This window comes from Myodes glareolus, chromosome 5 (assembly GCF_982192425.1).
Source record: "Myodes glareolus chromosome 5, mMyoGla1.1, whole genome shotgun sequence".
Taxonomy (NCBI): domain Eukaryota; kingdom Metazoa; phylum Chordata; class Mammalia; order Rodentia; family Cricetidae; genus Myodes; species Myodes glareolus.
Genome location: NC_142030.1, coordinates 88,072,650 through 88,184,239, shown reverse-complemented (window position 1 = coordinate 88,184,239; position 111,590 = coordinate 88,072,650). Strand labels below are relative to the sequence as shown.

The 111,590-nt window shown below is 49.7% G+C and overlaps 2 protein-coding genes and 1 long non-coding RNA gene across 8 annotated transcripts; 1 reads left to right on the top strand and 2 right to left on the bottom strand.

The window, feature by feature from the left end:
* Positions 1–22,545: 22,545 nt before the first annotated feature.
* Igfn1 (immunoglobulin like and fibronectin type III domain containing 1) lies at positions 22,546–54,372 on the bottom strand. The gene is made up of 25 exons (XM_087906653.1): positions 54,241–54,372; positions 51,957–52,007; positions 51,429–51,585; positions 49,449–49,588; positions 47,672–47,771; positions 46,317–46,361; positions 46,085–46,130; positions 45,326–45,503; positions 44,242–44,355; positions 42,686–42,854; positions 41,296–41,568; positions 40,529–40,578; positions 35,656–35,770; positions 35,029–35,153; positions 34,278–34,419; positions 33,630–33,929; positions 32,733–33,032; positions 32,051–32,224; positions 30,956–31,084; positions 28,713–29,015; positions 27,827–27,915; positions 25,470–25,665; positions 24,382–24,681; positions 23,415–23,741; positions 22,546–22,907 (listed from the first exon to the last, which is right to left on the bottom strand). Exons 1-25 carry the CDS (start codon positions 54,370–54,372, stop codon positions 22,894–22,896), a joined length of 3,969 nt encoding a protein of 1,322 aa, XP_087762779.1. The 3' UTR covers positions 22,546–22,893.
* Positions 54,373–65,357: 10,985 nt separating this feature from the next.
* Positions 65,358–83,072, bottom strand: LOC148122135 (uncharacterized). The gene is made up of 5 exons (XR_015737926.1): positions 82,960–83,072; positions 76,284–76,353; positions 73,660–73,796; positions 66,698–66,946; positions 65,358–66,079 (listed from the first exon to the last, which is right to left on the bottom strand). It is a non-coding gene; the product is annotated as an uncharacterized LOC148122135 (long non-coding RNA).
* A 10-nt stretch (positions 83,073–83,082) lies between these two features.
* Positions 83,083–101,607, top strand: Tmem9 (transmembrane protein 9). Of its 6 annotated transcripts, none has more exons than XM_048430907.3 (6): positions 83,083–83,189; positions 83,611–83,721; positions 84,734–84,825; positions 90,861–90,969; positions 93,649–93,780; positions 100,576–101,607. In XM_048430907.3, the coding sequence occupies exons 2-6, from the start codon at positions 83,647–83,649 to the stop codon at positions 100,726–100,728; spliced, it is 561 nt and encodes a 186-aa protein (XP_048286864.2). In that variant the 5' UTR covers positions 83,083–83,189; positions 83,611–83,646; the 3' UTR covers positions 100,729–101,607. The 6 variants fall into 6 exon arrangements, with proteins under 6 accessions (XP_048286864.2, XP_048286866.2, XP_048286863.2 ...); XM_048430909.3 differs by having other exon boundaries at positions 83,085–83,189; positions 83,611–83,712; XM_048430906.3 differs by lacking the exon at positions 83,083–83,189 and adding an exon at positions 83,221–83,370.
* Positions 101,608–111,590: the final 9,983 nt, after the last annotated feature.

The following is a 111,590-nucleotide window of genomic DNA, read 5'->3' as shown; positions in this document are numbered from 1 at the left end:
GGACTTCCCCCTGATTTTGAACCTGACAGTGGAGGAGGGGGCAGACTTCATCCCCTCCCCCAGCCTTTCCTGGCCTGTTTCTACTGTTTCTGGGTTGCAGAATGCTTAAGTCATATCTAACTCTTTCTGTCAGCTTGAAGTCTCTTTCTTATCCTTCTTCAACACCCCTTCCTGGATGGCAAGCCTCTGCTTAGTCTAATCATGGAGGAGCTTCAAGGAAAGGAATGAAGAAATTCTGGATGGAACAGAAGAGATTTGAAAGCCATCAAATGTATTGCACAGAAAACTCAAAGCAAGCTTGGGGAGAGGAGCACACTGGGACTTGGAGTCAGAAGAACTAGTTCTTATCCCAACAGGGCTGCTTTCTGGTTCTACCTATTCTAGACAGAAAGAGTAGGTGCAAGGGCGTAGATATGGGGGCAATTTGAGGTGACTTGTGGGCGTCGTGTGCTCTGCAGAGAAACATGTGCACTAGGACATGACTACTGGAGATGAGGACTTCCCCTTCTGATTCGCCTGCACATGGTAGCCCATCTGCAGTGTTGACTTGCACGGAGAATTCATGAATTCATTGCAAAGAGAGAAGGAAAGGGTAAGCCGAAAGATGAAATGAGTTTCCCAGACTTCTAGCCCCACTCTGGGCTAACCACTCAGGTAACCTTGCAGCACCCTCCTTCTTAGGACCCATGGTAAGCTAATGAAAAGGACTCTCTCTAGTCAAGGAGGAGCCTGGTCCACGAGGATTAGAAACAATGACAACAGCATCCCAGCCAGAGGGATCATGCACCATCCCGAGAGGTAGGTAAACGGAGTACGGTTCCTCTGGCCACCAGCCAGCGTCCACCCTCTTCTCAGTGCCTCCCATGGACACTTCCTTGTGGTCAAAATCTCTGTGGACAATGAGTCACATTGAGACCCAGACGTGGGAGGCCCATGGCATGAGGCAGTCTTACAGTGATGAAAGGAGTCAGAGGCTGCATTGGCCTTTCCCACCGTGAGATCCTCCAACCCTGGGAACAGCTCTGAATAGGGGCAAGGTGAACTGTGGGATCACTTCTCTCTACCCAGATGCCTTCGTCTGCTGCTGCTACTGGGGCAGTCATGCAGTTACCAGACAGGGCAAGGTGATGAGCTGATGGCCTGGGACCAGCACACAGATGGTAACGCTTAAGGTTACCAGAAGGTTCCTGGGTGTAGTCTCATCATTTACACAGATGCCTCTGGCCCAGTTGCTTGTAACTTTTCAGGTGTTTTTACCTCTCCACAGGCTCCAGACTAGAGAGCATAAAAAAATATCTCTCTCAGGTCTTTTCCCCAGAGGCACATCAAGGCCTGCAGTTCAGGATGACCGTGCTCAATGAGCAAACTCAAGGCTCTCTGTCTCCTGAAAGGGGACACAATTCAGGAATCTTCCCAGGTCTGTTCTGGGGCTCAGAAATATAAATTCTAAGTCCAATTTGTATTTTGCATATTTCTGTACCCTGACAAGATATTCTACCCAAACCATTTTGAAGAATACCACCAATGCATTCATAACTGCATGACCCATCCCCATTGGCTCATCTCCAGAACTCTTTGACCTTCTCAGCCTGGAACGCCCATATCCCCTCCCTCAGCCCTTGGCAACTACATCCTGAATCCTCTTTTTTTAACTTTAAAATTTTATCATTCATTTATCTTCTCCGTGTGTGTGTGTGTGTGTGTGTGTGTGTGTGTGTGTGTTTCTGTGTGTGTGCACGCGCGCGCCTGGGAGTATGGATGTGCACCCTTGGGAGTGCAGGGGTTCATGGAAGTGAGAAAAGGGTGTTGATCCTTTGGAACTGGAGTTGCAGGTGGTTGTGAGCCACCAAGTGGGTGCTGAGAACCAAGTCCCAGTCCTCTGCAAGAGCGGTAAGTGCTCTTGACCGCTGGACCACCTTTCCAGTCCCAACAGATACTACTTTGTGTCACAGTGATTTGAATACTTTGGGAATCTGCAAAAGTAGACTCACAGAGCATCTGTCGGATCGGCATGGCTTATCTCACTTTCTGGAAAATGATATCAAATGCCACCCATGCTATATCATGGGCCAGAATCTCCATTCATTTTGAGGCTGAGTAATATTCCACTGTGTATACATACCACATCTTGTCTATCTATCCATCTGTCACTGACACTTGAATTGTTTCCATCTCCTGGTTACTCCAAAAAATGCTACTGTCAACTTGGGTACCCAAATACCTGGCTAAGTTCCTGAATTCAGTTCCTTTCGGCATGTGCCCACGTCCTTTTGGCGCACCTCACTCTGCCATTTCACCCTTTCCCCTATGCTACCGGCAGGGCTTTCTCAATTTCTGTCTTCCAAGTCTGAAGGTTTGCTGAACTGCAAGCGTTTGCCTGCCACTCACTCAGTGCTGCCACGCGTGGGGGCGGGGGAGATGCTGCACCTTCATCTTCTCTGGATGCCGCTTGCTTGCAAAAACCCTGAGCCTCATACTTTCCCTATTTGCAAATTTTCTAAGTCATTGCACCACACATGGTGGTCTCTTCTGGGTTAGACACCATCCTTGTCTCTTGACAAATTTATATTTTCTGAATAGACTCATTTTTTTCTCAATAGACGCTCAGAACTGTTCAGAGTCCTATGTATTTACATTTAAAAAAAACAAAAGGAGAAAAAAAAGAAATCCTTTTAGGCTCAGGAAGGTGGTAGCCACTCACCTCCATCCAAGCTCAGACATCAGTTTTATGTGCCTGTGCCCGGCATGTGCCAGGGAGAGGCACTCAGACTGGGCAAGAGTGAAGCACGGCCTTGTTTCTGAGGCGGCCTCAGGCATGAGGCAAGATTTACGGGCATGAGGCAATCCGGGGAACAATACAAGACAGATGTGATTCATCCGCTTTATATCAAAGCAAGTGGAGGGTGTGGACAGAGCTGCTCGTGTTAGCATAAGCAGTATGAAAAGAAATGGCGCAGCCACTGTGCAAACACACGGCGGGGCGGGGGAGGTGGCGAGGAAAGATCACGTCAAGAAGAGCAGTGTGAAGAACCCACTAGGGACAGGGACCCACAAGAAAGCCAGAAACTGGCTCCCCACTAACATCTCGTGTTGCCAAGCGGGGCCTGACTTTAAAGACTAGGTCATTATAAAACTGAAGGAGGTGAAGACAGGTTACAGGGGTAGGAACACAAATGGAGAATCAAATGTAAATAGGCACCTAATAATTAGATAAATAAGTCAGATGTCCACGAAGATCTAGAAATGACGTGCATACGAGGCCTGGAATAACATGGCATAACAGAAAGCCTTGAGGCCATTATCATTAATGTGGAGGAGACGAGGGAGAGACGAAAGCCACTGGAGAAAACATGGTAGGTTTGGACAAAAACATATGAAAATAAGGTAATGTAAGAATAATTAATATCCATAAAGGCATGAAAATTAATCAGAAAATATATTCAGGGTGTAATTAAGACCCCCCCTTAAATAAAGAACTGAGTGTGCACAGGAAGGGGTATAGGTTAGAGCAGAGAAAATTGGAGCGAGATCAATACAGAGACACAGCTGAGATACTTGACTTTCAGGCACACGGAATTTCTCAGGTGTCAAGGCAGAAAGTCAAACGGTTACAAGAGGAAAACCTTAGGCTCAACTCAGACTTGCTCTCATCCCACGCCAGAAGACAGAGCAATGTCCCCAGAACAGAGTGGAGGAAAGCTTGTTCAGGTCAGTAACGCTCCGGCTTACAGACAACAGAACCTCGCGTCTGGGAGCCCATCTTAAAACACACCCGCAGGACTGTGATGGGGCTCGGTGGTGGAGCACGCCGGCGTGCACATTCCATGAACCCTGAGTGCTTTGACCGTGGACATTGGGCTAGGGAAGCCGGGGAAGAAAGGCTGGGGGTGAGCCTCACCTCCATCTAACTACACAGCTTACAGAGAGGGTATAAAAGAGCAAAACTTCTGAGGAAATGAAAATCGTGATCAACGAAAGTCAGGAGGTGGGAGAGGGGGGCTGGGATGAAGTGTAAGGAGCCGGTCATTTCCTCTGTCTTCGTAGCTCGTCAGCCAGGCCATCTAACAGGAAAGTGTATTTAAAAATATAATTTTTAAAATAAGTTTTCCTATTCATAGATCTTATAAAACACGTGACTCTTGTGATTACGAAATATTTATCAAAGACTGAAGAATGCTTTCAAATTACATTTTTCTTCTCTTACATGCGATTACAAATAAATAATATTTCCAAGCTGTTTAAAATATATGTGTTACATTATCACAAAATCAAAAAATTACTTACCTACCCACCATTCTACGTGTATATTTGGAGACATGTCAGAACTGATCTTCAGTTAATGTTTATATTTTTTTACTCTGATGGCAAGATTTGGGCTGATTTATTACTGTCTTTGCACATTTTGGAGTCGTTTGACTGTTTACAATCATATGCACCATTTTTGACATACACTGTCAAAGTCATTGCTTAGAAATAGTAAAAACGCAGTGAAAATAGGGACCCTTTGGGTGGACACTTAGGACTGAGCCCTGTCGACCATCTGATGACAGAATGGGTGGGAAGCTTTCGAAGCCTATGGGGTTTGGACTGGGTCTTGTCTACAGGACAGGTTGGTAGGGGGCACATCTTGGCCACACCCTACGTGTTTTGTTTCCTCTTTACCCATTCTAGATCTAAGGAGTATGGATTTCATTTTGTGCTTGGGAAAAAAAAATGAGGTCAAATAGAAAAAGAAGGTAAAGAACCTTCTAGACAGAAGCATAAAGTGTTCTGGGAACTTGGATGCACGGGAGAAAACAGCTGGCACCGTGAAGATCTGTCCTCCAAGTTGGTAGTTGACCAGAGCTCTGAGGAGGGGCACATCTCAGCTCCAGGGGGTTCCGTATCAAAGCCTCAAAGGTGGGACCCTGTAACTGTGTGTGGAGACAACTGGGGAGAACTTCAGAACTAACCCATAATGTCAAGACCAGAGAGGAATCAGAGCAGGGACTGGTGCCAGCCGATAAGATGTGGTGTCCAGTGTCTCGTGCAACATTGCAAGGCCCTCCAGACTGGGTCTGGGCCCTGGAGACCAGCTTCCAGTACCCATGCACTGCCCCTGGTTTGGGCTGCAGGTCTCCAGGCCTGACTAGGAGAGCTGAGGCCTGATGGGGCAGCAGCAGGCACAGGCCATAGTGATGACTCTCCCCACTGGACCTGCAGGGCATAGAGACTCAGCTCTCAATTGGGGTCATGCTCTCGAGGTCATAAATGGCTCTCCTGCACCTTGTGCCTTCCAAAAGGTCATTAAGTCACTAATTACACAGCAAGTGGCAATAAAATGGTCTGTCTTCCTTGTCTTCCCCAGAGCCCAGGGCCTCAGGACCCACAACTCAAGGCTTTAGTTTTGAGCCAGCTGCCTCACTGGGCCTGGGTTTTGATGTCCTGGGTCACTATCTGGAAAGCATTACTATCGTAGTACAGGAGTCTTGGTCTTGAACTCCAGTTCTATCTACAAAATCTTGAAAAAGCCATTCAGTTCTTCCCAGTACCAGTGGCAGGATGGGAAGTCTAGACCCAGACAAGTAGAGGGACCCAGAAGAGCCCCAGTAAGCATCATTGCTTTGATCGGTGAAACTTGTTTCTTTCTCTTTAGAGATGAAAGTTCCAGATCTCACTTCCACCCCCAAGACTCTGAAACTACCTCACGGGACAAATTGGAAATTAAGAATCCGAGCCTTGGAGTCCAATAAGTTTGATTCACATCATTGCTTTGACACTCACTATTTCTGTGACCCAGGTGATTGTATCAACCCCTGAAAGCCTCCATTTCCTCAGATGTAAAATGGATGTAAGATTATGCATTGCACATGTCTGTCTGTCATGGAGCTGACACGGGGCACTGTAGTAACGTGCACCAGAGTCCCCTTTTCTGACTATTGCATTTGCTGTCCCCCCCCCACTCCTAGCCCTCCTCGGACTGGGAGCATCTCGGGACCTGGCACAGCCAGCCTTCCTCCCTGGGCTCAGGTCTCCACTGACTTTGGCAGGCTCTGACTAGCAGCGAGTCCAGCCCCACTTCTTGGCTGCTGGTCATCTGATCATGCTCGAAGGTGATCCAAAAGAAATGGAATGCGAGTCAGGCACATAATTTGAAATTTTTCAGCAACTACATGCAAAAAATAGCTGGTAAACTTAAAACTTAATAACTTGTATTTAAGTTAGTATGTCAAAATAGTATTTGATAGGGCTGGAGGGATTGGTCAGTGGTTCAGAACACTGGCTGCTCTCACAGAGGACCTGGATTTGATGCCCAGCACCCACACGGCAGCTCACAACTCTCAGTAACTCGAGCTTCAGGGAAATTACACAGAGAAACCCTGTCTAGAAAAACGAAATAATATTTTATAATATATCAATATGTATTTCATTTAAATTACTGCAATATTTTATGTCATTTTCCTCCCATGAAATGTCTGAGATCCAGATGTTTTAGTCATGTCTGGTATGGTCCTATGCAGCACAGATTTCTATTACAAAGAAACCAAGGGTACCAACCAAGGAGTTTGATGTGGACAAAAGAGGCACAATGAAAAATTCATTCACTCATTCATCATTTCTAACTGTGGTCTCCCCTTGCTTACCTCTACAGTAGCAGGAGGACCCTTGCCTCCACTTCTCTCTGGTCCCCCAAATCAACTGTTCTTACCTTCCTGCCTGCACTCTGCTCTTTAGTCCTGCCTTCCACAGCAAGATGCAGCCCTAGGCTACCTAGTGTAAGGAAAGTCAATTACAGGCCTCCTTCCCAGCAACTGTGCTCTCAACAGGTCCTCTGCCTGTGCAGGGAAGTGACTACAAGGTCAGAGACAGGGCCCCCTGCACCTCTGTCTCTGGAAGAACTAGGGCCACAAGAACAAGCCAAACACTCTCCCTACGACTCTGCTTAGTATGTGTGTAGTGTGCCCATTGAAGGGCCCGAGAAGGCGTGGCAAGCGAGCCCCAAAAGCCCTGGTCTTGCAAGCTTGATTTTCAGAGGGAACCAACTTGGATGGTGTGCATGAGGCCTCACCTGAGTCTGGAAGAGTCTGAGGCCTAGAGACCCCTGAGAGCCCAAGGAGTTCTTTATCTTTCCTTGTCCAGGAACCCTATAATGTAATCAGATGAGAGTAAAACTACCCATGCAGAATAAAGTGTGTGAGACCCAGGCTCTGGTGTCAGGAGCGTCTCCTTCGCCACCAGTAGCTCCAGGTGCCTTCTACTAGGCCCTTGGATCCCACCCAGGAATCTAGCCACCCACCAACCATGTGACATAGGATCTTCATAGAATTAGGCCTCCATCTTCCCTCCCCTGTACAGCAAGCCAGTCTGCCTTGTCACAGCCTTTGTAAAGGAAGGTGAGTCTCCACCGGCTACAAGTCCTGGGGAGGAGAAAACGCAGTGTTTAGGCCTCCTGGTGGTGACAATCACTGGTCATGGTCTATTCCATGTCGCCATGACACTGCCCTCCCACTTCATGTCTGGAATGCTTGCTGAGTGACTGTTCAGTGATGTCACCTTCCTAACGCCACAGTCATTCCCGGCTGAAGCAGCTTTCTTCCCCGGCTAGAGACCTCGTCATGAGCTTACATTCCTGGGAGAGCTGGGTTTCTGTCTCTAGCAGCCTCATCATGCGGGGCGCATTCTTCTCTGTCTTCGGAGACGCTTCATCACCTATGAAACATCGTGGGAACACCTGCGCGCAGATGGTCACGAGGATCAGCGAGAGCGTGAATCCAAAACCTTCTGAAACCCTGTGGGCACTCACTGCAGACTGGGTCGCTTGCCCCTTAGCTGTCATTCAAGGAAGAGCCTACCCGCCATGTTCCACGCTTTCGGCAAGAGTGGTTTCCAACGTGTGTGTCTTGGAGCTCATGGGTCCCAATAGAGCCACCTCGAGCTCGGGGGCAGAGGCACTCCTGGGGAGCTCCTCAAGGCCCGTTCCACCTGGGTGACTCCACCTTTAACTGCTTTGTTTTAGGTAGGAAGGAAGTTTGAAGTGGGGGGGGGGTCACTTCATTTTCCTTCCAGGGGAGGAAGCAGTGTTTAGAGGCAGTCAGGACGCCCCAGCAATTGACATACTGTTGTAGGCTTCCCTGCTGTGCAGCCCCTCCCAAATCCAGGCTGCTCTGAACCCCTGGCAGAATTGTTTACTGTTATACAAAGGTTAGGGTGCCTGTGGTGTATGTCAAGGCAGACTTCGAGGGGTTCTTGTGGAGACCTAAAGTTCTTACAAGATTGTCTAAAACAAAAAAATATCACTGACAGGGTCTAGGGTCGGCCCATGTGTGTGTTAAATGTGTCTGTGGCAGGATTAAATGTGCTTTCTTATTGAGGATCAGAAAAGAAGAAAAAAGTTAAAACGTTGTGAACAAAACATTGTGAAATTGTCAAAGACACAAGTATAGAATCAGGAAACAATATAAACACAAAATTTTGATAAAAAATCAAGGGTTTTTTTTAAAAAAAAAAGATGTAAGTCATTTTTTTTTTTAACTGCTTCATCCTCTGATTGGAGGAGAAACAAATGTCTTGCTCCAAACCCTGATGAGACTGAGATTCGGAACATAGCGATGAACTTGGCGTGTGTTCTGAGCCTCCATGTTCCCTGGGCTGGGCTCAGACTCGAGCCTTGGCTGTCAGTCTCCAGTGTAGGCAGAAGTCTCAGCTCCCTGCCTTCCTGGATTCTGTACACGCAGCAAAGTGTCTAAGAGGAAGGAAGCCGTCAGCCATAGAAACCCAAAGGAAAGGATCTCGGAGGCCATGAGTGTGGTCCAGCCTGTGCCTAGGACCTCGGTGGAGTGGTACCAAGTCTGGGCACCCAAAGCCCCTTCTCAGAGTGTGAGAAGCCCCTGTGTACAAGGAAGGCAAGTCAGCTGAGGAAAGCCTTTCTTTGTGCTGATACCCCATGCCAGATGTTTGGAGAGACACAAGGGTGTCCATCACACAGGCCCTGGCTACAAGTTACTACCCCAGGGAGGCACGTGGTAGGGATATTCCTTGTCTTGGTTTTTGTACATTTACCAAAGCTCATTAGCATGTACACTTCAGGCCTGTGCATTCTGCTGTAGGAAGACTTCATCTTGATGGCTTTCCAAAACTGACTCAGAAGGAGGCAGGAGCAGAAGGAGGGAAGTTACGAATTGGGGCCATCAGGCACCTACGTGCCTCTTTACAAAAGCCTAAGGAGACAGGACTGCAGCAGCATTGAGAGATGGGTGTGGCTCCCTGGGAGGGACAAGATGGATGCCTCAACTAGAAGGCCAGGCCCGTCACACCCATCCGTGTGTACACATCTTTGTCAGGATCTCTGCTCAGGCCTTCATATCCAGGTGTCCACAGCAGCACTGCCTCCTAGCTGGTCCAGTCTAAGTTTACTCTTGTCCCTTGTCCCATCTGTCATCATTCTCACCCCCTCCGGGGGAGGGAGAGAGAGAGAGAGAGATTCCTCTCCCAGTATGTCACCACTGCCCTCCCTCCTACAGACAGGACCTGGATACATGCCCCGTAGGGAAAGACTGGAGCAGTGGTGGTCCAGTTGTAGAGAGGGGATCTGGGAGCGCGGAGTAATCTAGAGCCACCCCAGATGACAGGGTGTAAACTGCCAGCGGCTTGGGGAGGCAGGCTGGGAGCCATGTCTCATCGCTTGGGAAGCCCGGTGCAAGCGCGGACAGCTCCCCTGACGCAGGCAGTGTGTGTGTGTGTGTGTGTGTGTGTGTGTGTGTGTGTGTGCGTGTGTGTGCATGCAGAGGGGTGATGTGGGGGCTGCCAGAGGAATAGCACCTCTTACCTGGGAACCCATAGCAGTCCCCCCACCCTCGCACCTCCCCAGGACAGGGGAAGGGGAGATCTAACAATGCACATGCCACGCACCGGGTACATTTGCCTGGGAGTCCAGGCCCTGCTAGACCTGGCCTGGCCTCCTTCTAGGCTAGGGGGTGGTCCTTCTTAGCTGCACCATAGGAGAACTCCTGGGTGACACCTCCCTGGAGGCTGCCAGGTTTCAGGTGGGAGGTCTACCAGATGGAACCAATAGAAAACAGCCACACCACACCTGTATTAGCTGCAACAGGTGAGACCTCCCCTACTTTGTCTTCCCTGGGACTCTCATAATTGCTGTGAAGGCCTTGCTGGGCCTTCCATCTGTCCCCTTATGAGTTGTCCTGTAGCAGTATAGGGCGTAGCCTTCCCAGGTCCTAGAAGGAGGCCTTCATTGCCTTCATTGCCCATCTACTTGATACAGCCCACTGGAAAGGAACAAAGGAGCTCATGGACCCCAGTTCCTATTTAGAGGCCAACACTACCCACTTGCATGGGAAGACCCACCAGGGAAGGTACAGAAGGACCCAGAGGGGTTCCCAGCTCCTGGATTGCTCAGTGGCTTGGGCAGGGCCTGCAATGTTGCCAAGATGAGCAATGGGGAGCAGATTCTTGATCACTAAAAGGCAAGCCCACAGTTCCCAGCACAGGACTGAAAACTGTCCTCTCAGCAACACTGGGGCTCTTCCTTTACGGTCACCAGGAGCAACACCATAAGAAATGGACAGAGACTAGACTGGACATCTCTGTGTGCACACAGGCCAGCCTCTCCTCCATGGCAGGCTGCCTCTGCCCATCACTGCCCCACATCTCTTGGCCCACAGTTTTCAGGTGAACACACTTTGCTCCAGTTTGAGGACTGAGACTGGGCTGCCCCAGCTCATGCTGGCATCAGAGATGGCACAGGACACCGGTGTGAGGGGCATCTGATTGCTCTGTGTTTGGGGGTCCGCTCCTCAACCAGAACATGAGTAGATTCTCTAAGCTTGGTGGTGGGTCTCATATCCTACAGCATGTGCCATGCCTGGACCCAGGAGAGCTGAAAACCAGAGAACAGGCCCTGGCTGTTGCTTCCTGGGGCTGGGAGCAGTGGGATGGGTCTGGGTTCCCTGGCTTGGGGGAGGTCCACACAGGCAGGAGGAACCCACTGAGAACATACTGAATGGTTGGACCTAGCCCTGACTGGTGGAGTCTGGGACTTCGCTAGAAAGAGCGAGGGAAGACAGGAGATAGTAGGCCTTGCTGACGGGCCTGAGAAGCCACCCTGAGCAGACAGCAGCCTCGTCCATCCCTGTGGGTCTGCAGCTCCCAGTCCAGCTGCCCCACAAGGACAACTGTGGCAGAGCTGCTCCTGGCCTCTCCCTTGGGCCCCTCCCTCACCAGCCCGTGCCCCATATCTCAGGCACCTCACCCAGGACATCGCGTCCTTGGAGTGTGACAGAACCGCCAGCGGCTAAGGCCGCGCCCTGAGACGTCTCTCGTTGCTCCTGGCCAGCCCCACCAGATTCCCCAGGCTGAGGAAGGCAAGGAGGGAAGGACGGATCCAACTCCATCTCCCAGCGGGAATGTCTCTCCTGGGAGCCGACGCCAGCTCCTAGCCGGAGCCCCTGGGTGGGCCTGGTGTCCTTTTCACTATCACCAGCCATGTCTACTGTCATCTTGTCTCTTGATTGGACTCTTCGGTCTTGTTCTGGTCATCCGAACTGAGGTTCTGAGGGAACTCCTCTCTTACTGGGCCCCAAGAGGGGCCCTCCCTGGCCTCCAGAGAGATACCCCCTCCCCAGTTCTGGGCCTCAAAGAGATAAGGAGCGGATATGTAGGACAGTCCTGTGTTCTGCTCCCCAGTGGTCAGCACGGATAGAGAAGGAAGTCTGCAATCTGCCCAGGATCCCTGAGGCGAGGAAGCAGAGAGAGGGTTTCAGGGGACTTTGAAGGTCTAAGCGGGTGTATTTGGGGTTGGGGAGGGGGAGAGAGCAGGAAGAAGTGGCACTAAGCTGTCAAAGAACGTGTCTTCTGCCCTGTATTCAATCCCATCTGGTGGACATTCAGGACCAAGCTCCAACCTCCAGAAGACCCCGGAATGAGGGGCTGCTCAGGCACAGGGCAAGGGAAGGCCGACAGAAAGGAGACATCTCTTTCTAGACTAGAAACAGGGCTGCCTGGCACAGCTTATGGTCTCCCAGAGAGAGAATTGACTGTAGAGACACCTGCCTCCCCCCATACTCCCCCCACCCTGTCCCTAGGCATCCAAGACCTCTCTAGCCCAACTGCAAGGCCTATAGCACCCCCTGGTGGTATATCTAGAACAGCCTGTGGTAGACAAGAGTGTCTTAGAAAGTCCAAGGCACTGGGCCCTCCCAGGTCTGCCCACAGCTGGGGCCCCACTGCACCCTCCCTCTATTGTGTGAACCTCCTGGTCTGGCAACCTTACACCAGCTCCAACTCCTGAGGTGCCTCCATTAGTAGAAAGCAGGGCCACACTGGCCTCTCCCCACCTCAGGGAGTTGGGGGTGGTAGTGGTGATACATGAGATTTAGAAGTAACAATAGTACCTTGACAGAAAGGCAGCATTGATTTGACAAAGACTTTTTATTGCTTTTATTGAACTATATAATTTTTCTCCAGTCCCCTTCCTCTCCCCTCCCCTTCTACCCTCTCCCATGGTCCCCATGCTGCCAACTTACTCAGGAGATCTTGTCTTTTTCTACTTCCCATGTAGATTTGATCCATGTATGTCTCTCTTAGGGTCCTCATTGTTGTCTAGGTTCTCTGGGATTGTGATTTGTAGGCTGGTTTCCTTTGTTTTATGTCTAAAAGCCACTTATGAATGAGTACATATGCAAATTATCTTTCTGGGTCTGGGTTATCTCACTCAATATGATTTTCTACAACCATCCATTTGCCTGCAAATTTCAAGATGTCATTTTTTTTAATGCTGTGTGGTACTCCATTGTGTAAATGTACCACATTTTCCTTATCCGTTCTTTGGTCAATGGGCATTTAGATTGTTTCCAGGTTCTGGTTATGACAAACAATGCTGCTATGAACATAGTTGAGCACATGTCCTTGTGGTACAATTGAGCATCCATTGGGTGTATACCCAAAAGTGGTATAGCTGGGTCTTGAGGAAGATTGTTTCCTAATTTTCTGACAAATCGCCATACTGATATCCAAAGGGGCTGTACCAGCTTGCACTCCCACCAGCAATGGAGGAGTGTTCCCTTTTCCCCACAACCTCTCCAGCGTAAGTTGTCATCAGTGTTTTTGATCTTGGCCATTCTTACAGGTGTAGGATGGAATCTCAGAGTTATTTTGATTTGCATTTCTCTGATGGCTAAGGATGTTGAGCATTTCCTTAAGAGTCTTTTAGCCATTTTAGATTCCTCCGTTGAAAGATCTCTGTTTAGGTCTGTATCCCATTTTGTTTTATTGGATTATTTGTTCTTTTAATGACCAATTTCTTGAGTTCTTTGTATATTTTGGAGATCAGACCTCTGTCTGATGTGGGGTTAGTGAAGATCTTTTTCCATTCTGTAGGCTGTCATTTTGTTTTGTTGACCATGTCCTTTGCTTTACAGAAGCTTTTCAGTTTCAGGCGGTCCCGTTTATTAATTGTTTCTCTCAGTGTCTGTGCTGCTGGGGTTATATTTAGGGAGTGGTTCCCTATGCCAATGTGTTCAAGGGTACTTCCCACTTTCTCTTCTATGAGGTTCAGTGTGGTTGGTTTTATATTGAGGTCTTTGATCCATTTGGACTTGAGTTTTGTGCATGGCGATAGATGTGGATTTATTTTCATTCTTCTATGTGTTGATACCCAGTTATGCCAGCTTTTTTTCCCGTTTGATTTTTTTTGTCAAAAATCAGGTGTTCATAGGTGTGTGAATTGATATCTGGGTCTTCGAATCAGTTCCATTGGTCCTCCTATCTGTTCTTATGTCAATACCAAGCTGTTTTCAGTACTATAGCTCTATGATAGCGTTTGAAGTCAGGAATTGTGATGCCTTCAGAAATTTCTTTATTGTACAGGATTTTTTTTCTTTTTTCTTCTTTTTTTTTGCTATCTTGGGTTTTTTGCTTTTCCATATGAAGTTGAGTACTGTTCTTTCAAGGTCTGTGAAGAATTTTGCTGGGATTTTGCTAGGCATTCCATTGAATTGGTAGATTGCTTTTGGTAAGATTGCCATTTTTACTATGTTAATTCTACCTACCCAAGAGCATGGGAGAGCTTTCCATTTTCTGGTGACTTCTTCAGTTTCTTTCTTCAAAGATTTAAAGTTCTTGACAAGGACTTTAATTTTGCAGATGAGGAACTGGGCTCAACAATGTTAACTAAGTTGTTCAAGTTGATGAGACCAGGAATGGCGGAGCCAGGATTAACCAAGTCATCCTGGGAGTCCTGAGTTAGAGGTACCTGTGGGATATAAAACTACAAACCCAGAACCAGATGCGGGGGGGGGGGGGGGGGGGGTGCTGCGGGACTCCAGGCAAGGCCCTTTCCCTCTCTGGACTTTGTCCTTTGAGGGAGTTACACTATGTTGTTTCCATGAGTGCCCTGAGCTCATGCCTAGATGTGGACTTGGCAGGGTTGAGGATCCCAGCTGCTGCCCCAGCAGTAGGCAAGCTGCAACCCCATCCTCAGTACCCACAGAGGACTCGATGGACCCCTAAGGTCTTAAAGGGTGATGTTTAAAGTGGGCCATCAGACTGTAGGTCAGTGCTCAGGGAATTGGTCTTCTTGTTGCAGCTTCCTCTTCTAGAAGAGACACCTGGCGTTTCTTCTAAAACCTTGCTCTCTATGCTGGAAGCTGTCTCAAGAACCTTTGCTTGCTTCTGTGACGCGACGGTTCCGTCTTGGCCACCAGAGGGCGCGCTTACAGTTCCTTCTTGACCACAAGAGGGCGCTCTCACCTACTACCTCAAGGCTGCCCTCCAGACTTTGGCCAGGACCTGTTTTGCTTCCTGTGTCACCTGGGGAATAGCATCATTCCCTAGAGTAGACTTTGGAACTGTTCCCCCTAGGTGAAGACATTCCTAGTCTTACAAGGTGACAGCCAGCTGTTATTGTGTCTTGCAGGACGTGGTGCTGCCTGGGACATGCACAAAACAAACAACAACAAAAATCAAAGCCAGAACAGCTGTGCCAGCCTCTGTTAGATTCCTGCCCCCACTGATTACCACTCAGTAAGGGTTCCATGCAGCATTTCCCATTTCCCCACCCTGGTGTTGCCCTCCTATCCTGAAGGCAGGATTTGTACCTCCCATGTCACATAAAGGTGGAGGAGAGGTTGCTACTGAGTGGTTCTTGAGACCAACGCTTGCATGCCTTAATGGCCGCTAGATCCTGGGGAAGCTGCCTGTTACAGAGCAGCAGGTAAGGGCATGCCAGCTCTGGGCAGGAGGGAGATAGATTCATGAAACATTGGCAGGAGCAAAGTCCAGTTCCAGTATCAGAATCTGATCCACAGGATCTGCAACAGAGGGCAAGCAGAAGGAACTGTGTGTATGTCTCCAGACAAACAAACAAGCGCAGATTGCAGTAGGAACTTGACAAAGTCACTCAGACAGACCTCAGGTCTTGGTCCAGGTTCAGGTATTGTCTGTGGTCCTGGTGCTGCAGAAAGGGTTTCCATGGAGACAGGAGGCTCTGACCTACCTCCTAACTAAATGAAAAATATTAAAATAAAATAAAATGGAAAGGATATAAACATGACTGCTCCTAGGTGTGGTGGAGGAGAACATTTATTAGAGACATGTGGGAGAGCATAGTCAGAGCAGGGACATCTGGGACAGCCCTGAGTGCTCATGACCAGACTGGACTCTGCCATGTGGGGGGGGGGGGGGAGGAAGAGGGGAAGAGAGGGGAGCCAGGCTCTGCAATCAGGTGATTCCAAAGAGTAGATGAAAGGAACAGGTAACCAAAATGGTTGGATTATATAAGGAAGAGCAGCCCAGCCTCCAGCCTAGCCTGGAGAGTTGAGGACGGTATGCAAAGCAAAAGGACCCCATGACAGGCCGAGACTGAGAGGCAGGAAGAACCTCGTGTCGGATCCTCACCTCAGCCTTTATCCTAGGTTTGAAACCTAATCCTAACATGGTGGGGACTCCCTGAGACCTGAGCCATTGACGACGGACGGGGCCAAAAGGACAAACTGAACAGGCTGGCAGAGTGGAAACCATTGTCTATTTTCGAAGGTTACTTCTCCCTTTCTGGCAAACCGAGGGTGGCTCCAAAGGACACAAAGTCCTTCCCAGGGGTTTACCGGTGCAGAGGCATGGTCTGCCTGGTGGGATGTGGGATCTGCAACCTTCCAAGAAAGCTAACATTCCCTTAGCGTGGGGCAGGAAGATGAACACGACCTCGTTCTGAACCGTGCAGCCTCTGCTGACATAGCGGACAGGCCCAAGGCACTACCTTCTGCCCACGCAAGCTCACGCAGCCCACCTACCCAATCAACTGGAAGATTGATCAGGACACAGATTGGAAGATTCGTCTTGACCAATGAATGCAACCTCCAAGATTGTAATCAGCCGTTACCTCCTTCAGGAAGCCTTTCTTGATCCCCTAACCTGAGTTAAATGTCTCGGTGGTGCTTCATGCCCCCCTGTGCTTATCTAAGCAAGTACCCACCCAATTGTCCTGAAACTGCTTGGCCGTTGGCCAGGGTACCTTGAGGTTAAGGCACTCTAGGACACAGGCCAAGGTGTGTTTCCTCAGCAACTAAATGGTGCTTGGCACACAAATATTCTTTACCCACCTCCTTTTATGCAATCTACCAAGTAGTCAGTTAGGGAAGCCTCGAGGCTTTGAAACTGGGCAGACACCCACGAGGACGGAGGGGAGCCTGAGCACCAAGACTCCTTGGCCTGTCAGAACCGTCGCATGGCCAGCATTCGTATGGTCAGGGCAGCACAGCAGGGCCAGGGGAGGCCCTAGTTTTACCCGAGAATACTCGTCCACAAGGCGTAGAGGGAAGGCAGTCTAGGACCATCCCTGAGGGCCTCTGAAGTGCAAGAGCAGCAGCTACCCGTTATCCATCTCTGTTCCAGCCCCCAGCCCCTCTCCTGGGGCTCTCATACTCCTCTATCCAGGGGTTGGAGTAGCGGCTGGGTCTCCTAGAGGCTGGTGGTCAGGCATTCCAGACAGGAGCTCAGTGTCTGCGTCAGGGTCGCCCTGAACTGCACTGCCTCTGGCCTCAGTGGTTAAGAGGACCGGCTGCTCTTCCAAGGACCTGGGTTTGATTCCTAGCGCCCACAAGATAGCTTGAAACATTTCATGACTCCAGTTCCGGGAAATTTGATGCCCCTTTCTGGATCTGCGGGTACCAGATACACATGTGGTACACAGAAATACATGCAGGAAAAACACCCATACACATTAAACTATCTATCCCAGCCCTTCCTCTCCTAGAGTGATGGCTAGCCGGGCCAGAAGCTTTATTTTAGCCCAGACTACCAGTAGCCATTTGGAGGAGAGGAGGTGGTTGGACATCACCTGCTTAGCCAACCCCATGGCTTCAAAAGCTGCAACCACAGCTGGGCCGTCATCTGAGGCTCAACCAGCTCCTTGTTCCAGAGTTTCAAGCTACAGTTTTGAACCTAGCAAACCAGAAGGTCGCTTTCTGTTTAAGAAAGGTCCTGGAGAATATTAAGAAACGACTCTGGTTAAGAGCTATCTTGCAGAGGACTCAGGTTCGATTCCCAGCACCCACTTGGTAGCCCATAGCCATCTGTAACCCTAGTTCTAGGAGTATAGCAGGGATGCACATAGCACACATGCATGCAGGCAAAGCAGGTATACAGATAAGTTAAAATAAACCTTTTTTTAAGAAAAAAGGAAGGAAGGAAGGTGCTGAACCTGGTCATTTAGATACAACAGACACCACCTCCTCTTGCCAGCCGCAGGGAACCATTTTTAGCACTTTAAATTCTTACAGTTCTTTAAAAGAAGCAGTTTTGTGTCCTCATTCACTGATAAGGAGTCCAGTCTCAGTCTCTTGCTTAGTCTCTTGCTCAGCTGGTGAACTGAGGCATCAGCTTAACTCTGGGCTTATAATTTAATCACCCCCACTCTAATTATTTGTCAACTATCTGGCTGTTTCCTGTGTGCCAGGCACTATCTGTGGCCTGGACATCGAGCAATGAGTCTAAAAGACAACGATAAAATACTCTGTGGGTCTGTCAGTCTCACTGAAGGAAACAGTTACAAAGCCAACTAATGAAAACCAATGTGTCATTATGCAGTAGATGTGGGGAGGAAAACAAACCAAGGGGGCTGCTGGGAAGAAAGCTGCCATTTTAGAGGAGGTATCCAGAAGAGACCTCAAGGAGAAGATACCATTAGCTTCTTGAGGTAATGGGGATGTGTGAGCCAAGGGCGTATCTGGAAGGTGAGTGCTATGTGCAGGGGACAGCAAAGAGATCAGTGTGACTGGAATAAAGACACTCAAAGCCAGGAGCTGGCTGAGAGAGGTAGGCCCACAACAGCCTCCCTAAGGTCACATAGCAGGATATGGTACCTAACCCGCTGAAAGACATCAGTACTTTGGAATCACCAGAGGTCTCCCCTTCTGAGAGTGGGAACTCTTCTTCCACTGTGCTGTTTCATTGACCCAACTGTGGCAAATGGAGAGAGAGGGAGGGGCTGTCCATTCTTACTTAACAAGAAAAGGAAACTGAAACCCAGAGAGCGTAGACAACTTGTCATTCAACAGAACCCATGGGGGAAAAGGGCAAGGGGCAGATGCGTGTTCTCCAAGAACTTGGCTTCTTCCTGTTTCTGGGCTCCTCTGTCTACCTCTCCAGCCCACGAAGTTCCCTGACTTTAGGTGGCCCTGTGAGCAGAGAAGGTTGTGAATTCTCCCACCAGGATGTCTGTCCCTTGCCTCCAAAGAGTCAGGGTTTGGGAGAGGCAGAAGCAGGAAGAAATAAACTGATCCTCGTGTTTCAAGGGTGGTAAGCTGCCCCCACCCAGGGTCTTCCGCTTTCCCACCAGCGCTCCTCCCTTCAGAGGGTCCAGGGGCTTTGGGGAAAGGCGCTGCAGTCAAATGTCAGAACAGGGAAAGGTGTGGGGGGAAGGACAACCCCTTGTTTAGGTGTAGCCATAGCAAAAGGGCGGTGAGACACTGTGGAGGTCAGGAGCCACCGAGCATGACAGCCAGAATGTCACTGGGGTACAGAGTTCCCTTTCCAGAATCTGGATCTCACTGATTAAAAAGCCTTCAACCAGGGTAGAGAAGGGGTTTGGAATGGCGCAGGCTTCTGAGAAGACAAGAGTTTGTTTGACGTGTAGGTGGTGGCATTGTCTGGGCGGAGGACTAGCAGATCCTGAGATACAGTAACAGGAAGAGACCCAGTCTCCAGTATGAGGGAATGTGCAGGACTCCCAGGAAGGTTGAATACGGGACTAGATATGAAGCAGTCACGGGAGGATGGCTTTATCAGAGAAGGCTTTGGATGGCTGGACACTATTATGAGACCTCAGAAACCCAAGACTGAATCCACAGAGGACTCTGTGCCTAAGAGCTCCCAGCACACACGGCTTCTCTACAGGTGCTCAGATACCAACAACAGCTATTCAATGGTGTGGGCTTTGTTTGCTTTTGCACTTCTGGGATGTGAACCCCGGGCCTGAGCCATGCTCATCAGACATCCCACCACTGATCTGTACCCCAGCCCTTCTATTTAGATATCATGTCTTGCTGTACAGTCTAGGCTAATCTCAGATTTGCCGTCCTCTTGTAATTTTGCATGTGAGCCATCACACCAGGCCAGTCCTGGGTTTTTCCTAACAGGCAGGGGTGGATGAGTTTAGGACTATGAACAGAGCTAATGTCGAGGGACTGGCAGGCTGACTCAGTAGAAGGATGCTCGGGACAAGCCTGATGACCTGAGTTTCATTGCTGGAACCCAGATGGTAGAAGCAGAGAATCCACTCCCAAAAGTTGTTCTCTGACCTCAGCGGTAATATTTGTGTATTGTTAGTAGTATGTGCATTGCTTGGAGTGACTGCACAATGCTACCTCCACCCCACATCAACTTATCAATCAGTGCACAGTGAAACCACAGAGTCCCTCTCAGTTGACAAGAAACGTGTAACTGTTGCAGATGGCAACGGCAGAGAGGAAACCAAATGAGAGGCTGTTCTAAGCCAGGGTTGTGTAGCAGTAGCCCATCCCCCTCCACCCATCTGAGACTCCCCTGTCTACCCTGCACTGTTCTCTGGTTACTCACCTCCGCCCTACACAGAGGTTTCTCAAGAACTCGAAACACGAAAGACACAGGCCTGCTTTACCTAATACCACCCTGTGGGTGCATGGCGGCCTTTCTCAGCTGAGACACTCGGATAAAGAGGTTAAAGCAAGGAGTAACGGCCAAGGCTCAGAGCAGGGAGCAAATACTGCATGGGCATCCAGACTGGAGGACAAACATAGATTGGAATAAAGGCCAGAAAGGCTGGGCCGTTACCCTTGAGCCTGAGCTTCTTGCTCTCACTCCCATTTTATAACAAGATTATCATCGTTAATGCCACTCCTGCACTCAGCTGTGGATGAGATATTGATTCCCAAAGGGATTAGTTATCTTTCTAGGTGACCCCACTGCCTCTACAATACCAGCTTCCCAGCCATTAACATAGTATATCGATGCATTCATGCTTATTTTTTTTCCAGTAAAGTTTTATTGTTTCTCCATGTGGATTTTGTTCATCTTTTCTTCTATTTAGCCCAGGGTGTTTCATGTGTTTATTGTTACCCAAAGTAGCAATATTTTAAAAGTGATACTTTCTAGTTGATTTCTGGTGATTCTGGAAATATAAACTATGTTTAGTTAGATCCTCTTATCCAGACTTCCTGTTAAATCCTTCTAGTAGGCTGTGTTATGGAACTGTGCCCTTTGGGCATGGCATAGTCGTGGTCATATTGAAATCAGAAGAGCTGTGATCACTCTCATGGGACCCTCACAGGGTTGGACAGTAACATTCTCTCATGGAAAGGCAGAAGGGCTCACAACAGGCATGAAACACCTAGGCACAGAGGTCCATGAGTCCCCATTCCCAGGAGTTGATGATGGGGCGTTGTCTCTTCATCAGTTCTGTGATCACGCTCCTGTAAGCAACCCTAAATAGTTTTTACTCGCTAGAACTGGGACAGAACTGCTTCTTTGGCTAGCGGTTGCCCTCTCTATTCAGGATGAATAGAATCAGACTCCTTGGGAAAATCCATGCAATACTTGATGCCGGAGCAGGGACACCACAGAACTGTGGGTCGGTTTCAAATGTACAGTGGTATCACCTCTGCTACTGAGACAAGAATTATAACCAAAGATTCTCCATCTGACGGTGATGTGTCCTTGGGGGTATTTCTAGGTTGGTTGTCTATGCTGTATGAAGTGGAATGCCTTTTAGTGAATTTTTTTCAGGTGCTGTGGTGATGACTTGGTAGATAAAGTGCTTGCAGCACAAACATGGGGCCTGAATCCAAACCCCAGAATTTCCTTCTTTCTTGTCCTGTTGCAATCACAAGGCAGAGGCAGCTTCCTCGGTGAGGGCAGGATTGGATCACAGCCTGTCTGTACAAAGGCATTCTGGTATTCCTGTCTGTGCGGGACATCCCTAGTGGAACCGTCAACTCAATCACACACTGTCAGTTCCTAAGAAGGCGCTTTCAACACCGACTCCCAGCCCCTTGATCTACTTCTGTTTCTTCTGCCCAAGTCTACTATGAATTCGGGTGAAGAGGAGCCCATGATTAGAGAGAGGGTAGGCCGAGCAGATTGGGTGCCCTCTTGTCGGGTAATCTATCAGACCCGGTTGAAACATCCTGGGAGAAGGCAGGCTTGACCTTCTCCAGGGTTCACTCCTTCCTCCAGCCCCTGCAACTCCAGAACATTTCATTTCTTGGGTGTCCAGAGGCACAGGGCCACCCCTATAGGAGGGTGCAGGTACAGGCATGCAGGCATATAGGTATACCTATAGGCTTTGGTAGTGGTGGCTCACACAGAGATGGTCCCATCCTACCTGTGACATGGGGCAGTGGAACTATGGGAAAACTGAGAAGGCTTCATGGAGCCTTGTGTGAGAAACATATCTTTGTGCACTTGATAATCTCCCCCATCCCTGATGACAGGAACCCCCAGAGTAGACTGCAGGAGAATTTGCCTCAGTCCTGCCTGTTCCTGGCTCCAGCGAGGGACAAGTGGCTCATAGTCTCCGTACACACTTTTAAAAAGGCTTATCCTGGGGCTGGAGAGATGGCTCAGAGGTTAAGAGCATTGCCTGCTCTTCCAAAGGTCCTGAGTTCAAGTCCCAGCAACCACACGGTGGCTCACAACTCCTCTGTAATGAGGTCTGGTGCCCTCTTCTGGCCTGCAGGCATACACACAGACAGAATATTGTATACAAAATAAACAAATAAATATTTTTTAAAAAGGCTTATCCTGTTGATGCCAGAGTTTTTGCAGGACAGTGGTATATGGGAAGTATGGGCCAGTGGAAAGGAGCCTCTGGTCCCTACTCGCCTGACTTGGTTCTTATACCCTGCTGCAAGTGAGCACTGTTCTGATTCACTCCCTGCCCCCAGCCAGAGCCCACCCATCCTCCACTCAGAGGCTTTGTTTTGGGATTCTTCCTCCAACCTGCCACCCCTAAGTCACTCTGCAAAGAACTCAACGTTCTTAGTCTGCTGCTTTAATGAAGAACAGAGAGAATTCCACACACAAATCCTTGATGCCCCCACCCAGGCCTCCGTCCTCCATGACTTTCCACTCCTGTGGTCAGGGTGAGCTCAGCTTCCACCCCGTGGACCACTCTCTCTGGAGCTCCATCCAGAGTGATTCCACTCAATACCACACCTGGCACCCTTCTTCTACTTCCCCATCGACTTTGGCCCTTCTGGTCACATCTCACCAGAAGCCCTCTTGTTTCTGTCTCACAGAGGAACATTCACTGTCATTCTGGACTGGCTCCTCAGGCCAGTGTGGGCATCAGGAGTAAAGCTTCAGAGAGCTGACATCCACCTCATGGCTGTGGGGTGGGGCAAGGCTAGGATTCCAGGTCAAGTGGGGCTAGGAGTTGTATTCTGTAAGACACTGAATATGTCAGAAGATCCTGAAGGTGCAGTGTCCCTTCCCACACCTGTCCCATTGTGAAGACTCTGCAATTCTGGGTATGATGGGATGACCCAGTGCCACCAAAGCGTTTTCTTATTGGCATGCATTATTTGCTTTGCTGAAAGGAGCCCATCTATCAGAGACTTGGTGTCCTCTTTTAAATACCTCTGTCTGACACAGGTGCAAAGGCATTTGCAGAGCAAGTATCTTAAATTCCATCCCGAGGCATGTGCCAGGCCACAAGGGGACAATTAGCTGGGTAGTATGTGCCCATAAAGTAGTCAATATCTCATTTGACAAATGGGCAAATCAAACCCCAGGAGGTTCTGTGATGGCCGGCTTAAATACATGGTAGAATACTCATAGAGGCAGGGAGGAATCCGAGTCTCGTGGTATACCAGCTGAGTCATCTAGAGGAGACAGGCCCTTTCTGTTCCCATGCCCACGTGGTCCCCTGCCAGGGCAGCCATTATTACCTGTCACAATGAGGGTGGCTGTGCTGACAGCCTGACCCAGTGGGTTCTCGGCCACAGCCTTGTACTCGCCACTGTCCTTAAGGGACACACTGGGGATAACAAGGGAGCACACACCCAGCATGTCAGTACTGTACAGCGCAGGGTTTCTGTCCAAGCTTTGGTTGTTCCTGAACCAGGTGACATGGGGCCGCGGCGAGCCCTGCACGGCACAGGTCATGTGGCATTCACAACCCTGGGGCAGCAGGTGAGCCCGCAGACCCACCAGGAAGCGGGGCTTCTGGCTCAGGTTGGGTTCCCGGTATGTTGGAGCCTTCACTGTGAACTTCTCTGTGGTGAATTCGGGACAGAAGGAAGGATGGTTAAAGAGCAAGGAAGGCCTGACTGAGACCCAGAGAGTCCACTGTCTGCCGAAGGCCCATAAGCTGAGCCTTCCCGCATCTCATCTGTACAAACCGACACTCTTTTTATCCGTTTCCTAAAGTTATGTTTTGATTTTTAACATTATTAAAATCTTTTAAATTTATTGTGTACAAATCAGAACATACATATAGATGACTGGAACCAACATTTTGGTATAGAATGTTCCAGTTATTTTTGTATTTTAGAGAGGTGAAATAATACAGCTAGCTTTGTAATCTTATTTTTGTAGTGACCTCTTTAAAGATTATAAAATAATTTTTAAAACACACTTTGTTTTTAGAGAAATATCAACTTCTATTTTTAACTTATTGTTCACATTTTCTTTTCGAGAATTTACCCATAGGTCTCTAGACATTCCAATACCCAACTGATTGAGGTGGGGCCCATCCTGATCCATTGCAGTGGGCATCTGTACAAGTAGGCATTGGGCAGGAGGGGGGTACACCACTACCTATCTAACTAGACTGAAAAGTCCTAGTTCCACACAACCAACTACCCTAAGCATAGAGGCAGACGCTAAGCACCTTCCTTTTGGAGGGATCCTTACCTCTCTGCCTGGGGATATACCAGGGTTGGCTGGTGTCTGAAGGTTTGCTGGCCCCCAGCTCATTCTTGGCTAGCACCCGGAAGTGGTACTCATGGCCAGGGAGGACGCCCAGGAGGGTGAAGCGGTTGGTGTGGACACGGTTGGCCACCTCACACCAGGATCCGTGAGCCGAGGAGCGCATCAGCACTGTATAGTACAAGGGGATGTCCTGAGCCTCATCCGGAGAGGGTTCCCATTGGACCGTCACTGTCCCCGGCACATTCTCCTGCAGGGAGATGGGTCCTGGTGTCTGTGGGCATGCTGCCAGAGAGAAAGACAGACAGACAGACAGAGACAGACAGAGACAGAGAAGTTATGCTTCAGAGGAGCCACAGAAATTCTGCTAAGTCTTCTACAGGCCCCCAAGTTTTCTGGGGGTTCCTGCAGAATGCAGGGTTGCCAGGCAGGCGAGAGGCCAGAGGGAGCTAAGTCTGGGTATACAATTTTCTCTATAGGGTGGAAAATCTCCCCCAAAGAATAATCTTTTTTTTTCCTTTGAGGCAGGGTTTCACTCACTGTAACCCAGGCTATCCTTAACTCTGGATTCTACCTCAGTTTCCCAAGTCTGAGACTATAGGTACTCACCACCACAGATGACTCCCAAAGAATACTTATTATAATACTTATTAGCTCACATTTTCTCTTTTCTTTTTTTCTTTTTCTTTCTTTCTTTCTTTCTTTCTTTTTTTTTTTTTTTTTTGATAAAATGAGAGGCTATTCAGGGCTGGGGAATGAGAGTCACTCCAGGATGGGACAACCTTAACTGGCACAAGGGTCATGGGCCGTTCTTCCCATGGGGTCCTTCAGTGATGCAGTGGTGGGACCCTCATTCACTCTTGGAATCCAAAAGAAGAGCAGGGGAGAAGCAAGGATGTCATGTCCCCACGTCTATAGTTAAGAACAAGGATTTCTAGGACTCTCCTCCTGCCCTGCTTGTGTGCCTTCGACACATCCGGTCAGCCGTGTGGTCACTTTGCATGCTCAGGACAATGTCCTGTGCCCAGGTCAGCTGCAGCCTTGGTGAGAGTCCACAGCTGAGCTGTCCTCACCTGACACATTGATGGAGAAGCTGTAGGCGGCCTCCTTCCCCTGTAGGTTTCTGAGCATCACAGTGTATTGGCCACGGTCTGAGAGGCTAGCTGCAGGAATCAGAAGTTGGGTAAGGCCTTCCTTCACGGTGGTCACATTTCTTTTGGGCAAGGGTAAGCCATCCTTCAGCCAGGTCACCTCAGGCATGGGGGCAGCCTAAGAAACATGAGGAAAGACACGTTGAGAAGGGAAAGTTTCTTTTTCTTTTCTAAAGTGTCTGTTCAAATAAATTGTTTAGTTAGCATATAAAATAATGAGTTTCGTTGTGGCATTTTATTGTATGTATATATATATATATATATATATATATATATATATATATATCACTGTACCTTCCTGATATCAGACTCTTCCTGCTTTCATATCATGTGCATTCTCTCTCTCTCTCTCTCTCTCTCTCTCTCTCTCTCTCTCTCTCACACACACACACACACACACACACAGACACACGAGAGAGAGAGAGAGAGAGAGAGAGAGAGAGAGAGAGAGAGAGAGAAAGAGAGAGATATCTTATTTTCTTTCTTCCCTCAAGGCCACTAGCCTCGCTTGCTCCCTGTCCTTTGGGATTCCTTCCTCCCCATCATTGTTCTTTATGGAGGAACTCTTGTAAAACCCAAAGCAGGTAAGCTGGGCCTAATGAAGAAGGTCAGGAAGAGGATTCTAGTCAGGAGGGATGTGCCCGAGTACTTGGAGGTGGACAAGTACCTGGTTAGGAATCGGTTATTGGGGAGGTGGTGAAGTGTGGGGTTAGCCGGTAGGTGTGTGGGATGATGGGATAGGAAGGGAAGCTTAGCCCGGAGACGCAGTGACACTGTGCCGAGCCTCAGTCCCACACACATGTAGACATCTAGATTTCACTCCGAGTGTGCTGCCATGTTAGATGTTCCCGGGACAGTACGGCAGCTCTGGATTCACATAGGATACAGGGTGGAAACGAGAGGAGACTAACTGGGAATGGGTCCTCCCTCCCTGGTGCCCGAGCAAGCTAGGGGATGAGTTGGAAATTCCTGCAAGCAAGAGGAAGGCTGCAGAAAGTAGATGATGCAGGCTCGCCTAGAACTGTGACAATGGTCAAGGTGAGGAGAAGGGCAGGTTTAGGGAAGGAGCTGACGTGACATTGCCCTTGAGCTTAACTAAGAGAGAGACCCTCATCGTCACAAGGGTCACGATCAAGGCTTCCGGTGGGAAAACATTAAGAGGAATGATACCGTATACCAGAGGCAGCACGGTGGGCCTTCGTTAGGTATTGTGGGAACATTAGGAGAGACGGTTCGTGAAAGCAGGAGACTCAGCCAGTAAGTCCCCCAGGGTCAGCATGAGGAGGCAACGCTCTAGAGAAACCCTCTCCAGGAGATGCTCTGCGTTTCTGTCTTTGGGGGCTGAGCTTGCTTCTCCTTCCCCCTTGAGATCTGTGTACTCAGAGCAAGAGCTATTGGCTTTGTCTGAAGGGCCACACTGTAGGGAGACCTGGCCTGATTTCCCCAAGGTGTATATCTGATCTCAGAGGGATCAGATCCTAAGTGTCCGGCCTGTGACCTAACAGTGACCATTCTCAGTCGGGGCGTACCTCCAGCTGCAGGATGAATGGCGATCCTATCAGCTGCCTGCGGAGCCCCTGCTTTGGGCACTCAGGGAACACTGATTTACCCATGGGAGTGTTCCGAGGGTTCAGGCCGTGCCTTAGCACCACACGGAAAGCACAGAGAACAGGCCCGGGTTACTGCTATCACTGTCTCAGCCTTTTGGTCAGCTCAGTGGGGAGATAAAACAGCTCCACACTGTTTGAGAGATGAGGAAATTTAAACACCGAGGGGTAAGATATTGTCCAGAGTTAAACTAGTGACGGATGATGACACGGGACCGTCTGTTTTTAACTACTACACTAGTTACTGTACGTACAGACAGGTGCTGTTGATATTGGCTTAGGATCATGTGCATAAGAATAAATTCTAAAGACAAAAATGGTTATGCACCCTATTGGGCTCCCGCAGGCTCCAGACCAAGATGAATGATGGGGAGGGGAGGGGTGCACTAATGTGGAGGTGCAGTATCAGAAGCTACCACTAGAGGGGAGTGTATCCTGTACAGGAAAGTAGAATGGCGTCCAAGAAGCTGATGCCAGCTGTGGCTTCAAGAACCGTCTTCCTTCCTACCCACTTCACACTGGGCCTGACTTCCGACACAAGCCCAAGACTGTGTGTGACTAGGGCTAAAGGACAATGAGGAAGAAAGGTATCCCCAAGACTGTCTAGTTTTCTGGTCCTTCTGGGGCCCCCACTCCCCCCTCCCCGCCACACACCCTTCCAGTTATACTCACTTCAAAGGAGACAGGAACTCGAATGCTGTCCCCAGCCCTGACCATCAGTGTATCCTTCGTACTTGAGTCCATGAGGAACTTGGGACAGACTAGAACAAACAAAATGTTGTCACCTCTCTCCACAATGGCTTCCAGTTCAGGACACCCAGCGTGTAGATAGAAGGCTGAGCCAGTGTGAGGGCCAGATGGAGAGGGCTTGGCGGGGTGCATGGGGAAGAAACACCAGGAGCTGACGGGGCAGTCTTTTGAGAGGGTCAGAAGTAGAGACGAGACTGCCACCAGGGTTAGTCTGCAGGTAATCTGGAGCAAGGATCCCGGGGACAGCCACACTGTTGTCTGAGAGACCATTAGCCTGGGTCAGAGAGTGACCTTCCTGGTCACATCAAGTCAGGAACAGAGCCAGGACAAGAGGCTAAGATCCTGGACTCGGAAGCTCTGAGCTTTCCATTGCAATTGCCTTCTTATTGCTCTGTGACAGCTAGGGTGAGTTGGTACAGCTCACAAAGACAGAGAGAGGATTTACTTCCAGCAATTAAGGCCCAAAGGGAAACACAATCAACTCGCAAAAACAGGGAGCTTGGGCATGTGCCACCTCTAAGTAGCGCCCATGCCTCGGAGCCACTTGCTTTCCATTCTAGCCCTGCGTCATAACAATGGTGATGTCTTGGGCAAAGCATCTTGGACCTTTGTTTCCATCTCTGAAAATTAGGGATCAAAAATATTAATCATGTCGGGCGGGGCTATAGTGAGAAAGCAGTCCTAAGAGGGGTGCCCCCGGTGCAAGGCTCAGTGCCATCCCTCTGTTAAGAAGGCAGCTGATGGCGCACAGCAGTGCCTCTCAAGAAGGGTCAATAGCACTCAGGGTAGAGAAGGAGGAGACACTCACCAGCAGCAGGCATGGCATGAACCAATGAGTCCAGGCAAGTGGCTTGCCCGTGGCCCCCATCATTAACTGCGGTCACCCGCAGTAAGTAACCTTCGTGGGGCCGTAGCCCCTTGACTGTAAAGGTGGTGCCTGGCACAGTGCCCACATGGCATGGCCTCCACTGAAGGTTGTCTGAGCCACACAACTCCACGATAAACCCCTGGGCTTCATCATCATCCTGGGTGTCTGGTCTCGTCCAGCTCAGGGTGATGCTGGTGTTAGATGTGTCTGTAACCCGGAGATCCCGAACAGGCCCTGGAGGTCCTGGTCAAGTACCGTGGACATTTCAGGAATGTGTCAGCTCCCCCTGAGGAGTCTTCCTGCCAGGGGCTTGGGATTTCTCTTACTTAGGGGCTTCTGCAGAACCTCCCTAGAACTGGCATTGTACCCCAGCTCTGCATGTGAGTCCCTAGCTAATTCCTCTGCTCACCCACCAACTTGCCAACCCCTAACTATCCTGGAAAGCTGGTATTTTAGTTGATAATATTTTGTGCTCCATTGTTTCTGGGGACTGGAGTTCTATGTCTCTATGCTAAGTTGTAACTCTTAGATGGGAACAACACCAGCACGGATTTCTTGTTCTTCATTTGTTAAATGGGAACAGCAGCGGCTCTGCCTACCCATGGGGACCCTGGGACAAGCATAAGACATGGCATGTGTGTGGTTTGAATAGAACACTGTGGGTGGTGTTCTGGCGGTCCAGGCTGGCTGTACATTAAATTCTCTGTGAGATACCAGTCCCAGCGTCTACCTATTTAGTCTGGGTACAGCAGAGGCACCAGGATTGGTAAGGAAGCCCTGGTATTTCTAAGCATGTGGTGATGTTTAAAACTACTGGTCTAGGGGAGAGCTTCTCAGTCTTGACTATGTACTCAAATCATTGGGGGACTTCATTAAAAACACAGATCTAATTTGGGAGTTCTGAGGTGAAGCTTAAGATATTCATTTCTTCCTTCTTTTCTTTCTTTCTTTCTTTCTTTCTTTCTTTCTTTCTTTCTTTCTCCTTCTTTCTCTCTCTCTCTTTTTCTCTCTCTCTCCTTCCTTCCTTCCTTCCTTCTTTCCTTCCTTTTTACCTGTCTGAATATGTATGCATATGTATGTATGTTTGTATGTATCTGTCTGTCTGTCTATCTAAATTGTGTGTCAGCTATTCAGCTCCTTAGTACGAGGCTTGCAGGTGTGCATCACTACATATGGCCTGAGATCCTACAACAATGATCCCAAGTGACATTTCCCATCTATAGCCTTTGCTCATAGTCGGTCTGGAAGATACAGCCAACTGCTGTGGCTGCTGCAGACACTGAACACCTGCTTCCTCCATTCCCCACCACCAGTGAGAGAGCCAGTGATCAGTGGTGAAACAGGATAGATCTGGTCCATTTGCAAGGAAAGGCACATGGGCTAGCTCACCTCCCCATCCCTTGTAAGCTTATAGAATATTCTACGGTTATTGGAGTTGTGCCAAGAGTCAGTCACTCAACTGATTCCACAAGTGCCTCCACTGTGTTATTGCCTTGATGGCTTGACCAGCAGGCTTCTATGAGGTGCACAGCTAAACCTTCTAAACTTTGTGCCTTGGAGCACAGCTTTTAATAGGGGTTTCATGAGAAGTATTCTCTACTTGAAGCTGAAGGGGTTGAGTCAAGGTGCTTTTCTTGTGGGGATGGATGTGTGAGAGGTTGGCCTCATACCTGTCTTTAATGTCAGACCCTTTGGTATTTCTGTTGTCCAGAGAATGTTTCTTGACATCTCTGATGCTACTGAGACCACAGATAGGTGAAAGCTGGTCTAGGCTGTCTGTCCACCGAAGACAGAGACTGGGATGGGGGCTCCTAGCTCTTGGAACAATGCTTGCCACCTTACAAGGGATGAACAGCATGAATTCGGTAGAAAAACTGAAGCTTCCTGCCACCCGTTCCCCAGGCATGGGTGATACCTTTGGGCTAACATGGAGACTGACCTTCCCAGAGGCCACACAGCAGATACTATGATCTTGGGAAGTTCTCATGCCTGGCCTCTGGACCCGTCTGATTTCAGTTTAGACCCTTTAAGATACATCTCATCCTGGTGGCCTTTCAACCCTGACTCCCAGCCCTCTTGACTGTCTCCCTCTGGACTGCCTCTGACCTATGAATTTCTGTCTCAGATTCAGAGCTATCCCTTGCACACCCCTCCCCCACGTCCTGGATCGGTTTCTTACTTACTCATAGGATCTCGAGCAAACACAGCATCCGATGGAGGTCCAGGCTCTCCGGGGCCTGAGGGAGCCACAGCCCTAACCCGGAACTCATACTGGCAGCCCTGCCGCAGATCCAACACAGTACACCTCCTTTCTGTGGAGACCACACCTCATTTTAGTCTCCCATGGTGGGGATCAGGAAATGGAGCCATAGCTCAGCACCTCCAAATGCAGAAGAGGATCAAGCATGGGGTCTAAGACAACCCTCCTGCATCGCATTGCCCCAGCCGGGTGTGCCAGAGCTGCTTCCAAGGTGAACAGAGCAGTGGTCAGGGTGTTTTCATCCGGTCCTGTCTGTCCCTGCCACAGCCTTGCTGGGTGATCTTTGACGTCATTTTGTTGTTTCTGATTCATGCTGCTTCAGACTTGTAATACATAAATACTAAATGGTGCCCTAGAGATGTGAAGACATGCACCCCAAGGGGCTTTAACTCCTACATGGCAGGGACATTGCAGGACTCCTGACAATCTATTCCCAGCCTGGTCTTGGTACACACAGAGCACAGCCACGCACAGGGTTCTGGAAATGTCCTTCACACCTATCCCATCCTAAGTCTTTTCCAGGATCTTCCTTCTCTCAGAAAGCAGCTAGTCTCTAGGATGCTAACTACAGGGTCAGGGTACATCCATCTTTGTTATCAGTGAGGAAGCTGAGCTCTGCAGAGCAAGTGGGCTGCCCGTGGCCAAGGCCTGAAGTGAAGGGGCCAGGGAGGACAACTTCACCTTGGATTCCAGTCTGAGACTTCTACCCCAGAGGACCTCAAGCTCAGCTCTGTTGAGAGACTTTTCTGGATGATCCTCTGGGGTTTGAGGGTGGGATGTTCAGTAACATCCTTGGCCTCTTCATACAAGTTGTCAGAACTATGTACTCTCCACCCAACTGTGACTATCATAGCTCTAGCCATTGCTAAATGTCCCCTCTGAAGACAAAACCACCCTAGCTGAAAAGCAACTACGTTAAACTGATCTGCACCAGCAATGCAGAGGGATCCCGTCTGGAACCAGGAGGGGCTTTAAGGCAACTTGGGGTCGGTGAGAAGCTGCCCTCAGGTCAACTCACCAGCCACAGGCTGCTCGTTCACAGCCATCCAGGTGTTGCTCCCCTTCTTGCGTTTCTCAATCAGGTAGCCCAAGATGTGGGCACTGCCAGGGCCCTGTGGTGCCACCCATGCTAGAGTGATGCTCTGGCTGGAGGCCGACAAGATGTCTGGAGCAGACGGGGGCCCTGGGACAGCTGAAGGCAGAGGGTGCCAATGAGCAGAGATTGAGGCAAGCACCAGCCCATGGAAGGTGGTAGTGCTGGAGAAGGCATGGGGAGTCTGGTGGCACTGCCACACTCCAGGTGTTCCAGTGCTGAGCCAGCTTTCCCTAAGACACCATTCTGGCTGCTCTGGGACAGAGATGATGAAACAGAGCATGCTCTCTGGCCTTGGAGTCTAGAACCACTTATGAGATTCCTAACCGCACCCACTGATAGCTTGTTTCAGTACTGGGGCATGTGATAGAGATGTTGGTCAATATACAGTCCTAGGGGGCAGGGATGGTTGTGTGCCTCAATTTGAAAGAGCCCTAAAAGGCTACTAGATTCCCAAAATGAGCTGTAGTAAAGAGTATCCACTGTGCTCTATGAAGGTCTCAAGCCCTCCCGCCCCCAAGCACAACTGGCAACCCCTCTGCCTGTACTCTGGGCACAATAGAGAGGGCAAGGGAGTCCTCTGTCCAAGTGCCACCTGGTCTCTCACCCTCAGGAGCCACCAACACCTCCTCAGACTCCAGGGCATCCCCGGCTCCCTCTGACGTCACAGTCCGTACACGGAAGGCATACTTCCTGCCCTGCTCCACGCTGGTGTCGGTGAAGCTTGTACTGTCCGGTGGGGTTTCGCCCACCTTCAGCCAAGTGCTCCTTCCAGCCTGCCGCTTCTCCACCACGTAGTGTTGTATGGCCTGCCCCCCGTCATCTCTTGGGGGCCGCCAGCGGAGACAGACGCCTGCTCTGTGGCAATCCTGTACCTCCAGGGGTCCCTGTGGGGGCTGAGGCTTGTCTGAGGACCCGTGGAGAGGAAGAGAAGGAAAAAGGAGTCAGAAAAACTGAGGGGGCATGTTACTAACCCCTCCTCGGTGGATAAGTCTGCAAAGGGGTGGACTCTCCAGAGATGTGCATGGTTTCTGACACAGCCAGAGGCAGAGGTGAGGAGCCAGCTCATGAGGAGGTTCCAAATGTCTCACGGTGTCCCTGGTCTCTACTTCCCCAGTACTGCCCTAGGAGATACCATGGAACCTCCAACCTGTACGCAGCCCCATTCAGTGAGCAGCACAGGCTCTTGCTCAGCATTCTGCTACAGGCAATCCGGCTTTACTGGTACAAGTTGGAGGCCACTATTCCACTGATCATCTTCCCCAGAATTTGGAATGTGAGAGCTCACAGAGGCTCAACAAGGTGCTCCACCAACCTGACACTGGCTTATCTAAACTCTTCTTCCTGGGCCATCTGGGGACAGAAATGTAAGCAAGCAGAGGTTTGAATCTTAGCTACCATGCAAATGAGAGTCAGGATAGCAGAGCCCCTCCCCAGGCCTGCACCAAGTACCAGGGACCACAGAGCCCTGGGGCCTCAGATGGAGAACAGGCAGGGTTAGCACCTATAACTTGCAGGGTGAACTCAGCCTGCACGCAGCCTCCCTCACTGCTCAGTGTCACGCTGTACAGGCCACTGTCCTTCCGGCACGCACTGGGGAGGCACAGTCGCGCATAGCCATCCCCCAGAGCCACCTGGATGCCCCTGTGGTTGCTGCCCACCACCTCGTCCCTGTCCTTCCTCCAGATAGCCTGAACAGGGAGGTGGCTCCGGAAAGGAATCTTCACGACCACTGGCTTCCCAGCCTTGAACACCAGGGGCTCTCTCAGTGTCTCTGTCACATCTGGGGCAATGGTAGGGGGATCTGGAGAAAAAAAAAAAAGAACAAAAGAATCAGAGAAGATCAAGCCCTGGGACCCTGGGAATCTCGGAAAGAGCCCAGAGAAGGAATTCCCTACCCCACCTCATGAGGACTAGCAAAGGGAATGGGCTGTCTGCAGCAGGAGGGACCAGGGTCAGACCTCACCAAGAACTTCCTGGTAAAGAAGGAAATAAGATATTGGGTTGGGAAAGACTTGGGTTGGCTTCAAAAAAAAAAAAAAACCCGAGGATATTGGAGACAAGTCACAAATTCAGAGCTTTCACAGAGGGTCACAGAGGGTCATTTTCAGCGGATGCAGAGATGATGGGGCAGGAAAGGGCTGGGCCTCACCCTGAACAGTCAGGCTGGCCTCAGTGTGCTGTCTGCCAGCCACAAAAGTGTATCTCCCAGCCTGGGTCCCCTCCACGGGGGTGAGGATCAGTCTGTGTGTGAGCCCATCTTGCTCAAACGCGACCCCATCGCCGGCAGGGAGCTGGAGACAAGGATCACCATGGAGACAGCCGCTCCCACCCTGTCCAGTTTGTCCCTCATAGCTGCCCTGGGAACTAAATGGCCAGCACCACTTGCTGCTGTGTCCAGCACCCCCACTAACTCTCCAAAGCACCTTTCGAGACCAGTGCTGTTAGAAGTCCTATTTTATAGCTGAGGCACTCGTCCGAGGTCACATAACCCGTAACAGCAGAGCAGGGGTTAGGGGTCAGAGTTCACTGACATCACTGTGCTGTGCTGGTGGGGCAGAGGGGCTACTCTGGGAGACCAGTGAGCCCAGCTGGTCAGGATGAGACGATGCACTTGTGCAAGGCCTTCAAGGGTGTGTGGGATTCATGAGAGGGGCATTTGGGCTTGAGGGAGGCCAGCAGAGGCTAGGTCAAGGCTGGAACAAGTAACACAGTCATAATGTGTTTATTTTGAACCCACCACACTCCAGCTGTTTAAACATCTGTCAGAGTAGAAATATCAGTAAATGAAGAGTGAAAACTCCTGCCTAGTCTCCTCCTTCTGCTTCTCTGATCTGCCACGCTCCTCGGCCCCACCCACATTGGTTAGGAAAGAAAAGACATGAGGGATGAGGCATCAGTACCTTGACTCCATCCTTGAACCAGGTGCCAGGCCCCAGGTCACTGGTGAGGGTACAGGAAAGTATGGCAGCTCCCCCCAGCTGCACCTCCGTATCAACCAGACCCTGAGAGAAGTGGTCCATGGAGCCTGGAGAGACACAAAGTCCCCAAAGTCCAGCCTCTTACGCCCTGGCCTGCATTGAATTCTGGAAGGTTCCATGGTCCTGCCCACAGGGCTCAGCCCAAATCAGTGCCCGGTCTCCTGCTTTCCCCAGTACCTGGGCTGATGCTGATGCAGAGATAACAGTAAAGAAGAGTAATATAAGAGTAAAGAAGAGCATCTCCCACCCCCGGTCCCACAGACAGGTATTCCGAGTCACAGAGGCAGGCTAACTCTCTGGGACTTTGGACAAAGGGTTTCAAGATTAACCAGCCCAGGCGACCTTTGAGTTTCACACAGCCTGGGTTCCTTCTGCATGGGGAGGGAAAGGAGGGACTGCTCTCTGAATCTGCAAGGAATCCTAGAAAATGGAGACACTGGTAGGGACCAGTTCCTGTGCTGAAAGCAGAACTGGCACATGGGCAGCCCAGTACCCAGCAACCTTGCCCTCTGGTTCTACCCTAAGAGAACCACCAGCGGGGGTACCTACCTCGGGCCTCTGTAGAAGAGCCAGGGCCAGGCTTGTATCTGGATCTGGGGCTCTGGGTAGCATCTTGTCCCTGGCCACAGACATCCGACCTGCCCTCATGGGTATCTCTCCTGCTGCCAAGATGCCTGTGGGGGTCTGGCCTCCCATCTTCACTCCAAGATTCTTCCAGAGATCCTCTGTCCTCAATACTAGTCCAATGCCCCAGGCCTCTGGCCCTCTCTATAGCCCCTTTCTTCGCTGAATCAACTTCAGTTCCAAACTGTGCCTGACACCTGCTTCCACAGGGACCAGACTTTCTGCCTGACCCACCAAGGCCTTTCCCCCCATGTCCGTCACACTTCTTCGAGGCCCTGGATTCTTGGACTTTGCCAGTCTTAGCCTCCCAGGACCCCCACTCCTGGAGGGACCTTTGTCCATCTCCCTGCCCTGTTGCTAGTTGACAACCTGGCTCCTGGAATCCTCCTGATACACTTCTGAAGTCCCTTCTGCCTAGTGGACTATCCAATTCATCCTGGGGCCCTTGGGGTATTGAAATGACACCATCGCCACCCATTGCAGAATTCCTTCTGCTTAGGACAGTTGAGTCCTCTGTCAAACCAACCCCGCCCCTTCTATAACCTGGGCCTCTGCTTTCCAAAGAGCCTGGACCTTCACATTCACCAGAAGCCTCCTGGTCTGTTGCATATCCCCTGCCCTTAGAGGCTCCTTGCTCCTCCTGGGTTTGCCTGGAAATGGTGTAATTCTCCCCCAGGGAGCTAGAAGTCCCGAAGCTGCCTTGAACCTGGTCTTCCCAGCCTGGAGCCTGAATGTGGCCCATATCTTGCCCACTGTCAAGACCCAACATTGACTTGGTCTCACTCCCAGGACCATAGCTATGGTCTATCACCTGACCTGGCCCTGACAAGCTCTGAGAACTGGTTCCCCACCTCCTGCTTTTCAGGGAGTCTCCCCAATCCTGAGGTGTTGCTTCCCCTTGGCCTGCAACTCTATACCTGCCTGTTGTCCCCAAGCTGCCAAATTTATTAAAGTCTGAATCACTCCCTGACTCCAGAGTAGCTACCTTGGCCCCACCCTCACCCCCCACTGTCCCTCCACCTCTACTAGAAGCCCCCATAGCTCTTGCTTGGTCCGCAGATCCTCCCTCCTCACTGAGAGTCCCGCTGTTTCTAGGAGACCCTGGGAACACAGAACCATCTTTTCGTTCCCTGATACTTGATTTCCCCATAGAACCAATAGCACCCAATTCTTCAGGGATTCCTGAGAGTTCACAGCCCCCAAGACTGCTCTTGATACTCTGCCCACCTGAGAAGATATGTGACCTTCCTGGTGTCCCCAGATTCCCATGGTCCATAGCACTATCCCTGTGTGTGATGCCACCTGTAGTATCCAGTACTCCAGTCACCCCAGAGCCTACCCCAGGCCATGTCTCATCTGCAAGCCCCTTCCCTCTGCCCTTTTCTACTTCATCCTTGGAGCTCATGCCTACCTCTGCTGTTACCCTGTATCCTGATCCAAGACCCATGGATTCACATTCTCTGGGTGTAACCAGTGAGCCTGGTGCTCCCCCCTTTTCTGAACCATCTACATAGTGCATTTTACTCTCTGACTTCATTTTCCCAGGCCCCACTGAGCTTCCCCTATAGCCAACCTCATTCTTGGATTCCGTTCTTCCTGTTTCCCTCAAACCATCCTTTAAATCTGCTTCATTCCATGACAAAATCTCTCCAGAATGTTCTGGACCAGCTCGACAACTGGCCGCGTCCCTTAATGAAATAATTTCAGAAACTCCTAAACCATTCTTGTGACCTGCTATACTCCTGAGTTCCCTGACCCTATGGCCCTGGAAGTCATTCTTATAACCTGCCTCACTCCCTGACCCCACAACTCCAGAACACCCAATATTATTCCTATAATCTACATGGCACCCTGATCCCACAGCCCCAGAGCCCTCGGTTGCATTTTTATAACTGGCCCCACCTGCTGGTCCCATCCCTCTGAGGCCTTCTGAGCCATCTCTAAATACTGCCTCACCAACTAACCCTGCTCTCCCAGGACCAAGACCCCTTGACCCATCTCCATAAGCTATTCTGTCCCCAGTCCCCCAAGGGTCTGGAATTCCCGATCCACTCCTGTATCCAAATGCATTGCCAGGCATATGAGCCCAGTGGCCTTCAGAGCCAGCCTCAGCCTGAGGAGATACTGCCTCAGGGTGCCTGGCTTTGTCCAAATTCCCAGTCCCAGCTCCAGAGGTCCTGGCACCAAGGAACCTGATCCTCTCCCCATCTCCTTCCTTGTCTCCTTTCCCCAGAGATCCTAGTTCCATGGGTAATGGAACCCCAGTACCGTCTTCAAAGTCTCCTTCTCTAGATGCCCCCAGGACTCTGAAGCCCTCATAACCTCCAGGGTGACCCCAAGAATGTATTCTTCCAGAGTCCCCTGGTTCTTCTTCCATGTGTCTGTCCCCAACCTTTCCCACTGTCCCAGGGACCTTCACACCATCCCCACCCATAGATCTCACTGTCCCAGGGGCCTTCACACCATCCCCACCCACAGACCCCACTGTCCCAGGGGTCTTCACACCATCCCCACCCACAGACCCCACTGTCCCAGGGGACTTCACACCATCTCCACCCACAGACCCCACTGTCCCAGGGGACTTCACACCATCCCTACCCATAGATCCCACTGTCCCAGGGGCCTTCACACCATCCCCACCCACAGACCCCACTGTCCCAGGGGCCTTCACACCATTTCCGCCCACAGACCCCACTGTCCCAGGGGACTTCACACCATCTCCACCCATAGATCCCACTGTCCCAGGGGCCTTCACACCATTTCTACCCACAGACCCCACTGTCCCAGAGGACTTCACACCATCTCTACCCATAGATCCCACTGTCCCAGGGGCCTTCACACCATCTCTACCCATAGACTCCACTGTCCCAGGACTCCCTAAGTCACCATCCGAGCAGTGTTCTCCACCAGGGCCTGTTTGACCCTGACCTCGAAATACGTTCCAATGCTGAGCCCCACGAAGGCCACCCGAGCCGTTTCTGAGGCTGGCATCTCTCCCAGACATCTTTCCTACAGGACTACACTGATCTTTGTTTCCAGACCACAGTCCCCTAGACACCCCCGAACCATGCCTGTGAGTACCCCATTCCCCAGGCTCTGTCTCCACAGGTGCCTCACAGGTAGCTCTGCCATCAATGCCAAGGCCAGCTCCTGTTCCGTCTAGTACTCCTGAACTGTCACGGTAGGTAGCTCCATTCCTAGAACCCATGCCTTCAGAGCACCTGGAACCATCCTCATACCTAGACTCTGCCCACCCTGAACCGCCTAAGCCCACCTTGCAGTCCATCCCACCTCTGGACCCTTTTTCTCTGGATCTCTCTGATCCATTCCAGAAATCTGGTTTGGATCCTACTGCCCCTGGGTCTCCTAATCCTTCCACGTCTCCCATTGTTCCCCTAGAGCCCTGGACACCCAGGCCTGGAGATGTAACAAGCCTGTGGTTTCTGGCATCTATCTTCTGACTAGACACCATCAGTCCAGCTACTTGGGAACCATCCATGCTCCCTTCCTTCCCACCGGACCCCAGCACTCCAGACCCAAGGTGGGCCCCAGTTCTTCCGAGATTAGACCACGTGTCACCCTGAGGACCCACCTTTTCACACTCCACTCTGCCTGGATCCCCCGTGTCCCTCTGACCCACTGTCCAGCCCTGAGGAAACTGGAGATTTCTGGAGCCTTCCTCCATCCTGCCCAAGGGTCCAGCTGTGCCATGACCATCCCTTCCCTGGAGCTCTTGGAGGCCACCTCTCCAGTCTCTGGGATCTTCTAGACCCTCGGGAACAGTTTCATAGCCTCTTCCCACAACACCGTGACCGCCTGCCCCTTGCAAAGAGCCCTCAGCCTTGGCCTCACCACTCCTGCACCCCAGAAGTTTCCTGCCTCCAGATGATGGTTTCTGGGTGTCATTGCCAGCCGATGTCTGTTCTGGATACCCCCCTGCCTCCCAGTACACCCCAGCTCCTCCATGACTGGTATCTCCACCTGCCTGAATGCCCCAGCACTCACGGTCCATGCCTACCTCGGGGCTGTGACCTTTTCCTCTAGGAAACTCGGGGACGCAATAACTCCCTGGCCTACTGCGGCTTCTTGTGTCCCCCAGGCAGGCCCCACTAGTCCATCCTGCCTCTGTTCCTCTCTCCCTGCTCAGGTAATCCCTTCCTTCCATTTCATCCATATGATCACCCCACAATTTTGTTCCTCCCTTTTTCTGTGGAAACCCCTCAGCATCAGACTGGGATCCCCACAACACCCTCTGGGCTGCCCCAGCTCCCATGTGAGGGTCACAGAGCTGTCCCTGGCTATGTCTGTCCAGTGCACTGCCAGAGCCCTCTCTAGGCTCACTTCCTTCTCTGTTGCTCTCGAGCCTCCCATCCTGAGGGTGACTAGAGCTGGCCTCCCAACCTCCTGCTGTCCCCCATCTGCTATTCCTATTGTCACTTCTGCCATGATCTTGTTGTCTTTCCACAAAGCCCACACCCGATTCTGTGTCCCCTCCCCTTCCAGGGAGGTGTCCACCACAGTCTCCTTCTCTGTGGGGCTGACTGTCCCCAGGAAAAGGGAACCTGCCTGGCTCTCTTTCTAGAAAGCCTTTTTTGTTCTGGTCAGGGCCCCAGGCTGAATTAGCTAATCCTTCACCTCCCACCGAGGACCAGTCCTGCCTGTCAAAGGTACCCCTATCTGGGCCTGCTGTGAGCTGGGCCCCACTAGTCTCCTTGAGGGAGCCCTGCTCTCTGCATTGCCCTCCCTTGTCGCTGATGCCCCCAGAGTCTTCTGCTTCTGAGGCCAGAGCGTCTGGAGTTTGCAGTCGGTGGTCAGTATCTGTGGTCTGAGGGCCTTTCTCCTTCCCACCTTCGGTAAGGTGTTAATTACACCGAGGTCATTAGCCCATAGAGAGACAAGAGAAAAGGCCTTGTTAAAGGAGGTCCTTGTCTAACATGACCGCTTTACCTAGACCTCACCCTCCCCAGTGGAGAAGCTGCCCATTGGAGGAAAAGACAAGGATGCCCCGGCACCTTGGTAGAGAGCATCCCGTCACCTCCTCCCTCAGGCTTGTGATCTGCAGGCCGCCCCTTCCTGCCACATGGTCCCATGGCTTTGACACATATGCCAAGCTGTGAACTTCTCAAGCTGTTGTGGGTTTTAGAAGACTCACCTGTCCTACCTTCTCCCTCACCTGTGCCAGATCACAGTCTCCTGGGATCATTGCTCCCAGATGACAATGCTTAGGGGGACTAGGGTATCTCCTGGTCCAGCCCAGGAGCTTCTCATCCCCATCAAAATTAGATCACTGCCACAAGCACTAGCCCACAACCTGGGGGTCATCCTGTATCTGAGACCCCAGGGTAACCCTAAAAGATCTAATGGCGAACATACAGCTGGTTTTGGCTGGCCATGAATAGGCTGTGTGGCACTAGATCAAGAGTTAATCTAAGGAGCTTTCCTCATTCTCTCCGAATGAGAGAAACATGCAGAAGCAAATGACAAAGCAGAGGAAATCTCCTGTCCGTAGTCTGAGACCTTGTCTTGGCCAAGGCCGGGGAATTCAGAAGTGTGGCCACCACTCACCTTCAACCACCAGCCAGGCACTGGAGGCGTGGAGTCCTGTGTTCAACGAGTAGAGGCCCATATCTGAGCAACTGGCCCCCTTCACAACCAGCCGGTGGGTTAGCCCATCAGGGGACACAGAGACTTCGTATCTGTCACTGAGCCTCAGTGCTCGGTGCTGGAAATGCCAGGCAGCATTGGGACATGGATTGGAGAGTGTACATTCAAAGACAGCATCACCCTGGTCCTCGCAGCGGGCCTCTGCCAATGGTACCACCACTCTCGGGGGAATGGCTGCCATGGAAACAGGAAGGGGGGCATCACCTTTGCAATGCAACACAGGGAGGTCCGAGCACTGGCGTTAGGAATTAAGAAACCTAGTTTGTCACCTTGGCTGGGTTACTCCCTTACCCCATCTTCTGCAGCCACCAATAACCAGGTCCTTACTGAAGGCATCAGTATGCCCGTACATACATAAAACTTGGGACTGTAATCATATTATGATCACTGGATGATCTTAAATTCCCTTTTTACAAGCAAGGAGACTGACGCTTACGGAATGTATCAATCTAGGTTATTCACTGATATACTATTATTCATTGATAATCCCAGCTACTGGGGAGGCTGTGGCAGGAGCAATATAGTGGGCTATATGTGTGGCCTGCAATATAGTGGGTTTGTGACCAACCTGGACAGGTTTGGAGAGATCTTGTCTCAAAATAGAATGAAGAGCTGAGGGACTGGCCTTTGCCTAGAATGAGCTAGGTCCAAAAATGAAAAAAATGACTTGTCTCATCCTGACAACTAAGAGTTGGACACTTCAAGCCCACGCTCTTCTGCCCATGGCACACTGTTACTGGGCTTTTGAAGCCCATCCTAACACTCCAGGCCTGCTGAATGCCCTTTACTTTTTTCTTCATCCTCTGGCCTCCCCTTATCCTTCCAAGAGGCTCCTGGTTGTGTGCTCTATAAATGAAGCAGATACAGGTCCTCGTGGGCACAGGGCAGAGTTCAAGGAGGGGCACTCCCAGGTGGAAAAGGAACACAAGAAGTAGGAATGGAAGCAACCTGAGCTGCACAGGCCTGGCGAGCCCAGGTAGAAATCCTTGCTTGGGAGTTGTGGGAAAGAAGGACATTTATCAGAAGGGATGATGCTATCACAAAAGGCCGTGATCTGGGTCTGGTTTGAAAATATTCGTTTGTGACAGAAGGTCTGAGGGAAATGTCATATATGCCTGTATCCCTGACCCATTTTGTAGAACCCAGCTGGGTACCAAAGCAGACACATCTGGGTGCATCCCTCCTCCTAGTTGCCCTTGGAAGGCAGCCACGTCATATGTACCCCCTCCAGAGCACCAGCATGGGCCGTCTCCTCTCCTCTATCCAAACTTCTGCGGCAAAGAATACTCACTGCTGGCCTCCAGTTCTGTGGAGAAGACCACAGCATCCTCCACCATGACCTGGTAAAGGCCAGCGTCCTCGGGCCGCAGGTCCTGGATCTGAAAGTGGTAGCGTTTCCCCAGTCGTCTCAGACAGTGCTTGGTCTGGTTATCAAAGCCATAGGGAATCATCTCACCATCCTGAAGTCAGAAAGGATGGTTCAGGGCCTCCATGGGTCCAAAGATCCTCCTAGCCTAGCCTCACTCTGGCGACCCACCAACAGTTTTCTCTACTGGTCAGGGTAAAAAACAACACGATCCATAAAAGATATGTGGGTTGCGGGATCAGGGCACAGATCAGAGCCTGGGTGTGAAGGCATGGGGTCATGAAGTAGGTGGAAATGTATGTTCTAAGACTGTCCAGGCCTCTTTCCATGAGTGGATGCAGACACATCTGAGATTGCTGGTCCAGATTGTGCTGGGAAGAGGGCTGCTTTACAGCCCTGTGTGTTAGCAGGAGAGCTGACCCTATGACCTGGGACCAGTTCTTTCATTCACCGAGGGGAATGTTCGGAAAATGTCTTCAGGGCTGCACAAAACATAGTCATTTATACATATGATCATCCTTGCTTAGCCATACATTTATTTCCTACCTGCTGAGAATTAACAACAGCTAACACTTATCAGACGCCTGCTGTGTTCCTGGCACTGAACTGCTGTGTTCAGGTACTTGAGACATCCTAATAAAAAGAACAAAGACCCCTGCGCTGGGGAGCTAGAACCCCATGGGGGAGAATCACCATAAATGAGTAAGCGGTTTGTATATGGAAAAACAGAACTAAGAGAACAAAGCAAGCTAAGTGGGTAAGGGGCTAGGAAGCACCAGGGAGGAGCAGGGAGCACAGCAGAAGCACCTAGGGGGATGAGGGAAACTAACCACATGGATGTCAGAGGTGAGCATGCTAGGCACAAGGGGTGGTTACAGAGAAGGAACAGGAACAAGGCCAAGGAGCAGCAAAAGGGCAGCAAGGAAGAAGAGAGACAGGTGGGAGGAGCGAGGTCGCAGGCCAGACAAGGGTGCATGGTGTCATTTGGGCATTGCGGTATTCTATAAGACAGCTCTTCTGATCCCTTACTTCATGGATGAGGAGACCGAAGCTCAGGAAAGATGTTTAGTCTGAGGTGTAAGCGAGTGTGAGTGTTACAGCCCTGAAGCTGCAAAGGTATCCTGACTTATGAGAAAGCCAGGCTATACCTAGAGCCGCAATAGGACAGCTCAGCCTTGGAGGGAAAGTATCCTAACTAGTCGGGATCCAGGGTGAGTTTGGCTACAGAAGAACCATAGGGGTTGCATCGCCCAATCCTACATACCTGTACTGGCTTCTCTGTCTTTACCCTGCTCTGCATTAGACACTGTATAGAGTAACAGGCCTGGCTCAAGGAGAGGTAAGAAGTGTCTAGAGACTGTCCAACACAGAGTATGACCTAACTCCAACCGGAAACCCCACGGGTGAATGCTTACCCCTTGGTGTTCTAGATGGTTCCATGGGACCCATCATTTCCCTCCCATCAGGTCCTCTAGCCTCACCTTGTACAGGTAAATCTTGCTCCCAAAGTCCTTGAGATCCAGCTCCAGGTCAAACGTGGCGACCCCTTCCTTGGTGACCCTGATGTGTCTCAAGTTGGCAATGGCGTGGACATACTAGAGGGCAGACAAACCTATGAGGGGGGCTCCAAAGCAGTCTCTATGGGGCACTACAAATCTCTGCAGATCTGGTCTCAGTCCTGGCCTACAAAATGGCCCTGAAGAGCAGGAATTTATTGATTCTCAAGTGAGGATACTTAGACCCTCAAGGAAGAAAATTCAAAGATAAAAAAGTCAGGTGTAGAAGGAAACCAGGAGAGGGCTCTGGGTGTCCATCCATCTGGTCCACCTGCTAATGGACATTAGGTGGCCATCACCAGGCAAAGCCATGTACTAGGCTCTAGGTGTCCATCCATCTGGTCTACCTGCTGATAGACATTAGGTGGCCATCACTAGGCAAAGCCATGTGCTAGGCCCTGGATTGATACAGGTAAGAAGGATTGAAAGAAAAGCTGAGACCCTAGTTGGGAGGCTGGAGAAGACACCTTCAAAATGCTACATACAGAACAATGAAAATAAGTTATTTTCCTACCCCAGAAGGAAATAACAGACTTATGTCAAGTTAGACACAATAAGGAACTTCCTGTGTAGTTTATAAGATACTGGAATCAGAGTATTAGAGTCCTCAAGAAATAAGTCCCCAAGTCTGGCAATAATAATAATGAAGACAGTGGTGATGGGGGCATTCGTTAGAATCTTACTATGTGTTAGGCACTAGGCTAATTACTATAAGCACATTTTCTCGTTTATCCTCTCAACTACAGGGTAGATTTTGCTATAAACACTGTTATACAAATGAGTAAATAAAGATAACAAACCCCTAACTTTTCTGAAGTCCAGAGTGTAGTAAGTATCAGGCCCTGGTATCAAACCCAGAGCAAGCTTAGAAGGCTGGATCCTTAGCAGAACCTCTCAGTGGGGCTAGATGATTGTCTACCACCCTGGGTTTTCCAAAGCCAGCTCCTGGTGTGTGAGGGCCCTCCAGGCCTTGTGTTCTGGGTAGGAGATGGGAGCAGGGTCAGAATACCTGTGCCACTCTGTCTTCTTGGTCCTTCTTCATCTCCTGCAGCTTGCGTAGCATGCCACGGAAGTCAACGATGCCGTGCTGCATACAGATCTTCTCATAGTCCTTACGGTCTGCAGTCATGAGCATCTGCCACACCTGCGCAGACTCCATCTTTTTATCAGGGGCTGGAGGCGGGGTCCTGGGGATCAAGGCTGGTGGGTCAGAGGCTAGAGGAGTCCCAGGTATTGACCAGCTGACCCTGGCAGTCTGAGTGGTCTAGGGAAGCTGTCCTGTGCGTACTTGAAGAGCAGGCACAGAGGCTGAAATCTCTGGGGTAGACCATGATCTCAATGAAAGGACCTAGACATTGGATTAGGCAAGCCTTACCCCGTGGCTTCAGTTTATAGAAGACTCTGGGCTCCTAACAACCGGCGGTGTTGATTGCTGAGTAGAATGTCTTTGGATGGCAATGAGGTTAGGACTGAATTGTTCTGCTGCTTTAGCTCATATTTTTAAATCACTGTTCGCAGGACCTTCCATTTGCAAAGGGGACTGAGGGAAAGGAAGACTCAGGGGTACAAAGCTTTAAAGTGGCCAAATTCAGGACGCCCAGATCTGTGCTCTTCAGGCTTCCCTTCTACTAGTGAGTGGTAGTCTGGCTCTTTTTTTTTTTTTTTTTTTTTTAAATCAGAAGTAGAGGGTGAGCCCAGTTTGCTTATAGAAGGAGCTGAGGTGGGTACCCTGTGAGCTCCCAAATCCTCCAGGCAGCCCCAGACCCACCTCTTTTTCAGCATCTTCCGAAAGTCTATCAGCTCTTGCTTGAGGTCTAGAAAACAAGGAATACGCCTTGAGTTCCAGGTAGGGTCCAAAGCAAGGCTATCTGGTCCAGGGCTGATGATCTGAGATTTTTATTTTTCCATAAATCGCTAATGCCCACAAGGTGTGTGTGGTTATACCAGATGGGGAGCAGCATTCAGAGGCCGCAGAGGGGTGTTCTGACCAATCTACATACCCTCCTGAGGTTCCTTTTGCCTTTTTCGGTTCTTCCGAAAACCCACTGGACCATCCAAGGAGGAGAGGAGAGAGGTGGTGTGCACAGACAGGGAGAGAAGCAAGACGCTTGGATGGTCTCTCTGGGAAAGGGGCCAAGTCCCAAAGCCCTGGCCTCCCGCCTGGTCTGTCCTTTAAGGCACAACATCTCAGCAGAAGGGAGAGATGAGAGTGAGGGTCTTCCCTGAGCTTTGATACCTCAAAGCTTCACCGTGAGCATCATTGGACAAGGCGGAAACTCACATGTCTACAGGGAAGTGGCAGGGAGAAGGGAAGTGGCCACTGGCAACCACAGCAAATTCAAGGGCATCCAAAGAGCATCTGAGAGTTGCCAGTTCAGATGATAGGACCCGAACTGCCAAACACACCAGACTCTGCTTTTTGACTAATCCCTTGGTCATTCATAATCCTCTTCTTTGCCACCTGCTTCCAAAGGAAGGTCTGGGGAAACTCAACATGCTTTCCTCATGCAAATAACAGTTACCATGTGACATAGTTCTAGGCAGTGACATGTACACCAATGTGCCTAGTTTTTGAGTCTGGAACTTTTGCTTCCTTGAGGAGAGAGGCAAGCGTCCTTGCCCCCCTCCCTTTCCCTCTCTTCCTATTCAAGTGCAGATTAAATTTGGATCCGCAGTGATCAGTCAGCCTGCTAAGAATGCAGAACAGCGAGACAAGAAGAGCCTGCTCTCCTAGGACAGTCAGAGCAGCAGAGTGAACCCTGGACTTTAATCTCAGAATTTCTTACTTTGTGAAGCAATTCCGTATCTTTACTTCGTGGACTTTTCTTGGGCTGTTCTGGTACTTAGAGGCAAGGTGAATGTGTCAGCTTACTTGAGGGACTAGGTTTGCTTCCTCAACAGGTATCAACCTTCCAATTATTACACACCAAAAAAATGTAAGGGTCTTCAAACAGCATGCAAACAAAACAAAAACCGTCTGTGAGATAGGACTCAGTCTTCAGGCTGCCTATTTGTCCCCTCCGATGTTGACGTATACAAAATATCTAGTGGAGAGTGGGAAAACTGAGACCCAGGAGGGAAAAGAAAGTAGCTGTGTAGAAGACAGGACTAGAAACCAACACCTGGGGCGTGGCCCTGTTCAGAGCAACTACCACAGGTGTGGCTGAAGGCGTGTCTTTCAGGCGGTTACAAACTGAGTGCCACTGGGTGGAACCAGGGCTCCAGCAAGTCCTGGGGAAACAGCAGCATGGCCTCGGGTCCTCCCTCTCCTCCCGCCATCCTGTGGGTCCTCTGTGAGTGTTCTCTGGAGAGAGCTGATGCCCTGCACCCTGATGGGCTCAAGGGACAAGCCCACCTTCGATGACGGTGAGCCTCACTGAGCACGTGGCTTCTCCGTAGGCATTCACGGCTCTGCAGTGGTACAGATCCGAGTCCTCTCCAGTCAGCTTGTTGATCTGCGGAGAGGCCAAGGGCAAGGGAATAGGGCTAACACTCCCTTCCTGCGTGCACTACACACGGTTGTGTGTTGGAAACATGAAGATGAACTCTTTCCCCATGGAGCTCACAGTCTTCATCAGGAAATGCAGACATCAGAACAAACTCTGGCTCAGGGCAGAAGGAGGATGTTCTTGCCATTGGAGGCAATATGGGTCGCAGAAAGAGCTTGCTCTGTGTGTCAGATGAACCTGGCACTGGAGACTATCTCTGTCATGCATTACTAGCGATGGGACCTTGGGCAAGTTCCCCAATCGCTATGAATTTTAATTTCTTTGCTTGTAAGATGGGGATAATAGTATCTCAAATACTAGTGAATGGTCATGATTAACTCATGTCCTCTGTGATAAGTGTTTGGTCCGGGGCCTGACACTTGTGTTTCACAGTTAGTGTCTCCAATGTCACTAATATTAACCCTAATTGATTGAGAGGGAGGATACTGCTTGTCTGGTGACAAGATGGATACACTCCAGTACACCTCCTGTAAGCTGAAAATAATATCAATTGGAAATGCATTGAGTACAGCTAACCTACAAATTTCACCCTAGCCTTAATGTAAACTAGCACTTCCTGGAGCCTGCGGTTGGGTAAGATGATTAAGGCCATCTTAAAAAGGGGGTTGAATGCCTCGTGTAATTCAGCAAATACAATATGCTATAGAATAGTTATTCTCTGACTGATGGAGGCTGCAGGTTGTTGTCGTTGCTCAGAGTGAGTGGCTCGCACCTGCGTATTTCTCATCCATGAAAAGATCAAACTGAAACATTAAAAACTCAGTGTGTCATTTCTACTCGATGCACATTGTTTTTCCACCAACATAGGATCAAAACCTGCGAGTGGAACTATGCTAATATAAGGACTGTGCTCAGTTTAAGGCGGGACACTGACTAGCCCCTTCACATGACCTTTTCGTTTTTACAACTCCTTAGACTATGGACTGTGATTCTGCTGTTCCATAGGTGAGGAAAGAGAGGGAAAAAGAGGCAAGCAGCTAGCTTTCCAAAGTCAAGGTGAGGAGCCTGCAACTGTGACCCAGGTGTGGTCCAGGTGTGTTAGCAGAGGTTTCAGTAAACCTACCAGGGCATCTCCTGGCTCAGGAGAGCTTGAACCATGGGTCAAAGTTGAATAGATCCAACTGTGGAATAATCTCTTCCTCCCCTGGGGACTGGACACTCTTAAGAATTTAAGGGACGGTGGGAGCTCCCAGACTCTGGATTGACAACTGGGGAACCTGTCTGGGATCAAACTAGGCCCTCTGAATGTGGGTGACAGCTATGTGCTTGATCTGTTGAGGGTTGGGGGAGGGGTGCTCGGCAGTGAGACCAGAACTTATCCTGAAGTCATGAACTGTATTTTTGGAACCCATTTCCTACAGGAGGATACCTTGTACAGCCTTGATACAAGGTGGAGGTGCTTGGTCCTGCCTCAACTTGGTATGCCAGACTTTCTTGACTCCCCCAAGGGAGGCCTTACCCCCTCTGAGGAGTGGATGGGAGGAGGTGGGGGTGGTTGAAGGGGAGGGAGGGGGAATTGAGGTTGCTATATAAAATGAAAAGAGAATTTTAAAGAAAAAAAAAGAATTCAAAGTACTAAGAAGTGACCCATGAACCCTGGATCGGAATGGCTGCAGCGCTCACCTGCAGCATGTGTTCCTCGCTGCCGGGAGCAGAGAAGAACCGGTACTTGCTGGAGTTTCGGAGATCCCCTTTGGTGCTTTGCCAGTGCACTTCAGGCCTGGGCTCCCCACAGACCACCGCCCGAAAAATGGCATTCTTTCCTGTGGCAGGAGGAAGCAGCTTGGGGGTAGAGTGGCAATAGGTGTTATTTAGATTTAAACTTAATCATTCTCCCTGTTGCGGGAATCCCAGCTCCCTATTCCAAAAGAAGCACCCGACTTTGATTCAGAAATACCCAACTTTGATCCCCTTGACTTGGGACTCATAATGTCAGGTGGAAACAGTTTCCAGGTACCCAGAAGCAGTGCTGGCCTGATGTCCATCACGCAGAGGCCTGGTGTCCCCAAGAGAAAGATGTGGCTGTGTGGTCTGTGGTGGGGGAGGTAAGCAGGGCTGGAGTGGAAGGCAGATTCCTTTGAGAGTACGTGCATCATGAGGCTAAGAAGTCTCCCAAACCAAGGAAGAGTGTGAGAATTTGTGAGTTGGGTTCCTAAGAGGATGGGCAAGACAAACTTGGAAAGGTTTGGTACTCAGTGGAGCTGGTCCTGAGACATAGGACTCCAGCTTCAGAAGAGACCTGCAGGTTCATGCAGGGCAAGATGGTGTGGGAGCTACTTCACCCTCACAGAGCCTGGCTGCCTCCTGCTAGGAACAGCTCAGCAGAAGAATCTGAAGGTCCCAGGGTCCTGCTTTTGTTTCAGATTTAGAAAAGTAAAATACTGCACCATTATTTTTCTTATACCAGAATGTTAACTAAACTTTATGGCAAGGATTTATGACCAGGGAAGGAACACCACTTCCCTGGGTGCTACTGTGTGTGTGGCCTTTTAAAATGGCACTTCTGAGCCTAGCCTGTGAACCACTAGACATGTGGCTCTTTAGGGCAAGGTTGGAAGAAAAGGTGTGTGTGTGTGTGTGTGTTCACACATGCATGCACAGTCATGTGTATATACATAGAGACTAGAAGTCAAGGTGTCTTCCTTGCTCATCTTCTACTTTTTTTTCAGTATTTTCCCTTCACTTTTATGTGTACAGGTGTTCTGCCTTCATGTGTATCTGTGTACCACATGTGTGTGGTGCCCTCAGAGACCAGAAGAGGACATCGGATCCTCTGGAACTGACCTTACAGATATGAGCTGCCATGTGGGTCCTGAGAATCAAACCTTGGTCCTCTAGAATAACAGCCAGTAGTCTTAACTGCTGAGCCATCTCTCCTGCCCTTCCACCTAATTTTTTGGGACAGGGTCTGAAGACCTTAAACTCATCAGTTGGCCAGACTGACTGTCCAACAAGGTCCTGGCATCCTGCTCACTCTTCCTCCCCAGTATGGGGACCATAGGCACACCTGTGTGCAACCCAGTGTCCAGACAGGGTTTCTCTGTGTAACAGGCCTGGCTGTCCTGGAACTCACTCTGTAGACCAGGCTGGCCTCAAATTCACAGAGATCTGCCTGCCTCTGCCTCCCAAATGCTGGGATTGAAGGCATGCGCCACTGCTGCCTGGCTCCGTGTCAGACTTTTTATGTGGGCTCCTAGGAACCCAAGTGTGGTCCTCATGGTTGTGTAGCAGGGACATTAATGACAGCCGCCCTCTCTGCCCTGGGAGAAAAGGTTTTTAAATAGCCTCTTCCTATAGAACCTTAGAGGCAGGAAGAGGAGAGAAAAGAACCTGGGGGCCTGCTCCCCAGCTAGTGTCAGCCAGCCCTTGTTCCCCCCTACATAGTGTGAACTTTCCTTGTTCCCTTTCCCCATAGTCTCCTCGGGCTTCTGTCCTTCCTGGGATGCAGGAAGACAGATGCCACTGAATATAGGAAGGATGGAAGCACAGGTAATGGACACAGGAAGGATAGGAAGGTTAGGTGGCCAGACTTCTTCCTGTGCTTTCTGGGGAGTGGGAGAGCAGGGACCATGACACCCTCGGCAATATCCACTAGGGTCTTACCCTCCGGGAGAGCCAAGGTGACAGGTTTCTGCTTGAAATCTGGCGTGCTGCCGCCCTCGGGGATCTTGTCCACCAGCTGCCGGATGCTCACGCCAGGGATGGAGGGCTTCTTAGGGGACTTTCCTGAAGAGGGTAGGAGGAGTCCATCTTGATCTCCCTCCCATTCAGTCAGGGAACCAGGTCCCCCATTTCGCTAGCTGTCGAGGCAGACTTGTCCCGCCCACCCGTTGTCTGTAAAGGATGCCTTTAAGCTTTCCAGTGGGAATCTGGTAGTTCCTCTCTGGTTGTGTGCCATCGAAACACTCTGGGTGTGTCAGTAGAGATAAACCAGGGAAAGGAGGATAGGAAAGAGCCATGCTTCAGAAAGCAGAAGTCAGTTTGTGTGGAGGCTCAGTAAAGTCGAGCAAAGCCCACACTGAAGGAGCGGAGATGGTGCTTTCTCAAAGAACCCTGGGCTGGACTTCCTCCCTGCCTTCTACCCATGTGAGGAAGAACAGTGAGGGGTAGAGGGGCAGCTAGCTCTCTTACCTGCCATACTTCCAGCTTCTCCTTGCGCTTCTGAGAATGAAAATTGATCTCCTGAGGGCGGCAGATGAAGGGCTCATGAAAGGCCTGGGTTAATGTCAGTCAATCTCTCCTACATCATCAGGGGTACCAGCCAGGATCTAAGATGGATGTTGGGGATAGGTGATGCCCCTAAGAGCTTGTCTAACACCCCAAATGAAAACGATTGCTTTCCTGCCATCCCCTAGCACAGCTCCATTAGACCGATTTCCCCGGGGAAGGTTCCAGGGAAGAAGTAGGTGCTGCCCAGTTTCCGAGGAAAGAAAACCATGGTGTCGGGACTGCACACTGTACTGATGGCCTGACCTCCTGGTGGGACCCAAGCTCTTCACCATTCAGAGAGTAAGACCAGACTCATCCAGGAGACTCGTTCAACAGCAGTGCCCTCTCAACTTTGGAATGCAGATTCCCCACCAAGATCTTGAGTTTTTCCTGGAGCCCCAGATCCTTTTACCTCCCATCTTAACCAATGTGGAATCCTCAGCTCTCAAGGTCTGTGGAACTAAGATCCTGATTTAGGGACTCTGAAGCTCTGCTCTCCCCAAGCCAATAAGATCATCAGAAACCCACCCTCTTTCCTGTGAACTACAGCATCAGATGAACAGGAGTGTATCCCCTTCTCCCAAACAGGCCCCCCATCCTCTCCCCTTAGCCTCCTTTTACTGCACCCATCTGTTATTGTCCATAGAGACGGAGTAGGGTTGGCTCTGGGGAAGGATGAGAGCTATGAATGAGTTAAAGGGAGACTTGTGAGAATCCTCCATCAATCCCACCTCCTGAGAGGTTGATGCATGGCCAAGTGGTTCCAAGCGTACTTCCTGCCCAAAGAACGCAGTCATCAGTACAGAATCACACATGCCAGAGCAAAGTCCATGCTCCAACTGATAGGCTTTCTTCCCCAACTGCCCACTTGCTGCCACTTCTGGCCCCCTCTCCAGCCTAGTCCTGGCCTCCCTGTGTGTAGGAATGCCATAGTGTGCCAACTGTGTTCTGGAGCGGTCACAGACACCACAGGAGCCATAGCCACTGCACCGAAAAGGGTCACAGGGGTAGACAGGAGAGGGGACAACTTGGACAATCAGGCTCAGATGGCTACACTAAGTGTGGGAAGGTACCCCGAGATTCCCGTTCCTCCCTCCCTCAGGTCAACATCTGACAAAGGGAAGCACTGGCCCCAGCCACACCGGAGGTTGCGTTTGGCACATTTAACTCCCTTATCACCATCACCATTATCTCCAGTAGATCTTGAGGCTATTGGTCACATGTCAAGAATAATCCATATACCAGCCTCTTACCTTTGCCTCCTGCAGGTCCAGGTAAGAAGCAAAGAAATAGGAGCCTGTAGTCCTCAAAGGTCCAGTGTCATGCTACTTCAGGAATAATCTAGAAGAAATACAAACTCAATGACTAATGAGAAGTGTTTGGCTAGAGAACAGAGGGATGTAGACTTAGTTAGAGGGGATGGGAAAGGGAATTAATTCTTTCCTTCATGATTTATTTCCGCACTTGGGAAGACCCCTTATTGTTATCAGCAGATGCGTTCATTTCAGCCTATCCCAACCAGACACTGAGTTCGGGGCCAAGTTGCGTCTCCCTTAACTCTTCCCAGATCCTTCCCAGGGTCTCATCTGCTGCCCCAGAACCTGCTCCATTCCGCCAGCCTAGGTCCCTGCGACCTCAAACTTCTCAAGAGAAAAAAAAGAACCAAACAGGGTTCCTTTCAATTGCTTTGGCCTTAAGGTTGCTACTCTGAACTGCTAGTAAGATTTTTAACTTAGGGGCTGGAGAGACGGCTCAGTGCTAAAGAGCACTGACTGCTCTTCCAGAGGACCTGGGTTCAATTCCCAGCAGCCATGTGGCAGCTCACAGCTGTCTGTGACTCCAGTTCCAGGGAACCAACGCCCATGACAAAACACCAATGCACATAAAATGAAAATAAATAATTTTTTTAAAACAAGATGTTTAACTTGGATGTCATAGTACATTCTCTACCAGGCAGTACCTGGAAAAACCAGACCCAGAACAGAACCAAACAGACAGAACCCACTGAAATTCCCTCCTCCAGGGATACTGGGGTCCCCTAAGAGGTGTCCGAAATGCACCCCAGCCTGTGGTCAGTCAACCGGGTATCTGTGGGGCTTGTCTCAGGACTACTGCCTGCTCTTTCCTGGGCGCAGTTCAGCGCCTCCCTCCCTGCCCTTCCCAGGCCAGCCAGATGGCCAGGGACAGGGACACAGCGCTCACTCACCTGAATGGCCCACCAGCCTCCAGCCTCCTCACACTCCTTCCTCCCTCTTCCCAGCTGCTGCCGGCTGCCAGAGACTCTGAGCCGTCTGGCGTCTGGTGGTGGACAGGCAGAACAGGAACAGATGTAGGTCATGGCAGGAGCCTTGCTTGCTCTCTGTGCCCCTCCCACTCACCCCCATCTCCTCCTCCTCTGGCCTTGGATTGGCAAGGCAAGGCCCCCAGCGTTAAGGGACCAGCTTGGGGGGAGGCCAGAGATGGAAGGGTCCCATGGCATTGACTGGTCCAGCTCACGTTTTGCAGAGTCTTAAGCTCTTCCCCAGATCAGCTGAGGTACATTGGCTCCACAATGCCTCTTTTATCTGACTTTTATCTGACTCCTTTGAGTGGGGGCATTTTCAACATGCTCAGCCTCCAATTTTCAGTTAAGCTCGTCCCCTGGGACCCTTGACACAGTAAGTCACATTGATACACAAAGCCCCTGTCCTTTTGATAATTGTATCCCATAGGGGTACCAAACAGTCAACAAACTTTGAGATTGAGTCACAAGACCCAGAGAGACTAAAGTGCGGAACCCAAAGGCTAAGCCCCAGACTCAGGTACTGTTAGGCCCTGGGAATACAAGCGTAAGCAAACATCGGGTCCTCTGCTCATGAAGTCTAATGGAACAGATAGATGTTGACCAGCCAGTTACAAACTGTGAACAGTCTCTGGAAGAGCAAGCCAAGTACGCCTGAGGGTAGAAAGCTAAGAAAGGGCAGCCCTGGCTGAGTTTGGACAGATAGGGTCTGGAAGCCGCTGTAGGATTCTGACTTTTCTGGAAAAGGCTGTTGAGTGATGACAGAATCCAACTGAGTTCTAACAACGTTTACCTTGGCTGCACAGAGAAAGAACTGGAAGACGATAAAAGATGCAGAATCTGGTATCCCGGAGGCCAGTTGCGAAGCCTCCAAGCATCCCAGCCTAGGGCAGGAGGTGGGAGAGAGGCAATAACACAGCCTACTAGCAACCCGTAGTATTTCAGATGTCTCTGCTGGTCCTTGGGGAGGTGATGCCCTCTTCTCCAAGGCCTAGGGATGACCTACAGGCTAACACCCATGTCCCGTGTTTTAAGAGGAGCCGTGTTAAGGGTGTTTCTGTTCTGTGCATGGCATCACACTTAGATCTCACTCGTTGCAGTAAGAAGGGAAGTTTGGGTCTCCGTGGAACAACAGGAGTCAAGTCACGTCCATGACCTCATGGCATATTCTCAAACATGACACTCAGTAACATTTAGTGAACTATGTCAAAGTGAGAACCTCCAACTGTGCAGGGGGCCCTGTGCAAGCGATTGATAGTTTTCCCTGTTGGGGCAGCCAGGAAGGAAAGGATGTAGTGCCCAGCCCAGCCCAGGAATATCTCAGTTATCACCCAAGTCAATAGATCTAGTGTAGTGGCCTTTTCTTTCTCAGTGACTTTTCTGTACACAGATGTCAGTGGTGACATTCCCCCACTACCTTTGCTGGTGGCACATCACCTGCTAGACTTTCCTTTTTTGGTGTAAAACCCAAGACTGCTTCGTTGACTAGAGAATAAGGCAGAGGAGTTGTATACACCCTCCTCTCTTCCTCCAGGCCAAAGCTCGTCTGTCTCTATAAGAGAGAAGCTCCTTATATGCCAAGCAGCAGGAGGCCCAGGCACCATGAAGGTTCCCCTCTGGGGCTCTCTAACCTCCACACAGCACAGAATGGCTGGTAGGGTCTCTGACTTCTCAGTGCTAACATCCAATAGTCCTGGGGTTTGCTGCATGAGTGCCATAGGCTTGAAAAAGCAGGTGATTCCATGTAACTTGATTCATGGGTTACTGTTGCTCCATGCTGTGTTGTAAAATGTCTTTGCTCAGCTGGATGAGACAACCCAAGATGCTCCACATCCTCCTTTCAGCCCCATGGGTTCAAGGAGATGGATTTTAAAATCAAAGTTCTAGTAACAGGCCTGGAAGCACAAACCCCGCACATTTCATGAATCACACACACACATACACACCACACCACACAACACACCACATACACCATACCACACACCACACTGCACCACACCACACAACACAATACACCATATATACCATACCACACAACACACCACATACACCATATCACACACCACACAACACACCACATACACCATACCACACACCACACTGCACCACACCACACAACACAACACAATACACTATATATACCATACCACACAATATACCACATACACCATACTACATACCACACCACACACACACCACGGAGGGGTAGTTGTTGGATTCTCATGAAAGGTAGAAAACCATGTGTTCCCTGAGAAGATGATGTCAGGGAAGCGGGCCCACCGTGAGGCCTGAGCTCATGCGTAAGACTCTGCTCACCACAGCCTTCATCCAGGACATCTGAGTTGGGAGGCCTAATGAAGCCATCTTTCCTGGCGTCTCATGCCTGTCCTCCCTTGGTCATTGTCCAGGATGTTTTAGGGCTACCACTTCCATAGAACCTTCCACCCTTCCCAGACTCCCAGCTCCATCTCAGGAAGTTGCGCCTCCTGGTCTCAGTCCAGCCCTAGGTCAGCATCAGACTGTGTTTCTCACAGTAGTTTCCTCAGTGTAGTGAAGCCTCAAAGGAATGGGGACCTTGGAGACCCCCGAGGACACTGTCACCCTAACAAAGTCCCTTCCAGCAGTACAGAAACTGGAAAGACCTCGCCCAGCTGGCTTCAGGGCTATAAATGGGGACTCCCTTCACTCCCAAAAAGGAGAGGCTGGGGCAGGGTCCCTGTGTAGTTTGTGGGAGGTGTGAAGCCACTTACAGGTACAGTTTATTAGCTCAGTGAAGATTCTCACCAAAGATCAGAGCTAGATGACCTCACGGGACGTCTAACAACAATAAAAGAACAGTATTTGACTTTATAGAACTCTTGCTACGTGCCAGACTGTTTTTTTTTTTTTTTGAGTCTTTAAATATATTATCTAGGAGATGGAGAGACAGGCTCAGTGTTTAAGAGTGTTTGCTGCTCTTGAAGGGGATTAGAGTTGGAATCCCTGCACCCAACCTGAGATCACAACTACCTTTAACTTCAGCTCTAAGGCATCCAGTGCCCTTTTCTGGTCTCTGGCCACCTCCTCCTTCACATAAATGTACAGATACATGACACATACACACATAAATACAAATAAAGTCTTAAAAATCATATTAGCCAATTTAATTTTTCACAAGAAACCCTTAAAGTAAAATAATTACCCCATTTTACAGAAGGGGGAAGCTAAGACACAAAGCTCACACAACTAGTGAGCGGGTCTGGACCTCAGCCAACCCTGCACCCTTGAGTGGCATTCTGTGGATCCAGTGCAAATCCCTCCTTTTCTGAGGCAGGTACCAGGACCTGGCAGGGAGAAGTGCTAAGCAGCCAGATTCAGGTCCGAGGTTGGGGGGAGGAACCAAGCTTCAGGTCACTCTGGACACCTGCTCCCTCCGTCTCCATTAGACTGATGAGGTAACTGGCCCCCCTCCTGCTGCACAGGACACTAGCCAGCTCTGCTGGACACCATTGCTGATGTACAGTTGGGCATTTCATGAGACCCCTGCCCGTTCCTATAAAATCACAGCACTTGCTATTAGAAACAGAGTCTGTCTGGAGTAGGCTGGCTTGGATTCTCTCTTCCTGGCTCTCCTGCCCACACGAGGAGTTTGTGAGCCACTAATATAAGCTTTTTATAGCATTCAAAGCCTTTGTGCCCACTGACACCTCCTCACCTGACTTGCTCTCCAGCTCAACAAGCTGCCCTCTCCCTTGACTTCATTCGCCCTCCTGTCCGAAATGCTGGCCCTGCCCCGCGATCCCCTATTCAGTGGCATTTCCACATGACTGCATTCAGTCACTTCAGGTTCGTGTCTCAGGACTGTCCTAGAGGCATGCTCTGCCTCCCTCGGTCCTGGAAATTTTCCAAAGGACAGAAAATACCTCTCCTTCCATGACACTTTTCTCCACAGAGCCCAGGCCGTCTTCACTTACTGTTTCTCCGAGGCTGGAGCCCCAGGATGTGGAGAAGCTATCCACCCTTCCCCTTCCCACTCTGCACTGAGGAGCTCCCTTTATGAAGAGAGTCCTGGTCAACCTCTAGCTTAGCTGACACCATATAGGGACCTCCCAGCCTGTTCCTTGACAAAATAGAAAAGAGCCCCGCAAAAGCACCCATCCTGTGGGCTCCGTGAGCAAGGCTGACGTGTCCTCTGTACTTTCCTGCGGCGTTTGGTGGTCACTTGAGAACGGCTGGGGAGCCATGGGAGGTGCATAAGCAGAGATAAAATACACTGCTTTAGAAAGAGCTCCCAGGGGTTGCCCTGTCTCCATCCATCAGCTTGACACTCCTGACGATAGAGGCGATGTCTTCTCTATCTAACTGGGGGCACCAAGGGCAAGGATTCTCAACGCCTGTGCTTAAGTCTGGACGCACACTCAGGGATGGTTTCATCCTGTGGCCTGATGCAGAAGCTGAGGGCTAGAGGGGGCATGAGTTGTCCTTGGGGATCTTCACCCCTGCTGGCCAGGTGGGGCCCAGGATCACGGGGGAGAGATCCTATGACCTAATGCCCCTGCCCCGAGCATGGCTTCTTCCCTAGCATCAGCTGTTCACCCTCTGGCACCAACTTCCCAGATTCCCAGCAGCCTCGCCGCCTGCAGCTGGTAGTAGAGATCAGGCTGAAACCCTATCCCCGATCAGTGGCTTGGCCTTGGAGCTCTGGCTAGTGTTGGGTACCAGAGACGCGGCTAGGATGAGGACTCAGAAGGGAGCTGGCCTGGAAGGACTGCGCCTCTTTAGTTCTTGGGAAAGTTTGCCCTTGGGAGGAAAATCCCGACTAAGAAATTCAGAGATAGGATAGGACCCTGCCCATAGAGCTGGAAGACAGGAGGACCTTTCCCTGATGGCCCCTAACTCCCATGTGTGATGGCAGAGGCAGACAGCTGCTGGCTGAGGGGACGCTGTCGGGTCACCAGTGGGTGGCATCTGTTACTGCTGGGATGGACTCTAACAGCTACTCCCTGAAGCCGAGATGGAAGCTAGCATACATAAAGCCTGCGCTGTGTGCAACTGTGCCAGGCGTTCGGTGTTCCGGTCTCTTGTTGGTGCCTCCTCTAATTGTTCTCTGCCGTGGGTCACAGGCAAGAGGCTTGCACAGCATCGTTAGCTTAGCCCGTTCATCGTCAGATCTTCAGTGTGGACTTTGATCGCCAGGGCAACATAACGATGGTCTTGCCATTCAAACCATCTTGTCCATGTATGATAATTACATGAGGGCTCATGCTGATTGGTTCTCTTCTCACTTTAAGGCAAAAGCCCTGGAAGGAGGATCTGCTCTTGTTCATTGAATTGAAAACAGTTCTTGGTATTCATTTCGTTTGTTTTGTATTATGTTTTGAACGATTGGCACCTAAGAGCATTTCTGTCTTAGTTAGGTTTCTCTGGCTGTGTTAAAATTCTGACCAAAAACAACATGTAGGAACAAAGGGTTTGTTGGGCTTAAAAGTCACAGTCTATTATGAAGGGAAGCTAGGGCAAGAGCTCAAGACAGGAACCAGGAGGCAGGAACTGAATCAGAGGCCATGGAGGGGGGCTGTTTACTGGCTTGTTCTCCATGGCCTACTCTACCAGTTTTCTTACAGAACCCAGGACCACCAGGCCAGGGATGGCACCACCCACAGTGGGCTGGCCCTCCTCTATCAATCATTAAGGAAGAAAAGGCCCCACAGACATACCCACAGGTCAGTCTGATGGAGGCAATTTCTCAGCTGACTTCTTACCAGATGACCGTCTTGTGTTGAATTAGAAAGGAGAAGGAGAGAAAAGAGAAAGTTAACAAGCCCAGTCTCCATGTGGCATGCCTGACTCTGATTTGGCATGGCAGAACGGTTTCTGCATGGCGACTCTATGATCGTTATGTCGGGAGATGGAGACCTACCTGTAACTGTGACTTTCAAGGTGTGTGTGTGTGTGTGTAATCCGGGATCCATAAGGTAATTAGCAAAGACACTTACACCACAGTGTAAGTGGAATTACACTGTGATTAGAAGTCCCATTTACAAACAAAGTGGGTCAAATCCTTGAAATGTAGTGATATTTTGTTTGTGCTTTAACAAATAAAGCTTGCTTGAAGATGAGAGTGTGCAGATAATCACACTAGTTAGCCAGAGAGGCCAGGCAGCGGTGGCGCACACCTTAAATCCCGGCACTCGGGAGACAGAGGCAGACAGATCTCTGTAAATTCAAAGCCCTGGGCTACATGAGATTGAATCTGTCTAAAAGAGAAACAGAGCCAAGCAGTGGTGGCTCACACCTTTAATCCCAGCACTAGGGAGGCTAGGGAGGTAGAGACTGAAGTGATAAGGCTGGGCAGAGAGAAAAATATAAGGCGGGAGGAGACAGGAACTCAGGATTCAGTCTGAGGCTTTGTAGAGCAAGCATTCAGCTGAGGACTTGTAGAGACAGGACATCCTCTTCAGTCTGAGGAGTTTGTAGAGGTGAGGACTGGTGGCTGCTCTGCTTCTCTGATCTCTCAACTTTCACCCCCTATCTGACTCTGAGTTTTTATTGTTAAGACCAATTAAATTCATGCAGCATCGAAATGAGGGCCTGAAGGGGGATACAGGGTTAATGGAGCAATTCTTTCCTGGCCCAAATGAAAGTACTACCAAGTAGTCACAGGACCACCAAGAGGCTTGCCAAAGCCAGCCCTCCCAGTTCCTGGGTAGAGATGGGAACTGCCTGGCAAGAGAAGAATCAGAGAGGCACAGCAGAAAGCCAACTCTTTGGTGAGGGTGGTGGTTTAGGAAAAAACAAACAAACAAAAACAAAAACAAAAACAATTGTGGGATCTAAGAGGCAAAACAATTAAATTCAAATATTTAAATATCCCTAACACAAACACGACACAAGTCACCATAAGGTAAGAATGAGAATGTGGGGTGTGCTTGGTGATATGCAAGGCATTTGGCTCTGAGGCAGAAGAGCCAGCTCTGGGGCATCTTACTGTTTAAATTCCTATGTCTTCCTTAGTTCTTCACCCTAACTGATTCCCACCCGTTTAATTTCTTGCCCATTCATAGCCTGCAGGTAGTAAAGAGGAATTCACACATGAAGTCTCGCTGGTCCAAAAGCCCACACTGACGTTCTTCCTACTGATATTGTCTCTTTCTCAGTTGGGACTTTATCAATGTGTTTAAGCCACGTGACTGGAAAGTGTCAGAGACAAGTCTTGATCCCAGGTCCAAGAACTGTAAGCCCCTTGCCACCTGTAGGATCCCGAATGTCCACCTTGTAGGTCAGGAAGCGACATTGCTGCTAGTTCCAGGTCCTCCAGTCATAACAAGCCCTCTCAATTCTCAATTCCCTATCTTAATTTCTACTTACCTGTGGTCTTGGTCTGTTTCAGCCAAAAAGTTGGCTTAACTTGATCCCAGAAAGTCAGCCAGGAAGTAAAAATTCCTTTCTTTAAATTCATGGATCACCCAAGAAATAAAGGCCAAGATACAGTTACTATGTAGCTCAGGCTAGCCTGGAATTCTCTAGGTAGCCCAGTTTGGCCTCACATTTACTATCTCAATGAATATTGGTTGGCAGGTAGGCCTGATTCAAAAAATAAACATTTGAAATTGTACGGGATTTTTTTGTTTGTTTTGTTTTTCTGTGCGGAAGGTTAAGCTATCCCTCCTTCCTATAGTGAAAGAACCCAAGGCCAGGGTGAGGAGGAGTAGATGAAAGCCTTCATCCTGTCATTAGTAGAGACACCACAAGGAGGCTGAGGAAGAAACGTCACATGAGATAACTCTCGGAGGGAACAGCAAGGCTCAGGGACCATGCCTCTTTCCTGTCGGTCAGATCACACCATGCCCTGTGAGGAGATGGGCTGAACGTCCTGGAGAACTCTTTAGCATGGGAAATGAAGGCTAGAATCATCGGCTCCAGGAGGGACACAAGGCTGAGCCAAGAACGAACATTCCTGGTTCTTCGGTTCTTCACACTCTCATTTCTGTGAGCCACTGTGCGGACGCACTGTCCAGTGAGTCCCGATCAGAGGCACAAATCAGTCACCAGATGCCAAAGTCCTTTTCCGTCATGGGCATTGATGAGACTCAGCTGGCTCCTGTCAGTCCCCCGGGGACAGGCATCTAACAGACAGGTGGTCCCTGAGGCCACTCTAAGTTAGTTGGGGAATTCCCTGGGCACTTTCCAGAATTAAATGCTGGGAGGTGGGAGACAGGAGCGGTTCAGGAAAAGGAGCCTAAGAGAGGAGCACACTGCGGGGGTCTGAATCAGCCAGTGCAGGCTGGGCAGCTGGGCAGCGGAGCAGCAAGGGGTTCAGAGCTAAGTAAGGACTTCCCGCCTTTGACAACCGACCCTAGCGGTAGTCCTCTGCTCATAAGAGCGCCCCCCTCTTCTCGTTTTGTACATGGTCAAGGCCCTGTCTGGAGAGGAGAAGGCTGTCCGCCTGGCTCCACTCCCAGTGATCCTGCATCATCAGCTGGTGCTCTCCCTACCTTCACCTCCCCTCATTCTCAATTCCCTACCAGCAAATGGGGGATAAGAATCCCACCTCACGGGGGATGTGCCACACTTCAGTACTTGCATGAGGTCAGAGGACAACATGTAAGGAGTTGCTTTGTGGGAGGGGCAAGCGGTGGCAGTCATGCTGGACTATCGGTTGACAGGAAAGTGACTTTGGCTTTTGACTCTGAATGGAAAGTCACTGCAGGGTTCTGAGCAGAAAGGTGATGAGACACAACGCAACACTAAAGGAGTTCTCCGGCTTCTGGACAGAAATCAGACTGAAGGGAAGGAAGGTAGATGGAGGTAGGGCAGGCCTGTCGCCCACACAATCTGGGAGAGAGATGACCAGCATGGGTGCAAGTGGTGAGCAAGCCCAGGGATGGATGTGTACGTGTGAGGGCCACAGGCTCTGCTGCCGTGCCAGGCTTCTCATTCTACAGTTAAGTAGTTGTTGGGAGGGGTTGTCTAACCCACTGATGGAGAGTTCTCTGGGGCAAGGATCAACTGTGCATTTCCTGCACTGAATCTAACTCAGCACTGTAGTGAAGGAAGATGCATCTGAGCATCTTCTTGGTAAGCTGTGCCATTTGCCTCCGAAGACTCTTCCCCAGCCTCCCCTTCTGCTCAATTGGCCTGACTCCACAGCAAGTGCAGGCTAGCTAGGGCCAGCTGTATGGGGCTGTAGCCACTGGAAACAAAGGGCCAGAGAATGAGATAGAGGTAGAGACAGGAACAGAGGGAAAGGAGAGATGAGAATTGTCTTAGTTGGGTTTCTACTGCTGTATCAAACACTATGAACAAACACGCTGGGGACTGGCTTACTCCCCAATCACAGCCCATCATGAAGAGGAGTAAGGCAAGAACCCAAGGCATGAACCTGGAAGGAAGGACTAAAGCAGAGACCATGGAGGGCTGCTGCTTACTGCCCTGCTCCACATGGCCTGCTCAGCCTGCTTTCTTACACAACCCAGCTCGGGTAGTGCTGCCCACAGTGGGCTGGGCCTTCCCACATCAGACACTAATCAGGAAAATGTCACATAGCCTTGTCTATGATCCAGCTGGATGCAGGTATTTTCCCCTTGAAATTACCTCTTCCTACATGGCCCCGTCTGGTGTTAAGCTGACACAAAACCTGCCCAGACAGTGAGGAAAACATGCTTAACCTGTGGCCAGAAAAAGCACGTGCTAGCGACAGGGAGGCGTGATGGAGCAGGAAGTCACGAGGCTGAGGCCCAACAGTGAGAAAGCAGAGCCTGGCCTCTTCTATGGGACAACTCACGCCTGACACGGGTGCAGATGCTCCACCGAGAAGAGCCACATGGGTTCACTAGGACAGCGGGGACAGACTGCCTCAGATACCCTGAAAGCTGTGCAGTTGGGGGCATGTACTCTCCAGAGGCCCTGGGGGTCAAAGTTTCACACCAGTCTTCTGTCTGTAGCCTGGCAGTTCCTGGACAGAGAAGAAACAGATATGTGAGGGTAGTGATGCCGGGGCTGGAGGGGCATGGGTGGAGGCAAAGGTGAAGGAAGGTGGGGTGGGTGAGACATCTTCAGAGAGGAGGAGAGGGGACTGTGGCTGGGTCCGCAGGAGAAGCAAGAGAGTCACGGAAAAGTGGAGGCGGTGGAGCTCTTCCCCCTTCTGAAAGATACAACATGAATTCCTCTTCCTAAACTAGTGATCCGCCAGACTTAGCCCCACCACCACTTTAAACCTCCATCCTTGCCAGGGACTCCCAGGTGCTGAAGGGGTCCCAGCTGTGGTCACTCACGCCACACCTACAGCTTACACTGTTACCTGTGGCCCACGCTCGAGTCCTGCTTCTACTTCCTGCCCTCAGCAAAAGATGCCCACACTTTGTTTAATGTGTAAGAATGTGAATGCATGCACGCGCGCGCACACACACACACACACACACACACACACACACTGTTAGGGGCCCAAATATCATCTGAGCACTTGTGAGATAGAGGCAGGAGGATCAGGACTTCAAGTGCAGCCTCTGCTACCACCAAGTTTAAGACCAGTCTGGGCTACATGAGGATAGTACCAATAACAATAATAATAATAATAATAAACAACTTCTATAAAAGGGATTGTAAGTCCTCTCCCAGAGCCTCCTGCCTCATCCCCTTCTTCAGTATCTGAGCTAGTGAGTGAAAATCCGGGTGAAGCTGGGTTTTACTCCAGCCTAACCTGCAAGTCCTGCACCATAGTCCTCTGACAGAGACCCCTTCCTACCACTGATCCACGCGTGAACCCTGAATTTGTATCTCCCTTTCTGCCAGGCATCATTCTCAAAGCTTGCTAAAGGTCCATCTCCATTAGAAACCTTTAGGTCAGCTCCACCTGGCTTGGCTCCCTCTCCAGCCCGCCTCCAGGCACCCTAGTGTCATGAGCACAGACCAAGCACCAGGCTGCACATCTTGCCACCCACGTGCATTCATCGCAGTCCCTGTGAGAGCCTCGAGGAGAAGATACAGTCTCCTTCTCCCCGCTGTCCCTCATAGCACCTCAGCCTGGGTGCTGCGCAGGAATTACCCAGCCTAGAGGATGGTACCAGGAGACTGGATCCATAGGGGCAGAGATCAGCAAGCCCTAAGCATATCACGTGTTTATCAAATGACAGCGCTGAGGAATAGCAGGTGGGAGGGAGGCAGGGTCATGAGCATGGACACCTCAGGACTATGGGTGCTGAGACTAAGCTCACTGCCCAGCACAGCTGACTCAGAACTTGAGGCAGACCGTCTCTACTGACTGGCCGCAGCAGTTGCCATTGCCTGGCTACAGATTTAGCACCTCTTACTCTGGCCATGAATCAGCTGTCTGGGTGCTGAGGTGATTGCTCAGTGCTTCTGCTAGGGATGACCTGTAAGGAAAGGGGAAAGAAGAAGCTGAAATCATCTGGGATTGAGCAAAGGGGCTGAGTGGGGTGGGGTAGGGGTGTCTTCCATGGCATGGAGGTGTGGAGACTCCGAAGATAAAGAAAACCTGGAAAAATCAACATCAAGACGCTGTCCCAAGAGCCTCTCAAGGGGGCAGAGGTCTGGGGCGGAAAGAGAACGACACTCTTGTTTGTTATCTATTTTAATACCCCATAAACGTGCTTTGATTGTAACCAAGGCTTGCTTTGCTCATAACCAGAATCTGGCTGGGCTGCCAGAATGGTTTATTCTGATTGTCCCCAAGGATACCTCGTAGGTCCTCTCACCAAAGGCCATAACTCCTGGCAACAAGTCTGGCGCTGCACACGGGACGGACTTCTGGGCAATTATGGCGGGCCTCAAAAAGAAGGGTAAAAAGAGATCAGAGCTAGTTTCCAAAGGGATGAGAGATGGACTTGGTGAGAGTGGTCAGAGCACTGAGGACACGTCTCTCCTTCTTGTCCCCCATTCCCTTTAGAAGTGGTCATTAAGCAGAGACGTGATGGGGCATTAAGTCCTCAATGTCACCTTCAACCTAAGTCCCTAGTTTTATAATAGTCATCTCTGTCTGTCCCCTCAATCTGGGAGCATTAGAAAAATTTAAATGACAGTATCTGGGAAGTTCTTCTTTCCCTGTGGGAGACAATTGTTATGTCCTAGGGATGTCACCAGAACTTCTAGACTTCAAACAAGCTTGGCCCGTGTCCCTCCAGTGGCAGGAGGTAAGGCTGAAGATTTCTTTTAAGTTGCGGAAACACGAAACTTTGAACCCTAACTACAAATGGAGTTACCTGAAGGACACAGGAGGTTCTAACCCACCCCATTCAGAGAAAACAAGCAGCTCTTTCCCGTGCTGAAAGGGAAAGCTTGGCTCTAAACAGGGAAGGGCTTCTACTCCTTCACACTTCTTAGAGAGGGTGTATGGAACATAATGGATGCATACATTGCTAAGGTAGTTATGGGGACAGTTACTCACCCGCTTTAATAAACATTTTCTGAGCAACTCTCATATGCCATGTGTTGTGCTAATAAGGGCTGGTGTCCTTGTTTTCGCCGGGCTTGGGTTCTAATTTACTCTTCTGGGGAGTATCCAGAGGAGACAGTGATGCCAAGGGAGGGAAGCAATGGCAGTGGTAGACGACTAGGAAGAGATGTTGGGAGCAGATACAGTGACCCCAGTCAAGACTTCAGAAAGGGAGCAATCTGGGAAAGCTTCCTGGAGGAGCTGGAAGGCAAAGATGAAAGAGACAAGATGTAGATGCTTCAGAGTAGAAGAGAGAAGGTGTCCCAAAGGAATCTAAGTAAGTCCAGCACACCTGACTTGATTCCTTGAGGCTCCTCTCCAGCAAGGACGTCTTATATGTTGCTTAGCATCAGGCCCCAGACACTAAGCCCCTCTGCAGCCACACATAGCCTGGTGGGGCTTTACTTTGGACTTTCTTTCTGAGTGCATCAGAAAAAGAGATAGTGAGGCCATGAGTAGGGAACATAAGGTGTTTGCCAGCTGTCTGAGCCTAGACACCTACAGGGATCCTTACTCAAGACAGCATCCTATCCATCAGTTTCTGTCCACTCATGGTCTCATGGTCTCCGGTGTGTAGGAGAGGCGGTGTCCTCTGTTGGTACAAGTCCAGGGTGCACATTATTCAGTTAGCATCATACACAGAAATTGCTGGCATGACACTTCTGCTGCTAGAGTGCCCACAACAGTTTCCGTCCCTAATTCCTTTCTCTCAGGGGCCAGCAACATAGACCATTCATGGTGCGGGAGAATTGTCTGTATTCTGTCAATCATATTTTAAATATATGCTGATTGGCCAGGCAGGAAGTGTAGGTGGGAAAACCAGAAAGGAAGTAGAGGTGGAGCAAAGAGAATGGGAGTATTCTGGGAAGCTCCCTCCGCAGTTCTGCCCAGACCACCCGAGAGGCAAGATGTAAGCTGCCCCGCTGAGAAAGGTACTGAGCCATGTGGCTAACATAGATAAAAATAATGGGCTAACATAAGTTATAAGAGCTAATAAGTAGCCTGAGCTAATGGGCCAATCAGTTTATAATGTTATGGAGTCCTCTGTGTGATTTTCTTGGGGCTTGCCAGCTGTGGGGTACCAGGTGGGACAGAAACCCCCACAAGCCGGCCTTCATGTTACACAGCCACGCCATTTTCACATTATCTATGGCTGCCTTCTTGTGTGGTGTGCATTCTATTCCTAAATTGTTGTTTGATCTCCCCGAGAAGATGATTTTGGAAGCAGGAATGCCCTCCTCCCCCAACTTCAGACCCAAGTCTGGGGATGCCCCTCAGACTGTGACGGGAGGCAAGAAAACAGCAAAATAGTCCAAGAGTAAAAGCATTGAGCCCTTGGAGAGCAGCTGGAATGTAAACTATTCCCAGCAGAGGTTTCTATTGTTTATCCCATGACATAAAAGTGCCTGCGGGCAGGAGAGAAGCTGGTGCAGCCTGGTAACGTTCATCCATGGACAGAAAGCTCAACCAGGAACTCCAGCTGACTGCCTCAACTTCCCCAGATGGCTTCTGCTGGATTTCACAAGTGTTGCATCTGGTGACAGTATCTCTGTTTCTATTTCGCCTTTGCTTTGGAAGCCTCATCCCAGGGAGTACTGCACTGCCTGGGAACTCCAGCCAGCTGCCGTAGAGGGATTTCCCTTGTTGATCTCAGATGGATGTTTTGAGTGTTTGATTTAATGAAGTTTTGCTATCAACTATATATCATCTATCTATCTATCTATCTATCTATCTATCTATCTATCTATTACCTACCTATCTATCATCTATTTCTATCCATCCATCCATCCATCCATCCATCCATCCATCCATCCATCCATCTATCTATCTATCTATCTATCTATCTATCTATCTATCTATCTATCTATTCATCTATATAATCCATCTAATCCATCCATCTATTATTTATTCTTTTACTTTGGTTTGCTATATACTTACTAAACTTACTCATTGAAAACTAGAAGTATGGCTATCATAGCTCATTCTCCGACTATACAGAACATTCTACCACAATTTCAAAACCCAGTGTGCTCTGCATACAATATTCACTTCATGGGAGAAGTCTGAAGAACTCTGGGCATAATTTAAATCCTTGTATGCACCCCCAACAAATCCTGAAGACCTGCCTCAGAAACTCTATTCTACCAAATGCCCTGACCTCATAAACTATCAACTCTGAAATACATGGACCAAAAACAAGAGGACCCTTCTGTAGGGAGTTATGCTGTGTGCCCATGCATGTGCCAGAGGTTAGCGTTAGGAGTTCTCTTCGTTGACATCCACGCTATTATTTGAAACAGTAGCTCTCACTGAACCTGGAGCTCACTGATTTAACTAGACTGACTGACCAGCAAGTCCCAGCGATCCTCCTGCCTTCCCCCTTCTCCATCACTGGGATTATGTGTGAGCCAATACACTTGGCTCCTTTTCATGGCTACTGGGGATCAAACTCACATGATCATACGGTGCAGTAAGCACCTTACAGAGGAGAGCCGTCACCCGGGCGTGCAAGAGGGCATTCTGAAGAGCAGTATGAACTGCGCTTAACTCCCAGGCTCTCTGTAAGCTGAGACTGGATGATGCAAGGATAAATTCAAAGGTCTAGAGAAAGATTATGAACATGTTGCAGCGAGGCAAGAAGAGTCAGGTGACAGCAAGAGGGCCTGGGCTATAGGGAGGCCAGCAAGGGGACTCCTCATTCTGTGACCTGTGAAGCAGAGAGGCCCTGTCAAATGATGCTTTTGTCTTTTCTGATAGCTACCTTATCAGCATTTCTAATCCTACAGGGTTGGAGCAGGTCTCTCCTAGGGCAAGAGCCAAATTCAGTCAGGAAACACGGGCCAGACGTTAGGTGGAGCAGAAAGAGAAACAAGTGGAGTTTGTGGAGGTGGAATCCTCCAAGGAGAGGGTGTGTGCGGGTGATCAACTGCAAGGGCCTCTCTGCAGGAGGACTTCACCATCTAGAGGAGAAAGTTCCAGGCCCATTCTCTCTAGGTGCTCAGAGAACAGACTTTGGAGCCTGGGTTGGAAACCCAGCTCTGACAACATACTTGCTCTAACTTTTGCCAAGTAATTTTTCTTTTCATTTCTTTTCTTTTCATTTCTTTTCTTTCCTTTTCTTTCTTTCCTTTTCTTTTTTTTCTCTTCTCTTCTCTTTTCTTCTCTCCTTTTCTTCCTTTCTTCCTTTTTTTAAGTTTCTCAAGACAGGGTTTCTCAGTGTAACCACCATGGCTGTCCAGGAACTCGCTTTACAAACCAGGATGGCCTCAAGTTCACAGAGATCCACTTGCCTCTGTCTCCCAAGTGCTGGGATGAAAGGTGTGTGCCACCACCGCCCAGTTTGCCAACTAATTTACCTTCTTGGCATATCTTTTTCTATATTTGTGATAGTTAATATTGCCTATGAACTTGACAAGGGGTAGAATTGCCAAGGAGGCCATCTTCTAGGTGTGCCTGTGAGTGATGATCTTGATTGGGCTAACTGAGGTGAGAAGACATACTCTAAAAGTGGGCTGGAGTTCTAATTTTGTTCAAATGTGTAAGTCAAGAATCTATTTTAAAGCTCAGGCAATCTCTTAACTGTGATCCTGTATAATATCAAAAACAAGTTACACACTTCAAATATATAATGACACACAGTAAAATTCTCATTCCGAAAGGAATTACAAGAGAATTACAAGAAATATCAGAATAAAGAAAAAAAAACTCAGCAAGGCAAACATGAAATTCTGCCTATTATCCAGGGCTCCTGATAGAATAATCATCTAGATCCCAAAAGACTAGGCATAGTGGACACACCTTTAATTCCAGCACTCAGGAGGCAGAGGCAGACGAAGCTCTGTAAGTCCAAGACCAGCCTAGTCTACATAGAAAGTTCCAGGACAGCCAGGGCTACAAAGCGAGACCTTGGATAGCCCTACCCTTCCAACTCTCTGCCTACACACACATATCCTATTTCTTAGGCCAGCTGGACTTCATGCCTACAGCTTTCTTTGGCAGACATCCCAGGGTTCTTTCATCTCCAACATCCTGGCATCTCCATTCTACCTTAAGCTACATCTTCCTAGCCCCATACAATGTCTCCTCAGGGCCTTCTTGTATGGAACCTTGGGAAAAACCTCCAAGTCTTGAGCTGGCAGCAAAACTAGGCACGTCCATGTGGTAGGAGGTTTGTAGTCATGATGAATATAAGGACAAGGGGGTAGAAAAAGGCAAGGTCTCCTGAGTAAATTGGGAGTGTGGGAATCATGAGAGAGGGTAGAAGGGGAGGGGAGAGGAAGGGAAGGGAGTGGAGAAAAATATATAGCTCAACAAAAACAATTTTAAAAAGTAAATTAATAAAAGATAAGAACTTAAAAAAAAAACAAAACGGGAAGCAGGCTCTTGGACATGAAACTGACATCTCGAGCCCAGTGACCTGGCTGTTAACGCCACTACCGTCCCCTTACCAGGAAAAACTTGAGTGCACAGGGACAACTTGCACTGATGTGGGAGACTAATCATTAGGCTTCCTCCGTGTACCTAGCAACTGAGACTTGCGAACTCTCCCCGCAACCCCTTGATATTTAGGGTAGAGCCATCTAAATTCCAGGCTCTGTTTATTTTAAAAAAAAAAACAATTCCATTCTTATTTTTTAACTATGTATAGGAAGACATATGTGCACATGAGTGCAGGTATCCATGGAGACCAGAAGTGCTGGACCTCCTGGAACTGGATTACAGATGGTTGTGAGAGCAACCTGGTATGGATGCTGGAAACCAAACTTGAGTCCTCAGTGTGCAGTTTTAACTGCCGTGCCATCGCTGCAGCCCCCAGGCTCCATTTGTTTCTTCGCAGTGATAGGGAGCAAACCCAGGGCCTCATTCATATAGACTACGCCTGGCAAAGGAAGCTGAATTGCAGCCCAGTCTCTTCTTAGAGGTATCCATTAAACAAGTCAATAAATAGTTTCTTTTAAAAACACAGAAAAATAAAGCACCTAATGTCTCCCAGACACTGTGTTTGGTCTCTCGCTCATGCTGGGACATGTAGAGGACTTGACTGGACTGGGTGAGACACCAATTATAAGGACTTGTTTCTTCAAGTCATGTGTCTTCCGGGACTGATGTTCATGTGTCAGGGAAACCGTAGGAACCCCTTCCTTACATATTCCCTTCTGCCTGTCCCTCCCAAGGACGGCAAGCCAGCTCCCTATCCCAAGCTGAACCAGCTGCAGTTGGCTATGATTAACGGCCTCTATTAGCAGCAAGCTGTAAACCGATCAGGTACACACTGCCCATGAAGATCTCACCTCCCCAAATCCCTTACCACCTAGTGACTGCTCTTTAACTCCGGAGGCCCCTGTCTCTCCCAGCTTGAGAAACATGGTCTAGGAAATGGCTTGACTAGAGGAATTCAAAATGTTTTGGATGTAGAAAACAATCTGTGGGGGAATGTCCAAAATCCTAAAATTGGTTTCGTGAAGGTGACCCTTTAAGCAGCAGGGTGAATGTCCAAGCCAGGGAAGACGATTTGTAACAGCCTCAAAAAAAAAAAAAAAAATTAAAATTAAAAAAGTCAGGGCTATCTTTGACCACCTGGACTTGGGCAAATTACCTCCCACATCTGGGCCTCATTTTCCCTGTTAAGTGAGTGATTGGCATAAGACAGTTCCCAAATTCCCGCTAAGGTCAGCAGAGTCAACAATGGCTCTGGTCACCAGGATCCTTATGAGAATTACTATCCAGGCCTCAGTCCCTGCATGTGAGCAGAGTCTACCTAACCGCTCACTCCTCCTGCCTGGGCAATTAGTCCCATTTCCTTCTGGCCAATTATAATTGACTTTCAAAGCAAACCACAATTTCTTGTGGGTAGCATCCAGAGAAGGGTGTGAGACCTTCAGTCCAGAGAAACCCATAACTTTCTAAAGACCATCTCCCCACTTTATCCCACAGGGTAAGGTGATTTTTATGGGTCAGCTTAATGCGTTTGAACAGACAAGAAGACAGCCCCATAGAGACACTGGAGGGCCAGTGCAGCTTGGAGAGATTAGGATCAATAAATCTGGGTCAGCCTCCGTTTTCTCAATGCTCCCCAGAACGCGAGCTGAAAGCCTTTAAAGCCAAGAGACCTAGCCAGCTATGAATGCAATCTGAGGTAGGTAATCTCTGCGTGTGAAGTGATTATGTGTAAAAACAGCGGCTTAGTGGGTCCGTGCTGCTATGTCTCCTGGAATCAGCAGGACCCAGCCTCCTACCTCACCCCCAGGACACAGAGTGGTGACCTCTGAGCGCAGTGCCCCACCGTCAGCGCACTCAGCAGTAAGTGTCCAGCCGGCTTTCCACAGCCACCTTCTGGGCAGGGACCCTGCGTGCTGAGGTCCTGGCCTGGGGGCCCTCGCAACCCCACAGCAGCAAAACACAAGGCTCTGCAACCATCCCTTCTCAGAAACCCTCCCAGGCTATGGGAAAGGCCAGGGCCAGCGGGCAGGAGGCTGCAGGGCAGACGCCCTGGAGATGTGTCACATTTTTCTCCGGGTTAATTACCTCAGCCTGGGAATCTGAGCTGTATCTGTCTCGGGCACAACAAGCCTTGTCGCCTGGTGGGAGAATCTTAATCTTTCTCAGGTGACAGTTGCTGGCCTGGGACAGAAATGTCCTTATCCTGGGGGCACCACCTGTCCCACCAGGCTGCAAAAGTCTAGATCTGAGGTGGAGTAGCTTGGAATACGGGGATGGGGATTGGACAGATGGAATGTCAGGTCACCCGTAGGCGGGGCTAGGATGGGACTTGGCCTGAACGGAATTCCCCCCTGGAGAGCCCAACCCTCTGCCCTTTTGCATCTACGTGGGTAAATATTTAACCTTTCCATTTTTGCAGTGGCTTGTGAATCTGGGTGTCTAGCAGAGTTTGACACATAGTAGGCACCCGATACCTGTTTGTTGAACGTGTAAGTCCTTCAGCTTGTCTGTCTCCTAGGGAAGTGCTGTTCCCAGACTAGCAGGTATTTCATCGCGCAGTTATGACCTGTCACATGTGCTGCTGAGCATCCAGATGGGCGTGTTTATCACTCTGAAAGATAAGTTAGACGAGATCGGCACTATTTCTCACCAACAGAGTAACTTAAGCCGGTAATAGTTGTGGAGCCTATGACACCAGCTAGTTGGAATTTTGAGATAGTAAGATTGCTTGAACCCAGGATTTTGGAGCTAGTCTGGGCAATATAGTGAGACTCATCTATTAAAAACAAACACAAATACAATAAAGGTCTTTCAAGTGGGAGCGAAAAGGATGGAGACTGGGGGCGGGGGGGGGGGCGGGGAACACTTGTTTCTTCTGCTACTAATAACAGTTTCTGATGGCAACTGGAGAGATGACCTTGGGCCTACCAAGGTGCCCTGACCTGAGACCACGCCCAGTCTGTCCAACTGCCTGTCTTCTAGACTTCGCTCTCTAAGCAGGGGTGGGGGAGGCAACCATCACTGTAGATACACCCCTGTGGAATGCCAAGAGTGAGTGTTCTCGCCTGCCCTCTTTGTGCCTAGTTCCTTGGCCATTTCTTGGGTGATATAAATTTCAGACTTCTGAGTTTAACTATTCAGTTACTATTACAAAGAACTGGAACCCCACCCCCACCCCCGACTGTGGGAGTCACAACCACTCATCCCCGTGTTAGACAATCTGCTAAACATCTTCCCGGGACTAAACTGAAAGAATTCTGTCTCCTTTAGACAGATTCTATCCCTCTTCCATAGGACATCCCTTCCTAGGGGTCAAGATGGTTATCATTCAAGATTCTCATATGGGGTCAAGGCTCTCATTGCGCTGGCCAGTGTTGTATAAGGGCATTCTTGTATGTGTTCTTCATGGCATGCGTCCCTAAGTGGAACACAGCACCCAGCTATATGGGTGAATTACTTAATCCAGATCAGTGGTTCTCAACATGTGGGTCGAGATCCTTTTACAGAGGAGGTCAAACAACCCCTTCACAGGGGTCACCCAAGACCATTGGAAAACACAGATGTTTACATTACGGCTCACAACAGTAGCAAAATTACAGTTAGGAAGTAGCAACGAAAATAATGTTGTGGTTGGGGGTCGCCACAGCAGGAGGAACTGTATTAAAGGGTAGCAGCATTCAGAGGGTTGAGAACCACTGATCTAGGTAGAATTTTTTAATTTAAAATAGGGTTACTAGATTCTAAGCTTTGTTAAGTAACCCCGAGGTCAAATGCTTGCTCATTTGCTCAGTCGCATTGCACTGTGCTACCCACTAGTGCAGCCTCAATTCCTCAGCTCTCATCGCTTGTCTAAGTGGGAAACAGACTCAGCCTTCGCTTCAACCACGCAGGATTTTTTGGGGCGGGGGCGGTCCAGTGTTCCTTTTCCCTGTATTCTTCTTATCCGTCCTTATTATGGTTTAGATCAGAAATGCCCCCAACAGTCTTATGTGGTAAGTGTCCAGTTCCCAGCTGGTGGCACTGTTTAGGGAGGTGGTTTAAAACTCAGGAGATGGGGCCTGGCCAGAAGTCAGCAGGAGCAGAGCAGGGAAGGTGGTAGCCGGTGTCCAGCCCTCCGATCCGCCAGTCCTGCTTCCGGTTCACTCTCCACGTCCACAGTCTTCCCCTCTACACACCCGCTCCGCTGTGACATTTTACTTCACCATGGGCCACACTTGGTGGGACTCAGGACCAAGGCATCAGAACCTATGAAATCATGAGCTAAAACTGACCTTGCCTACTTTTATTCGTTTATGCCACTTGTTCTTGACAGCAATGTATGGTCTGAGTAGCCCAGAAAGCTGGCACTGTGGCCATTCCTGTAGCTTTGCTTGAGAATGTCGTTCAGATGCCATTTGAACTTACTTAGATTTGTTCAGAAATGCAAGCTAGAGAAGTCCTAGAATGTTGTTGAATATAATTTAACTGGTGGTCCCAGTGGAAGTTCAGAAGGCAGAATCAGGCAAGAGTGTGGACAGTAGAGATGGCTGGAGAGATGGCTCAGCAGTCAAGTGGCTGGCTGCTCTCCCAGAGTACTTGGTTTGATTCCCACCACCCGTAGAGTGGTTCACAGCCATCTGTAACCCTAGTTGCAGAGACTCCAGTGCCTTCTACTGGCCTACAAGGGCACTACAGACACATAGTGTACAGGCATACATGCAGGCAAAACACACATACACATGAAATAAAAATAAATAAAATATTCAGAAATGAGGCTTTTGACGGCGGGATTAGCTCATGAGGGTTTGGACCACATGAATTAATTAATCCAATTCATATATTAATGAATGAGTCTCAAGTAGGGTTTTGTTAGAAAAGTTAGCTCATATGTTCCCTCCCTCCCTCCCTTCTTCCCTCTATCCCTCCCTCCCTCCCTCCCTCCCTCCCTCCCTCCCTCCCTCCCTCCCTCCTTCCCTTCCTCTCACCCTCCCTCCTCCCTTCCTGGCCATAAGGAGAACTGTCTTATAGACAGTTTCAGTCTGTCACACACACCCTGGCATGGCATTCAGTGTCACCACAGTTCCCAAAATGATGGAATCAAGAACTCAAGCACTCAGACCTTTGCAATTGTGTGCCAAAGTCAGCATTTCTTCCTTTAAGTTGGCATTTTCCTCTCAGAGGCTTTGTCACTGGAAAGGAAACCAGGCCAGCACATGCATTTTATTGTATGTTTGCTATGTATAAGAAAAGTTAAAGAAAAAACAAAACATGAGGGGCTGGAGAGATGGCTCAAAGGTTAAGAACACTGGTTGCTCTTCCAGAGATTTTGCCTTCAATTCCCAGCACCCACATGGTGGCGCACAACCATCGATAACATGTATAATGGGATCTCGGTGCCCTCTTCTGGCCTGCAGGTGTACATGCAGAACACTGCAGACATAAAAATAAGTAAATCTTAAAAAACAAAACCAAACAAAACCCATGACCCGTGACTTGGTTTTCTGTGACGTCTTCGATGACTGAGCAGTCAGGAGTTGGAGCTGCATTACGCGTTAAGGTGTGTGGTAAACATGCAAACTTTCATATCGTTTCCACATCCATTTTAAATAGAAGACGGCTGTTCACACACTAGAAGCAGTTCCTCAGGGTCCCATCCAGACACCTGCCTTGTACCACCACCTACTGGTGGCCACTTCCCTATTGGACACCTCCGTGTGATCTACTGGCTTACTTTGATGGCCATGAGACCCTGTATGTACTGTGCAAACACACCACAGTGGCTACCTCCCACGCAATCCTAAAATTCCTGTCTGCTTGCTTCTAAACCATCAGTTAAAGCTCTGTGGAAGACATGTTTGAATCATGGACTAAAGGTGTTGGCCACAACACACTTGTGCCCCACACCGCCCCGTCCCCCCCCCCCCCCGGCTTGCCTATGCTTCCAACTTTCCATGTGTATATGTAAGGGGTGTCTCTACAAACACTGTCGTATATTCCCTTCAGTCTGTAAGAGTAACATGTCTGAAAACTTCCCTGTCTGGTCTCTGACAGTGTGTGGTCCTGAGGTGGACCCCTGCTGGGATTCCTTGTTTGATTGGATTCTTTGGTTCTTGTTATCAGCTAAGGAATAAAAATTTAAAGAATTCACTCAAAAACAAGCCATAGCTAATATAGAGATATTAGTCATTTGCCCATACAAATTGTATTTTTATAAGACTTGCCGGTGGCCTGCAGCTGTCTGAACAGCCAATCCCCCTATTAAATCATGTGTTAGTTGATCCCTGTTGACACCGTGCACCTGTGATCTTCCAACAGCAAGGACCCAGAGTTCACATGTAAACACATTAAGGCTAAGTTAAAATTAAAAAAAAAAATTAGAAGCCTAGCATAGTGGCACATGCCTTTAATCCCAGCACTCGACCTCTGAGGTAGGCAGATCTCTGTGAGTTCAAGATCAGCTTGATCTGCGTAGCAAGTTCCAGGATAGCCAAGTCTATATAGTGAGACCCTGTCTTAAAACAAACAAACAAACAAAAAACTCAAAAAAAAATACATGCATGCATGCATACATATACACATACAGTTAATGAAAAAAAAACTACGGGAAAAGACTATGGTGAGGTAATAATATACCTGAAGAAATTTATAATGTGTTCACCACACTGAAATATCTAAAAAATTTTAAAGCAAAATACGTGTGTTGAGTTTACTTTAAGGGTTTCCCACACTAATTTATTCGTAGGATGCACATCCCCACACAGGTTGCATCCAACCTACAATAACACTCCTTGACAATATTCCTAGGAGCGTGTTTTCTAAAAGGCTACTACCTTTTTTTTTTTTGAAAAATATTACAAGGAGCGTGTTTTTGAAAGCTACTACCATGTAGCAGTCTCAGAAAGACCATAGATCATCATCTTTCATAGGACACATAAGCTTTCTCAGTCAGCAGTCAGGGGACCTTTGTGAGTCTCTAGAGAGTCTCAGGGAAATCACAGCCTGAAAACTTCACTTCCCTAGAAGCACTAAGAAGGGATTTGTCCTTTTCTGTCTCTTTCCCTCCAAGCACACAATGGAGTTTTTCTTAAATGCATCACAAGGGACTAAATGCAGCAGCAAATGTGGGAAGCCAGCTCTCACACATGCAACCCGACGTTATGGGGCAACAATAACAAACATGTAAACCAACGCTACTCTTGGTCCCCAGATTATTGTGAGTGTGCAATTTGAAAGAAATATTTGTGTTTTTTTCTGTTTTAGTTTTGAGAGTGAAAATATAGTTAGAACCTTCACAAACAGTCTTTGGAGTCCTAAGTAATTTTAAAGAATGTAAGAGGATGTGAGACTGCAATGTTTAAAAACTACTGTTCCAAACAGCTCTCCACAGAGAGAGACTGAGGCCCTGTGGGCGGTGCTCCAGCAGGAGTCCCTTCAAGGAGACACAGACTGTGAATCTGATTCCATGGACTTAGTATAGCAGCACTATCGCCTACTGCCATGAACTAATATGCAAACCAAAAATTCAAAATATTTGGCTTGGGTAAGAAAATTGGAACCCCAAATTAAGCAGTTGTCTCAGCTTCTATACTCTACATCCATGTGCATATGTGCAGAGGTGGGAGCTGAGCCAAGAAATGCAGTGGACAAGGAAACATTGACCTAAGGCCATAAGCATCATGATGCCTGGTGCATGACTACAAGGAGAGTGCACAGCTGAAATGCACATGTGTGTGTGTGTGTGTGTGTGTGTGTGTGTGTTTTATGTACAACTCTGTGTGTGCATACACAATAGACTGGAGGGTCCATATCATTTATTAAACTTCAGGCAAAATTTATCTCAAGATTTTCATAATTAGGATGATTATTTCTTTTGTAAAGATCACTTTAGTGGCTGGGCAGTGGTGGCGCACACCTTTAATCCCAGCACTCGGGAGGCAGAGACAGGTGGATCTCTGTGAGTTCGAGGCCAGCCTGGTCTACAATAGCTAGTTCCAGGACAGATAGACTCCAAAGCTACAGAGAACTCTGTCTCGAAAACCAAAAATAAATAAATAAATCACTTTAGTGAGATGCTGTTGAGAGTGAAGTGTGTCTGTGAGACACAGAGAGGATGCCTGCACAGCAGGTGAAGGTAGACCTTTTTGTCCCTCTAGTTAGCTCCCAAATAACCACACAGAGACTTATTATCAATTATAAATGATTGCCCTATAACTTAGGCTTATTACTAACTAGCTCTACAACTTAAACTAATCTATATTTCTTATCTATTCCCTACCATATGGTGGTACCTTTTTTCAGCACAGCATATTCATCTCCTGCTTCCTCTATATCTGTCTGGCAACTCTGCCCTCCTTCTTTCCCATGCTTTCTCTTTCTCTGAAAGGCCTGCCTAACCTCTACTTGCCTAGCTGTTGATCATTTAGCCCTTTATTAAACCAATCCAAATGACAAATCTTCACAGCATACAAAAGGATTATTTCCTTTTTGTACCCCTTTTTGTCTAATTAAAAAGTAAGGTTTTAGAGCCTGGTGATGGTGGCAAATGCCTTTAATCCCAGCACTCAGGAGGTACATGCAGGCGGAGCTCTGTGAGTTCGAGATCAGTCTGGTCTACAAGAGCTAATTCCAGGACAGGCTCCAAAGCTACATAGAGAAACCCTGTCTTGAAAAACAAAAACAAAAACAAAAAAACAAAAAAAGTAAGGTTTTAACTTTAGCATAGTAAAACTAGATATAACAAAAACAGTTATCAAGTAAGAATTACAGTTCCACTATCCAGTCCAGTTGTACTTGGCAAAATTAGAGAAAAGACTGTGTTATTTATTATATCTTTGTGAGTCCAAAGTTTTATACTTAATTTATCTTTTATCATAACTAAGGAAAACTTTAAATCTAATTATTTAGTCTTTAACTCCATCAAAGACCCCAGAAGGGTATATTACATAATGATAAAGACATCTATAATGATGGCCCATGTTGGGTGGTAGATCCTGCGTTTACCTAATTATTCTTTATAAATAAAAAATCAGGAGTCAGATATTTGGATAAGAACCTGAATGATCAGAGAAGCGACCAGTGACCTCCTATCTCTGTTCTTCCATTCAAAGGGACTGAGATCCTAAGCCCCACCCTACTACTTCCTATCTCTCTATCTGTCCTCAGTCCTCCAAAACCTCTATGGTTAATTTTGGTCAGCTAGGAGCTCCACCCTCTGATTCAAAGCAAACTTTATTGTCAGAATGTGATCAAAATATCACACAACAAGCAGGACACTGCTACGGCTAAAGAACTTACATTTATGCTAGGCATCCCTCTTAGTGCCTGCCAGCCATTTGTCACTGACGCCAGCCCCTGGAAGGTAAGTTCTCCGTAACCCTGACTCAGTGACTCCCCCCCCAACCCAAAAATGTATAGCCTTGACATGACTATCTGCTGGTTATGATCTGACTCCTGTTTTTGTTTCTGTAACTTGCTACTCAGATACCCAAAGGTTGTTTCCAGTCACCTTAACCACATAACTTGGCAGAACAGAACAGTTTTTACTTGCTTACGTAGATACTGAGGGTCTTCTTGTGGTTTTTCCCTTTAAAAATTCTTACTCATATCCCTCCTGCATGGCAACCTCAAATTTTGCTCAGAGTTTGTTTGTCCTGTTAGCAGTTAATCAATAAATCTTCTAATTATAATTGGGTTGAGTCTATGGTCTTTTCCCAAGGGTCACAAACTCCTTAACAACCCCTCTGCCCTTACATCTCAGTATTTCGGTTTCTCAGATGCTTGATAAATCCTGCTTTGGTTAGAGACAATACATCTACTTAGGGTATCTGAGTGTGGGGCACCATCCATATCAAGGATGGCCCCGGTGCACCTGACCTGCCCTCAGTGGGCAGAATGGCAACTTCATATCATAGGTGGATCAGAGACTACTGTATCCCCAGTTATTGACCTTTCGGACATCACACAAATGGCTGACATCCATCTGTTGGATGAGCCTGTGGTGTGGCTCAGCTGTGGTTGTTAATGTCACCTTAGAGAGGTCATCATCTCCTATGAGCCCTAGACCATGGGGCACGGGACACATAAGCTTTGCTGGGTACTGGAGGGAAAGTAAGGGCACATAGCTGATGTCTGTGAGGGACACACAGTTCAGAGGTGATGACAGCCACCAGGTCCCCGCCTAGGAGCACAATGGTAGGTACAGGGGCGGGAAGAACACAGACCCTCTGTTCTAGCATGGATTCCAAACCTAGCTTATACTGACAAACTTATGCAAGGCTGCTAGGGTAAAAGCAGGTGCGAGAAGACCCGTGCTGAGCCACTTACTTTCTTCCTGCAAGCATTTCCATCTGTTTGCACCACCCTGCACCTTACCTCCCCTGCCTTTACTGTTGCTGTGGTAACGAAATGCCATGAACTTTGTGACTTAAAACAACACAACTGCTTTTCATCTCTGTAGGTCTTAAGTCCGGCATGTATGACAGTGAGCTAAAAATCAAGGTATATATCTATGGGGCTTCTAGATATCTACCGAAGACCACTTCTTTGCTTCTTCTAAGGCACCCACATTCCTTTTCTAGAAACTCTTTCCTCTGCCTTCAAAGGCAGCAACAGACCGCCAGACACACGGCCACATTTTTCTTGACCACAGTCAGGAAAAGAACTTCTCTCTTAAGGCCTCACCTGATTAGACTGGACTGGCCTGAACAGTCCAATATACTCTCTCGATCCTAACGGCCTCAATTTGTATCACAGCTGCAAAGTCCTTTTGCTAAATAAGATAACACAGTCACAGGTCCTGGCAGTAGCACGTGGCCCTTTGATAGCGGTGCTGGTATTCTTATCTCACGCCACCAGCTCAGAGAGCCCCTTGCCACCTTCAAAGCTTTGCCAACAGCCTGGGCTCCCCTGGCTCTTGGTCTAAGTTTCCACTAGCTTTTGTATTCTTTTCTCAACAAAGCTCTTACCATCCTAAATAGTAAGATTTAAATTTAAATTGTAACGGCTGGTTAACCATTAATTAAATTAAAATTAATTAAATTAAAATTCTTTGTAATACCTATCAAGTTCTACAAGAGCAGCATCAAGGTTTGCCTTCCCCCTCGCCTAAACAGCCGCAGCGTCTAGTACCTGACACAATAGCGCTCCAATAACACACCAGGGAAACTCTTCTGTGGCACATGGTTTTTAATACTAAATTACACTTTGTCCATATGACTATTTCTCCCTCTGGGGACCCCAGTCCATCAAAGCTGAAGGGATTCTTAGCTAAAGAAACGGGTATCCAGAAAGAGTAGGTGTAACCCAGGTACTGGGTTCCATAAAGGTCTGAGGTCAAAGCTCAGATGTCCTCTCAGTAGTGGCCCTGGGCTCAGATGACTCCACTTTCCTTCACAGTTTGTAAGAAGCTCACATCTGTCTTTCTGCAGCCTGCAACCTACCCCTCCTCCCAGACCCGGTCTTGTACACTTTGTCTCAATTTGCCAAGCCTTTAGAAGCAGTGTAGAATAATGAGGCACAGCCCTCTCTAGCCCCATACCTATTACTAATCCTGTTTTATTTTCCTCAAGTTGTCTTTGCATGCAGGAATAGGGACTGTCCCTTGAATTCCTTGTTTTAAAAAAATATATATGGCTCTTTAAATATTTTCAGACTGTGAATTAGCACAATCATACTTGATCTTGTTTTTAAATCGTATTGTTGTGACTAGTTTCATTTCTAAGTTGCTTTCGCTAAAACAGGAAGAGAGTATAACACTAGAAAGAACAAAGGCTTTGGGAGGAGTTGGCAGGACCCACCGGGAGAGATCCTCGGTTCTCTGTTGGAAAGGTAGACAGTCCCTTTTCTTGTTAGGTCTTGGTAGAGAAATGCCTTCCTCTCCCTAGAGTGGGAGCCTCCCGGACCAGGCGAAGGCGGGTCTTGTTGTCTTGGCGACTAGTGGGGTTAAACTGAGCGGCAGCTCTGGCAGCCAATAGAAACTGGAGGGGTGGGGCCTGCTGGTCTGTGGCGGCTGCGGCGGAGCGTGCAGGTTGGTGGACCGGGCATTGGGGGGAGGGGTGCGGGGGCGTCGCAGGGACACTGGGGGTTCCCAGCCGCCCCAAATCCTTAGGCAGGGTGTGCGGTGCCCTTGGCGGTCTGAATCGGGGCTTCTCGTTGGGCCCTATCGTCGCTACGGGGGCAGTGGAGGCAGAGAGGTGGGAGGAGGAGAGGTGAGGGTCGAAGCAGGGCCTGGTTGACAGGATCTGGGGGCTCCGGGCGGTCGTAACCCCAGAAGACTCCCTCTGCTAGCGCACGGGAAGCTTCTGAGAGCTGGACTTTAGACCTGGCCCAGGAATCCTGGAACTCGACCCCCTTCCCTAGTCCAGCAAAGCAGTAATGGGCCGAGGGTGCTGGCTGTCTTGTGACCACCTTCCCTTCTTCCGACTCCATGTTTCTTTTTAATCCCCCAGGCGTCTAGTCTTGCTGGCTCAACACGCCTGATAAACATGAAGCTGCTGTGTCTGGTGGCTGCGGTGGGGTGCTTGTTGGTGCCCCCAGCTCAAGCCAACAAGGTGAGGGAGGTGAGCCAGCAGCATCTCGTTGCTTTAGTCCCGGGCCTGCGGGGCTGCCACAAAGGTAGCCGCAGCGCTTCCCTTGCCCCTCACCCACCCGAGGACCATACTTGAAAGAAAGCTCTTACCTGGGGGGAGCTACAGGCCTTCCTAAGCGTGAAGGGAGCACAGAGTTCGGGGCATACTGCATAGGTTTCAGATCAAACTGGCTCTCGGCGGAATGCCCCACCAGCAAGAAAGTTTGTTTAAAGAAGTTTCCCAGGTTCTCCATGTTTTACTTTTCCCTAAGTAAAAACAGCTGTGGCAGAATCTGCCGCTCAGTTTGGGAATAATCAAATCATGTAATGTTGTAAAATGCTCTGAGTGTAAAGACATGCACAGATGGGAGCTTTTGCTTCAATCCTGACCCAGATTTGTGCTGGACTCCTGAGACTGCTCCTGTTCCTTAGGGGTAGGGGACCAGCAGTGGGGGTTAGATGCTCTCTGGGGCTTAGATTCTGAGTCTCACTAAGACCCTGAAGTGAGCGTGAGTGGCGGGCCTTGCTTCTTTCCTTTAAGGAATTCCTGGAGGGGGCCTTCTCACGGTAACACCCTACCTTTTTTATTCACCCATTCCCCGGTCTAACCCAGGAAGTTAAGACAGAATTGGGAGAAAATCTGTCCACCTACCGCATCGGACAGAAAATCCACAAGTGTGGGCCCCAGGGTTGAAGCCTGTCCTTGGCTTGCTGTGTGCTCTGCACACAAGCATACCACTCCCTGAATGGCAGCCTCAGACAGCTTCTGTTTCTTTTGCTACCAGAGAGGTTCCTATCTTGAGGACCCTGTGATGGGACAGCCTTTCTCCAGAACCAGTCCTCAGGGAGCTGGGGATGGGAAAATTCAAAAGCATACATACCTCACAGAACAGGACACAACATGGAAATTTGCTAGCATGACTAGAATCTGAACCCAGGCAGGCATCTTCCTGCTATTTTACTTTTTTTTCTCTTTCTTTTCTTTTTTTTTTCTTAAATTCCAGAGCTCTGAAGATATCCGGTGCAAATGTATCTGTCCGCCGTATAGAAACATCAGTGGGCACATTTACAACCAGAATGTGTCTCAGAAGGACTGGTAAGACATTGCAAATGGCTTGCTCCAGCGCCTGGTTGAAATTACCAGGGCTTACTAGACTTCCTAGTCTAGAGATAAGTTGCCCGTTTCTGTGGAGAGCCTACCAAGTCCTTAACTACTTGATAACAAAAGCCGGGTATCTTGAATTCCAGCTAAGGAAGTTGAATTTCGTTGTTTTGCTTTAAACTTAAATTGGGGCGTGAAGCAGGGTGGTAGAGAATAGGAGAGGCAGGGGTGTGCAGTGTGCGCCATCCGGTGCTTTCGCAAAGCTGTTACCTATAGTCTGTGCTTGTTTGATAGCAGCCTTCTAAGGTAAATGGAGTAGATTATTGTTCCCATTTTGCCATTGCGTAGACTTTGGTCCAAACAAAGATCTTACATTATGTTCCTTGTGTCTTTGGTCTTGAATTCATTTCTTAGCCCCTTACTTAAAAACAAAAGCACAAATAACCAAGAATTCATTCAGGTAGAGAAAACCAGTGAAAGGAGGTATAGATCCAGTGTTCTAGAAGGGTAGCTTGAGGAGCTTTTATCTCCCTGCAAAGGGAGAGACCTGGGCATTCAGTGGATGTTCAAGAGAGGGAGAACGGCTGCCGTGCTGAGGGAAGGAGCGTTTGGGAATCGGGAAGACTTGGGGTGGTCTCATAGTATAGAGGGAAGGATTGGAACCAGAAGGATGGGGGTGGTCTCATAGTGTAGAGGTAAGGATTGGAACTGGGAAGGATTGGGAAGTCTCATAGTGTAGACGTAAGGCCAGTGGATGAAAGCTTCAGGGAAATAGACCTCAGTGTGAGTGAAGGAAACATTCCCAGTACTGGTAGTTTTAGGGTGGGAAGCTTCATCCTTGAAGACGTCAGACACACATGGGGTAAGATCCAGGCATAGGCGTTGAATGGGGTGGGTCAAGGATGCCGCTACTTGGATATCAACCATCGCTAGGTGAGCCTTGAGAAAATATGCAGTCCTGGCACTATCTTGCCAGGATTTTGATTCAGCAAATATAGTAGTGTCTGTCAGAAGCGTAACTTTGCTTGGAGTCCTTGAGGTGCCCATGATGCCATTGTCCAGAGCACACCTGGGAGTTTCCAGACAGGAGCAGCCGGATTCTCTGAGACATCATCTATGTGGATGGACGGACTCTGCTTCTGCCTTTCTGGACCCAGCCTAGCTTTACCATTTGTTAACCATGTTTCAGGTTGCTTAATCCCCACTGTGCTTCGATTTACTTTTTAAATTCTTATTTAATTATGTATTTGTATATGAGAGTGGATGTGTTTGCCTACTTGTATGTCTGGTCACTGTGTGCATGCAGTTCCTGTGAAGGCCAGAAGAGGGCATCAAATCCCTTGGAAGTTTTGGTTATATAGGAAGATTATATAGGAAGTTTTGATTAGTGGTGCTGGGATCAAACCCAGGTCCTCTAGAAGAGAAGAGCAGGTGGTGCTCTTATCCACTGAGCCCTCTCTCCAGCCTCTTATTGATTTCCTTGAGAGTAAAGTGTGGTAATACTTTGAGTATGAAGAGTATGTGTTTATGTCAATTTATATAGCCCTTAGAGTGATACCTGCACATACTAAGTGCTATATAAATGTTAGCTGATGTTAATAATAAAATAATAAAAATAATATCATCCCTTCCTAGAGTTAGTCAAATGTATGCTGTAGCCCTGGAAAGTGTGGCCCCCTTTGTAGCATGAGAAGGCTGGGCCTGTTTGTTGGGGGGGAGGGTCTTTTTTGTCCTGCCCAGTTCCCCAGCTGTTTAGTTCCAGAGAAAAATCACACACAGGACTCTGTAAGTTATAATGCTGATTGGCCCATTAGGTCTGGCTACTTATTAGCTAACTCTCACATCTTGATTAACCCATTTTTCTGATCTATTTTAGCCATATGGCTCAGTACCTTTTTCAGTAGGGCAGCTCACATCCTGCTGCTTCGGTGATCTGGGCAGGAGTCGGGGAATCAGCTTCCTCCTCCCTAGAATTCCTCCTGCTCTCCTTGCATCATTTCCACTTCCTGTCTGGGTTTCCCACCTACACCTCCTGCCTGGCCATTCAGCGTTTATTTAAAACATGATTGACAGAATACAGACACTTTTCCCGCACCACTTTTGTGAAAAATGGGTTAATCAAGATATGAGAGTTAGCCAGTAAGAGGCTAGAGCTAATGGGCCAATCAGCTTTATAACTTATAGAGATCTCAGTGTGATTTTTCTCTGGGACTAAACAGCTGGGGGGCCGGGCAGGACAGAAAAACACAAACAGGCCCCCTCATGTTACACCCCTTCTGAAGCACTAGTCTAATTTTTGTGCTTCTATTGACCTGGTGGTGTTAAAATAATGGAGGTCTGGGAGGGACCCCAATGGTTTCCTGTCATCAGCAAAGACACTACACTGACTCCACTTCCTTCACACATGCAAATTCTGCTAATGCGAATTTTAGCAACACTGTCTTGGGGTTTTAAGATGTCTTGGAATTCCAAGCTTGCTTGCCTAGAGAATGGGGTCCAGCCTAAACCTTTCCAGCTGTAGTCTCTCCCCTTTAGGGGCAGACTCCGGAGCTGTCTGCTGAGCAGTCTCCCTTGAGGGACCTTAGGTCAGAGCAGTCCCATGACAGATGTTAGGATGTTAGGTAGACGCTGAAGCTTGGCCGTGAGACCCCAGGGTTTTAGGGCCTGAGAGCCATCACATAGTTGCTCAGCGTCCCTTGGTGGAGTGTGGATTGGCATTGTTCCTGGCATCTTAGTGGTAGGGCTAGAACTAGAGATCTTTTTGAGTCTTCAGGTCCTATGTCTCATGGGTTCCCTGCTGGTGTCACAGCTGTGTGTATTCCTGTGTTGCTGGCATTATGCCATGTAGTGTTGAAAGTATATAATCACAGGCATGTAAAAAAGCCCTCTTGGCTTTGTTAAATGTTGCAACTACACGTCCCAAGGTTGGCTTGTTAAAGTAGGATCCTTCTACACACACGATCTGTTAGGGAAACACAAACTTTGTGAGGTGTGAAATCAGAACCGCACTGACAGAGAGGCTCTGCAAACCCTTCCTTACCTACCACCCGCCTCCTACGTGGAATTTCTAGTGCTACCCAAAAGGGCACAGTTGGAAAGACACCAATCAAGCTTAGCTTCTATAATCAATGAAGAAACTGAGGCCAGAGAGGTTAAGATATTACAGTTTAAGTAGAAGAGTGGAGAATTATACCCAGCTTGTCTTCCTCTTTCCCGTTCTTCCCCCAATGTTCCCTACCCAGCCCCAGAAGGTAAATGAAAGTCTTTCTTAGGAAAGCAAAAAGTATATAGGATTTCAGTGGCTCTCTAGGGAACCAGAAAGGACAGAAGTATTTCACCTTCTTATACTGTTCCCCGTACCCTCCTGCAGCCTGTTTCCCTGGGCACCAAGATCCCAAATTGAAGAACAAAAGATGGCTTCCTAACACTACACTTTGGACTCCTAGGGGCTTTCACAGTGCCCATGGTAGCCATATAGTAGTAGCCCTTCCGACCCAGAGTCCCGTGTAACTCAGGAAGGAAGGCCCAAAAAGCTTAATTTGCTGGAGAAGGGAAGGCAACATTCACTCTGGGCAGGAATGATGAGAGATTAATGTTTGTTTGTGTGCTTTAGTTTTTGTAGACAGTCTCACATAGCTCAGGACAGCCTTGAACTCAAGATGCCCTGGCCTTCATTCCTGGGCACTGGGATTATAGGTGTGCACCACCGATTCTGGCACGTGATGACCAATGGTCTTATCTGTCTGTGGGCAATGCTCAGAGAAGGCAATGTTCAGGGCCTAGAAGCAGTACCCTGAAGTACAGCAAAGAGGCACCTATTCCTGCTGTAGGGGATAGAGTGTTAGAGCTGTTTCCCAGAGGTGGAACCAGGATCTTCGGAGGTTTAGAGAACTGGTAGGGGTCGCATGCTGGACTTGAGGAGAAGCAGAGACTCTGAAAGATCTTCCATTCTTGTGTCAGTGCCTGTTCTTGCGTATCCTTGGTGCCTTCCAGAAACCCAGCCTGACAGCTTGGACTATCAAGCCTGATTGTATTCAGGAAGCCATGCATGCCTTCTGCAGAACTTTCATTAGCGCTAGAGGAACCTTTTTAAAGTGACTTGGGTCTCCATGTTTTAACCACAATGTCCCACACGAGAGGACAGGGGACACACAGTAGCAGGCGGACTAATATACCCACGATGCCTGGTTCCCGTCTTTGAACCTCAGAGGAGCTTATTTTCTTCCCAGTGATAGTAGTTTTCCTTTGGGATCTTTTGGTTAGAAATCCGCAGATCCCAGGAAGTCTGGGAATGAGACCCAGCTGCACAGACTGGCTCAAGTCCGGCTGAGACTGAGTCAACCACAGGTTCTTGGCCAGAGCCTCACAAGCATGGTGAGGCTGCCACCTTTGCTGTCCTGGGATTGTTTCCTTCATTTCAGTGCAAAACCTGCCTGCATTGCTCAGGAGCGCTGCTGGTGACAGTGGGTGCTGGGTGCTCTCACTCAGCGTGTGATGGGTTTGGCACTCACTCATTGAGCCCTGGCTAGCGCCATGCTCAACACAAGAGATATGGAGACGTGTCGATAAAACTTCTGTTTTCATGGGATTTCAGCATCCACTGGGTGGAATAGTACAGATCACAGGTTAGGAGCTGTGTGGTGGGGATGAAGCAGGTTAACTGGCAGTGTGAATGGGAGGTCAAACCTTCGGGCTGAATCATCTGTGTGGAGAAGGATATGCATGAACCACACAGTCCACTCTTCGTGTGACTCTTCTGAGAACAGTCACAGGTCAGCTTGGCTCTAAGGTGGGGTGGGGAGAGTGGCAGATTGGGCTGTGGGTAGGGCCTGAGAGAGGCTGTGAAGCCCTGATGGAACAGTTTGTTTGCCTAGGCCTTGGATGAGCTAGGGAGGCACTGGTTGGTTTTAAGTTGAAGGATGATGTGACAGGAGACCCATTTTGGTATGGTCACTTGGTACTGTCACTTGGCTGTTGGAGAAGGGAGCTTGCTTGTTGGTTCCTGGCCACCCAGCTAGCTTAGACTCGAAATAATCACACAGAAACTGTATTAATTAAATCACTGCCTGGCCCATTAGTTCTAGCTTCTTATTGGCTAATCTCTTACATATTAAATTAGCCCATTTCTATGAATCTGTGTATCGCCATGCAACAGTGATTTACCGACTGAAGTTTCCAGCATCTGTCTCTGGCAGCTTTATCGCTTCTCTCTGACTCCACCTCCTTTCTCCCAGCATTCAGTTTAGTTTTCCCCGCCTAGTTCTGTTCTTCCCTGCCATAGGCTCAAAGCAGTTCTTTATTCATTAACCAATAAAAGCAACATACAGACAGAAGGACCTCCCACACTACTTGGCCACCATGGGAAGGTAGTTCTAGGCAGGGCCAAAGAGCTGAACTTTGCCAGGGGATGACCATGAGCACTTCAGCTGAGGTATGCCAGTGGGAGGGGACAGAGAAGATGGAGTTTAGACTTTTTAGGAAGAAAATCATGGGTATGTGGAGGCTATGCAGGTGAAGAATAAGTATTGTCACAGAGGACTCCCAGGTTTGACTTGGCTGGCAGAAGAGGTGCTGCAAGTTTCTTGTCTGCTATCCCTGCCTCGGAAGTGCGTGTCCCTTAGCCAGTGTGCAAGACTGAGGACCGGGGGCAGAGTGCACAAATGTGCATTTATGGCTCCTCTGGGGCGGTCAGATGGTGATCACAGCCATCAGTGGACCTAAGGAGTACATGATAGCATAGAAGGCCATAGAAGAGATTCAGATTGGAGACCCATGAGTTAAGTGCAACCTGCTGGAACAGATGAAGCCTCCAGGGGAACCAGCACAAGAGGAGAAGGCGGCTGAGGGTGGGGCTTTGAGATTTGCTGGACAGTGACCAGGAAGGAAGGAGGCTGTTGGCTGGGAAAGAGGTTCTGCCCTTCCTGACAGTGCCTACCTACGGGCTCTTCTACCTCTTCAGCACCCTGTCACCTGCTTGCTGGACCCCAAGGCATGAGAACCATCAGCAGCCCTGTCTCTTTATGTTTCAGCAACTGCCTGCATGTGGTGGAGCCCATGCCGGTGCCTGGCCACGATGTGGAAGCCTACTGCCTGCTCTGCGAGTGCAGGTACGAGGAACGAAGCACCACCACCATCAAGGTACTGCCAGGGCTTGGGGACTGCATACATGTGCCCCGTCCCATGACTTCTGTTAACATTCCAAAGCCAATATGCAGACATGGGGCCCAATTCCTACCCCTTTGGGTGGGCCTGAGAGATGGGCTTCCTGACATCTCTGCAGTGGCTCCTCTGTGGTGAGAAATGAGAACTCATCGCTGCTTGAGATTCCGTATTTCCTCTAGAGAGAGGATGCTGGTCCATCTCTGGGTGCCTGACTATTTGGGTTTGATGCGTGGTGCTGGGAGTTGAAGTGGACTCCTAGGGAGCTTGCAGGTGATTGAAGATGATGTCAGCCTCCTGGAGACAGCCTCTATGACCACTTGATGTACTGGACATCAGACTCTGGTCTTCTGCTTTTTTCTGAACCTCGTCTTTGTTAACCATCTGGGTGAATTGAAGGCAGAAGTGATAGACATGGCCACCGCCCAGGGAATGAAGAAGGGTGCCACAAAGGCCTTGTCCATCCTTCTGCCGCTAAGCAGGACTCATCAGATCTTGTCTAGAGATCACAAAGCCAGCCCTCTTAGGCTTGTCCTGCAACAAGTCGAGAAATAGCATCAGAAATAACTCATCTAGTTCAGAGATACAAAATCCTCCCTTGGGCTCTTGCTTTTGCGGAGTGTTTAAAAGGAAGGTAGTCTTCACACTGCCCTCCTCCCTGTCTTTTCTGGACTGCAACTCCTTATACTGCCCTCCCACCCCCATTTACCTAGCAAATGGCTATCTGCCCTCCCCTGGCCCTGTCAGTCTGTGCAGGTTCACCCTCCTGTCTGAGGTGAGCCTCTCCTGAGCCAGTTCCCTGGTTCTGAACTTCCTTTATAGGTGCCACCCTCTAGAGACCATCTAGATGCCCAGTTCAGAGCCCAGTGTCACCTCCTCCCTGTGTGGAACCGTATGAGCACAAACTCCCAACCCCTCTCATTTCTCTCTACCTAGGAGCCCCAAGCACATTCACCGTCTGCCTTCTTCTTGCCCCGTCTTGGGTGTAGGCAATAGTTTGGAGTGTTCACCTTGTTAAAGGGGCCTGAACACAGCAGCTGCTGCCCCAGTTCAGGAGCAAGTGAATCCAGTTGAACTTGGCTTTTGATGAAGCTGAGAATCAATCTAAAAAGTTTAAGATTTGCCATTTTCTATGTGTACCCATGTGCGTGTGGAGGTCAGGGGTAAACTTTGGGTGTCTTCCTCAATGATTTTCTGCATTGTCTTTTGAGACAGAACCTGGGGCTTACCAATTCAGCCGATGAACTGGCCAGCAAGCCCCGTCTCTCCTCCCCAGCACCGAGCACATAGGCACACACCATCATGCCTGGTTATTTGTTTAAATGCCGATTCTGGGGAATTAAACTCATGTCCTCAAGCATACACAGCAAGCACTTGACTGACCGAGCCGTCTTCTCAGCCCCCATAGTGGGTAGGTTGGTTTTCAGACCCCTTTTTTATAGTCAGGGACATCACTGGGATCAGAAACCAGCAATGGCTAGGCATTTGAGGTGGAGTCAGCAAAGCCAGGTCCGAGTTTCATCTCTACCATTGACTGTGGTCATGGGTGAGTTCTTTGGCCTTGTATGGTGATCACAGCCACTCAGGGCCTTTTCAGGCTGAGTGAAGGTGCTTCTGTGGTTCTAATAACTGAGGGATTAGTGGCTCAGTAGAGAGACCATGAGTGCTGGATGTCATGTAGGGGCCTCACTAAAATACATCAAATACCCATACTTCACACTGAATTCTTAGTCTGATTGAATCTGCCCTTTAATTTTTTTATTCAATTTTTAACTCTTTAAGCCTGATGGTGGTGGCGCACACCTTTAATGCCAACACTCTGGAGGCAGAGGCAGGCAGATCTCTGTGAGTTTTAATCCAGCCTGGTCTACAGAGTGAATTCCAGGACAGCTAGAGCTACACAGACAAACACTGTCTCAGAAAACAAAAAGAAACAAAATTATGTTTGGGAGTACACATATCACAGCACACATCTGGAGGTCATAGAACAACTTATGAGAGTCAGTTCTTCCCACCATGTAGGTCCTAGAGATCAAACTCAGTCACCCAGCTTGGTGGCAAGCACCTTTCTCTGCTAAGCCATCTTGCTGGCCTGAATCTGTTCTTTCCATAAGACACAATTACTCTAGCTTGGGAGGTGGGTGAAGTAGTCACCTAAAGATGCCTTTCCCACCCTTGGCCCTCAGGGTGCAGCCTCTTGCTATTCTCCCATCCCTGCATAATGATGCTCTATGCACAGACCAGCACACCTTTTCAGGACACAGGCTGCCCCATTCCCATCTTGCCAGTCTGAGATTGGTCTCTGCTCTGGCTTTCTGAGCTGGTCCTTGCTCTAGCTTCTCATGAGCTTCTCTGCTCCTTTATGTAGACTCTTTATAGAGCTGACTGACCCTTCTTACTTTGGAACTTTTTGGGTATCCAGCAGCAGGCTTCTGCTTCTGTCATCGTGGTGCCTGCTGGAATGTTCCTTGTCATAGAACAGTCTTGGGCTAGCATAGAGCCTGTGGCGTGGGCCATTTCTCCTTCCTTCCAGACCCATATGACTTCACAGGACCAGTGTCTAACTTAATGGTCACCCACAGCCAACATGGATGTAAGACTAGAAATGGAGTCCTGATCGAATGCTGGATCACAGAATAAGGCTGATCTTTCTTTTAGGTCATCATTGTCATCTACCTGTCTGTGGTAGGGGCGCTCTTACTCTACATGGCCTTCCTGATGCTGGTGGATCCCTTGATTCGAAAGCCAGATGCTTATACTGAACAGCTGCACAATGAAGAGGAAAATGAGGTAACCATGGCCCTGGGCTCCCAGCTTGTAGGTTGCTAGGCTAAGCCCTAGAGTAGGGATGCTCTTCCTCCCCGCCCCTGTCATCTTCAGGTTGCTTTTCCCTGTCCATTTTCCCATGCTTCGCTAAAATACAACAGCAAATCACCCTTTGCCCTTCCAGATGGAGTAGGTGCCCTCAACTTCCCTGGCACCTGGTCAGTACATGGTGTCACTAGGCTGGGGCAAAGAGGGTGGTCCACCCAGGGCCTGTGGTATGTAGGTACATGTGCTATGCTGGCTACTCCGATTGGCGACAAGTATATAGGGGACTTGGAGGCGGTAGGTTTATTCTTTTGTTCAGGGATTCTACAAACATCTGTCAAGTGCTTGCTCACTTCAAAGCTTGGCTTTGAGGGCTGAAGGCAGAGACAGGCTCTCAGCAGCTAGAGGGGCCAGGTGGGTGATACTCCAGCACCTCCGTGCACAAATGCAGAATTTGGGTTTCTAGAGTAGTGTCAAGCAGAGCTGGCCGGGAAGTCCAGCCAGATTAATGAAGGCCGTAATTGCCAGAATAAAGGCTAGTGAAGGGTTTTGTCTTTCTGTGGTAAGGAAATGGGAACCACTGCACCAGGCTGCCTATATACCTGCCCAAGGGAAAGTGTCCCTGCGCTCTGTCCCTGTGCTCTGCCCCTGAGGCCTCGTTGCTGAAAGATACTACACTCTGTCAGAGAGTAGGGTTTGGTACGGGAACCTAGACACATCCAAATGAGTACACAGTGGGAATGTGCCTCAGCCATGGCAGCTGACACCTGGGAGAGTTCTTCACAGAAACTGGAAGATGACTGGCTAGTTTAAAGAAGAAAGAAAAGACGAAACATGCCTGCTGCCTTCAGATACTTGGAGAGAAGAACTTGGCCCAGGAAGCGGCAGAGCCTGCAGATTGGAGTGGGCTATTTAACAGGACCATGTCGGTCCTTACACAGTTGAGTGACAGAGAGGAGCGCTCCCTTTAATACGTTGTAGATCAGTAGAGGTGACCAGGCCTAGGCCAAGCTGCTCTAGGCAACTGCAGTTTTAGACATTTTAAAGTTCTTGATTGGAGACAAGAAAAGGCAAGTTCAAATCCACAGTACGGACCCTGAGACTGTGGGTCTGTGTGCAGCTTCCCAGGTGGTGGGGTCTGGACCAGACTAGACCAAAAGGAAAAGGATGAGGATGAGGACAGTAAGTAGGCACTGGGAGCTTGCCACTCCCACCAGCCTCCTGCTGGCATGGATTTGTCCAAAGGTGGAGCAGAGGTGAGGAGCCTCACCGCCCTGGAGGTGGGGCTAGGGAGGTGGTGGGGCTTGGGAGGTGGTGGCCCTGACAGTTGGGTGGTCTATGCTTGGGAGGAAAGCTTGCTTGCCTACCCAGTTATTAATGTAGAGTAATAGCAGCTCTGATAGGAGACAGCATCACTAATAAACATGGGGCGATTAGGGGTAATGTGGTAATTGCAGTCCTGGCCGGGGAATAATTGAGAGATGCAGCCGATGATTACACAGCTTGCGCCATGATTCCCTAGGAATGTGTGGCTCTTGGGCATGGCCTTGCTATGTCTCCTGCCGTCCTAGATATGGAGCCAGGGAAGGGTAGTTTGCCGTCTCTACGTCTGAGCCTAGGCTTCCCCTCGTCCAAGAGACCTAGGTGCTCCTCCCTTGGAGCCTGTCTATGGAGAGCCCTAAGGATGTGGTCAGGTCCCAGGAACAGGACCTGAATCACAGTAGAGGCTTCTGCCTGCATGTCTGGCCTGCTGGGAAGGAATCTCTAAGGAGGATTGCTACCTAGCCATAAGGGCTGCAGAGAACTGTCACTGCAGACTGAAGGCAGAGTTTGTGAGCTCATTTCCCATCTGTAGAGGACCCCTTGTGTCCTACCCAAGGCTTCTAAGAGTCATAGAACATTGTATTTCATTTCTTGGCGACTCTGACCTGAAGTCAACTTGTTCTGGTTGGTCCAACTCTTGGGGTTTGGGGTAGGGTGGGTGTGCAGGATCAGTTTCAGAATGAGCACCCTCAAAGAGGGCCAGGAAATGCAGTGTTCTTACATGTAATCCCTGCCCCATCCCCTGCCTTCCTGTCATCCGCACAGTGTCCATGCCCCTGCCCCATCCCTGCCTTCCTATCATCCGCACAGTGTCCAGGCGTAGGTGCCTGTGGTTCAGCAGCGCCCATCCTCCCCTGCTGTGTTCTGAAATCCTGCAGGCCAGGCGGTACTGTGCTGAGATCTACTAAGACTTTTGACCTGTCCACCGGCCTCAGCCCCAAGATAGCCAAAACCAGTTGACTGGGCCAGGGCCACAAAGGCAGGCAGTTAAGATGATCTTGTGGGGTGACAGTCTTTGGTGAAGCTAGGCACTTTGGGGAAATCCTCTTTAAGGTCTAGCTTTAGTAAAAGAGGTCCCTGGAGGGAAGGCTTCCAGCAGAGTGGGGCTTTGCCTACAACTCAGAAGACTGATGGGAGAGAGGGAGTACTATGCCTTGTCAGGGAGGGTGGTGGGGCCTGAGCTGGAAATGGCCTAAGGTGCCTTCTTACAAGGCCTGTGACAAATCTAGGCAGGGATGGTGAGGGTCAGTTCATCTTCTCCACAGTCAGTGCACCTGAGGACGGTCCCCATGGTCGCCTTCTGAGCAACTACAGAGCCAGGTCCTTGGCCATGGCTCTGGGCTGATTTGTGGCCCTGGCAGTGTTTCCTTAAGGGGAAGGCCTCTCCTGACCCAGAGAAAGAAAAAGTAGAAAAAAGAGAAAATTGAAGTGAGCCCTAGGGGTTCCTTGTAAGGTCAGAGGAGCTTATACAGCCAGTGGCCTTGGAAAGAACTGTGTCCTGGCCTCAGGGACTTCCCTTCCCCTCTCCCAGGAGCCTGGGTCCCAGGCAGAGATTTGATAGCCAGAGTGTGTCAAGATTGGGCACTCCTTAGCTCCATCACCCCACTGATTGTAGGTAGGAGCTGGAAGCCTGGCAAAGAAAGGGAGGCATCCCCCCCACAGGGCACCTCGGTCCGCAGGAGATAAAAGCCTGCTGTGTTCCCTTTGAAAGCGCTGGCAGAGCCTCAGTGGGCCTGACTGCTGGGCGCTGCCTCCCTGGATTCCAGTGGCATTAGGCCTAATCCCTGGGCTCAGACGCCCTTTGAAAGGAGGAAGCCAGTATGTTTGTGGGGACAGAAACGGCAACAGAGCTGTTTTAGATGTGCAGAAGGCCCCCTTTGAAGAGCGAGAAGTAAGGGTTTCTCTGAGGCGCTAGCTGTCTCCGCCACTCTCCCCTGAGCTCTGACAGGGTCTTCAAAGTTCTCACCCCGGTGGGGGCCATGGAGAGAGTCATTTCTAAGATCTGTGGGAGGGGGTGTACGTGGAAGCCAGAAAAACAAGGATGGTGGACCTAAGGATATGGAGGGCTAGACGAAGAGGAAGCCAGGGCTCCCGGAGAATGGTTGCGCAGTGGGAGCCGAGAACCCTGGGTCCCCCGGGGTCTAGAAGACACTGGTGCAGACTGCTCAGATGGTCCCTCCCCCTGATAGTAGACTAGGAAGGTGTGCCATTCAGTGGACTCTTCTAGAACATCTTGTGGTTGGGTAGTTCTAGTGGGGTCCCAGCTCTGCCACTCATGTCCTTGCTACAGATCTCAGGGAGTTTCCCAAACCTGGAGCAGACACAGTAGCTCCTACCTCGGCGTCAGCGCTCTCACCACGTCACCAGTCTTTGAGCCGACTCCGGCCTGAGTTGTGCCTGGTCCTTTGGATGTCCATATAATTTCCTCTTGGGAAAAGCCAGCCAAGGACAGACGCTATTGAGTCCTAAGACAGTAAATACGGGGAGCTTTGCAAGTTGAAATGTGACCTTGGGCGGCAAGGTGATTCCTCCTTCAGAGTCTAAGTTGCTTTGTATGTAAGATGGAGGTGACATTAACTGTTTGCCAGTAGATGAGCCTAGGATTAAGCCCTGTGAAGTGCCTGGGAAAGATCCTGGTATATGTGGCGTATGCTTGTCAGGGTCTAATTGGTCTGGTTTCCTGGGGACCTTTAGGGAATCATTCCTATCCATGTACCAGTGTGGTAGGAGCTCCATCTACCTGCCCCTAACTCTCCTCTGCCTCCCTGCATTTCTCAGACCCAGCCCTATAGGGAGAAGGGTTAGAGGTGATGAATTTCTTGCCTTGCCCCCCACCCACCCACTCCTGCCCACCTGCCAACTCTACTGCTGAACAGGCAGGGGTGAGGCCCTCCGTGGGTCTTCTTGGGAACAGATATGGATGCTCTAATACCTTTCCATCAGACTATTAGCCATGGGGACATGGAGCCTCTCAATAGCAGCTTTCTGCCACTTGGGAGTTGTTGGCTGAGACTTGGTATGCACACTCACAAGTGGAGCTGTGGTAAAGCCACGGTGAGTCATGTAACACGCTCCCTTCATGCCCTGCTCTGGCTCTCCCCTGGCTCCCATTTCCTCACACAGCCCAAGAGTGGCACTACTGCCTCCCACCAACTCCGCTCTGCCCCAGGTGCCCCTAGTCCTGCCCTCCCAGCTTCACATCCCGGTACTCATTTGCCAGAGGCCTCCAGAGCAACACTGGTCCTAGAATGAACAAGAGTAGGACTGGGGAGGAAAGCAGCCCCTCAGGCTCCCAGTGCTGGTTTGGGGTCCCGGTAGGCCAGCTGTTTCCTAGACTGCTCGTCCTTTAGTACCTACCCAAACCCCACATCCGTGCTAAGACCATTCTGAGCCAAGCTGTGTTCTTACGGCCACTCAGGCAGTGCAGGCACCTGGAGAGGAGCAGAGTCTGAAGTTAGCCATGGTGACTCTTCAGAAGCAGCCTGCCTGGCAGTCGTCTGCCTGCTTTAACCTCTTTCCCTGCCCCATTTGCTGGCAGGTCCCCTCAAATGCTGGTGGATCTCTGAACCAGCATTTGAGACTCCTCGCACTGAACTGGAATGTTTACCGTCTCCAGATGCTGACCAAGTTTCTGCATTCACTGTGTGACTGCGACGGCCTCAGTGCCCATCCTGTATATAGAGAGATTGGTTCTGAGAGGTGACTCACCTAAGGTTATGTGTCTGGTCGGGGTCCAAGCCAGGTTTGTTTAAGTCAACACCCCCGTGCTGAACTCCCAGAGAGAAGGCCCCTTGAGCCCCATTCTGTGCTTGCCAGTTCACTTGACATATGGGTCTCGCTGTGACAGGCACCTCCACTAGTCACGTATGGTATTCAAGCACTTTAGGTCACTAAGGGGGTCTGTGAAACATGACTAGGGTTTTTGTTTGGGTTCGCTTTTTGGTTTTAGTGTGTTGCTAGAAATTGTACCTGCAACCTCACAGATGCTCAGCAAGTGCTTTATTTACTACCCAGACCTATCCCTAGTTCTTTAAACATGGGTTATCCTGAGACATCATCTCACTAAGTTGTCCCTACTGGCCGTAAACTTGCTAGCCTCCTGCTTCCGCTTCCTAGGTAGCTGGGCCTGGCTAGCTACCAGGTAAGGCCTGGGCCTTACCTGGCCTGCCAGTGATGCCCCACGTAGGGTCTTGGTCAGGGATTCCCAGGGGACTATCTCTAAGTCACCTAGAAACAAGTGAGCTCAAGACAAATCGCCCAGCACTGTGCTTCAAGGATAAGACGATTCCAGCCCCTTTGCAAGCCACCTCTCCCTCTGCACTGCCAGATTGTCTATACCTTCCTGCTCCGCCCTGCTCTCCAGCCTGGCAGCCGTGTGGCGACAGAAGCTATGCCAGCTTGGGGCATTAGAAGCAAAGTTGCATTTACTGGGCGGCTCTGGGCTTAGAGGGGTGCACTAATCCTTTAAGAGATATGTGGCGGGAGATGAGAGGCGGGGAGAGCTAAGGAGGAAATCCCCATGGGCTGTGGGCCTGGCCCTCGGCTCTAATTCTCCCCCAAAGATCAACTTCGGGTCCTGCAGGAAATGCATGGGCTCTGGAGCTTCAGAGGCAGAGGAGTAGTAATTACGGGAAGGTTGACGACAGCAGTGAAGTGGGCCTGGGAGCAAAGGGGAAGGGGGAGCAGGGAGACAGGCTAAGGAGGAGCAGGGCTGCCAAGCAGGCCATGGTCACAGCAGCCCTGCCATGGGAACACTGGTCTTGAATCCCAAATTCCCACCCCTACCAGGCTCTGAATGTTGGCCCATCTTCTCTTTCCCAGGGGAAGCAAGCTTGGTGTGTGTGCGTATGTGCATGCATGTATGTATGTCTTGTGTCTGTCTGTCCGTCCGTCCAACTATCATCTCCAAGAGACCCTGCAGCTGCGATCTGTGCTGTCTCCTTAACGGGCCCCTCCCCTACCTGGAAAAGAGGGAGCCATCTCTGGGTAGCCAGGCCCTGGTCCCTGGCCTTCCTGTGTTCCCTAGGCACTAGGACAGGTAGGGGAGTTACATAGCCTAGTACCAGCCCTGTGCCTTTGGGTACATAGCATTGAAGCCTTGGGCTGTATAAGTGAGGTCTTGAAACCAATACCAAGTACTTCTTCTCAGACTTTGGAGTGAGCCTGTGGGGTTAAGATGGTACCTAGACTTGAGCCAGCCCTGCTGGGATAGCTAGAGCCTCAGAAAATGCTCCTTCTGATTCTTGAAGACACTCCAACTTTTCTGGTCTCTCTCACACACACTGTTAAGGTCTGCAGATGACAAGGAATGGCCCTCATGAAGCCCACAGCACTTGTGGAACTCAGACTTTAAAGGTGCTGATGGAGTTCTATACCACCCTTTAAAGATCCAGGCTCGGACCCAGCCCTCCTCATGCCAGGTCACTCACTTCCTTTCTCTTTCTACTGCAGGATGCACGCTCCGTGGCAGCAACAGCTGCATCCATTGGAGGACCCCGAGCAAACACTGTCCTGGAGCGAGTGGAAGGCGCTCAGCAGCGATGGAAGCTTCAGGTGCAGGAGCAGAGGAAGACAGTCTTCGACCGGCACAAGATGCTCAGTTAGATGACCGGCATGTTTGTATCCGGGAGCCAGGTCATGGCTGCCAGCTTCTGGGGCTGGACAGAGCAAATGACCAGTTCCCTTCCCTCATTCCAGTTTCCCTGGGTCTTCCCTTCAAAAGCCCCTGGCATCTGCCCTTCTCCCTCTCTAGCAGTACACTCGACTGTTATGACTAGGGAGTGTGGTTAGGTCTCTGGTCTCTAGTATCTCTCTAGGTCTCTGGGGTGGAAGGGTGGGAAGGCAAGGCAGAAGGTAATAGAAATGAATGAGGTGACCACGAGACTGGGTAGAATTCAGCCTCCTTGTTCTATCTTCTCCGCTCCTCCCAGCTCCTCATCTCGGGGAGTCTTTCTGCCCTTTGGGAGATAGAACTGTGTCATCAAGAACTCTGGATACCCAGCACTGAACCTGTGCTCCAGGGTGCTGTGTCCTCATTCCCACTTCCTCCGGTGCCAGTACTTTAGCTCCTACTTGGCCTGGACCCAGCCTCAGGAACTGTTCTGGTGCCACTGAGCCCATGGTGGTCTCCAGAACCCACCTGGAAGCCTCCTTCCCTCTCCTTGACTCCTGGTCCACCAGTGCATGGCAGTGCCCCGGCATGCCAGCATACTCAGCGACTGTCACCCTTCTCATGTCTCAGGAGGCCATGCAGCCTCCCATCTCTTCCCAGTGACTGCAGCTGCTGAGCCATCAAGGTGAACCCTATGACAGGGAGCTGAGCAGAAGGGGACTGGAATACCATGGCCCCTGTCCTTAGATGGCCTCTTGTCTCTGGGATTTCATTGTACCATGCATGGAGAGAAGTGTTTGTCTTTCTGTTGTCTGTAAATCAAGGAAGCCATTAAATTGTTTTATTTCTCAAATACCCTAAATTTCAAAGGATATGGAGAGTCGTAGAATGTGTCTTACAAGTGATCCTGTTAGGTGTGCTGTCCCATATAGGGGACAGAGCATTGTCGTAGGTGGGTTCAGGCAGAGGCAGAGCCTCGCAAAGCCAGGGTAGACTCTGTCACCTGCTAGGGTACTGCCGGTACATGTGCATACCACAGGGAGACCCACAAGGAGACATGGTGAACTGGTCCCTGGAAGTTGTGTTTGCTCCACCTTTGAAACATCACAGTACCTGCCTGATGACTCTCATACCCTCCCGGTACACTGAATGGTGTTCCTTGCAAAATGTCCTCAAGCGAAATCCAGATAGGGGAAGGACTAAGAGGGTGGTCAAGAAAAGTGTGCCCGCTGGGCGTTGGTGGTGCACACCTTTAATCCCAGCACTCAGGAGGCAGAGGCAGGTGGATCTCTGGGAGTTCAAGGCCAGCCTGGTCTGTAAGAGCTAGTTCCAGGACAGGCTCCAAAGCTACACTGAGAAACCCTGTCTCAAAAAAACAAAAACTAAAAACAAACCAACAAAAAAAATGTAAATGTGCCCTCGCTGAGTCAGCGGCTTCCAGAGTGGTCACACAGTAGAGCCCATTGCTGGGACAGCCCAGCCTTGAATGGGCATGGTGGGAGGAGCCAAAGGTGCAAGCCCAAAGGCAGCACCTGAAAGGAGCAGTCTTTTGGTTTGAAGCTGCCGTCCTTCAGGGTTGTCCCTGCGCATGGAGATGTCTGTGAAGCCTTTGGTTCTGACAAAGGGCTGAAGACAGCTCAGCTTAAGTTGAGAGTTTCAGTTTGCAAAGACCTCTGAAGTTTTGTGCTGAGTCCTCAGGGATGGGAAGGGATGGGCATGCAAATGGGGCTTCTAGAAGGTACAGAGAGTGGATGTGGAATCAGTAAGCTGATTATGGGATCCTGAGCAGGCATCCTTAACTGGCATGGAGTCGCACATGGGGCTGACAGGAGGGACATGATCATGAACACGAGACTGGCTCGGGCCCAGTGCTGATTACATTCCTGCTGCTCGTTAGCCTAGTGTTTTCTCTGCCCCTCCTAGGGCTCATCGCTGATTAGGAATCTTCAGAATGTGATGTGCTTATTTCATAAAAGAAGCCAATGGCTGCATTCATTTGCCAGTAACTCTTCTGGAGTCTGGAATTGCTAGACCTCCCCTTTGCAGCCCCTCTGCCGGGGAGAGACCGTGAGCGCTGTTTGTGAGTCCTCGGTAAATCCTGCAGACATCTGCCCAGACTCCGGTGGTTTTAAGGATTTGGTGTGAAGCAAACTCCTAATGCTAGAAATCAGCCTCAGCTTAAGTCCAATATAGGAAAATTGGTAAGATTAGAAATGTGTCCACTGCACAAGGTTTCAATGTAACCAAACACCTAATTGTATCAATTTCACATTTAAAAACAAATGAAGCTGATTTGCAGATGTGGATTTCAGAGTGCCTGTCATTGGAGGCACCCCCTGCCTCCGGAGGAGAGATTGTGTAACCAAGATGGAAAAGGACCTGAAATAGCATTCTTCGCTGTATCTCGTATGATGGGAAGTGAGCGCAGGTTTTATGTCCTGTTCAGAAATGGTCTCATCAAACCCACCAGCATGCCGCTGTGCAGTGCCTTGGTCCCACTTGGAAGAACAGCTGGACGGGTTCCACCTTGGAGACAAGCCTTAACCAGCTATCCGCGGGTAGAGGGCCATCGAAGGAAAGGGAGATGGAGGCTAGTCACTTCCTGTGGCCTAGCACTGCCTTCCTCCCATGACCAGCAGCATCCACCTTGCTTGCACTCCTGTTTCCTGGCGTCGTCCCTCACACACCTGCCAGCAAAACCAGCATAGTCCGGCCTAACTGCTCTGATCCCTTCCTGAGTTACTCAGTGCTTTGCTGTAGGAGACCGAACGGGACGATTTCAGGTTCATGGTAGCTCCTGCAGAGTCATTCATCCTGCCTTAAGGCCACGAGCCTGTATTTTCCCTTCACTTCAGAACCAGGTCATTGGGCATGATCTGAGTATCCCCCTACATGCATTCTGTAAAATACCCTTCCATTCGTCCTCCGCTTGACCAGCTTAGCCGTGGTCAGCTCAAAGCCAGCCCACCCTTCCCACAGTGGTTCCTCTATCCTACCCTCTATCCCGCCCCTTTCATAGGATCCAGGCCCAGCTATGGCCATAGTGGAGTCCCCTCCCTTTAACTGTGCCTGCTGGAGGCTGACCTCAGCCTTCCCCTGAAACAGTTCCCGGTGGACTCACAGGTAGCTGTGCAGTCACCGTTGCAGAGCATGTCCTGGTCATAGCCTGTGCTCCCGTCTGCTCCCTCTGACACCCTCACTCTCTCTCCTTCACAGGGTTCTCTGCCTGGCTTCAGTGCCCTTACGCCTCCTCGCTCTGTCCCTTCACATCTTCCTCAGTATTGGTGTTTCCCAGACCTCTGTCCTCAGCCATCTTGGCTCCATCTACAGTTTAGGTCAGAAGTCCTCTACTCAGAAGTTCCTTCTCTTGGAGTCACCTGTGTTTGTCACAGAATCTGACCCTGACATCTGTCTGGCCCCAGGCTCATGGCTTGTCTTTCTAGCTATCAGATAGTACAGCTCTCTGGGCCCCGCAGTGCCTGTTCAAAACCAGCATGCTTAGGACTAAACTTACCTTTGTCCCAAATATACTTCTTCACTTTCTTTATCTTAACCGGCGGTGCCACTACCCACCAAGCCAGTAACCCGGGGATTGGCAGTTCTTAGTGAAGCCCTGGTATCCAAACAGCCCAAACCACCAAATGCTTCTGGCATCCGCCCCACCCCTCCGTGCCCGCTATCCCCACTCCGGCTCAAGTTCGTCTTCTCAGATCATCCCTGTTAGAAATCACCAGAGAGTTTGCTTGTAATCAAGTACTTTCCTGCTTCAAAACTTCCAGGGTGACAGAGTAGGTACCTGAGTTCTTTATGGAGGCCACTGTCTGCCTGTCTCTCTGGCCTCTGATCCAAAACAGTTGGCGTGAGTTACTGGGTTGGATCCATGCAAGTCCTTGGCAGAGGGGGCACTAAGATAAGCCCTACAGAAAGACATTTTCTTACGGATGTCAGGACTTAGGTCCAGCAGGCCACTGATCCTGAGCTGCCCTCTGGGGGTCTTATTCTACCAGGAGGCCTGGACAGGAGCTAACACAAGCTTCCCATCAGCTCCCAACTCATTAGTCCTATTTCACAGGGCTGGGGAAGCTGAGCTGGAAGGAGTGACCGATGGGATAGAAGAACCCCCAAACCGGAGCTTGCTGCCTAAGCTCTGGGAGTCAGTAGGCAGAGTGGGCAATGAGCCCCAGTGGAACCCCATGTCTGTGGGTAGTGCCCCCAGGGTCCAACCTATGATCAGGGCTTATCAAAGGTTGGCGCTGTCACATGAGCCGGGCAGAAGTCTCCCTATGAGATCATTCCTTCCCTTGTAAAGCACTGGCTGAGATTAAAGCATAAACACAGGCCAACGGCTGGCTACAAGGCCCTCCGCCATTCACTAAACAAGCGGCGTTGAACTGAGTTTAAAAGTCTACGTGTTGGACCAGTAAGGTAGCTCCTTACTTGTTGCCAAGCCTGATGACCCAAGTTCAACCCCCAGGTCCCACATAGTGAAAGGAGAGAACTTACTTCCACAAGTTGCCCTTTGACCTCCACACGTGTTCCATCGCACACATGCCTATACGTATACATACACCCACAGGTAAGTGTCTCTGTAGGGCCTATCTAGTGCCCCCTCTGCCAAACATACACATACATGTATACATACATAAATGAAACTTTAAAAACTCTACACGTACTAACCTATGTGTATTTGCATGAAATTATTAAACAATAAAAGGTATCACATTGGGTCCCATAAATACCCACAGATAGTTGACATTATGGATAAGGAATAATAAAAATCTAACATATTTTATTGTTATTTTATAGAACATCACCATTTCAGGGCTTTCTGTCCTGGAGCAAATACCTTAAAAAAGAAAAAAAAAACTCACAAACCTCTTTCTGCCTTACTTTCTTCACTGAGGTGGGAATCTCAGCTACGCCCACCCTGGTGGTAAGACCCTTAGGCCGAGCCTTCTGGATGAGTACACACACTGTGAGTGTGGAGGGCTGCGGCTCACATTACTGCACCGCCTGCTCAACAGGACCTCCTGACATCAGGCCATCTCGACCAACCTTCAGCTAGCTTAGACCACCCCCACCGAGGTTCGAGTCAGAGTTTCCCAGGGCTGAGACCCTCCTCCAGATATAAAACCTGGGGGCGGGCAGGCCAAGGGTGCTAAGATCCTCTGATAACTAACTGCCTGCGGGGACACAGAAGGTCATCAGCTCTGATCCGAGCACCAGCTCTGCCGCTGCTACTCACTGTGTGGCCACAGGCAAGGCCAACCTCCTTTCTGACCCCCATTTTTCTAGCTGACTCCAGAGCCTACTAAACTGGCCTGTGGTTTCCCGAAAGGTCAGTTCACAGGAGACAAGCCTGGAACCATGCATTTTCCTCAACTGTTTACAAATTTTATTGAGTATTCCAAAGAAATAATTGGTGCGCACACTTGATAGCTCTGTAGATATTGATATTGAGAGCAGGTTGGCAGGAGCATGGGAGTGAGCGAATGTCGTAACTGGTATTACACTCGTGATACAAAGGACGCTGGGAATGAACATCAGACATGGTGGAAGCAGCCTTTGCTAACAACTCAAAGTTTGAAACTGTTGACATCTGGTCCCTTTGGAACTGAAGCTTGTCAGTGACTTGTTTTCTTTAGGGTTCTGTCTCCTAATTCAGGAAATGTGGAATGAAAAGGACCAGCAGAGGGTTTCCCAATGCTGGACTTCTAATGTGGTCCAAGGGCTGTTCAGACCAGGCCTGGGTGGACTTACGCTGGACCCTAGACCTTCCCCAGCATCACTGAGCACCGTGGAGTGATGGCTGCATGCACGGATGCAGAGCCAGGCTCCAAAGCCCATTGGACTCTTCCTAGCAGTCTTGGTCAGGTCAAGCAGCCTTCCCCTCCTCAACTGAAAACTGGTAGTGGCATTTCACTGGGTGCTCTAGGAGGAAAACGAGTATTGTGTACACCTACACACATGTGCACATGAACATACACATGCAACAGGCCCAGGACGCAGTAGGTGTGCTTGTCATCTATTCTCAGCATAGGTCTGTGCAGTGGGAAGAAGGGTTCCCCATGAACTTCCTGCTGGGAAGGGTCCTTGCTGGCTCTGCAGCCCCTGCCTAGGCTCCCATCTTAGAGAAACAGACAGCATGGTGTGAGGGTGAGGAGGCTACTGCAGAAACAAGGGTCCCCCAGATTCTACCCTAAGCCTCCTCTCTGGCTCTGCTGCCTTCCTCAGCCAGATCTGGGCCACATGTGTGTCCACAGACAAACTCTTTCTCTTTCCCTACAGGATTCCTGAGGACGGAGTCCAGGTAAACTTCACGGACTCTGCTGCACCGGCTTTGGGTTGTTCTACAGATGTGCAGCCCTCTCTGCGCTCTGCAGTCCTTTCTAGCTGTGTAAAGCCAAAGTCACCCCCAATCCCACTAGCCTTGGAAGCATCCTGGAGAGCCGAGGCAGCTCTATAGCCCTCAAATCAGCCCAGAAGAATCTGGCATTCGTCAAACAGCCCAACCTTAGCAGATGCCTTGGAACCCACTAGAGAATCATCTCCATTAAGCAAATGTACACCCCCTCCTCCTGCCCCAAGACCCCGTGTCTGTTCCCTCTGCATGCTTGCGGAGTTCTTCCTACACCTGATCTCTGGGCCACACTTGTGTCCCCTTGTCCCTCAGACGGGCAGTTGCTGGGAGGACTACACAGAGCTCTTCCTAGTCTCTGGCCCAGTCTCTCCCCCAGGCTCAGGGCAGCCAATCACAGCAGACCAGGAGTGGCCCATCCCCCTACTTAGGAGCCCCCTCCTCTCCCCCTCCCTTTATGGGTGTGTCGCACACACTGAAGCTTCATCAGGTGAAGTGTACCTTGTTCCTAGTGCGGTGGCAGTGCAGCTGGGCCAGAGGCCAAGGGAGATGCAGAGAGGCACACAGGCAGCTTAGAGTTCCTTCAGACACCTGGAGTCCCGGGAACCCCTGGCCAGGAACAGCAGTGTGCAAGGATCAAACCCCAGGCAAGTAACTGATAACGGGGGTGTGTTTTATTCTGAAATAGAGTTGGAGGAGGGAGGCTGGTGTTTACTTACAGCTTAGTCGCCCCCTTACAGCTCGCCTACCCAGAAGAGAAGAAATAGAGCCATAGAGCCTGGACACCTGCTAGTGGGGTTGCAGCACCCACCTCTTGGTGGCGGGGGGGGGGGGAGTGGAAGGTGGGGTTAGCTGTGCTGCTAAGGACAGTGCCGCCAGCCGGTGTCTGTCCATGGACCTACCCCCCAGAGAGCCTGCTGGGTTTGGTTTAATGCCTGCCTGGCGTTCCCTGGAGAGCGTCATGGGTCTTCTGTGTAGAGATCACCTGGGAGAGGCTTTCTTGGACAGAGCTAAAATGTGAAGGATGAAAGAGAGGAGAGAACCTTGGCTTGGGTTTGAACTTGAGAGCTGGCCCCAGGAGGTGCGGGGCAGCAGGTGGGGGCGGGGCTTTTTGAACAGACTTGCGAAAACTGCAATCCCAACTTCATCACTCAGCAGCTGGGGTCCTTTGCTTCTCGGCATCTCCCCTAGCACCTGCCAACGGGGTCAGTCGTTGCTGTCGCCCAGCGCGGCTGTGAAAATGAAATGAGTGTTTAGCATTTAGTGCAAGGGGAATGTGAGGGGAATATTTTGCAGCTTCTAACACTGAGGCTTACTAGAGCAGTGGAGTGGGGGTAAAAAGCTATTTGGAAGGGAACTGGAGGGGATTAAATAAGTTGCTAGCACAACGAAGATGTCCAGCAAGTAGCCACCCTTCTCTGTGATAGGAGCCAGTGTGGTGTTGTTTGACATACAGGTGTCCTCCCGCTGGCACCTATGCCTTTGTCCAGAGACAGATATTGCATGGTGAGTTTTATCTGTCCAGGGCCCTGAACCTCTGCATCTCTGCTCCACTATAGGCATCAGGCATAGGTGCGGCTCTCAAGAGTGCCTGCTTGCTATAGCCACATTCAGCTCGGTAGTATCTACTCATCTTTGGCTACTTTCTGGGCACCTCCAACCTGTCAGGAGCAGGGGTGGGTCATACAGAATGGAGCAGTGCATGGGGCAGCATTGAGCCTTCTCTAAAGAGAGAGCAAAATGCAAAAATATGCAGCAAAGTCAATGGACATGCAAGAGGTCCCCACCAGTGTCCCAAACAGACTGTAATTAAGGAGAGACCAACAGACAAAGGCTTTGGGGACAGAAAAAGAATAGAAACAGGAAAGGGAAGAGAAGGTTCTATGGACAAAGAGATGCTCGAACAGGTCCCAGCAGGAGGAGGAGGGGCGGGCAAAGAGGGGAGTGGCTGATGGCCCAGGAAGGGAACATCCCATGAACACAGGCTTGGAAGAGAGGATCCAAGGCCGACAGAGCGAAAAGAACAGAGTAGCTTTGTGGTATGGCTAAGGGGTGATGGGGACTGTGGTGAGGGCAAGATGAGGGAGGAGGGTGATAGCACCCACTGGGAATCCCATGCCAAGCAAGGAACTCAGGATCCCAGGAAGTGCCAGTTGTCTCTGTCTGGGGGCACCGTGACCAAAGCAGTATTTTAGACAGATGAATATGGTCATCCAGAGCCTAGACACCAGTTACTGCCCCATCAATAGTAATGGAGTGTTACTGAGCACTCAGCCAGGCCGCTCTCAGAGGCCTAGTCCTCTTAAACCCCCTAGCAAGTTCTGGGGCTAGCCCTACCTGGAGAGGCACAGAAGAGATCGGCTCCAGCTCCTAAAGCTGGGCAATGCCAATATCAGGGTTCTAAGGCACATCCAGCCAGTTCCAGAATTCTCGGTCCCAAGGAAGGTAAGAAGAGATGAGGAGGTAAAGGAGGCAGATGAGTGAATTCAGCGGCAGCTTGGGAGAGGACCGCGGTCACCGTGAAGGGGACAGAGTGTTGGCAGCTGGGAAACAAGAGGCAGTCTGCCCTGATTTCAGGTCCTGGTTCGACCAACCCATCTTCCTCCTGTGGAGGGCCTGGAGACATCATAGTTCCATCCAGACACAAGGCTGACCACCAGCAGGGAGTGTCCCAAGTCCTCAGTCACATTTGTGTGATTCCCTCCTTTCAGGCCTACAACCCATTCAGCTCTGGGGCATGGAGTGACTTCCACCTGTGTGTTCGGAGTCTGTTAACTTTCCTGGTATCCTCAGTCATTTTCTCTGTGGTCCCTATGGATTTCCCTGGCGAAATCCTGCAGGGTGAGCCTTTGTGGAAATGGACTGGGGATTCCTTTTTCCTCTGTCCCCTGGGTTGGCAATGAGGTGGACCCTACAATTCTGCGTTCTAAGTGAGCTCAGCAGGACTCTCAAGGAAGCAGACAACCACGGTGGCGGACAGCTCCCCCAGGGAATGTCTGTTCTCATGGCCCCAGGTCTCAGCCCATGGCTCCAGCTTGCAGGCCAGGCCAACTGTTCTACCCCAGCGGCTGTTCCTAGAACTTCTGGAGGCACAGTGCATCTCCTCAGCAGAAGTGCCTGCTTTGCCCTAACCATACTTTATTGCCTACAGAAAGGATTTCCCTCTGTGTGGCCTTCTTTAGAGATTAGTGTGATGGAGCCCAAAGCCTTCATGAACACGGGGGGGGGGGGGGGGGGGGAAGAGGGGGAGGGCGGCACAGTGCTGGAGCAGCAATAGGTGTCCCTGGAAGTCAGATCCCCGATTCCTGGTCACACTATACCAGCACCACCCCGCCCAATACTCTGATACCCACCCCATTGGACTTGCTGGAGGGAATTTCTATTTCTAAGAGGAAAGAAGGAGACAGTTTTATCTTAGAATAAGAGTTAACTTTGTAACAAGAGTCCAGATGTCCTGGCTCCTAAGTCATAGCCTCTTCCTCCATTTATGGTGTACGGGTGAAGCAGTAGGCAGGGTGGGCAGTGCGAGTGCTGTGTATAGAATGCCCGTTCAGTCTTCCAGATCTCAGACTCGCTTGCTCTCTTGGACTGTCAGGATCCATTCCTGGACAGGCTAATGGCTGGCTTGTCCCAATGCACACGCCAGGTTCCCTTGACCCCCAGCCAAGATTTAATCACTAGAGTGATCTTGGGAGAGTCACTTCCTCTCTAAATCTGCTTTCCTACCTGATGAGACAGTACCTGTCCTGTAGTGAGGGTAAGCGGTGTTTACACACACATGAGTATGTATTGTGTGGAATAGGGACCGGCATGGAACATCCCAGGCTCCCAGGCTTAGCTATTATTGTCTGAACTGGGGCATGCTTCAAATTCTAAGTTGTTGCTGACTCCTGAGTCAGCAGGTCATTGCTACTTTGGGTCAGTCAGTCTATCAGGTCCCCTGATGATCCATTTCAGAGCAAATGTTTCCAAAGCTCCTTGCAGGCTTGAAAGGCACTTGAAATCTGGTCCCAAACTAACAAGAGGATGCTGCCTCATTGAAGGTTGCTGTGGTGGATGGCAATCAAAAAAGTTAACAATGCTCTCTCTTTGATATTAGGCCAGAACTTCAGTTCTTAAAATGGCTTAGCCAGCTTACTCGCTAGGTCATCAGTTCCTGGGTACATCAGACACACGTTACTGTCCTCACGTCCCAGAAGCTAGGAGCAGGGTTGGGATGTATACACCATGTGGGACCTCTCTTGGGTGGGATTGGTTTGACTCTGTCCTGTAGTGAGCGGGGTTTACTCAGGGACCCACCGGTCCCAATATGAACCCCAACCCTGTCTATACCAACCATGTGACCTTGTTCAAGGGACTTAACTACTCTGTGCTTCAGTATCCTCATCTGCGACGAGGGGTGTTACCAGTCCTGACAAGAAAGGCTTGGAGTCGCTCTCTGGCCCACTAACATTTTAACATTTTGTTAAAATCAGGTGACGTCCATGATGACTCTTC

Coding starts and splice junctions, on each gene's coding strand:
- Igfn1 (XM_087906653.1), bottom strand. CDS start 54,372: ATGACCTACATCTGTTCCTGTTCTGCCTGTCCACCACCAGACGCCAGA. Junction 46,131..46,316: donor GCAAAAGGAACCTCAGGAGG/GTATGTAGATTG, acceptor CTTGTTTTCTAG/ACCTCAAGCAAGAGCTGATA. Junction 25,666..27,826: donor GAGTTCCTGTCTCCTTTGAA/GTGAGTATAACT, acceptor CATGTTTCTTAG/GCTGCCCCCATGCCTGAGGT.
- Tmem9 (XM_048430907.3), top strand. CDS start 83,647: ATGAAGCTGCTGTGTCTGGTGGCTGCGGTGGGGTGCTTGTTGGTGCCC. Junction 83,722..84,733: donor AAGCCAACAAGGTGAGGGAG/GTGAGCCAGCAG, acceptor CTTAAATTCCAG/AGCTCTGAAGATATCCGGTG. Junction 84,826..90,860: donor AATGTGTCTCAGAAGGACTG/GTAAGACATTGC, acceptor TTTATGTTTCAG/CAACTGCCTGCATGTGGTGG.